Source organism: Erpetoichthys calabaricus, chromosome 12 (genome assembly GCF_900747795.2).
Source record: "Erpetoichthys calabaricus chromosome 12, fErpCal1.3, whole genome shotgun sequence".
NCBI classification, from domain to species: domain Eukaryota; kingdom Metazoa; phylum Chordata; class Cladistia; order Polypteriformes; family Polypteridae; genus Erpetoichthys; species Erpetoichthys calabaricus.
The window spans coordinates 16,416,766-16,535,746 of NC_041405.2; the positions used below are offsets into that span (position 1 = coordinate 16,416,766).

General features: G+C 40.8%; 3 protein-coding genes across 3 annotated transcripts; all 3 read right to left on the bottom strand.

Annotated features, from left to right (window-relative positions):
- Positions 1-3,096: 3,096 nt before the first annotated feature.
- LOC114663020 (uncharacterized) lies at positions 3,097-14,910 on the bottom strand. Its single transcript, XM_028816794.2, has 6 exons — positions 14,235-14,910; positions 10,499-10,624; positions 10,191-10,378; positions 9,986-10,057; positions 7,124-7,186; positions 3,097-3,733 (listed from the first exon to the last, which is right to left on the bottom strand). Exons 1-5 carry the CDS (start codon positions 14,815-14,817, stop codon positions 7,178-7,180), a joined length of 978 nt encoding a protein of 325 aa, XP_028672627.2. The 5' UTR covers positions 14,818-14,910; the 3' UTR covers positions 3,097-3,733; positions 7,124-7,177.
- A 7,968-nt stretch (positions 14,911-22,878) lies between these two features.
- Positions 22,879-30,174, bottom strand: LOC114663018 (zinc finger protein 184-like). Its single transcript, XM_028816792.2, has 2 exons — positions 29,441-30,174; positions 22,879-24,259 (listed from the first exon to the last, which is right to left on the bottom strand). The coding sequence occupies exons 1-2, from the start codon at positions 30,072-30,074 to the stop codon at positions 23,352-23,354; spliced, it is 1,542 nt and encodes a 513-aa protein (XP_028672625.2). The 5' UTR covers positions 30,075-30,174; the 3' UTR covers positions 22,879-23,351.
- An 18,254-nt stretch (positions 30,175-48,428) lies between these two features.
- On the bottom strand, positions 48,429-88,169 carry LOC114662986 (extracellular serine/threonine protein kinase FAM20C-like). Its single transcript, XM_028816740.2, has 11 exons — positions 88,024-88,169; positions 84,691-85,158; positions 80,454-80,626; positions 73,886-73,964; positions 71,524-71,616; positions 68,858-68,973; positions 60,353-60,533; positions 58,583-58,692; positions 55,491-55,572; positions 55,279-55,338; positions 48,429-53,090 (listed from the first exon to the last, which is right to left on the bottom strand). The coding sequence occupies exons 1-11, from the start codon at positions 88,035-88,037 to the stop codon at positions 52,850-52,852; spliced, it is 1,617 nt and encodes a 538-aa protein (XP_028672573.2). The 5' UTR covers positions 88,038-88,169; the 3' UTR covers positions 48,429-52,849.
- Between the last annotated feature and the right edge of the window lie 30,812 nt (positions 88,170-118,981).

Genomic DNA, 118,981 nt, shown 5'->3' on the forward strand with positions numbered 1-118,981 from the left:
CGCTTTCTAAATCGGGCTTATTTTAAAACCTACATATGTGTTTGGTATCATTCTTTTCAGAATATAATCGAACTTTAATGTGATGTTGTTAGATTTTTAGATTCTTACTCCATATTTAAATTATAAACTAAAATATCAAGAACTCACGTCCCACGAGACAAGACTTACAACCAAGAGATTTAACCACAACCGGGTCCAGAAATAAAAGACAGACTAAGACAGCTGCTGTACAGGCTTTTAAATGTTCAAAGCACTGCACGAGACGCAGACTGGGCCGAAGGTTTACCTTCCAACAAGACAATGATGCTAAGCACACAGCTAAAATAACGAAGGAGTGGCTTCACAACAACTCTGTGACTGTTCTTGAATGGCCCAGCCAGAGCCCTGACTTAAACCCAATTGAGCATCTCTGAAGAGACCTAAAAATGGCTGTCCACCAACGTTTACCATCCAACCTGACAGAACTGGAGAGGATCTGCAAGGAGGAATGGCAGAGGATCCCCAAATCCAGGTGTGAAAAACTTGTTGCATCTTTCCCAAGAAGACTCATGGCTGTATTAGCTCAAAAGGGTGCTTCTACTAAATACTGAGCAAAGGGTCTGAATACTTAGGACCATGTGATATTTCAGTTTTTCTTTTTTAATAAATCTGCAACAATTTCAAAAATTCTTTTTTTTTGTCTGTCAATATGGGGTGCTGTGTGTACATTAATGAGGAAAAAAATTAATTTAAATGATTTTAGCAAATGGCTGCAATATGACAAAGAGTGAAAAATTGAAGGGGGTCTGAATACTTTCTGTACCCACTGTATATATATATATATATTTTACACTGGCAAGAATTCAACAGTTAAGAGTGTACAGTGCATCTGGAAAGTATTCACAGCGCATCACTTTTTCCACATTTTGTTACGTTACAGCCTTATTCCAAAATGGATTAAATTCATTTTTTTCCTCGGAATTCTACACACAACACCCAATAATGACAACGTGAAAAAAGTTTACTTAAGGTTTTTGCAGATTTATTAAAAATAAAAAAATTGAGAAAGCACATGTACATAAGAATTCACAGCCTTTGCCATGAAGCTCAAAATCGAGCTCTGGTGCATCCTGTTTCCCCTGATCATCCTTGAGATGTTTCTGCAGCTTCATTGGAGTCCACCTGTGGTAAATTCAGTTGGTTGGACATGATTTGGAAAGGCACACACCTGTCTATATAAGGTCCCACAGTTGACAGTTCATGTCAGAGCACAAACCAAGCATGAAGTCAAAGGAATTGTCTGTAGACCTCTGAGACAGGATTGTCTCGATGCACAAATCTGGGGAAGGTTACAGAAAAATTTCTGCTGCTTTGAAGGTCCCAAAGAGCACAGTGGCCTCCGTCATCCATAAGTGGAAGAAGTTCGAAACCACCAGGACTCTTCCTAGAGCTGGCCGGCCATCTAAACTGAGCGATCGGGGGAGAAGGGCCTTAGTCAGGGAGGTGACCAAGAACCCGATGGTCACTCTGTCAGAGCTCCACAGGTCCTCTGTGGAGAGAGGAGAACCTTCCAGAAGGACAACCATCTCTTCAGCCATCCACCAATCAGGCCTGTATGGTAGAGTGGCCAGACGGAAGCCACTCCTTAGTAAAAGGCACATGGCAGCCTGGAGTTTGCCAAAAGGCACCTGAAGGACTCTCAGACCATGAGAAAGAAAATTCTCTGGTCTGATGAGACAAAGATTGAACTCTTTGGTGTGAATGCCAGGCGTCACGTTTGGAGGAAACCAGGCACCGTTCATCACCAGGCCAATACCATCCTTACAGTGAAGCATGGTGGTGGCAGCATCATGCGGTGGGGATGTTTTTCAGTGGCAGGGACTGGGAGACTAGTCAGGATAAAGGGAAAGATGACTGCAGCAATGTACAGAGACATCCTGGATGAAAACCTGCTCCAGAGTGCTCTTGACCTCAGACTGGGGCGATGGCTCATCTTTCAGCAGGACAATGACCCTAAGCACAAAGCCAAGATATCAAAGGAGTGGCTTCAGGACAACTGTCCTGTGAATGTCCTTGAGTGGCCCAGCCAGAGCCCAGACTTTAATCCGATTGAACATCTCTGGAGAGATCTTAAAATGGCTGTGCACCGACGCTTCCCATCCAACCTCATGGAGCTTGAGAGGTGCTGCAAAGAGGAATGGGCGAAACTGGCCAAGGATAGGTGTGCCATGCTTGTGGCATCATATTCAAAAAGACTTGAGGCTGGAATTGATGCCAAAGGTGCATCGACAAAGTATTGAGCAAAGGCTGTGAATACTTATGTACATGGGATTTCTCAGTTTTTTTATTTTTAATTTGCAAAAACCTCAAGTAAACTTTTTTCACGTTGTCATTATGGGGTGTTGTGTGCAGAATTCTGAGGAAAAAAATTAATTTAATCCATTTTTGAATAAGGCTGTAACATAACAAAATGTGGAAAAAGTGATGCACTGTAAATCACTGATGGGGTGCAATCCAAACAGCCCTATGAGTGTTCTCCGGTCTTCAAACATGTCTAGCAGGGTGTCTGATGATGAACAGGATAGGGGCAGGCCTGGCTTCGGTGGGGTCATTTAAGTAGGTTAAGCCCCAAACCCACCTGGCATTGTCTGGTATTGTGCTACTTGTTGGATTTTTGGGACTTTATCACACCATATAACCCCTACCTCGTTAACATTTTGGCTGTAGTTAGGGCTGGATGGAGGGTATTAGCAAATCTGTATTATTAAAATGAAGACCTTTGAAATCATATGTCTGAATGATGTTATGGCTGTAATTAATACAGAAAGCGCTTCACTCAGGTCAAGTGTGTTTACCACTGACCTTATGGGATAAACCATAACACTTGCATAAGTTTATGTCACGCTTTCTAAATCGGGCTTATTTTAAAACCTACATATGTGTTTGGTATCATTCTTTTCAGAATATAATCGAACTTTAATGTGATGTTGTTTGATTTTTAGATTCTTACTCCATATTTAAATTATAAACTAAAATATCAAGAACTCATGTCCCACGAGACAAGACTTACGACCAAGAGATTTAATCACAACCGGGTCCAGAAATAAAAGACAGAGTAGGACAGCTGCTGTACAGGCTTTTAAATGTTCAAAGCACTACACGAGACGCAGATCACATGGCACGGCGGCAGCAGCAAGCCAGCAGCTGATCGAGCACTTCCTGAAATGACTTAAGTCAGTTACGGTAAAGCTGAGTGTGTCGGCTGCAGTGGGCACAAGGCAGGAGCCGTCCTAACATGAGACACCAGTTTATAGATACAAGGACAGGCTCCACAGCTAGTAATTGCATTGTGCTACAATACGCAACTTTGCAAAACATCCGAGTAAATGGTCATTAAAGTCATGTACATTAAAAAATGCTACATATACATTTTAATATTTACAATATTTTACATTTTTACAAATGTACAAGCAAACAGTGACTGATTTTTCTTATCAAAAATATGAGACAAACACTTACCTACAGACACTGTTTCGCCTATTATAAAAAACACTATTGACAAATTATGACCCTTAACATTACTGCTCTCATTTTCTCATTTCAAAATACATAAGTAAAATATATAAAACCTTTCATAAATAAAAAAGCACCAGTAGAGATTCCTCTTGTTAATCCAAAAATATGAAACATCTCTTGAAAAGAGATTAGGAATGGGACATGCGTAGACCCACTCTTCATGTACATTACGCTGGACCTGTAACAGAAAAAGAAGCCATCGAGAAGTTAATACTCCAGCTGAAACATTTCACTGGATGTCAGTCAATCATATAAACCTGCACACATGCAGTAAACACAAGATCTACAAATTCTTAGTTGGGTTGAGATCTGGACTCTGATTTGTACACTCCAAGATATCAACATTATTGTTCTGAAGCCATTCCTGTGTAACTAACTTTGTGTTGGGGTTATCATCTTTCTGGAAATCTGTACCCTGGAAGAAGATCTGATTTCTTCCAGACTGCATCAGGTTTTCTTGTATTTTACTGCTTTCATTTAAACTAGGGGTCCTCAATTACAGTCCTGGAGGGCCACAGTGGCTGCAGGTTTTTTGTTCTAACTCAGTTGCTTAATTAGAAAGCAATTCTTGCCAATACTTTAATTTCATGGCTTGTTAGGTCTTCAACTCTGCTATGTCAGGTCATTCTCATATCCTGGATGTTCTTCCCCTTTCTAAGGATATCATTCAAAATGGATGAGTAATTCTCAGTCCTTCACTTTTTTGTCTTCACTTTCCTTCCAAGTATTTAATTAAACCCAATAGTGTCTGATAAATACACACGGGTGTAAATGATAACAAGCTAAATGGAGAACTGCTGGCCTCTTTTGTCAATTGCTTGCTATTACTAATAAGGAGCAATTAAAAACCGAGAATACAGCTGTTTAAGACTAAAATAAGCAATAAGGGTTCAAAATCTTAACGAGCGACAAAACAAAAGTGAAGCAGATGTGTTACTTGAGCAATAAGTGCTACTTATTAAGCAACTGGGTTGGAGCAAAAACCTGCAGCCACTGCGGCCCGTGATTGAGGTCTCCTGATTTAAACCCTCTACCCTCGCAAGCCTCCCAAAGATATCTATGGAGAAGCATCCACACAGCCCGATGCGTCTATTACCATAATTCATGGTTGTAATGGCATGTTTTAGATAATGTGAGGTGCTCTAACGTATCATTTAGTCTGATGGCCGAAAAGCTCAATTTTGGTCAATGTAGAGTTATAGAACCTTCTGACTTCAGAGTCTCCCATATACCTTCTGTCAATCTATAGGTGAAATGTCATGCGTATTTTATTTGTTTTCGCCTCTCCCATAAAGCTTCAACTGGTGAAATCCCAGGCAGAGTTGTTGCCTGCACAGTCCCCCCAATTTCAGCCACTATAGCTTGTAGCTCCTCCAGAAGACTCAGAAGTCACTTGATGGCCTCCCTCATAAGTCTTCTTGCATGACTACTCAGTTTTTGTGGATGGCCTGTTCTAGGCAGATTTATAGTGATGGCATAGTCTTTCCATTTCTTCATTATTAATTTAACTGGTCCCCAATTAATAACTTGTATATGTTCTTATCTCCATGATCTGACTTGTGTTAATCAATTCGTTACTTGCAGTATTCTTGTCTTTACTGTATGGTTAGGCCACCATAATGACTATCCACAAGCTGGAACATCCAGGTACCTACAAACAAGTGCATTTATGATACAATCAACTGGAACCCCCGAAAAGTGATCTCCACTAAATAACAATGTGACTTCTAAAAGCCAACTTTATGCACCAGTAATGATTTAGGGGTGTCATATTAAAAGGGGTAAATACATATATGATCAGTTACTACTTTATATTTTATCTTATTTTAGACCACTTTCCAGAGGTCTGTTTTCACTTTTGACATTTAAAGAGTCTTTTTTCTGTTGATCAATGTCAAAAAGCCAAATCTGGCCCACTGTGGTTCAATGTTGTATAACTAAAAGTGAAAATTGTCACGTGGGTGAATACTTTGTACAGGCAACCATGTATCATTTTAAAAATCACAGCAATTAGTGACAGCGCAGGTTACATCATCATGGAAAGTTTACTTTTACTTTGTTCCTACAAGTTATCAACAAGTACTGTAAACATACTGCTGTAGAAAAATTAAATGAATCCATACTGAGTGTCTACTTTATTAGGACCACCCACTTATTAACACAAACAGCCAATCACGTAGTTGGAACTCGGTATACACAGCAGGATCTGACAGGAAGTATCGCTGCCTGGTTTGGGAACAGCACACAGCAGGACAGAAAGTATCTGTCAAGCCGTCAAGTCCCAATTGCATTAAATTAAGGTTTGTGCATCTGTTGGGGGGGGTTGGGTTTGGGTTCTTGCATTCCCACTAAAGTCTTCAGTTTCGTGACATTTGTTTTTCCACACTGAAAGAAGCAATTGTTGGGCATCGTGTATTAACAGGAAGCCTGACGTTTACTCCTGGTACCAAAAAATCCCAAAATGCTGGTACCGTACCCTTTATAAAAATTGGGGATTTTCCTAAACTTTTTCTAGTAAACCACACAACCCTGGTTTTCATTGTTGGCTCGAAGAAGGTGTCAACTCTGCTGTGCTGCATTCAGGAACAGAGGAGACTTTGAGCTCTGGCGACTCACAGCAGGTTCAGATGGAAGAGGCAGTGACAGTTCACGAATGGTGGGTTCCGCGCCAAATGGGTGCAGCAATGATGTAAGGATCGCCTGAGAAGGGAACTACGGGATTACAACAGTGATCCAGTGAAAGGATAAGAGTAAATGCTGCGCTTTTTAAGACATTTCTTATTTTTGCTAAAGTGCAGTAATAGAGAGACAACATGGCCGCCATTTATGTAATGGCTAATGTGGTTCCTGTTGCTCCCTGGTGGGAGGACTCAGGATTCTGGACATTTTTGGTTTAAACAGGGTTTTAATTATTTATTATGACACCCCCTCCCCCCCCCCCCCCCCCCACCCAATCACCACCACACAACACTATTGGTTTTGTTTTTAAATTATGACTACACTTTGTCACTTTCTTGTATGAAATAAATCATGAATTTTCTGGCACCAAGAAACTGTTGCTGTGTCCTCACTCGCCCAAGTCCATTCTGGGTTCATGAACTTCTGAATGCCCCAGCTGGGTGTTGTTTCAGGTCCACATGCACCTTGGGCATTACACAGTGTACCTAAGCATTTGTTTTCTGACCATGCGCATCCCTTTATGGCCACTTGTCTACCTGTTTAATAAATGGATAATGTGCCATGACATACAGCACACATCACTCCACGATAATCCCACCAACGGGATGAGGACACCAAATTATACCAATGGACTGCACGGTGCCCAGGCCTCAGTCTATTGTGTACCTCTGAGATGAGGTGAAACAGCACAATAACAGCATGCATTTGTGACTTAAAAAAATCTGCAGAATTCTATCAAGTCAACCTGGGCAAAATTAGAATTAAAAACCTAAAGAAAGAATTTCTAAAACATAGAAATTAAACTTTAAAATAAAAAACAAAAACTGTCAGCCTGAGATTGAGTATTATTGGCATTCACTGCAATGTTAGAAACAAAGCATGTGCTTACCAGAGTGCTGCACAAATCTGCCTCAGCGAAGTTCACAACTGTGGTGGGAAGTGATTAAAAAGCCTATGGAGTAAGTAAGAGAATATCTTTAAAATGAATCATATATTATAAGAGGCGACTTTTTACATTGACACATTTAAGTATTTTGTTTTTTATTTTTGCAGTTGAACCATACCAGCATCACATTCATTTGTTCACATTCTGCAATAAGATTTTTTTACAGGCATTCAGTGAAATAAACAAATGCTTTAAGGAAGAGTTAAGCATACAGTTTCATGTAAGTCTCGACACCCATGGCTAAATTAAAGTTTGGAAATACAGTAAATACACCTTTAATAGCAAATAAACTAAAACAATTGCATTTTCATGGCAATGCTAATGTAAAGTTACAACTTATTTTACAAACTAGGTGAACAAAATAAATGGCACCTACAAAAGTCAGTCACCCTACTATGTCAGTACTTAGTAACATCAGTCAGTCAGTTCCCAACCCGCTATATCCTAACACAGGGTCACGGGGGTCTGCTGGAGCCAATCCCAGCCAGCACAGGGCGCAAGGCACAAACAAATCCCGGACAAGGCGCCAGCCCACCGCAGGACACACACACCAAGCACACACTAGGGACAATTTAGGATCGGCAATGCACCCAACCTGCATGTGTTTGGACTGTGAGAGGAAACCCACGCAGACATGGGGAGAACATGCAAACTCTATGTAGGGAGGACCCGGGAAGCAAACCCAGGTCTCCTAACTGCGAGACAGCAGTGCTACCACTGCGCCACCATGCCGCCCTTAGTAACATCCCTTTTAGCAAATAATTCCAGCTTCTAACTATTTTTTGTCGTCGGCCACAGGTCTTTTAAGTCCTGTTTTGGAAATTTTCCCCCTTCTTCCCAGCTAATCATTTCCAGCTGTGAGTTATTCTCGGGCCGTCTCGTGTGTGCAGCACATTTAAGATTTGGACTCGGACTTTCAATGATGTTCAAGTTTGGCTACGACGAGGGTAATTCCAAAAATCTTTGCCTGAGGTACTTCATAGTAGACTTTGAAGTGTGTTTAGGATTCTTGTCTGTTTTACAGGCAATCATTTCTTTCAATTTCATTCATGACTGTCAAACATTCTTCTTGAAGATTGGTTGAGTTTTAGTAGAATTAATTTAATTGAGATTAAGCACTTTGAGCTACATTATTTGTTGTTGTAGTGGAATCCATTCTTCTCTGTTTCCACGTTTTCTGTGCCACATAACCCAAAATCATAACTGAACCCCCTCTACACTTCTTGTCTTCAAATGCTGCTCTTTTTTTCCACCAAACAAACCTTTTGTGGCTGTGGCCAAACAGTTCAATTTTAACTTCATCTCTCCACAGCACCCAGGTCCAAAATGTCTTCGTATGATTTCTGTTATGTAATCACAGGTAAGGTTTCCTCCTGGTGGCTCATCCATGCCAGTAATGCTGTGCACCACCACTCCTTTCTCAGCAGACTTTGTTTTTGCCTTCCTGCACAGAATACAAGCTGTTCTGTCTTTCACCCATCCATTATCCAACCCGCTATATCCTAACACAGGGTCACGGGGGTCTGCTGGAGCCAATCCCAGCCAACACAGGGCGCAAGGCAGGAACAACTCCCTGGGCAGGGTGCCAGCTCACTGCAGGGCTCGGATTTTCATGGTTCCCCTTAACTGCCATTTCTTTATGGCATTTCGGACAGTGGAAATTGCTAGCTGGATGTGCTTTGACATATTTTTGTAAATTCATCCTTCTTTGTAGGCATCAATTAGTTTCATTTTCAGATCCGCGGTCAGTTGCTTAGAAAAGCCCATGGCTGTTAAGTGTTGCAGAATATTTGAAGAGTCAAAGAATTTATTAGGCGCTGGAATTGTCAGCTGATGACAATTCCTGACCAGAAGAGCAATTCTTGACCTAATGCGTTCTGGGACCTTATAACTAAAACAGGTGCCCGGACTTTAATTTTTTTTTTTTTAGTACATCACAAATTATAACTGTATTGTTGTCCACATACTGAGTTGGCAAAATTTTACACCGGATGCCCTTCCTGACGTAACCCTCCCCATTTATCAGGGCTTGGGACCGGCGCAAAGAAACACACTGGTTTGTGCATCTCCTGTGGCTGGGCTGGACAGGATAGGACTAGAAATGAGGACATTAGAGGGTCAGCACAAGTTGCACGGTTGGGAGACAAAGTCAGAGAGGCGAGATTGTGTTGGTTTGGACTTGTACAGAGGAGAGATGCTGAGTATAATGAGAGAAGGGTACTAAGGATAGAGCTGCCAGGCAAGAGGAGAAGAGGAAGGCCTAAGAGAAGGTTTATGGTTGTGGTGAGAGAGGACATGCAGGTGATGGGTGTAACAGAACAAGATACAGAGGACAGAAAGATATGGAAGATAATCCACAGTGGTAAACCCCAACAGGAGCGGCCAAAAGAAGAAGACGACAAATTATAATTGTACATTAAAATAGCATTGTTTTAGTTGGTTGTCAAAGTTGTTTTTTTTTTTATTATTATTTCTAACGTCAACAAAATACCAAGGGTGCTCAAACGTTTGCATGGAACTTTACGTCTTACTGTGTGAAACTAATTAAAAAAATAAAAGTTCACGTCATTGTGATCTGGCCAGCTGGTCTACAGGTAATAACAGCTTTTCCAGGATATGCTTTCGTTTTCTAGGAGGTTGTCCTGTGATGCATCAATGAATAAGAATTTAAGATTTTAAAATGTTTAAACTGAGATAAAGAGTAACTGAAATGCGTATATTAAACATCGATTTACTATTATGTAATAGTTCATATTTATTTTTATTTTTAAGTAACAACATATCATGCACAATGTGTATAATTACTTTAATGCTTTGAAGCTCTTGGCCACAACTGTTTAATTTCCCAGGTTTCTGACAATGTGCGCACCTTTCCACCTGTTTCGGGAAAAAAAATATATATATAAAAAGGGACACAATAAAAACAGCTTTTATAAAAATAATAAAATGTGTGAATTATCCAACAACAGAAAAAGAAAAATATGTTTGTCCAGGAACCACTAAAACTCACCCACTCCTCAATATCAATGGTCATACGGGGCCAATAAAAACTTGCTGCAATTGCGTCTCTCGTTTTAACAATTCCTTTGTGACGGTCCGTGGAAGAATGATGATACTTTTTAAATACTTCCAAAGCCTCCTCTTCATTGAGTACTTGTTGTTTTCGATTTCGGACTGTCCGGTACAGCTGCCCATCTTCTAAGTGATGTTAAATGAAGAGAGAATTCAAAGAACAGATTGATTGTAACCATTTTAAAACAGGCACAAATAAAGGCACACATTAATAAGAAGAAGAAACATAACAGAAAGAGAACTAACCTTCAATAGAAAATGCAGATGCTAGGCGTCTCAGATTTTGCCTCTGGGCTTTGCTGTATCCTTCGGGATAGATTCTGTTTCTTAAAAATTCCCGTATTGCTGTAATCTTTCCAGACATGAACACTCCTGTAGTGGTCCAAACAAAACAATTTTGGATCAGAGTCTCGTAAATTGCTGTTGTCTTTAGAGCCATCAACATACAATGCAATGGTCACATCAAAATAAGTTTCGCTGAATTTACTGGAACTGCACTACTGATTAGTAGTTGATATAAAGAAATGAAAGTGGGCTGGATGTTCAAACAAGTTCATCATTGCTTGAAGTACAGTCGCGACCAAATGTTGTGAGAATGACACAAGTGTTGGTTTTCACAAAGTTTGCTGCTTCAGTGTCTTTAGATCTTTTTGTCAATGTTTCTATGGGATACTGAAGTAGAATTACAAGCATTTCAAAGGCTTTTATTGACAATGACATGAAGTTTATGCAGAGTCCATATTTGCAGTGTTGGCCCTTCTTTCTTTTTCAAGGCCTCTGCAATTCATCCTGACAGGCTGTCTGTTAATCAACTTCTGGGCCAAATCCTGACTGATGGTAGCCCATTCTTGCAGAATCAATGCATGGAGTTTGTCAGAATTGGTGGGTTTTTGTTTGCCCTCCTACCTCTTGAGGATTGACCACAAGTTCTCAATGGGGAGTTTCCTGGCCATGGACCCCAAATGTTGATGGTTTGTTCCCTTATCCAATTAGCTCTCACTTTTGCCTTCTGGCCCGGTGCTCCATCATGCTGGATTAGACATTGTGGGTCACCAAACTGTTCTTGGATGGTTGGGAGAAGTTGCTCTCGGAGGATGTTTTGGTTCCAATCTTTATTCATGGCTGTGTTCTTAGGCCAAATTGTGAGTGAGTGAGCCCACTGCCTTGGCTGACATGAATGGTCTCGGGATGCTTTACTGTTGGCCTGACACAGGACTGGTGGTAGCGCCACTCACCTTTTCTTTTTTTCCAGATGCCCCAAACAATCAGAAAAGGGGATTCATCAGAGAAAATGCAGACTCTATAATCGCACTCCCTGATTGGATCCTGCTCGTTACAACATCTCACTCATTGATCGGTCACCATTCACGTAAGAGAATTGTATTCCTACATAGCGGACAGAGAGGAGTCGCTTTTCATAGAGCTTGTCCTGTTGCACCTAAATTGCGGTTAGTAAAGTTTGACAGTTGTATACAAGTGCAAACGACAAGTCAGGCTTACAGTTTTCGGATGAATCCTGTGGCCTGCGGTGTTACTGTCCCTTCAAGGATTTTTCTGTCAAATCTTGGGTTGATGTCCCAGGTCCTCCTCCCTGCATGGAGCACTTTGAGTAGTGAGAAAAGCGCTATATAAATGTAAATAATTATTATTATTACTAGACATTAAGCCCGTTACAGTAACAGGCGCTAGAACAGTAGTGCATAAACATTAGTAGGAACAGTCTACTGTATATTAAATGGCAAGGGACCTTGACCTCATTCCATTTCTTGTAAGACAGTAATATTGGCTTTGATGTCCGTAATATGCCTTTAATTTTCTGTCACAACAGTGGGCAATCAGCAGAGTCTCCCCAGCAACTGATGTAATGTGTGGCGTGCAGCTGATAATCGTGGCTGTGGCGTCTCCCCAGCAAGTACTGTGCAGTTCCCCAGCAAGTATTTTAATCTGGCGTGCAGCTGATTATTGTATGTGTGGCGTCTCCCCAGCAATGGATTTTATGTGCAAGGCCACAAGTACCCAATCAGCACTCTCCCCAGCAATGATGTCCTTTATTTGCTTATCATGCACGGCCGCGGCTAGGCCATTCACTGTGTGCCCAGCTTCCAGTGTGTGTGCGTCCACGGCCGCACGCATGCACACTTCACCAGAAGACATACACACACGGACACCCCTGACCCCTGGATGCACACAGGGGTTTTATTAAAGAGGCTTATTAAAATGACTTGACCAATCCCTGTACCTTTTGCAGAATATCCATCTGTCCCTCATGTTTTTCTTGGCCGCCCTTCCTGACCACAGGCCATCCTCTAAAAGTCTTCACCTCACTCACATCTGCCTGCTGCCATTGCTGAGCAAGCTCTGCCCTGGTGATGCCTAAGAACACAGCCATGAATAAAGAATGGGACCAAAACATCCTCTGAGGGCAACTTCTCCCAACCATCCCAGAACAGTTTGGTGACCCACAATGCCTTTTCCAGCAGGAAGGATCACCAGGCCATAAGGCAAACGTGATAACTAAGTGGATCAGGGAACAAATCATCCGACATTTAGGAGTCCATGGCAAGGAAACTCCCCATTGAGAACTTGTCAATCCCCAAGAGGTGGCTGGGCAAACAAAAACCCACCAATTCTCCAACTGCAAGCATTGATGATGCAAGAATGGGCTGCCATCACTCAGGATTTGGCCCACAAGTTGATGGCCAGACAGCATGAGAGGGCGAATTGCAGAGGTCTTGAAAAAGAAAGAAAGGCCAGCACTGCAAATATTGACTCTTTGCATAAACTTCATGTAATTGTCAATAAAAGCCTTTGAAACTTATTAAATGCTTGTAATTCTACTCCAGTATACCAGAGAAACATCTGACACAAAGATCTAAAAATATTGAAGCAGCAAACTTTGTGAAAACCAATCCTTGTGTCATTCTCAAACCTTTAGGCCACGACTGTACATATAGAGTTACTGCAGGGTTGCATCAGTGTGCAGCTGGAAAGGAAAAAAAAGGTTAACATTTGTGTTCACATTCAAAAGGAAAAAAAGGTTAAAGACACAAAGTTTTGGCTGTCTGTCCCTTATCAGGCGTGCAAGTGAAGAGGAAAGAGCAGGTAACACAGATAAGAGGGGAAGGAAAGAACACAATCAGGGCAGATAAACGTAGAAAAGGTGTGAGGAGGTGAGAAAAATCCACCTTTAGAAAAGATGGAAAAAGAGTTGGTCATTAAGACCTGGAGAAGTTCCGGGCAGGGAATGAGCTCAGCTTCCTCGGTCGTTTTAAAATACCTATTTTATTTAGTGTAGGGTAACAAGATGTTTGGGAATCCAAATTGGTATGGCTGCCTGTCCATCAGAAGGCACAAAAGAATGGGAGGAAAATGTCAGCGTGCAGAATGATGTGCAAAGCTGATAGGGATCTGTTCACACAGACTCATGTTTGTCAAGGGTACACCTGCTGACTACTGACTGGAAGGGAGTGAGTACTTATATGATAAGTTTTTGTGTTTTATAGTTATAATTAACTTTAATAATTTTGCAGTGATCAGTTGATCGCTTTTAAAGGGGAGAAATTACATCCACTGTGATTGAATGATGGACAAATATGAAAGCTTACAAGAAGATGAATACTCTTCTCAGGGACTAGTCTGAACATTTATTTACGGCTTTCAACAATAAATCATGATAAATAATTTACAGAGCACTTGTGTAAAAGTAAATAGTTTCTGAATCAGCTCTTTACATGGCCCAGTTGGCACTGAACAGGAAACTATGCCGAGACGACGGAGACCAAGACACCAAGATAAGTAAGGCACACGGACGTGCACACCTACAGCAGTCAATCTGCCATTCGTCTGTCTGTGGGACCTGGGAGCAAAACCATCACCAACAACCCCAGGAGATGCCAACTCCCGACATGCAGTTAACGGTTTGCCGGTCGATCCCAGTCTCCTCAAACTGTTAGAAATAATACGTGCTAAAAATGGATCTTACCCTGTTTGGGGCTTCGTGCAACGCGCACTTTCCTAGTCTTCCCCGGCTTGCAAACCGGCTGGTCGCACTCTTCCACTCTAGGCGACAATGCATCGCCGACGGTCACGATCGTTAAGCCCGATTCTGCAGTTTCTTCCCACTTCCCACTAAGCCCGGAGGACACGGGGGCAACGGGGGTGTCAGGCACGTCCTCATGTGACGGCTCCGGTTCGCTAACGCGGGTCTCGAGCTGCGTCTTCAAGTTTCCGATCTCAGCCATGGCCATCTGCAACTCAGCATTCCGCCGCTCCACAAAGTCACTGCAGTACGACACGACCACCTCCATCGCCGCCTTCACCATATCTTCGACAATCGAGACAAAATAGGGCTCGAAGCGACCAACCTCTTTCAACGCCCCCCGAGAGTCCCTGCGTTTCTTTTTCTCATAGATAGATAACTCGTACACCATAAAGTCTGAAAAGGTGTTCAATAACGCATCGGAAGTGACTTTCACCGTCTTCTCGATGACTTCGGCGAACTGCTCTTTCAAGCTACTGGCCTCTTCGTCCATGCGGCTCATTTTCTCCGTACATAATATTTTCATACGATTCAATTCCACTAATAAACCTCCACCTGAAATACCTACCAGAGCTGAAAATGAAAAACACGACTCTTCCGCTGGTTGCTGACAGGCAGGAATAAACCACAATGAAATGTTGCTGCCATCTGGTGGGCGGAGGCTTAAACTTCCTTGATATTTTAATCATTAGAAATGAGTTTGAACACCTGTATCTGTCAAATGCTGAATAAATGTTCTGAAACTACTTCTAGTATAGTATTTTCATAGTTATTTCTCTAAAATGATTAAACGGAAATTATGTTTGGTGAAATATGATACAGCTTTGCTTTATATATTTCAAACAATACATGAAAACATGTTCTAATCTTTCCTTTGCTCCGCCTTAAAAGCAATTGCCTGCGTTATGTTTACCTGTATAATGAAAATAACAATAATAATAATAATAATAATAATAATAATAATAATAATAATAATTTTTATTATTATTATTATTATTATTATTATAAAGCAGACTGTAACGATTTTGTGGTCTTTTATGTATGTTATCATCCAGTTGACGCTTATTAACCACAAGGGGGTGCCAGAGAACGCAGCAATACAGTCCGCAATATATAAGAATATAAATCCAATAAAGAGTTTTTATTCCACAAAGCACCTTCCAATGAACACCTCTCCAACAATTAGTCAGTCAGTCAATATCCAACCCGCTATATCCTAACACAGGGTAACTGGGGTCTGCTGAAGCCAATCCCAGCCAACACTGGGAGCAAGGCAGGAACAAATCCTGGGCAGGGCACCAGCCCACCGCAGGGCACACACACACACCAAGAACAATTTAGGATCGCCAATGCACCTAACTGGCATGCCTTTGGACTGTGGGACCCATGGGAAACCCACGCAGACACGGGGAGAACATGCAAACACCACGAAGGGAGGACCCGGGAAGCAAACTGAGGGCTCCTTACTGCAAGGCAGCCCTCTCCAACAATTAGCCACGATCTTCTATATAAAGCAGACTGTAACAATCTTGCGGTCTTGTATGTATGTATATGGATCACACGGCCATTTTAGAAATAAAAACTCAGAAGTGGTCTCCCCTCGACTTTCTCAATTCCTCAGATATAGGGATGGATATTTGAGGAGTAAAACACAAGACAAGGATTATATGTTTATAGTATTTACATTAAAGAACCATCAATAACAAATCAAATCATATTAATAATATATTGAACAATTATAATTAAAGTACCAGTAAAGCTGAATAAATCGAACTCTGCAGCTGCATGAATAAAAGGTAAAGTGTCACTTCTGGTTAGCGGGAATAGCTCAAAGTTGATAGAAATCTACGTTTTGTACCTAACACTTGTATGCAAAATTTGGTTGGCCTAAATGAACGTGTACTCAAGTTATCGTGTTTACATACACACACACAGACATCCATCTATCCATTATCCAACCCATTATATCCTAACTACAGGGTCATTGGGGTCTTCTGGAGCCAATCCCAGGGCAGGGCGCCAGCCCACCACAGGGGCGCACACACTAGTGACAATTTAGAATCGCCAATGCACCTAACCTGCATGTCTTTGGACTGTGGGAGGGAACCAGAGTATTGGAGGAAACCCACGCAGACACAGGGAGAACATGCAAACTCCACACAGGGAGGACCCGGGAAACGAACCCAGGTCTCCTTACTGCAAGGCAGCAGTACTACCACTGCGCCACTGTGCTGCCCACAGACAGACATAATTATAAAAATGCTATTTTCAGACTCGGGAGGTCTAAAACATCGAGATTTATCAAAATCTCGAAAATACATTTTTGGAGGATTCCAGAACTTTCCCTGGACTTCGTATACCAGAAAGTTAGGGAGATCTAAAATGTCAAGATTCATCAAAATCTTGACATTGAATATTTGGACAATTACAATACTTTCCCTATACTTCGTATTCGAGAATGTACAAATGAGAGGAAGCCAGCAGTTTCTCTTTAGTTGACCAGATGAAAGCACGCTGTCAGAGAGCTGAGGGAATGAGGCCGAGCTGCCTGTTTCAATATGGTAGCCCAGAGTCTTCCTAAGAATGCTGCGTCCACATCCCGTCAGACTATTCGGAGGTCCATCTTCTGACATTTCAACTTACCACTTCAGTGTGTTCACCTGAATTTCCTAATTGATTTTTTTAGAGAAAAGAAAGTCAAAGTCAAAGTGAACTTTATTTTCATCTCAGCCATAGAAGTATACAGATAGATGAAATTGCAAAGCTCAGGGTCCACAGTGTAACAACATGATGTGCAAATAATAAATTTAAATTTAAATTTAAAATTAAAATACAAACAAGACAAGACATTGTGCAAAGATAAGACAAAGAGGTAGCAGCAATATTGATGTGTAAGATATGTAATATAATAAATAATAGATATAGATAATACAGAAATGATCAGTGTATGGTAATAGTTGTTTAAGACGTGTTAACAATGACAGGTCAGAATGTTTCACAGCAGAAGGATATCAAGAGTGTCAAAATACTTAAAGGTCAGTATGAGATTTTCAGTTCTTCTCTACATGCACACTCGTCTTTGCAGGACAGTGGCTCACATGTATAAAAGTTCTGTTTTTTGAGGTGGTTGAGACCGTGTGGAAGATCCCAGGGGGCAGCCTGGTGTTAAGGAGTCTAACAGCTTGGGGGTAAAAACTCTCCTGCAGCCTGGCAGATCTGGCTTTGATGCTGCAGTATCTTCTCTTGGATGGCAGAAGTGTGAAAAGTCCATGTGAGGGGTGTAAGGTGTCCTGCACAATGCTGCAGGCCTTGTGGACACTGCGTTTGTAAAATATGTCCTGTAGTGAAGGGAGAGGCACCCCAATAATGTTCTCTGCTGTCTTTGCAGGCGCTTGCGGTCAGATATGTTGCAGTTGCCATACCAGACAGTGATGCAGCTGGTCAGAACGCTCTCAATGGTGCCTCTGTAGAACATGGTGAGGATGGAAGGGGGAAGACTTGCTCGCTTCAGCCGCCTCAGGAAGTGTAGTCTCTGCTGGGCTTTCTTGATTAGTGATGAGGTGTTATGTGTCCACGTAAGTTTCTCAGTTATCCACTTAAGTTCCTCAGAGAAACCTAACTGTATTAAAGGTATATTTCATCACTGGAATTGCAATTTCACCACATACATTGCATTTCTGGCTGACCAGGTCATATTTTTATTTGATACAATTGACTAAGGTGAAAGGTCAGCATTACCTCACATACTTGAGAATTCAGATAGCTTTGCTTTCTCCAAAATGTCTGACCAATAGCTTTGAGTTTGTAGGACAGTCGTGTGGAATTTCTGACTCAGTAACTCGTATTCAACATCTGTCTAATAACACATAAATGCAGCAGAAGCCTGATCTTCTAGTGTTGCTGAAGGCCCTGTAGTGCGGTTGCTACAGGGCTACGACATGGCACTGTGGCTGATTGGTCTGAAACTGCACAGATCTTCCCATTCATTCTCCCATCTTCCAAACCCACTTATCCAGAGTAGGTTTTTGGGGGAAGCTGGAGAACTGGTCCAAGGCCAGAACAATCCCGGCACGGGGCGCCCAGCCCATCGAAGGGTGAACACACTCATACACAAACACACACCAGGGCCAGTATGGCATTGTTAGTCCACCCAATCTCAGAACTCAATCCTTGTCCTAGGTGGAAGTGATCTCAAAAAATGGTTAAGAGCCACCTCAAGCCAGAGGACCACTGAGTTTACAACCGGGAAGGGAATCTGAGATAAAGGGCTATTGGTGAGTAGAAGAGAGATGAAGTCATTCTACCTAGAAAACAGGGATCAAGACACAGCCCCACAGAAGGTAAATTGTTTATGATTTTATATTTATTTGGTAGTGATGAATTTATTTTTGTTACTAGTATTGCATAACACAGGAGTAGGACTATCCTCAAGGAAAAAAATAGAAATGAAGTGCCTTAGAAATACACTTTTGAAATTAAGACAGACATGAAAAAATTAGCTGTTATAATGGACCACAAGTCACATATTAACAATATTACTAAGACTATGTTTCCTTTTATTTTTCATTTTGGAAAGATTGCAAATGTTATGCTGTATAAGTTGAAACTGGGAAAGATATCACCCCTGATTTGATCACATTCCAGTAAAACATTTGGAAAACCAATACAGATGCCTCCAGGAAAACCTGTTGAGCTCGCTATTTCGGAATACAGAAAACTACTAAACAAGTTAATAAAAACACATTACGCGGTATTTTGTAAAGTCAAACACTGTAGCGACACATCCATAGATAGAAGATGGACAGCACTGTGTGTACAACTGATCTAATGAGACACATACAGACAGAATTACTAATAAACAGTACGATACTGCAGCTTTCACTTCTCTTAATGCGCGGTGCAGCCATCTTGGATTTTGAAGTCAGGATTAATGAAGTTCTCTCAACTTTCCAAGTAGGAAATCTACCTTGTGGGGGCATTCCAATTGAAACTTTCTACTGGGAACATGGAAATTCTGACTTACCAGTTCAAAAGGAATGTAGTATTTGACTTTTTATAACTTCTCAAGATGCTGAAAAATGAATTCAAGGTTTTCTTTTCAACTTAGTTTACTGCAGTGCACTCCTCACAGGACTACCTAAGAAAGGCTGAAGTTGTTCAAAATGGAGCAGCGATAATCTAAACCAGAGGTTCTCAAAGTCCCCCTGTGGCTGCAGATTTTTGTTCCAACCATCTTCTGTTTTTAATTGGACTCCTGGGCTAATTAAGTGAACTGTTTATTTCCCAGATTCTGTGTTTTGAGAACAATATAGAAAACTAAGTTTGGTAAAAAAAAAATTTAATTTATTAAGCAATTATATGGGAATAATGTATTTTTTTAAACAATATTTTCATCTTGTTATTCATTCTATTTTTCTAGGTGTTCTAATTGTTTAATTAATCCATCATTTTTTAATTAGTGGGTCTAACAATAAAGTAGTTGTAGCCTTTCATGATTCAGTGTTGTTTGCGTGGGTGTCTGCTCTGCTCATTGTTAATTGTCATTAATAAAATACAATGAAGTACAGAGAAAGAATAAAATATAATGAAAGCAACAAAAGTGAATTAAGCATTTAAATCTACAGTGAAACTGGAAATATTTCTAAATGTTTTAAAATACCAGTAGGCCAGCCATGAATGCTGTGCAGAGTGGAGGCAGAACCTCTGTGTTTTTCCCAGTTGATTCTGGGGTTCAGCAGGGGTGTGTTCGGCTCCTACTCTGTTCAATGCTTGCATGGGCTGGGTGTTGGGCAAGGTCGTGGGGTCCATCGGCTGTGGGGCATCTGTTGGTGAAGAAAGATTCACGGATCTTGACTTTGCTGATGATGCTGTGATCTTCACGGAGTCAATGGAGGCTCTGATCGGGCGCTCGAGAGACTGCACAAGGAGTCGGAGTGTCTGGGCTTGTGAGTGTCCTGATAAAAACCAAAGATCCAGGCCTTTAATGACCTCTTGGGCACGGCCATCAGCAGTGTGTCTGTTTGCGGAGAGAGTGTTGACCTCGTCGAGAGGTTTACTTACCTCAGCAGTGACATTCATGTCTCCTATGAAGTCACTAGATGAATTGGGAGAGCATGCGGGGGTCATGAGGTCGCTGGAAAAGGGTGTGTGGCGCTCCTTATATCTATGTACATTTACATTTACATTATTTAGCAGACGCTCTTATCCAGAGCGACTTACAACAGTGCTTAGTAGTCTACGAATGTTCTTCAGTCTTTAAGGCTAGGATTAAATCTACTGTCATTAAACAAGTTACCGCTGACCAAGTTGTACACAAAACCATGCTAGAAGAAAATAATAGTAAGTTGTTAGTACAAAAATGTTTTTTTTTTTTTTTTTTTGAGAAAAAGGGTAGAAAAAAAGTATGGGGACTTTAGTCCAAGTGCTGTTGAAAGAAGTGTGTCTTCAGACGACGTTTGAAGACAGTGAGGGTCTCCACTGTTCGTACAGCATGAAGGTCCAAGTCTTTAGAGTCCTGGGGCTTCCTGTCTTGCTATATGGTTGTGAAACATGGATGCTATCCAGTGACCTGAGACGAAGACTGGACTCCTTTGGTACTGTGTCTCTTTGGAGAATCCTTGGGTACCATTGGTTTGACTTTGTGTCAAATGAGCGGTTGCTCATGGAGTCCTGAATGAGGTACATTACCTGCATTGTGAGGGAGCGTCAGTTGCAGCACTACGGCCATGTGGCGTGTTTCCCCAAGGGTGATCCAGCTCATAAGATCCTCATTGTTGGGGACCCGAGTGGCTGGACCAGACCAAGGGGTCGCCCAGGGGCTCGAGCCATAAAAGACAGCAAACTGGCTGCCAAGCAACAGATGTTTTATGTTGATTTATGTGTGAAACTATTGTTTTGTGTGCTTTGCAGAAAACTAAATTTATTTGGAAAAATATTCAGCCCTCAAAGAGTTGAAAACACAATGGACAAGCTTCCTCCTGCCTGGTTCCTGTTTCAAAGACGTTTAATTGAGGACAAGATTTCTTTCTTTAATTATATTTCGTATTTACTTTCTACCACAAACCTAAAAAAAAAAATGAGTTCTGCATTTCGCAACTATGAAATCGGCAACAAAACTAATTACACTGTCAGTTTAACGGAATTACAGTGGTGCCTTGGTTTGTGAGTATAATTTGTTCTGGAAACATGCTCGTAATCTAAAGCACTCATATATCAAACTGAATTTTACCATAAGAAATAAAGGAAACTCAGATGATTCATTTTAAAACCCAAAAATATTTATATTTTGTACTAATCATTTTTATATGAAGTAAAAATACATCAAACAAATTAACCTGCACTTTACCTTTGAAAAGAATCGTGGCTGGTGTGAGGGAGACAAGAGAGAGGAGAGGAGGAGGAACGTTATTGTGTAGGACGACTTTCACTCTAACGAACGGAATCAATGCTATCTGTTGGCTCGCTGGAATCTTCTTCTTTTTTGCAACTTTAACAAGGAACCTATCCAATGACAGTTACTTTTTCCTTAAGTGTCACTACACTTGGACACAAAATTAAAAAAATGCATTACGCACTGTAAACTTTCTGAACTTTTTTGGGATTCCTCCCCAACGGGACGACGTGCAGAAGAGCATCCCGAAGCAACCGCAGGCTCCCAGTGCTGTAGCAGTTTGCTGCAAAGGCGAATCTGAAAAGATTGCAGTTGTGCTATAAGCGCCTACCATTGATGAGTGATGCAAGGAACATTATAAATGCAGGGCACAGTGTTACTTGGCCATTAACTTGGCCCTGATCCTGCCTGATTCCTGTGTCTATGTATAGGAGAGCGGTAGATCACGCTACAATAACCGTGCTCTTCCTGTTTCAAGCTGAATAGAAGCTGGTTTTGCTAAAGTACTGAGACTCAGCTTCGTGTTTTGGGGTGCAAGACATGGACTCGCACGTTATAGCACACACACGTGGTCACCATGCTATAGTAAACAGTATACGCTCGTACGGATGTTGACTATATGAGTGAGGCACGATGTCTGAGACCGAGCATGGGAGACAATTACCCACAATCCCGTGGAGAGAGACGAACCATCGGCTCAGTTGTGATCACGTGACTCTCGACAGACAAAGCGTATATACGTACTACTCGTATTTCAAGACCTCGCTCGTTTATCAAGTTAAAATTTATCAAAACATTTTAGCTCGTCTTGCAAGACACTCGCAGACCAAGTTACTCGTAATCCAAGGTTCTACTGTACTTGGCTGTTTCCCTTATCAATAATGTTAATAACCTTATCGAGTGTTAAGAATCTGTGTTAAAAAATGCACCATTTTTCAACTTCACTTTGTTGTCCCAAAACACAGAAGGAATGTTTGTTAAAAACCACAATATCTCCCACTTTGACGTGGAAATGTTCTGTGAGTTTTAAAGTCTTCTGTTTCTCTTTGTATCCCTCCGCCTGCAATTGTAAGCTGCTGGGGTAGACATTGTTATTTTAAAATTTGCAAATAAACTTAGCAATGTAAGATTCTGAGAGAAATAAATGTATAACATGATGGTGTAAAAATAATGTGGTGGTGTTAAATTATTATAGTAATTGGGGAGGGATTCCGTGCATGATGACCACCGTAAACGATTAAACCGATAAGCAAGTGATGACCAACTGAAATACAGAGAGGACGGGGCAGTAGCTCTGCACACATCAAGGTCTGTAGCAAATAAAATGCTACAGGAATTATGTTTTAATTGAAATTTAACTCATGAGAACCACTCACATTCACTTTTTCTGGTTTATTCTTTTTACAGATTAATATTTTTTCCCAAGACATTCTACTACTTAATAAGGCAAGCTTCTTTCCAGATGTATATGGCGGCAGCGATGGGAAACTGGAGAAGTAGGCCCAGTTTTGGTCTCCCGTTTTGATGTTGCCATTGTGGATCCTCAACATCAGTTATGACAGAAAGAAAGACCCCATGGGTAACCCCTTATGATTCACAGAGAAGTTCACACTGGTGACATTTTGTTGCATTGCGTGCAACTGACGTGTATACATTCAACCCCCACTTAATTAAGCCAGAGAGGACTGTCCAACAGTCTTCCCCGACTGGCCAGCAGCGTACAGTTTTTCTCGTCTGTGAATGCGCTTGTGTGCTTTAAGGCTCACCAAGTGACTGTAGGCCTTCCCACATTCTGTGCAACTAAAGGGCTTCTCCCCAGTGTGAATGCTCTGGTGCGTCTTAACACTCATCAAGTGCCCAAAGGTCTTCCCGCACTCGTTGCAACTGTAGGGCTTCTCTCCCGTATGGACTCTCAGGTGTCCTTTAAGGTGCTCTGGTCGGCTGAAGGTCTTTGGGCACTCTGGGCAGCTGTAGGGCTTTTCTCCAGTGTGAACCCTTAGGTGCCTCTTCAGGTGCTCCGAGCGGCTAAAGGTCTTTTTGCAGGCCGTGCACGAATATGGCTTCACGCCTGAGTGAATCCTCTGGTGTTTTCGAAGGTAGGACATTTTTGTGAAGGTCTTCCAGCATTCAGTGCAGCTGTAAAGTTCATAGCGTGAATAATATCCATTGGGTTTCTGATGGCTGTCAGTTTGCTGGATGCTCTTTTCGTAGTTTTCTGTGTTGCTACCAGTCTGATGGGGATTAAACTTCTCATTTGTCACCTCCACATTTGGGGTCTTCTCCTGCTCCACCCGCTCCATCTTAACTGAAGAAGAGGAGACCTTCACTTCTGGTAACTCTCTTTTAACGTGGAGGGGTGCCCATGCCATTTCACCCTGTACAAGATCATGGATGCCCGTTTCACTACCATCCTCCTCCTCCTCACCAAGCTCAGAGCTCTCCTCTGGTGCACTGTCTCCATCTTCAGAAGAGTCCAGAGAGACCGTCACGCTGTACTCCTTGCCAAAGACACACTCTTCTTCGACAGGAGGGAACTCATTGAGATGGGGGACAGCGGGCTCTTCTTTTTCAGTTGTTGCTGCAACAACAAAAAAAATCACATTAGACATTAGTCAAAATTACACGTGGTATATTAAGAAATTTAAAATACATTGGATTTAATTAGTTTACCACCATATTTAACCTTTCATTCAAAGAGAAACAAAAAGAAAAGGAGAGAATTTCATACTCTAGGACAAAGGGAAAAATAAGATATCCACAGAAAATCTGCAACATCAGATATGGCATGGACTTAAATCATTTATTTCATTAACACCAGAAACTGACGTCTAATGTGGCGATTGGTTGAAGAAAAAACCTGCGAGCACTGCGGCCTCAAGTCTGGAGACCTTTACTATCATATAAAGCCCCCATCACACTACACAACTTTCTCAGTCAGACAGATTTTCAGTCAGACTTCAATTATAGTACCTTCTGAAAATATTCAGACCCCATCACCTTTTTTCACATTTCCTTTCTACCTTCCACCATCATTTACATTCGCTTCCTTCATCGAGCAACCCTGAATCCTCTGGATTGACAAAGTGATAACAGGATTTTAGAAATTTTTGCAAATATATTAAAGATAAAAACTGAAATATCCTATTGAAACAAGCATTCAGACCCTTTGGTATGACACCTAAAATACGGCTCTGATCCACATATTCTCTCCTAGAAAGTACTGAAGGAGAAGGTCCAACCATTAGTCTGTGATCTGAATTTTGAAGAAGTTGGAATACTTTCTGAATCCACATTTAGAAGAAATTCAAAAATGTTTATTTTTTTTTTTTACCCTACCTTTAAAACACTTAAAGGTTTGTAGACCATTTTCTGTTTAATGTGACCCATCCAAATCAAAATGTAGTTTGAAAGGATCTGCCAAGGAAGAAGGGGGTAAACTGCCCAAAATCCTGGTGTGCAAAGCTGGTAGAGACTTACCCAAGAAGCCTCAAAGCAGGAATTGCTGCCAAATAGGCACTGAATGAATGGACTGAATACTGATACGAACAAGAGCTTTCACGACGCTGAACTTACCATGTAATTACCTGTATAATTACAGAGTAACTACTTTGTACTTACTGTGTAATACAGTAGAGAAAAGCCAAGCAAAATGACACCTTTTATTAGCTAACTAAAAAGATTACAATATGCAAGCTTTCAAGGCAACTCAGGCCCCTTCTAATTACATTTTGCCTGAAGAAGGGGCCGGAGTTGCCTCGAAAGCTTGCATATAGTAATCTTTTTAGTTAGCCAATTAAAGGTGTCATTTTGCTTGGCTTTTCTCTACATTCATAATGGCTAACACGGTACAACACCCTAGTACTACTGTGTAATACAGTGTAATGGTATAATAAAGTACTCAATAATAATTGTTATTCAAATTTTTATAAGTACGTATGTATATAAATTGTGAAATAATGTTTACAACTGAGTACCTAATTATAGCGTTACACTGTATTACACAGTAAGTACAAGGTAATAACACTTAGTAACTGTGTAATTATACAGGTAATTAAATGTTAAGTTCAGCGTAATTAAGGACACTTAATCTAAAGTGATACCGCTGTATTTACTTTATTGTTAGGCAAAACAGCATATTTAAGCATTTTAAAATTAAAACTACAAAACAATAAAATGTGCAGAAACTGAAGGGGTCTTAATATTTTGAATCCACTGTAAATATTCTACTAGTGCAAGGGCTCTCAAGTTCAGTGCTGGGGGTCCCCAATGGTTGCAATGTATCATCTTAACCAGTTTCCTCCTTAAATTGGATTCCTACATTAGTTAAGCAAGATGCTAATTCCTATTTCACCCCCCCCCCCCCCCCCCCCCCAATATTATGTTTATGATAAATTTTTTTTCAATGATGTAGAAGTGTGGTGTACACCTTATTAGTGCATGATCCTAACTCTGTAAACCTGTCTCTCTCTCTGATGTAAGAAAGTGTATGTGCTATATAGATAAGAGTTCATTTTTGCTTTTTTAATATTTTGTTATTTTTAAGCCATAATACACATACTGAGATACCAACTGCTAAATGGCAGTAACTATGATTTGCTCTGGTACCTACTCTAGTCATCATCGTCAGTATTTAGACAGAGTTAAGACAGCAAACTCCATAGTAAAATGTGAATTAAAAAACTAATCAAAAGTGGGTATGGTTAACCTTTATAATGCACTAATAAGGACTCCCCCTGAGTACTGTTTTCAATTTTGGTCTCCATATTACTATATATATATATATATATATATATATATATATATACAGTCATATGAAAAAGTTTGGGAACCCCTCTCTGCATAATAATCGACTCTCCTTTCAACAAAAAAGATGACAGTGGTATGTCTTTCATTTCCTAGGACCATCTGAGTACTGCGGTGTTTTCTGAACAAAGATTTTTAGTGAAGCAGTATTTAGTTGTATGAAATTAAATCAAATGTGAAAAACTGGTTGTGCACATATGTGGGTCCCCTTGTCATTTTGATGATTTGAGTGCCTGTCACTGCTCAATGCTGATTACTTACAACACCAAATTGGTTGGATGAGCTCATTAAGCCTTGAACTTCGTAGACCGGTGTGTCCAATCATGAGATATAAAGGTATTTAAGGTGGTCAATTGCAAGTTGTGCTTCCTTCCCTGTGACTCTCCTCTGAAGAGTGATAGCATGGGATCCTCAAAGCAACTCTCAAAAGATCTGAAAGCAAAGATTGTTGAGTCTCCTGGTTTAGGGGAAGGCAATAAAAAGCCATCTCAGAGGTTTAAACTGTCAGTTTCAACTGTAAGGAATGGAATCAGGAAATGGAAGGCCACAGGCACAGTTACTGTTAAACCCAGCAGGTCTGGCAGGCCAAGAAAAATACAGGAGTGGCATATGAGCAGGATTGTGAGAATGGTTACAGACAACCCACAGATCACCTCCAAAGACCTGCAAGAACATCTTGCTGCAGATGGTGTGTCTGTGCATCGTTCTACAATTCAGTGCAATTTGCACAAAGAACATCTGTATGGCAGGGTGATGAGAAAGAAGCCCTTTCTGCACTCACACTACAAACAGAGTCTCTTGTTGTATGCCAATGCTCATTTAGACAAGCCAGATTCATTTTGGAACAAAGTGCTTTGGACTGATGGGATACAAATTGAGTTATTTGGTCAAAACAAATGCATGGCAGAAGAAGAACACCGCATTCCAAGAAAAACACCTGCTACCTACTGTCAAATTTGTTGCAGTTCCATCACACTGTGGGGCTGTGTGGCTAGTTCAGGGACTGGGGCCCTTGTTAAAGTTGAGGGTCGGATGAATTCAACCCAGTATCAACTAATTCTTCTGGATAATGTTCAAGCATCAGTCACAAAGTTGAAGTTACACAGGGGTTGGATATTCCAACAACACAATGACCCAAAACACAGTTCGAAATCTACAAAGGCATTCATGCAGAGGGAGAAGTACAATGTTCTGGAATGGCCGTCACAGTCCCCTGACTTGAATATCTTCGAAAATCTATGGGATGATTTGAAGCAGACTGTCCATGCTCGGCAGCCATCAAATTGAACTGAACTGGAGAGATTTTGTATGGAAAAATGGACAGAAATACCTCCATCCAGAATCCAGACACTCATCACAGGCTATAGGAGGACAGCGTCTAGAGGCTGTTAGATTAGCAAAAGGAGGCTCAACTAAGTATTGATGAATATCTCTGTTGGGGTGCCCAAATTTATACACCTGTCTAATTTTGTTATGATGCATATTGCATATTTTCTGTTAATCCAATAAACGCAATGTCACTGCTGAAATACGACTGTGTCCATAAGGCATGTCAAATATTAAAAGGAAGTTGCTACTTTGAAAGCTCAGCCAATGAGAAACAAAAATCCAAACAATCAAGAGGGGTTCCCACACTTTTTCATATGACTGTGTATATATATATATATATGTGTGTGTTACATAGTTTACTGTCAAATAATGCAGAGTACGCGACACATGTTTCACCCTTATTTGGGCTCATCAGGTGTACACACTCCACTGCACCCCTCGTGGGGTTCAAACCTCAGATGTCAGCGTTAGAGGTGATGCCCCTTTACACTGCGTCACAGCATATGGTTCATTTATTACACAGCATGGAGACTGGAGTAATTACATTCATAGTATTCGTAGTCTGAGACCTGATCTGACTGTATGGGTGGTTGCATTATTTGACAGTAAACTATGTAACATTCCATGATCTGCTTGTCACAACTGAGAAGGGCATGGCAGATGTTTGCCGACTGGCAGACCTACCACATGCATTACCTGGTAGGTAACCACCCATACAATCAGATCGGGCCTCAGACTATGAATGCTGTGAATATATATCACCACTAGAAATATACATTTTTAACAGTTAATTTACCACTGGAGCTTTTTTGGCATGTACAGGTTGCATTCCCACATCCCAAACACAGCATTGTGTTCCAAATGAGATCCATGGTTGGATGCCAGTGTGGACTTCAAGACGGCCTGGTGACTCATCCTGGTTTGGCGTCTGTCTCACATCCTAATGCCACCAGAATTGCCGCCCAAACCCTCCCCTACTGACCCATGACTGCACTCAACAGTTTTCAAGTTATATTACAATCAGTCAATTTAAGTTGCACATGAGTTTAACATGAGGAAGATCACCTGTGACAGCTGTCGTGAAAATGCTCAAACCAGGCTTTGAACTCAGAATTCTGGGGCTGTGAGGCAGATTTTCTAACTAGCTAACAGGATCTTCCCAAAATGAGTGTAGCTGTTCTCAATTTAATTTGTACATCCCTCAATATATTGGCAAATTTCCTAAAGGATATGAACAAACAAACAAAAAATAGTAATGCATTTTAAGTATCTTATGCTAATATTCAAATAGCTTTGATCCTACTCATTATTATTATTATTAGCAGTAGTAGTAGTAGTAATAATAGTATTCCTCTGGCTATTTTGAGTCGCTTTCAAGCCCGACTGATGCCATTGTTTTAACCTTGGCTATTCTCTATTTACATTCCGCTGAAAAATGTAATGAGGCAGGTCTGCGCATGCGTACTGTGGGCAGCCCCTCGTCCTGTCGGTTTTTATGGCAAATACCGCAAAGCATGTGGTGCAAAAGTCTTTTCACGACAACAGGCGATGCGGCGCTTTCGAAGCCCTCATATTTATCTTTTTTATTAGCTTTGGTTTATGAATACGAAGAAAAGCCAATGCTTACTATGCGCAGCTGCCCCTTTATCGGGCACAAAAATGCTGCCAATTTGATCCCAGCCGTGGACTAAGATGGACAGATCACCGGTGACCTCCGAGGCTTCTACTATGTCCTGGTGATGGGGGTCGCTCCTGGCGTGGACCATCTCGCTGTTCACCAATGGCAGGACCCGCAGCCTCTCCTCCTCGTTTTCCTTCTCGTAGAAACTTACAGGAGGCTCGCAGTTTCTCTCGGGGCAGTGCGCTTCGGCGGAGTTCAGGTATTCCCGCACCGCTTTCAGCTTGCTCCGCGAGATCTCCAGCCCCAGCTTGAGGCATTCGATTTCGTTCTCTTTGCCCAGAATGTCGAGCTGGAAATCGGCAAACCTCTTGTCCACCACATCCGTGAACTCGGACATGATAAAATCCACGGCCGCCTTCACTGCTTCCTCAATAACGTAAAGAAAGTCGTTCTCGTACTTGCCACCATGTCTCCACACCCCATTTCCATGTGAGTCGCTCGCCCTTTGCACGAGTTTATATTCGCAATCCATAAAGTTGGAGAATGTGTTTAGAATAGACTCCGATGTGGCTTTCACGGTCTGCTGGATGGTGGTGGCAATCTGTTCTTTCAGCATGCAGGCAGAAATCCCGCCTTCCATCTTGTCTGCCTTTTCTGCATTGAGGTGGGGGGCGACTTGTCCGCACCGCGCAGTCAGCAGAGGCGCCCCGCTGTGGGACCAAGAGGCAACGGCGAGCTCATCTGGAGATGCAAAGCAGGGGCTGCCAGTTAAAACGGGGGGAAAAAAAGGTAAAATCGGCCTCGCTTTAATTAAATAAAGGAAATCTTTAAAATTTGAAGAAAGGGTTTTATGCAAGTAAAGCTTCTTTAATTAAAAACAACACAATTCATGAAAAAAACATATTAATAGAATGTCACATTGCTTATTATCCCTTTGTTAATAACGTACAGTACATGTACATCAAAAATATATTATACTTAAATATACAGTATATATAAGATACTTTAAACACGATTGTCAACTTTCTTTTAAATAATTTATTAATATGTTCATATTTCAATTTTTGATCAAAACTGTATCAGTAATGCACCATATTAATCACATTAATAAGTGATACCTCGAAAGCATCCTTGTACTACTGACATTGCTATCCAAGCTCTCCAAGAATGGATTTCAGACATAACGGTCTTGGTCTCGTGAACAGCGCCTTAAAGATGCCATACATAACGGAATACTTAAAAAGCATCCCACATCCAACAGCTTGATCTCCAGATATTTTGTTTCCCATGCCCGCAGGTGTAGTGTTCCCCGATTTCGCATTCACACACATTTACTCGAGCTGAAATTGTTGCAAAAAGAACCTTTGCACATGCGCGAAAATTCGCCGGCCCCGCCCCTTTACCGCCACAATTAAAGCGAGCGAATGCGTCTGTTATGACGAGCCGAGTTAACATTAAAACAAACTTCAAAGTAAATTTTAAGATCCCTAGAAATACGTTACGATACCTTAACAAGAAATATAGATATATTGCCTATGTCTTAAATGTACTTTTAAGTATCTCAAATACATTTCAGGATATATTAAAATGACATCCTGGTCAATCTCAGACACCTCTGAGCGCCTTTTAATTTAATCTTCTAAAAAAAATAACGATATGTTAAAAAACAGAGCACTTGTAAATACATTGTCATTTTGAAAAATTATTTTCACAGCGTGTTTTAATGACTTTTGTTTTGTCCGAGTTTATTATCAAAACGAATGGGAAGAATCAAGCTAATTTTACCTTTACGAAAAAGACCAAACTAAATTCACTGGGATTCAATGTTGTATAACAGTAAAATGTGAAATCTTCCAATAGGGTGAATACTGTATGCAACAAACTCTTTGTGGCGAATGTAGAACATTTCAGTTTTCAAAACACAGAAACAAGTAATCTCTGCTTGGAATCCAGAAGAGGAAAGTGAACAAATCTTCTTCTTTCGGCTGCTCCCGTTAGGGGTTGCCACAGTGGATCATCTTCTTCCATATCATCCTGTCCTCTGTATCTTGTTTTGTTACATCCATCACCTGCATGTCCTCTCTCACCACATCCATAAACCTTCTATTAGGCCTTCCTCTTCTCCTCTTCCCTGGCAGCTCTATCCTTAGAATCCTTCTCCCAATATACCCAGCATCTCTCCTCTGCACATGTCCAAACCAACGCAATCTCGCCTCTCTGACTTTGTCTCCCAACCGTCCAACTTGAGCTGACCCTCTAATGTCCTCATTTATAATCCTATCCATCCTCATCATACCCAATGCAAATCTTAGCATCTTTAACTCTGCCACCTCCAGCTCTGTCCCCTGTGCCACTGTCTCCAACCCATATAACATAGCAGGTCTCACTACCATCCTGTAGACCAGGGGTGTCGAACTCCGTGCCTGGAGGGCCGCAGTGGCTACGGGTTTTCATTCTAACCCTTTTCCTAATCAGTGAGTAGTTTTCACTGCTAATTAACTCCTTTTCCCTTCATTTCAATAGCCCTGTTTTTAAGGACTCGGTCCTCTGAATTGATTCATTTCTTCATTAAATGGCAGCCAAACAGAAATGAGACGTGAAACGAGCCAACAGATGACCAGCTAAACTCCAACCAATTTCACTCCAAACAGTCTCTTAATGAGAAGCTGATTCTTGCTGTTAATTAAGCCCGTTATTTAATTCAATGGCTTGTTGCTGCTCTCATTCTGCCACAGCAGACATTTCCAAATCTGGTGATTTTTCTGTTTTTTCTAAGAAGACCGTCAAAATGTTTTGGTGACCTGAGAGATCAACCTTACCGAGACCTTCACCTTTATTTATTTTCAGATGTTGTGTGATGGGCACAGGTGAGCTGGTCATATGGTGGCTTGTTTGATGTCTCATTATTGTTTGACTGCTAATTAAGGAAAAAGAGATAATTAAGGGGCCTGAGTCAAGTCAATTAAAACTAACAAAAGAAGTTAATTAGCAGTAAAAACGGCTCACTAATGAAGACGATGGTTAGAATGAAAACATGCAGCCACTGTGGCCCTCGAGGACCGGAGTTCGACACCTGTTCTGTAGACCTTCCCTTTCACTCCTGCTGATATCCGTCTGTCACAAATTACTCCTGACGCTCTTCTCCACCCATTCCACCCTGCCTGAACTCTCTTTTTCACTTCTCTTCCACAATCCCCATTACTCTGTACTGTTGATCCCAAGTTTTTAAACTCATCCACTTTCACCAACTCTACTCCTTCATCCTCACCATTCCATTGACCTCCCTCTCACTTATGCACATGTATTCTGTCTTGGTCCTACTGACCTTCATTGCTCTCCTCTCTAGAGCATATCTCCACCTCCCCAGGGTCTCCTCAACCTGCTCCCTGTTATCGCTACAGATAGTAGATGAACAAATGCTTTGAAATGAATGACTGCAGTTCATCCGAAGCCCAACATGAGGTGACGCCCATCCAGTCATCAACAACATCAAAGGTAAAGAGAGGCCGAGGTAGCAAGTGAACGGCGATCTCAGTAAATGTAAATGTAAATTGAATCTACAAACACTCATCCGGTTTGTAACCCGCTTCAATTGCAGCCCACCCTGGCAGCTGTGGGCTAAACTGGACAACTCACCTCAAACCACCAAGCTGAAACACGCACATCATTTGTGAACAACAGACTACTAGCATGACCTAAAAATGCAAAATGGGACAACAAAAACAATCTTTGTGCCACATTTACAGTTACACTTAATTTGCTTGCCAGACGCTTTTATCCAAAGCAACTTACAAAAGAGGTAAACATAATCGAGTCACATTAGGTTAGGGCCTGTTTGTTCAGCAAGAGTCGATTGGTAACAAAAGTCGATTGGTACAAGTAAAAAGATGAAATAACTAATAATTTTACAATCATAAATTACAATGGATTAAACAATTAAGATTAATCTAAAAAATCAACCACCAATAGCACAGAGCAAAGTTTTTTTCCAATCAATTAGAGAGATATTCACAGAAGAGATTGCTTCTTGAATATATTAAGGGAGTCAGCAGTACAGATGGAGGCAGGCAGCTTGTTCCACCAACTAGGAACTACACAGGAAAAGAGTCGGGACTGAGACTTGATACCACACAGAGGCGGCATCACCAGGTGCTGTTCCCTGGCACACCTTAGTGGGCAAGAAGAAGCACAGCACCTCACCAGTGTCTCTGTATACTCAGGTGCTGACTCATTGACTACTCTTTAGGCAAGCATCAGGAACTTGAACTTGATGTGTGCTGCTACTGAGAGCCAATGGAGTGCCCTAAAGAGAGGAGTGACATGTGTCCACCTCAGATGATTAAATACAAGATGGGTTGCTTCATTCTGGATCATCTGCAGTGGTTTGATAGCATATATGGGTAAACCGTCAGAAGTGAGTTGCAGTAGTCCAGGCACAACAAGACCAGAGATTAGATCAGAAGTTGTGCTGCATACTTTGTCAGATAAGGTCTGATCTTGAGGATGTTGTATAGCATGAACCTGCATAAATGAGAAGCAGTCAGAAATAGATAGCTCCTCATCAATTACCACCCCAAGGTTGCATACTGACTTGGCAGGTGTTAGCGACTGTGAGCCAAGCAGTATAGAGATGGAAAGTTGAACAGACTGGCTGGCCGGCATCACAAGAAGCTTAGTTTTTGCCAGATTGAGCTGTAGATGGCCATCCTTCATCCAGGTTGAGATTTCAGTAAGACATACAGAGACTGTGTCTGATACTGTATTGTCCTTAGGTGAGAAAAACAGGTACAGCTGTATGTCATCTGCGTAGCACTGATAAGAGAACCCATAGGATTGGATGATGGAGCCAAGTGAGGTGGTGTACAGAGAAAAAAGTAGAGGACCCAGCACCAATCCTTGGGGTACCCCTGTGCATATCTGGTGTACACTTGACAACACTCCTTGCCATGACACACTGTAGCATGTGCTCGAGATGTAGGACTTAAACCATCTAAAAGCAGTATCAGTGATGCCAAGGTCAGAGATGGTGGCAAGAAGGAAGTCATGGTTGACCATGTCAAAGGCAGAGGAGAGATCTAGAAGGATCAGGACTGATGACATGGTTGTAGTTCTAGCAAGTTGTAGCTGGTCGACCACGGTCAGTAGAGCTGTCTCAGTCCAGTGGTTCCTCTTGAAGCCGGACTGGTTGGTATTGAGCAATCCATTTTGTACAAGGATTAAAGAGACCTGCATGGTTAGAAACAGCGCATTCAAGTGATTTGGAAAGAAAGGAAAGTAGAGAGACACAGGCCTGTCATTGTTAACTTGGGATGGATCAAGTGTTGGCGATTGTGCTTCCTAAATGATTGCGGAAATCATAAGAATGAAGTCACTTTGTTGCAGCCTTTATGAAAATCCAAATCCTTCTGTTCTTTACATTTTTGTACCCGTGTAGACACTGAACTGATGCCTCTGTCCCAGGGCCGTCTTAGCAGCATTATAGCAGCATTGTAGCACTGGGACCCCTACCTACAAAACCACTCACAGGAATAACAATTTAAATGGTCGATAAAATTAAACTAGATAGATAGATAGATAGATAGATAGATAGATAGATAGATAGATAGATAGATAGATAGATAGATAGATAGATAGATAGATAGATAGATAGATAGATAGATAGATAGATAGATAGATAGATAGATAGATAGATAGATAGATAGATAGATAGATAGATAGATAGATAGATAGATAGATACTTTATTAATCCCAAGGGGAAGTTCACATACTCCAGCAGCAGCATACTAATAAAGAAACAATATTAAATTAAAGAGTGATAAAAACGTAGGTAAAAACAGACAATAACTTTGAATAATGTTAACGTTTACCCCCTGCAGGTGGAATTGAAGAATCGCATAGTTTGGGGGTTTTGTAGGTGGTTTGAGTCGCACCATTTAACAAAGTCCTTGATTAGGTTCCTATACTCCTCCTCCTGTCCACTCCTGATGCAGCCCACGATAGCAGTGTCGTCAGTTAACTTTTGCACATGGCAGGACTCTGAGTTGTATTGGAAGTCCGATGTATATAGGCTGAACAGGACCGGAGAAAGTACAGTCCCTTGTGGCGCTCCTGTATTGCTGACCACAATGTCAGACCTGCAGTTCCCAAGACGTACATACTGAGGTCTGTCTGTAATATAGTCCACGATCCATGCCACCAGGTATGAATCTACTCCCATCTCTGTCAGCTTGTCCCTTAGAAGCAGAGGTTGGATGGTGTTGAAGGCGCTAGAGAAGTCCAGAAACATAATTCTTACAGCACCACTGCCTCTGTCCAAGTGGGAGAGGGATCGGTGTAGTATATAGATGATGGCATCCTCCGCTCCCACCTTCTCCTGGTATGCGAACTGCAGAGGGCTGAGGGAGTGGCATACCTGTGGCCTCAGGTGGTGAAGCAGCAGCCGCTCCATGGTCTTCATCACATGTGATGTCAGAGCGACAGGCCGGAAGTCATTCAGCTCACCAGGACGTGATACCTTTGGGACTGGGGTGATGCAAGTGTTATTATTATTACTAGACATTAAGCCCGTTACAATAACGGGCGCTACAACAGTAGTCCATAAACATTAGTAGGAACAGTCTATATTAAATGGCAAGGGACCTTTTACCTCATTAAATTTTTTCCGTAAAATGCCTGTAATTTTCTCTGACAGTAATACTGGCTTTGCTGTTCGTAATATGCGTTTAATTTTCTGTCACAACGGTGGGCAATCATCAGATTCTCCCCAGTATCTGATGTAATGTGCGCGAAAATAAATCTACTTTTACTTTATACTTTACCGGGCCAAGCTTCTTAATCGCAAATCTGACATCCTCAGAGTGAACACTTGCACGACAATGGGGAAGCTGGTCTCCGCGTCTCAGTACCCGATTGGATTTTTCATGTTTTCTGTTTTAGGTCTTACCTCATTTACCGAAATCCGATTGGATCTGCCGCGCGATATTTTATAGGTCCCGCTTTCTCTGCCTTGTGTGATGCGTCAGGCGGCCTTTGAAGCATCGCACCGTGCCCCGTGCATGCGCACTTCACCAGAAGACACACACATACGGACACTCGATGCACACAGGGGTTTTATTAAAGAGGATTATTATTATTATTATTATTATGATTATTATTATTATTATTGGTACTTCCAACAAAATCAGTGTTTAAAGATTTAAAAACATGCCATACAGTAAAGATTAATCAAACAAGTCACAACATACATAGATGAGCATGGGGCGCCTAGGCTGGTGGTGTCACCGGGGCAGCTGCCCAGCATGCCCATGCGTTAAGACGGCCCTGCTATATCCTTCTTCTCTGTATAAGACTACAGCTAAATGGTGTGCTGCGGCTTTTAGAAGGGAGCAGAAGAAATCCCCAGGCGAGTGCCCCATGTTTCTCTCTCTGGTGATCGCTGTTAGGCGTGACTGTGTCTTTCTCTGATGTACTCTCTTTATTTTATGGAGACAGACAGAAGACCAAGGCCTCCATCCTCAGTAATCTTGACTTGCGTGTGTCTCTTAGCTCAGGCTGCCTGTCTTTTAGAATCTTCTGCTTTTCATTTCCTTTTGTCAATCATGTCATCCTGCATTTGGCTTTGACTCTGCAATCTCAACACGTCTGTCTCAGCATTCTTCTCTTCTCATTCTCTTTACCTTCTGGTTCAGACTCTCTGTTTCTAAATAATGCACTTCGTTTTCCAAAATATTGTACTTAAAGCTGGGAACCAGGTAAAGTTGCCTCCACACTTTTCCAGGTAGGATTCTTTCTGAGTTGGAGTTTGCATGTCCTCTGTGAGCTCCATGGATTCCCTCTTGGACCTGTGGTTTGTTTCTTTGGACTTGTTGTATTGCCAAGTGACCTCAATGAGGGTTCAAAGAGGTGGACTGGCATTAAATTAAAGCTGAGTTTCTGCCCTGAGCCTGATGCTGCTGTAATATGAAATCCCACAATCCTTTACTGGAGAATAAGGGTCGGAAAATGGCAAACCATTCATGTTCATCATGATGAAGTTAGTCTCTTTAACCACGTGTGCATAGCAAGAAAAGATATAAACTTTCAGTCTTCAAATTTTTATTCAGTTCCCACTTCTGCCACCACGTGAGATAATAATTAGGTTCCTTACCCAACCTTGAGAAGTGTATTTTGTAAAGTTCTACTATAAAGCAGTTACTGACGGTCTTCACCAATAAAGATGGATTTGATTACTGAGTCTGAATCACTTTTACAGGAAGCTCAGACCCGGCAAGTTCCATCAAAAAGCCAACCTGCATGAACTTAGGAAGCCATGTTTTATGACATTGACAGCTTTTTCTTATGGTTTACGAAACTCATTGTTTAAGGTCAAACACGCTTCATCTGACCCTTTTCTTTTAAACTTCTTTTCCTGTTTACACTTATTTCTAGTTCTAGAAGACCTGGCCTAGTCTACCAGGATTAACTAAACCTTTTTGTACAGCATCTTTCTTCATGGTTATCTCCAGAGGTGTGACATGATTTTCTCATGCAGTGGGCCATTGAAGTCATTCAAACTGGTAACGCAATGTCTAGTTGACAAATTTCTTTAGTTTACTTAAAATTCTGGTATTTCAAGCAGTGCGATGAAATACTCCGTGGTAATCAGGGCACCCTGTTACTGCTCAGTGTTGGCTGAATGCTGACATCTTACTCTGGTACTACAACATATGCAAAAAATCAGCTGTTACTCAAGATATGCATATCTTAAGTAGATGAATTGCATCAAACACGTATATTCTCTCTGCAAAAAAACAAAAAACACTACTCCATGCACTTCTGACCATCAAGCGGAGCATCCACCTTTAGTGACAAATGCACACTTATTTGTTGTGTGTGAAGGATCCTAGCAGTTGTGCTTTCATCCTTTTTATTTCCTGCTAAACACCGACTAACTGCGCAAAGAAGGCTTCTTCCCATCAACCCCAGCGTATTCCTGATGGCTGCTGGAAACTTATGTCCTCTTGGTAAAGACCACCTCAAGTCCATCTAAATAACAGGATTCTCCTCATACAGACAAAACGTCCTCATAAAAAACACTGCCACCTGATTGGACCAGGGAGTTTTTGTCACCGCCCTAACCCAATACTCTTTTGTGCTGCGGATTGGCTAATGAAAAATGCAATAAGTTAAATCAGAGGACACAGAAACGATAACCTTGGTGAGCTGTTAGAACAGCGGTTCTCAATCTGTGGGGTGCGCCCCCCACCCCCAAGGGGGACGCGAAGTAACAAAAAATGGGGCGTGAATGTTGCCATATGTGGCGTAATTTCGCTATTCGTAGGGAAATTTTAAACTTGTAGCGGTGTATCAGCAGCAAAAAATATAGGAATACATTTTATTAGGGTTTCAAAAAAACGTTAGGGGGGCGCGATTAAAACTGTTATGAAAACTCGGGTCGCAAATACTTTAAGGTTGGGAAACGCTGTGTTAGAAGATGCACTAAAGCACTGGCAGATTAAGAGTCTGACTTTCTGTAATTTGTTCCTTTCGATTCTTTAAAAAAATAGACAAATATATCATTAATGAAAACAGACAGAATTTATTTGTTTTATTAAAAAAAAACTAAGGGGCTCCACCCCTGCTTGGTGCACTCACTGGCCCCAGGGGGCAGCACTATGCGCCGTTATGTCTCGGCTGAACCGCTCGAAGGGTGTCGGGGTGTCCCTCCGTTAGAGAAAGCCATTGTATTTAAAGTGGTGGTGTATAGAAGAGTATGCAGGGTGCTGGAGGAAGACGGTTTGGTCCTTAGCTATTATAGATAGAAGATCAGTTACTTGATTATTACACTACAACTGTCTATTTTAAATAGCAATGAATACTAAAATGTCGTAAAAAGTCAAAAACGTTGAAGTAAAAAAGTAAAACGTAATAAAAAGTAAATAAAAAATTACATTAACGCCTCGTCAAAAACAATATTATGAATTACTTTATCTTTTAACGTACATTCTATAAACGTTGCTTTTTTGCATTTCTGTTTGCATAATGTTCGGGATAATTTTCTTTTTCTCATTTATTGGACGATTCTCTTTGTTCTTGATTTTTATTATATGCAGCTCTTTTTTGTTTGTTTTCTTTTTTTTGACGTTCATTTTCAGCTGTTGCTGCTCTTTTTCTATCGCGATTTAATATTCGATGTTCTTGAAACGATAATTTGCTTTTCTGCCTCGCCATTCTAACCAACCGCATTGAAGGGCGAGTTAGCGGGACTGAGAGTGACACGGGGCGGGGCGGAGAGAGGATGTGTGCAGTAGGAGTAACGATTGGACGAGAGGTGTAGAGGGGCGTGGTCAAGGCGGACATGACGGAAAATATTTTTTTTATAAAAGAGAGGGAAAAAAAGTATTCACTTTTAAGTAAGTTTATCATTCTTTTCTTTTGCTGGTAAAATTAGCAGATGAAAGGTCACTGGTTATCCCCATTCGGTATCCTTCAATAAGGGCGCGCACAAAAAGGCGAGCTTCAAAAGGGCGACCTCAATTGAGCGAATGTTTTAATATTCTTGCTTTCGCCATTTTATATGTTCAGTCATTGCCTTTATCTAATAAATTTTCTGTAGTAATTTTTTTGCGTTTGCCTTTATTCGCTGTGCCCAATTGAGGTCGCCCTTTTGAAGCTCGCCTTTTTGTGCGCGCCCTTATTGAATAGAACCATTATTTCTTTACTTCATTTATATTTGAAGGATCCACTTGCACTTCCTTTCTTGCCAGTTGTACTTTTATGGTTCTTTAATGGCAGAATCTCCTAACTTAACCTTCTGTTCTCTGTAGACTCCTCTGATGGTGTACTTTTTTACATAAGACACTTGCTGATTACCAAATTGCGTCCTTTACCACATTTATTACTTCTCATTCTTTCCTGTCTATTACATCTTGTCCATTTACTCCATAAGAGATATTTTCTTCCATTATATAACGGTCTTACAAGTTCCTTTACTTTATTTTAATTAAAACGTGACTTGGACATTCTGTTTCATACGTTTACTCAAGCTCATTTTTCCTCTTTTTCTAAACCTTACTAGGGGGCTTCGCCCCCTGCTCGCTTCGCTCGCCAACCCCTGGCGTTGGGACATGAGAAAGAGTCAGATGTATGAATTAGATATAGAATAGTGTGCAGCTTTGGATGATGACAATAGAAATAACAAATAGAGTGTTTGTCATATATTAATGTTTTATTGGAATATTTCTTTGTATACAACATTAGTAGTAAAGATGGTGTCTTCTCCTTGAATGAGTCTTCCTTGGCATGGATTATTTATAATTTTAACTTTAACGTCAGATGAACGGTGAACACGTGAGAAGGCAACATAAAGTTGTCCATGTCCAAAAACGGGTTCAGAGAGGTAGATGCCAACCTTGTCCATGGTTTGTCCTTGTGATTTGTTGATGGTCATGGCAAATGCAGGTTTAATGGGGAACTGTCGACGTTTCAATGTAAAAGGTAATTCTAGCTCAGAACTTGTAAGGTCAATTCTAGGAATGAGAACAGTATTGTTAGCATGTGATCCTGTAAGAACTGTTGCTTGAATAACATTGCGTGTCATGGTGTTGACGACCAACCGTGTGCCATTGCATAAACCCTGTTTTGTGTTAAGGTTTCTTAATAGCATGATTATTGTTCCGTTTTTAAGGGCAAGGTCGTGTTGTGGTAATCCGGCTGGGTTAATAGTGTTCAAATATTCTAAGGGGAAATTTATATGTTCATTGTCGTCATCAGAGTCAACTTTGTCTGAGCTTAGAAAGATCTGTGTCTCTCCAGGAAGTAATGAAATGACTTGGTTATTAATGTGATTAACATTAATATTTTTTGGACATAATATAGTGCGTTGTGTTAACAGGGGTATTTGGTCTAATGTGATTGCTGTTCCAAATATCTCTTTTACTAAGTCGTCTGAGATAAAGGATTGTGGAATGGAAATAATATCTGGGTGAAGTCCATCTGTATTTGTGAGTGTACCATTTCCCAGTTGTATTAGCCAACTGTTATATTCTGGATCTGGACATCGCATGTTTTGTACCAACTGTATTGTTTTAAAGCAATGCCAATTGTCTGCGTATTTTAAGGTGGACTGAACAATAGCTGAGCGCATGGCATGTGGAACAATAGCTAAGCATTGTCTAAAATCTCCTCCTAATAAAAGAACTTTTCCTCCAAAGGGAATATTATTATTTATCAACGTTTGTAGAAGTTTATCAATGGTGTTGAGTAAGTGACTGGATGCCATTGTACATTCATCAATAATTATCAGTTTTGCAAGACGGATGTCTCGGGCATTGCTACTGTGAATGTTCATAGTGGATACTGATGTCTCTGTGATTGGGACCGTTATTTTGAATATTGAGTGACATGTACGACCATTTATTAACAGATTTGCTGCCACTCCGGTTGTAGCAGATGCGATAATCATCTGTTGTCTTGCAGCAAAGAAATGTATAAGTGTTTCATAAAGGTATGTTTTTCCGCTTCCTCCAGGGCCGTCAAGAAAGAAGCATTTGGGTATAGGGCTGTTGCCCTCCGTGGCATGAATAATTTGGTGAAAAGCATCAGATTGTAATTCATTTAAAGAGGAAAGCATAGTTTGTGCAATTCGTTCTTTATACCTATGAATATACAGTATCTTCTTCTGTGTCACAGACAATTGTCAAAACAATTCTGTGGTCATACCAAATAAGATAAAACACAACTCACCTGCATATCTTCGCTCTCTTTTTTGTATGTCTGACACGCGAGCTCTTTCGGTTTGTAATCGTGCTTCTTTCGATGCAGCATTTTGACACGCGCGCTGAATGCGTCTACGTTCATTGTGTCTGTCCATTTGGGCACGTCTCTGTAACGGTGTCACTTGTGCTTTCCTTTTTTCGATCCGAGACATTTTCTCTCCCGGTGTTTCAGAAGCGCGTTTTATGCGCCGTCGTCTATTTTCTTGTTTCTTTCGTGTACGTGTGTTTGTTCCCGTTATCCTTTCCGAATCGTTTTGTACCCGTGAGCGTGTATTCATGACTTGTTTCTTTCTCAGCATGCGAAATATGGATAAGTAATAAGGCGGATCGCACTCACTGTTAATATGTATCCTTCTCTGCAGTTGAACGGTTAATAGTGCTTTATTGAAAGGACACACACCTATGCTGACACCTATGCCGACACCTATGCTGCCTAGTGTGAAGGTGCTGACGTTCACTTTCGAATATGTGGCTTTGGGTGTCACTTCTTATGGATGTGTGTGGGGGATCGTTGTTGCGCGAGCGTTTTGTTTCTTTTTGTGTTCCTGTGTCTTGTTTGAATCCCCCTCTTTGTGTGTGTCCCGTCCCTTGCTTGTAGGGTTTGTGGGGTGGTTTTGTGTTCTTTTTTTTGGTCTTCCATGGGCTTGTTGAATCCCCCTCTTGGTGTGTGTCCCGTCCCGTCCCGTCCCGTGCCTGTAGGGTGGCGGGGGTATGGTCGTGCCTTGCTATTGTGCGCTCGTCTGTTCTTTTTTTTTGGTGTGTTTAGTTTCGTGTGCAATGTGTTTCGTGCTTTCCCCTCCTTTGAGTACTCTTTTATGTGCCTTTTCCTTATTTTGGTGCTTGTTGAGCCTCATTTTTGTGACTCCTTTCTGTATGTGCTCACTCCTGTTTTCTGTGCTCTTGTCGGACTCTTTTTGCTCCTGCGTCTCTCGCGGACCCTCATCCGCCTTTCTCGGGTCCTCAGCCGACTCTCGCGGACTCTTTGTTGCGCCGGCGCAGTACGTCTTTTTGCAGCTACGGCCCATGGCCGGATGTGCCTGCGTCCATCATCCGGTTTAGCATTCTCGGTTAGTAATATGGATAAACATGGTCAGTAGAGCTTTATACATACTTATCTCCCCTCGTGTTTATCTGTCAGTTCTCTTTCGACATGATGTCTGCAGATTTGTCAGTAGCTTCTCTTCGTAAGAAGATCATTCCTTGATCGTCAGACCTTGACAGGTGCCAGATGTCCTGACTTATTTCAAATTCTTACTTAACAACTCATTTTGAGGCCACAACAGATCTTTGTAAAGAAGGAGTGAGGAAGGGTAAAACTCACTGGGGGTAATTTTACTTTACAGGGAATATAATATTCATAAAGCAACATTAAAACATGACAACAACAATTAGACATTATTTTACATGTCATATATGGGATTGTTGTGTTTCAGTGTAGTGCCAAGCACTGCTAGACACTCATGCATTTTCCTTTAGTAAATACACAAGAAAAGCCAAGAAAGAAAGACAATAGGGGTTCAAAACTGAGCCGTACCCTTTATTCCAGGAAAAATCCATATTACTAACCGAGAATGGTAAACTGGATATGGACGCAGGTACATGGCATGCCCATGGACGCAGGAGACATAGTGCGCAGGCGCCGACAGCGAGCGAAGTCTGATCCACCGAGAACGAAGGAGTCACAGCTCAAAAACGAAGGAGCTCAACTAACGTAAATAAGAAATGAGGCAACGCGCCCATAGGTAACGACACAGCCGCACAAAAAAGAGGATTCCGCGCTGCACCCCAGAGTCAAACGGAAGAGGCTAAGGAGGCCCCACAGGTCCACAAAGATAGTACAGAAGGCGCGTGAAAGTACGAAAGGCGCATGCGCCTACAACGCGCTTCTGAACTAAACGGCCACACTACACAGCATGGTCCACGCGCTTCTAACACACCTACAGAGGCCCCACAGGTCCACAAAGATGAGAGCCCGCATGGATAAAAACAATAGACGTAGGCGCCTACAACGCACGTCTGAAACCACGGAAGCAAAACTGTCTCGGCTCCAAAACCAAACAGCTCGACTAACGGAGCTACAAAAACGAGCCCGCATGGACAAATACAATGTACATAGACGCCTACAACGTGTGTCTGAAACTGCAGAAGCAAAGCAGGCACGGGTTCAAAACGAACGACCACAACTGATGGAGATCCATACAGAAGCGAGCCTGCCTGAATACAATTAATGAACGTAGGCGCCTACAACGCGCCTCTCAAACAGCAGAGTGAATAGATAAACGGCAAAGAAAGGAACGACAGACGGACGATAAACAATTCCGCCAATTAGCTGACAACGCATTCTGTAATGAGTCCACTATTACGAAGCGAGCAGGGGGCAGAGCCCCCTTGTGTAATAATAAAATGATCCGTCTATCTGGTCTACTGAGGGAGGAGGAAAAAAAGGTATTAGGAAACAGTGCCACCCCCTGGAGTGGTGGTAGAACTGCAGTTACTAGAGCCCTTCAGCTGTCTCCTTCGAGGGCGTGTGTGACACTATCTATCTATCTTATCCTACCTACTATACTAAAATATCTATCTATCTATCTATCTATCTATCTATCTATCTATCTATCTATCTATCTATCTATCTATCTATCTATCTATCTATCTATCTATCTATCTATCTATCTATCTATCTATCTATCTATCATGTGAGAATCTTCAAGTGTTGAGAACACCATAAACTAATGTCAGACAACAATAGAAAGGGGTAAAGTAAAAACATAAGGACTTTCAACGTCCACTCAGTTCTGCTAGTGCTGGTACAGGACAAGGTTTCTTCCATTTTTCCCTCCAAGGTTTTTTTTGGGAGTTTTTCTTGTCTTCTTAGAGAGTCAAGGCTGGGGGGCTGTCAAGAGGCAGGGCCTGTTAAAGCCCATTGTGGCACTTCCTGTGTGATTTTGGGCTTTACAAAAATAAACTGTATTGTATTGTATTGTATTGTATCTATCTATCTTATATAGTCACTTTCATACAGTACTGTGCAAAATTTTTAGGCAGGTGTGAAAAAATGCTGTAAACAAAGAATGCTTTCAAAAATGGAAGTGTTAATCATTTATTTTCATCAATCAACAAAATGCAGTGAATGAACAAAAGAGAAATCTAAAATCAAATCAATATTTGGTGTGACCACCCTTTGCCTTCAAAACAGCATCAGTTCTTCTAGGTACACTTGCACACAGTTTTTGAAGGAACTCGGCTGGTAGGTTGTTCCAAACATCTTGGAGGACTAACCACAGATCTTCTGTGGATGTCGGCTTCCTCACATCCTTCTGTCTCTTCATGTAATCCCAGACACACTCGATGATGTTGAGGTCAGGGCTCTGTGGGGGCCATACCATCACTTCCAGGACTTCTTGTTCTTCTTTACGCTGAAGATAGTTCTTAATGACTTTGGCTGTATGTTTGGGATCGTTGTCCTGCTGCAGAATAAATTTGGGGCCAATCATACGCCTCCCTGATGGTATTGCATGATGGATAAGTATCTGCCTGTATTTCCCAGCATTGAGAACACCATTAATCCTGACCAAATCTCCAACTCCATTTGCAGAAATGCAGACCCAAACGTTCAAGGAACCTCCACCATGCTTCACTGTTGCCTGCAGACACTCATTATTGTACCGCTCTCCAGCCCTTCGACGAACTAATTGCCTTCTGCTACAACCAAATATTTCAAATTTTGACTCATCAGTCCAGAGCACCTGCTGCCATTTTTCTGCACCCCAGTTCCTGTTTTCATGCATACTTGAGTTACTTGGCCTTGTTTCCATGTCGGAGGTATGGCTTTTTGGCTGCAACTCTTCCATGAAGATCACTTCTGGCCAGACTTCTCCGGACAGTAGATGGGTGTACCTGGGTCCCACTGGTTTCTGCCAGTTCTGAGCTGATGGCACTGCTGGACATCTTCCGATTTTGAAGGGTAATAAGCTTGATGTGTCTTTCATCTGCTGCACTAAGTTTCCTTGGCTGACCACTGCGTCTACGATCCTCAACGTTGCCCGTTTCTTTGTGCTTCTTCAGAAGAGCTTGAACAGCACATCTTGAAACCCCAGTCTGCTTTGAAATCTTTGTCTGGGAGAGACCTTGCTGATGCAGTAGAACTACCTTGTGTCTTGTTGCTGTGCTCAATCCTGCCATGACATGAAACTGTCTTCACAACCTCACCTTGGTAGCAGAGTTTGACTGTTCCTCACCCAGTTTGAAGCTGTTTCTGTTTCAGTTAATGACTATGTATCAACCTACGTGTGACATTGATGATCATTAGCACCTGTTTGGTAGAATTGGTTGATCAGACACCTGACTAGAATCCTACAAAATCCCTGACTTTGTGCAAGTGTACCTACAAGAATTGATGCTGGTTTGAAGGCAAAAGGTAGGAACACCAAATATTGATTTGATTTAGATTTTTCATTTGTTTGCTCACTTTGCATTTTGTAAATTGATAACAATAAACAATCGTTATTTATATTTCTGAAAGCATTCTTTGTTTACAGCATTTTTTCACACCTGCCTAAAACATTTGCACAGTACTGTATATATCTCAAAGATTATTTTTTTAGAAAAAATAAGAACAAGTGGAATGCTTGAAATTAAATTTAAATTGTCTGACTTAATTTTTCCAAACATGTTTCTCTCAAAGATGGGGAAAAAATGAAGGACCAACTCTGATCGTTTCAGTTTTTCTCAATTCATACTCACGCGCACCTTTAATTGCAGCTCTAGGGAGCTGTCAGTTAACCCAACTAGTATATCTTTGTTATACGTATAGCATGCAGTGATCCACAGACTTTGACTCGGAGTCCTCCCATATGTTGTGATGGGTGCTGACCTCCATGTCACTAGAATGAAATGTGCCCCCGCAAACAAAATACATGCATGTCAGGTGGAATGAAGACTCTGCCTGGCCCAGTAAAATGGAGTGAAAGTGTATTTGTGATTATACTTTGCTCCAGATTGGGGCCCAAACATGGCAGTTGCCTTGAATCCAGTGTTACAGGTATTGGCTCTGGCTCCGACACTGTACTGATTAACAGTAACTTATTATGATATGGGTTTAACCAAAATCTGAAGGATCATTTCCATAGCACTTGTTTTTATCTGAATGATGTCCCAAAGTATCCATCTTTGTATTATAAAACCCCTTACAACACCATTTTTTCCATAATAATTCATATTGAAACATTCTGCAAATGATAGTCAGTTGCCACCAAGGGAAACAGGGGACTTTAATGGTACCTGTAGTCTCAATATGATAAAAAGAAGACTCGAAGGAAATGGAGAATACTGAAAGCGTGTAATGGAAGAGTATAAACAGTCAGATAAGCACCTTTCATCTCAGTCAAAAGTGTAATGACACAAAATGTCCACTAGGTGAAGCCATTTGAACATCTTCTAGCAATGGTCATGGCGCGTAGAACTTTGACCTGTACATTATGTTGGTGTGTTTATGATCCAAAAGAGTTTAAATCAGTGGTCTCAAACTCCGGGTGACTGCAGGTTTTCATTCTAACCCTTTTCTTAATTAGTGACATGTTCTTTGCTGCTAATTAACTTCTTTTGAGTTAATTTTAACTGACTTGCTCTTGAAGACTCAGGCCCCTTAGTTGTTTCTTTTTCCTTAATTAGCAGCCAAACAATAATAAGATACAAAATGAGCCAAAGCAACTGGTGTCCATCTTATAATATCTGAAAATAATGAAAGAAGACGGTCTCATGAATGTTGATCTTCTCAGGTCCCCAAACTGTGCTCTTAGAAATGAGAAAATCAACAATTTCATTAATGTCTGCTATTACACAATGAGAGCAGCAACAAGCCATGGAATTAAAGAACGGGTTTAATTAACAACAAGGCTCAGCACCTCATTAAGCAACTGGTTGAAGTGAAATTGGTTGGAGTTTGAGGCACTGACTTAGCTGATCTTCTGTTGGCTCCCTCACTTCACATTTCATTTCTGTTTGGGTGCGATTTAAGGAAAGACATGAAGCAAATCAGAGGAACAAATCAATTAAATGAAAGAAAAAGGAGTTAATTAGCACAGAAAATTGTGTTACCAATTAAGAAAAGGTTTAGAATGAAAACCTGCAGCCACTGCAGCCCACCAGACCCGGAGATTGAGACCACTTGTTCATAGGGTTATTACTGAAATGCGTATGGAGTTCTGTGGAGTCCAGAGCAGATCAGGGCAGTCAAACAGAAAATGTTTTGATCAGTTTAATAACACTATGAGATGAATTTTTCTTTGACAACCTGAGCCTAACAAGACACATAAATTGAGAACTTTATGGTAATCGGCTGTGGATTATTAAACGAAACCAAAGATCAAGAACTGTATCGAAAAGTAATACACAAATTCTGGATGGAACTAAACTTAGAAAAAGAAAAAATTTCTATATAAAGAATTTCAGTAATTACACACACACAAAAAAAAGAAGAATCAATGAAAAACAATATACAGAAAATGTAGGGAAAAAATCAAACTCACAGATTTGGAGGGAAGGCAAAGAAGAAAAAACAACAAATTGCTTTTTAAATAATTGACTGACATTGTCAAATACACTAACTTCAATTTAGAATCACGGGGTACAAGGGGCAGATCTACTATGAAACTAATGATGCTGACACTTCAAGTTCTCTAATCCCAGAAGTCACTTTAGTCCACATACCTTACAAATTTTAGGTGTCTACTGTAGATGATAGATAGATAGATAGATAGATAGATAGATAGATAGATAGATAGATAGATAGATAGATAGATAGATAGATAGATAGATAGATAGATAGATACTTTATTAATCCCAATGGGAAATTCACAATGTATGAGAAGGTTTTTTAGAAAATACTATTAATAATATACTGCAGTTCAGTACAGCAATATTAATCAAAATCTGACCTGCAATACTTACATTTTTTAAAAAAAATTGTGGTGGTCTGTCATGGAGCAACCCCATCGAAGAAGATAACAGTCGTTACCCAGACCTTGTCACTGATTGTGAAGGGACTCCCATAACAGTTTAAGCTTCAAGGCTCCAAAAAAGTGGGTCTGCCACAAGAGAGGAGGCACTCATTCCACAAGAGACAGAGCTAATTACCGCATCATCAACAGTCCCTGATTTTTAATAAGAATAGAAATAAAGCATAATGTGCACACACAATAAAAACTTCAACACGACAACCTAGAGATTGTGCAACGTCAACAAAGAGGGCACACAAATTACCAGATGAAGCAGGGTGTTACCCGCTGCACCATTAACCAAATATCCATCCTTTGATTTTCTGTCCAGTTTCTCAGGTACACTCTTAAAAATGCTGGTTCTTTAATGGCATTTTATGGTTCTTTACTGGGTTGCGTGGTTCCTCATGGAACTATTTCTTGACAAAGAACCATTTACTGTATATACTCATGTTTTAAGTTCTCCTGCAGGTAAACCGTATAATTTCTGGTATTTTATAATGTCGGTTATATAATTCGAATGCGGAAAACTCACGCTATTGGTCCAAGAGATTAGGATATGCTAACGTCCACCTGAGAGAGAAACCACGGAGCACACGGCCTTATTTTCTTTCTATGTATTGTGCCTACGTGACCATACGGTAATGACCCGAAATACTCCGAAGTGACGTTTGCACTGTTTTGTGTTCTTTGTATCTCACACCCTCATACACCTTTATCATAAGAGCATCCCTTACAGTCACATGATAAAGTTTGGGAACCCCTCTTAATTCTTTGGATTTGTGTTTCTCATTGGCTGAGCTTTGAAAGTAGCAACTTCCTTTTAATATACGACATGCCTTATGGAAACAGTAGTATTTCAGCAGTGACATTAAGTTTATTGGATTAACAGAAAATATGCAATATGCATCATAACAAAATTAGACAGGTGCATAAATGTGGGCAACAGAGATATGACATCAATACTTAGTTGAGCCTCCTTTTGCTAATCTAACAGCCTCTAGACGCTGTCCTCCTATTGCCTTTGATGAGTGTCTGGATTCTGGATGGAGGTATTTTTGACTATTCTTCCATACAAAATCTCTCCAGTTCAGTTAAATTTGACACCTGCTGAGCATGGACAGTCTGCTTCAAATCATCCCATAGATTTTTGATGATATTCAAGTCAGGGGACTGTGACGGCCATTCCAGAACATTGTACTTCTCCCTCTGCATGAATGCCTTTGTAGATTTCCAACTGTGTTTTGGGTCATTGTCTTGTTGGAATATCCAACCCCTGCGTAACTTCAACTTTGTGACTGATACTTGAACATTATCCTGAAGAGTTTGTTGATATTGGGTTGAATTCATCTGACCCTCGACTTTAACAAGGGCCACAGTCCCTGAACTAGCCACACAGCCCCACAGCATGATGGAACCTCCACCAAATTTGACAGTAGGTAGCAGGTCTTTTTCATGGAATGCGGTGTTCTTCTTCTGCCATGCAAAGCGCTTTTTGTTCTGACCAAATAACTCCATTTTTGTCTCATCAGTCCAAAGCACTTTGTTCCAAAATTAATCTGGCTTGTCTAAATGAGCATTGGCATACAACAAGCGACTCTGTTTGTGGGGTGAGTGCAGAAAGGGCTTCTTTCTCATCACCCTGCCATACAGATGTTCTTTGTGCAAATTGCGCTGAATTCTAGAATGATGTACAGATACACCACCTGCAACAAGATGTTCTTGCAGGTCTTTGGAGGTGATCTGTGGGTTGTCTGTAACCATTCTCACAATCCTGCTCATATGCCACTCCTGTATTTTTCTTGGCCTGCCAGACCTGCTGTGTTTAACAGTAACTGTGCCTGTGGCCTTCCATTTCCTGATGACATTTCTTACACTTGAAACTGACAGTTTAAACCTCTGAGATAGCTTTTTGTAGCCTTCCTCTAAACCATGAGACTGAACAATCTTTGTTTTCAGATCTTTGGAGAGTTGCTTTGAGGATCCCATGCTGTCACTCTTCAGAGGAGAGTCAAAGGGAAGCACAACTTGCAATTGACCACCTTAAACACCTTTATAGCTCATGATTGGACACACCTGTCTATGAAGTTCAAGGCTTAAGGAGCTCATCCAACCAAGTAATCAGCATTGAGCAGTGACAGGCATTTAAATCAGCAAAATGACAAGGGGACCCAAATGTTTGCACAACCAGTTTTTCACATTTGATTTAATTTCATACAACTAAATACTGCCTCACTAAAAATCTTTGTTCGGAAAACACCGCAGCACTCAGATGTTCCTAAGAAATGAAAGACATACCACTGTTATCTTTATTGTTAAGAGGGGTTCCCAAACTTTTTCATATGACTGGATCTATGATGGAGCGGTCATTCAGAAGAAAATATGAACCTGGTTTTAAATTAAAAGTTGTTGAAGTGGTGAAAGAAATTGGTAACTCCACTGCTGCAACAAAATGCAATGCATCTGAGAAACAGGTGCGAGATTGGAGGAAATGTAGATGTCGTATTTTTGAACGGGCGTATAAGTCGGGGGTCTGATTTTATGATCGATTTTTTGGGTTTCAAGACCCGACTTATACGTGAGTATATACAGTAATTTTGGGATGGGTTATTATGAAGTTGGTTCTTTATGCTTTGAAAAAAGTCTTATATTTAAAAAACAAAAAACTGAAATCTTTCATGTATGGTAGGCTATCTAGCAGGACAACCAACAGATTAAGGAAGCCTGTGTTATCGTATGGCTCAAGACTCCTTTTAATACCTTGACCCACTGGTATTTCACCAATCTGTTACCATCTGTTCATGGTGATTTACTGTATGGAGCCTGTTACAAATCTAAATAAATACATGGTTCTTTCTGAAACCTTCGTGTGGATGGGTCTTTTGGGAATCAAAAATGGCTCCCCTATGGCATTGCTCTGCAGAACCACTCTGACACTTTTAAGAGTGTAATTGAACGACTCTGTCTACTGCAGCTTTGGACACAAGGTGGGGATTACTTCTGAACTACAAACACTCTTGTGATGATTTTTGGCTTGTCGCAACAGCAAGTCTTTGGACTGTGCCACTCCACCGGATATGAGAGATCCATTAGAAGAAAGAAGGAGTTTGGAACAGCGTGTGTCCCGGTGTGAAGCTCTTCCTAAACAGCTTATTGTGTGTTATAGCACCTTGATCGAGACGTGTTATCGCTGACGATGATGATTGGAATTAGCTGTAAGAGATGGATCGCAGTTAGTCTAAAATGATAGCAGCTGAGTTGGTATTTGGAGTATGGGTATGGCAATAGTGTCCATCCAAAAGGGTCAACTGTCCATCCAATGAAAAATAAAGCTTGACCTTATTTTGGCATGTAGTTGTCCTCCTTACATATCCAAACACCCTCCTAATGGGTAGAGCTGCTGGAAACTGCTGCATCCCAACTGAATTTAAAGAAGTCCTACATTTATCTTTTTGAATTTGGATTGTCAGGAGAACAATGGATGTTAACAGCTGAAATTTCTAGAAAAGGAAAATCTGACCATTTTTATGTATGAGTTCTACAATGGCACCCACCCCTCACTTTGTTTGCAACAATAACCATTTGTTGAGGCATCTCAATTAATTCACACAACAGCTGATGCTTGACCTACAGCCCACATTTCAGCTCTCCGATTTCACGGGGCCGTGTCATTGTCCACTCCTGCGCGGTGGTGTCAGGTCATCGTACACAACACCCCGAGAATGAGCCTTCATACAACCGCTGATCATCTGCAAGATGATCTTCAGTCTTCTGTCTAGGGCTAACAGATGGGGCTCTGACAGCACAGGTGTCAGGGGGTCCCTGGACAGGGACTCACGAAGCACATCACTCAGCCGGTACTCCTCCTGGGACAGCAGACGCAGGCGATGGTAGGTGGATCGCTTGATTCTGAAAGAAAGACGAGCAGCAGTTCACTTTGAGCTTAAAGGCATACAGTAAGTAGAAGACACATATCATTAGGTGCACCTCATAACAAAGGTGAATTCTTGATCTCATAGCCCATCAGGTCATATACAGTATTAATATACTGTGTTTAAAACATTATTACTGAAGGAGCCAATCCATCATCATATAATAAATCAGTATTTGCTTTATATAACACCTTATAATGGTGAGAATCTCCTGGGGGCTCTACAGAATGGCCATTGTCTGGTGCTAACAAGATCTGCACCCTTCCCGTTTTGAGTCTCTAATGATGAGTGAATCCTGCTGAATTCACTTTGCCTCAAGTTTGGCAAAATCACGGAAATGTTTGAGAACTTTGCTGAATTCTGCATAATGAAGTGAAATCATAGGGAAAGGAGAAACAGAACTACGCTGGGATGATCATTGTGGCCAAAAAGTATGACCTGCACGGTGAGGCAACAGTGCTAATCCCTGTGTCACTATGCCTCCTGCACAGACAAACCCCACCCTCAAACAATATTATCTATCTATCTATCCATGCAATCCTGCCTACTATACCAAAAATCAATCTATCTATCTATCTCTCTTCCTGCCTACTATACCAAAAATCAATCAATCTATCTATGCAATCCTGCCTACTATACCAAAAATCAATCAATCTATGCAATCCTGCCTACTATACCAAAAATCAATCAATCTATCTATGCAATCCTGCCTAGTATACCAAAAATCAATCAATCAATCTATCTATGCAATCCTGCCTACTATACCAAAAATCAATCAATCTATCTATGCAATCCTGCCTACTATACCAAAAATCTATCTATCTATCTATCTATCTATCCAATCCTGCTTACTATACCAAAAATCAATCAATCTATCTATCAAGAAAGGGAGAGAGACAATCGCACAATACTCCTATTCCTTTATTGTTCTCTGCATTTCCTGAGCTTCTACCACTATGACTAGCACCCACAGAGCTTGTGACACAAACGATCAGCTTTATAAACTATGGCAGCAATGTTTGATTTGTGACGGTCCACTCCCTTGTTTGAGCTTCAGAGGACCAGCAGTTAAATATGTCAAATAATTACCCTACAAGTCAATTAAATATCGAACAATTCAAATAAACAATAATAGCAGTCACAATACAAAAGTAAATCTATACTAATTAAGTACTCAATAAGACCTCGCACATTCAAAGTCATACCCTCTTCATATGGTAAGGATGTGACATCGTATCCCACCCACCTGCTAATATCACCTTATCCCGCGTCTCAGAGCGAATGGTACTAAATTGTCTTGAACTGTGTTCATGTAGTAGCAGTTGTAAAGACGACCAGTAGAGGGCACTCAAGTGACGCAGGACGCTGGTTTTCTACGAGGAGCCCAGAGTAGTGTGTATTGCAGTTGTAAGCCGAGAATTGCGGCTTTTAGTGAACCTAAATCAGTGGTACAGTAGTGTTGAGCATGTTTCAGCAATTCTGTCTCATTAAACTAGAGTAACATCTGAGTCTTCGCATAAAATAATAATAATAATAAATTACATTATTTAACATTGTTATAACCTACTCAAAGTGCTTTACGTAGACAGTGGGGCGGCACCTGGACCACACAAGTGTACAAAATCCATCCTGGTAATGCAACAGCAACCACTGATGTGTCAGTGTGCTTACCTAACATTAGCTGATGAATGGGTGACAGAGATAATTAGACAGTTCGATACAGAGGATGATTAAGGGGTTAGAATGACTAGGCCATTGGAGGGCAATTTAGCCTGAACATCAGAATACACCGTACTCTTTTTGAAAGACGCCCAAGGATCTTTAATGACCACAGAGAGTGAGAATCTCGTTTTTACGTTTCATCCAAAAACTGGCACCATATTTACAGCAAAGTGTCCCCATCACTGCACTGACGCATTGAGATCCACACACCAACCGCAAGGTGAGCGCCCCCTGCTGGCCTCACCAACCCATCCTCCATCATCAACCCAAGCTTTTCTAGATGGTCTCCAATCCAAGTACTAGTCTGGCCGATGATGGAAATAGAAAGATCAAGAGCTTGAGACCACTTCAGCATTTCTTAGTGGTCTGCAGGTTGGCTGACTGATGATCTTGAACATGGAACAGATGCCATATAAGTTAAAATATATTATTATTATCATTACCTGCAGCATTGCCGTAGCGGAGCCAATATGGAAAGCTCATCATGGGAGTGCCGACCAAACCTGAAGAATCAAGAAATCAGTATTAGATTCTCACCAATGGAAAAGATGGCACAGTTGTTACCATAATATTTCTTGATTTCAAAGTACACAATTTACAATAAAGAGGTGCATATTATTATCTATACACACATGTGAAGATGTTCCTCACTCACCCTCTGCCATTATCCAAATGGATAAGAAATGTTTCATTTCCAAATCGTTCAAACGTCTCATAATGATGTCGGTCTAAGTTACCTGAGCCCAAAGAAAGAGAAGTTGAGTATGAGAGGCCAGCAGTTACCACTTTGTTTTCAATTACATTCCAGGCAAAAGTATTCAGTCCCCTTGAAAGTCATCATAATAAAAAGGTTTGTACACATCAGTTCAGTCTGCCTTGAACCTATGGTTTATTTTGACTTTGGAAATGTATTGTTACTGCATAAGAGTTCACATTAAAAATACTGAATGGAGAAATATGTCTACAAATCTTCGGGCATGCATAAAAATATGAAGACATTCAAGAGAATTGAATGCTTTTGAATACCGATGTATGTGAAAAACTTTTTATGTTAAAATTGACCATCGACCCACCCAGAGGTCGAAAATAACTGCTCACATGAGCGTTCACCCCCTTTAATGTGGCACACCCAAATCCTTATTGGTGCAGCCTAAATCACAGAATTAGTTCAATGGAGATCACCTGTCTGTAGCCGAGAAGTTATTTTGTGTTTTATATTTGTAATAAATTCAGACCACTTTGCAGAGATCTGTTTCCTTGTTGACATTAAAAACAATTTTTGTTCTGATAATCAGTGTCAAAAAAAGTCAAATTAAATCCACTGGCATTCAATGTTATATAATAGTAACATGTGAGAACTTCAAAGGGGTAAACATCTTTAATAGGTGCTGTATCTACTTGAACTGTATGTACAAACACACTGCATCCTCTCAAACTTGACTCAGGATCACAGGGGTCCAGACCTTATGCCAGCAAACAGCAGTGGGCACACAGTGGAAAACAGCCCTGAACAGGTGCCAGTCCATTGCAGGGCATTGCATGCAAACACATTTCAAATATTTTTGAAGTCTTATAGGTTCTTAAGACAGTTCATAAAAGCCAGGTCAGTAAATATTAATGTGATGTAAAGTAAATTAGAATAAAGCATTGGAGAGCTATGGGCGAGCAAATAAAATTAAATGTATGAATTATATTGTTAACTAAGAATAAAACAAATTAAAATGTGTGAACTCTACTACAAAGGAGCACTGGGGTGCTTCAGGAATGGAGGGGGTCCACCAATCTGTTCAATTTCCGTGGCAGCTGGACCCCAGGCAGGAGCATCCGGAAGCTGAGGCCCACCAAACAGCGGGATAAACTGTAACCTTCCAAGTGCTTTCATGCTCATGCTTGGTCTCTTCGTATGGAGAAATGTAACCTGCTATGCTTTCTGAGATATGGATTCTGGTATGTGAATGATATCCTTTATTAATTATGCAACTTATGAAAGGCAGCCCACAGATATCAGTAATTATAAGCTTAATAGTTACTGAATTAATAAATGGATATCTGTCTGCCATGCACAACAGGTTTAGGTTAAGTGTATGAACAGACAGATAACTGAATGCCCAGGAGAAATTCAACAAGCCTTTTGACTTAGGTGGGGGCAAAAGCATTGCTACAGAAGATCAGGAAAACCCGTCCCATGTAATGTCTGTATAACAGAAGGAATGACGTGTTATTCAGTAGGTTAAGGCTTACTTTCTCTCTTTTCTCCTCAATGTACTATAATTAATCGGCTTTATGTTATAATAACAGTTATATATATATATATATATATCCATCCATCCATCCATTTTCCAACCCGCTGAATACGAACACAGGGTCACGGGGGTCTGCTGGAGCCAATCCCAGCCAACACAGGGCACAAGGCAGGAACAATCCTGGGCAGGGTGCCAACCCGCCGCAGGACACACACAAACACACCCACACACCAAGCACACACTAGGGCCAATTTAGAATCGCCAATCCACCTAACCTGCATGTCTTTGGACTGTGGGAGGAAACCAGAGCGCCCGGAGGAAACCCACGCAGACACTATATATATATATATATATATATATATATATATATTCACGGCATTCGAAGTCTGTGTTACAATCTGATAGTGTGGGTGGTTACCTACCAGGTAACGCTTTGTGGTTGGCCAGCAATCTGCTAACATCCGCCACGGTGCCCTCAGTTTGTGAAGAGCAGATCATAGAATGGTTGAAATAGTTTACTGTCAAATAAATGCAAAGAGTACACGACACGTGTTTCGCCCTCATTCTGGGCTCATCAGGTGTACACACTCCACTGCACTCCCTTTCGGGAATCGAACCTCGGACGTCAGCGCCAGAGGCGATGCCCCTAACGTTGCACCACGGCGTGTGGTTCGTTATTTGACAGCATGTAGATCGGGGTAATTACATTCACGGCATTCGAAGTCTGTGTCACAATCCGAGGTTCGATTCCCGAAAGGGAGTGCAGTGGAGTGTGTACACCTGATGAGCCCAGAATGAGGGCGAAACACGTGTCGTGTACTCTTTGCATTTATTTGACAGTAAACTATTTCAACTATATATATATATATATATATATATATATATATATATATATATATATATATATATATATATATATATATATATATATATACTGCTACAAATAAATAGAGTTTGGACATCATGGACATTAGCACCACTTTGAGAATCCTGTACCAAGTGGTATGTTGCAAAAGGTAATCCTCAAGTTTAGATTGATTACTTAGACTCAGACTGACTTAGAAGTTAAGCAGGGCTATATATATTTAAATACTTTACACTATATATGTGTGTGTGTGTATTAAAGAACAATTGTCTTTGTGTCCATCCAATTGGTATGTCTCTGCTATTCAACAGATGGTGCAACACAAGCATTGGCACTACTTTTAGGATAGATAGATAGATAGATAGATAGATAGATAGATAGATAGATAGATAGATAGATAGATAGATAGATAGATAGATAGATAGATAGATAGATAGATAGATATTTTTGTATGGTAGGCAGTATAAGATAGATATTAGTTTGAGTATAGTAGGCAGGAAAGATAGACATGAGGGATGTTCAAAAAATTTCCAGATAGATAGATAGATAGAATTTGAAAAAAACGAATGAAGAAATGAAAATATGAATGATGCTGAGTGCTATCAAAGGCAGTACAATAACTAATGAATAATGAAATACCCATGAGGAAGTCCAAAATGGTTAAGTCAATCAGGTCCACAAGCCTTGTGCCCTTGTTGTAAGGGGGCGTATTTTTGACAGTTGCACAATAATCTGGATTTGTCTCCCACCTAAAATAAAAAAAGCATACCATCAATTTTTTTGGCTTGATTATTTAGATTATTCATTTTTTTATTTTAAAACATAAAAAAACAAATGTAATGGGTAATACTATAAAAAAGACAGCTTAGTAAGGAGATGAATTTTCTTCTACAGTTGTTTCACTGGTCAATGTGATTTCAAGCAGCACTTCTGCTAAACAGGCCAGTGCTAATGTCCCTCTGTAAAGGTTTGCCATTGATACTTTTTCCATCTTTCCATGCCGATTATAATATCCGAGCAGTTAAAGTGATCTTGTAGTTAGACAGTTGCATTTATATAGACAATGGGGAGCCACTTCAGCCACCACCAATGAGCAGCATTCACCTGGATGATGCGATGGCAGCCATTCCCATGCCAGTACGCTCACCACACATTAAGGATGAGAGAGACACTTAGAGAGAGGGAATAATTAGAGAGCCAGAATGGATGAGGCCTGGGTGAGCAATTTAGCCAAAACACTGGGGTACACCCTACTCTTTTTGAGTCTTTTATGCCCACAGAAAGTCAGGACCTCGGCTCTACATCTCATCTGAAGGATGGCACCAGTTTTCACAGCACGATGTCCCCGTCACTGCACTGAGGCATTGGGATTCACATACTAATCGCAGGCTAAGCACCCCCTGCTGGACTCACCAACACTTCTTCCAGCAGAAATCCAACCTTTCCTGGTTGATCTTCCATCTAAATACCGGTAAGGCTCAAACATGCTTAGCTTCAGTTGGTTAACCTTTTTTGATGTGCACATGCATGGCTGCTGTCAAAGCCCATCACTGACTTGTAAAATAATTTTGCAACTATTCAGTTGTGATTTTTTAATGCGTTTAGATAAAATCAAGTAACTAAATAAATGCACATCGTACACTTCCACGAAATGATCTGTCCACCTTAGCAAGGTCACATTTTACGTAATGAGTAACCCTAGTAACGCTGTGCCCAGCCAATGACACGCCGTCTTATCGTCGCAGTGTCACTTGTACCTTTCTCCAGTTACACAGCGCACGTCAACAATGACTAGAAATACAATTTAAGATGAGAATTTGGAAATACTAATGACACGAATGCGCATATACTCAGTGAAGAGGTTTTCCTACTGGTCGCTGACATGTTAATCCACGCACTGATTTCTTTGAATATTTTCTTCCACGAGGATGTCGCGGTCAGCGGGTGTATGATGGCGCTACTTCAACCCGGAGAGACACAAAAATCGCATTCACTCTTCTCAGCCCCATTTTACAGACTCCACTTTACCTAACAGTGCCGTCCTATATGGGAGGAAAACGGAATGCCTGCGCGAACACGGGGAAGGAACGGGCAACGGCGTGTTCAGAATTAAACCTAAATCCCAGGTGACGTGCGGCTTTGGTGCCAATGCGCTGATTTGCTCAGGGTCAGTGCTGACGTAAAGAAAGTTAGAAGCTCGTTAAAAAAAGGCGGACAAAAGACAAGCAGAGAGTGAGTAAGTGAGCGAAGTGGGTGTCATCTTGAGGTGCGGAGGGGTTCAAAGAGGAGTGAATCAGGGAGAGCGAAGACTGTTGACGCCAGAGACAAGAAACAGCAAAGAAAAACGAAGCGCGCTGTGACAACGTCGTTATGTGCCTCCACACGCGACACTCTCAGGATCCCACTTACTCGGCCTTCTTGTGCTTGTTGTACGATCGCCTCCAGGGACTCCTCCAGCTCCTTCGTTTAGCGATGGACAGGTCGGGCAGGAACGCCGCAAGAGACGCCTCCAGCAAGTGGGGACGGCCACAAATGGCGTGCTCGGTGGAGCAGTAGTACGAGCACTCGCCGTAGAAGCACACGTTGTTGGCTGAGGAAGGAGAGAAACAGAAACAAACGAACCATTTCATAGCCTTGAGTAATATACATTCCTCTAATAGAAACACATTGTTTAAGCAACGTAAAGGTTAACATGAAAACTAAGAGGAAGCTACTTAAACTCTATTTAGTAAAAGACACAAGAGAGTAAATTGTGTCTGAGAAAAATCGACAGACAGACAAAATGAATATACGTGGTGTGAAGTCACATGCGGCTTACAGGTGCTGATCATAAAATTAGAATATCATGACAAAGTTGATTTATTTCAGTAATTCCATTCAAAAAGTGAAACTTGTTTATTAGATTCATTCATTACACACAGACTGATGTATTTCAAATGTTTATTTCTTTTAATGTTGATGATTATAACTGACAACTAATGAAAGTCCCAAATTCAGTATCTCGGAAAATTAGAATATCAATTAAGACCAATGCAAAAAAAAAAGATTTTTAGAAATGTTGGCCAACTGAAAGGTATGAACATGAAAAGTATGAGCATGTACAGCACTCAATATTTAGTTGGGGCTCCTTTGGCCTGGATTACTGCAGCAATGCGGCGTGGCATGGAGTCGATCAGTCTGTGGCACTGCTCAGGTGTTATGAGAGCCCATGTTGCTCTGATAGTGGCCTTCAGCTCTTCTGAATTGTTGGGTCTGGCGTATTGCATCTTCCTCTTCACAATACCCCATAGATTTTCTATGGGGTTAAGGTCAGGCGAGTTTGCTGGCCAATCAAGAACAGGGATACCATGGTCCTTAAACCAGGTACTGGTAGCTTTGGCACTGTGTGCAGGTGCCCGGTCCTGTTGGAAAATGAAATCTGCATCTCCATAAAGTTCGTCAGCAGCAGGAAGCACGAAGTGCTCTAAAACTTCCTGGTAGACTGCTGTGTTGACCTTGGACCTCAGAAAACACAATGGACCAACACCAGCAGATGACATGGCACCCCAAACCATCACTGACTGTGGAAACTTTACACTGGATCTCACGCAACGTGGATTCTGTGCCTCTCCTCTCTTCCTCCAGACTCTGGGACCTTGATTTCCAAAGGAAATGCAAAATTTACTTTCATCAGAGAACATAACTTTGGACCACTCAGCAGCAGTCCAAAGGCGAGACGCTTCTGATGCTGTCTCTTGTTCAAGAGTGGCTTGACACAAGGAATGCGACAGCTGAAACCCATGTCTCGCATACGTCTGTGTGTGGTGGTTCTTGAAGCACTGACTCCAGCTGCAGTCCACTCTTTGTGAATCTCTCCCACATTTTTGAATGGGTTTTGTTTCACAATCCTCTCCAGGGTGTGGTTATCCCTATTGCTTGTCCACTTTTTTCTACCACATCTTGTCCTTCCCTTCGCCTCTCTATTAATGTGCTTGGACACAGAGCTCTGTGAACAGCCAGCCTCTTTAGCAATGACCTTTTGTGTCTTGCCCTCCTTGTGCAAGGTGTCAATGGTCGTCTTTTGGACAACTGTCAAGTCAGCAGTCTTCCCCATGATTGTGTAGCCTACAGAACTCGACTGAGAGACCATTTAAAGGCTTTTGCAGGTGTTTTGAGTTAATTAGCTGATTAGAGTGTGGCACCAGGTGTCTTCAATATTGAACCTTTTCACAATATTCTAATTTTCCGAGATACTGAATTTGGGATTTTCATTAGTTGTCAGTTATAATCATCAACATTAAAAGAAATAAACATTTGAAATACATCAGTCTGTGTGTAATGAATGAATCTAATATACAAGTTTCACTTTTTGAATGGAATTACTGAAATAAATCAACTTTGTCATGATATTCTAATTTTATGACCAGCACCTTTATAGCTGGAGCTCGTGAGCAAGCTTTGAAAGGGGAGGGGGGGTGAGGTGCAACGTAGTGGACTCACCACTTGGGGTCATTCAGGTCAGCGATCGATAAATAGAAAAAAAAACAGACAGAGAGAGATCTGTGCACACAGAATCAAGGCCGGCGTGGCTGCCAAAGAGGTATCGTCTAAATCGGGTGTCAAACTCCGGTCCTGGAGGGCCACAGTGGCTGCAGGTTTTCGTTTTAACTGTCAGCTTCATTAGGGACCATTTTTTTGCAGCTAATTTACTTTTTCTTGTTTAGTTTTAATTGACTTGACTCAGACCCTTTGTCTCTTTTTCCTTAATTAGCAGCCAAACAACAATGAGACACAAAACACATGACCAGCACCTGTGCCCATCACACAATATCTGAAAATAAAGAAAGCTGAAGGTCTCAGTAAGGTTGATCTCTTAGGTCTCCAAAACATCTTGACGGTGTTCTTAGAAAAAACAGAAAAATCAATATATTTGGAAATGTCTGCTGTGGCAGAATGAGAACAGCAACAAGCCATGGAATTAAATAACAAGAATCTGCTTCTCTTTAAGAGATAGGTTGGAGTTTGAAATCCCAGTTTAGCTGGTCATCTCCTGGCTCGTTTCAGATCTCATTTCTGTTTGGCTGTCATTTAATGAAGAAAGGAATCAATTCAGAGGACTGAATTCTAAAAAAACAGGGCTATTAAAATGAAGGGAAAAGGAGTTAATTAGCAGTGAAAACTGGTCAAGGAAAAGGGTTAGAATGAAAACCTGCAGCCACTGTGGCCCACCAGGCCCAGAATTCGACACCCCTGGTCTAAATACTGACTTGAAGGGGAGAATACTTAAGCAATCAATAAATATATGAGTAATGTATCAGTTTTTATTTTGGTATTAAATAATCATTTTCTGTTCATCAGTGACTAAAAATCACATTAAATCCACTGCGATTCAATGTTATGAGGATACAATGTGAAAACTTCAAATTGTTGATTTACTATTAATGGGCACTGTAGAGCAACAGATTAAATTTAGTACAGTAGACAGGAAAACACCGATAGATACAGTGCATCCAGAAAGTATTCACAGCGCATCACTTTTTCCACATTTTGTTATGTTACAGCCTTATTCCAAAATGGATTAAATTCATTTTTTTCCTCAGAATTCTACACACAACACCCCATAATGACAACGTAAAAAAAGTTTACTTGAGGTTTTTGCAAATTTATTAAAAATAAAAAAACTGAGAAATCCCATGTCCATAAGTATTCACAGCCTTTGCTCAATACTTTGCCGATGCACCTTTGGCAGCAATTACAGCCTCAAGTCTTTTTGAATATGATGCCACAAGCTTGGCACACCTATCCTTGGCCAGTTTCGCCCATTCCTCTTTGCAGCACCTCTCAAGCTCCATCAGGTTGGATGGGAAGCGTCGGTGCACAGCCATTTTAAGATCTCTCCAGAGATGTTCAATCAGATTCAAGTCTGGGCTCTGGCTGGGCCACTCAAGGAACTCCTTTGATATCTTGGCTGTGTGCTTAGGGTCATTGTCCTGCTGAAAGATGAACCGTCACCCCAGTCTGAGGTCAAGAGCGCTCTGGAGCAGGTTTTTATCCAGGATGTCTCTGTACATTGCTGCAGTCATCTTTCCCTTTATCCTGACTAGTCTCCCAGTCCCTGCCACTGAAAAACATCCCCACAGCATGATGCTGCCACCACCATGCTTCACTGTAGGGATGGTATTGGCCTGGTGATGAGCGGTGCCTGGTTTCCTCCAAACGTGACGCCTGGCATTCACACTAAAGAGTTCAATCTTTGTCTCATCAAACCAGAGAATTTTCTTTCTCATGGTCTGAGAGTCCTTCAGGTGACTTTTGGCAAACTCCAGGCGGGCTGCCATGTGCCTTTTACTAAGGAGTGGCTTCTGTCTGGCCACTCTACCATACAGACCTGATTGGTGGATTGCTGCAGAGATGGTTGTCCTTCTGGAAGGTTCTCCTCTCTTCACAGAGGACCTCTGGAGCTCTGACAGAGTGACCATCAGGTTCTTGGTCACTTCCCTGACTAAGGCCCTTCTCCCCCGATCACTCAATTTAGATGGCCGGCCAGCTCTAGGAAAAGTCCTGGTGGTTTCGAACTTCTTCCACTTATGGATGATGGAGGCCACTGTGCTCATTGGGATCTTCAAAGCAGCAGAAATGTTTCTGTAACCTTCCCCAGACTTGTGCCTCGAGACAATCCTGTCTCGGAGGTCTACAGACAATTCCTTTGACTTCATGCTTGGTTTGTGCTCTGACATGAACTGTCAACTGTGGGACCTTATATAGACAGGCGTGTGCCTTTCCAAATCATGTCCAATCAACTGAATTTACCACAGGTGGACTCCAATGAAGCTGCAGAAACATCTCAAGGATGATCAGGGGAAACAGGATGCACCTGAGCTCAATTTTGAGCTTCATGGCAAAGGCTGTGAATACTTACGTACATGTGCTTTCTCAATTTTTTTATTTTTAATAAATTTGCAAAAATCTCAAGTAAATTTTTTTCACCCTGTGACCCTGTGTTCAGATTCAGCGGGTTGGAAAATGGATGGATGGATGGAAATTTTTTTCACGTTGTCATTATGGGGTGTTGTGTGTAGAATTCTGAGGAAAAAAATGGATTTAATCCATTTTGGAATAAGGCTGTAACATAACTAAATGTGGAAAAAGTGATGCGCTGTGTTTACTTTCCGGATGCACTGTAGATAGATGTTACTTTTAGTATAGATAGATAGATAGATAGATAGATAGATAGATAGATAGATAGATAGATAGATAGATAGATAGATAGATAGATAGATAGATAGATAGATAGATAGATATATGTATGGCCTTCTGCAATGGTGGCTTGTACAACAAAGTACAGACTGGCATGATTAGAGAAGGATTCTTCTTTGCATTTGAATTTGGTTCTTTGGGATTTGGAAACATGACAAATATGTGAACATAACAGGAGTCTTTAATTTCTAGTAAGCTACAGCAAGACAATTAAGAAATCAAGAAAACCTGAAGTTAAGCTGTGTTATTATATTCATCTAAAGTTCCTTTAAAATCCATTAATATTTCACAAATCTGGTATCATCAAGTCAGAGCTTTTTATTTAAGTAAGCTGTTACTGCTCTAAACAAATAAGGGTTCTCTCTGTAACCTTCATGTGGATGGTTCATGTGGTAACCAGAAATGGTTCTTCTATGTTATCACTCTGAAGTACCACTTTGGCACTTTTATTTTTAACACGTGGGAAAGTCCTGTCACTATCCTCTTATTTATACGTTCCTCTGGAGCTACAGTGTTAAAATGTAACAAAGCAAGCAGTCACGCACACAGCTTAGGCCATTTACTGTCACTGTTACATGCCTGATTAGAACACCACCTTCCGATTTAAATTTTCTTTAAAGATGTCGCTGACCATGGAGGTCATTTTCCCGAAGTATCTCAAACGCATATTTAACATTTTTACAGCATGTCATGCACGGTTTGACTAGTTTAGTTGAATTACCATGGAGATTTGAAATTACTAAAATAAAGGAACTCGTGCTTCCGATTACACTATCATAACCGTGAACTTTCAAACAAGGGTCCAAAAATAAAAAGCGTCCCAATCCGCTGGCTCACTCCGCTCGCGGGGATTTGCGGTCTGATCTTTCTATTCGGTTTGCAGCCGCAATGCATCTCAACGAATGTGAAGCAATGCAGCAGCAGTAGCAGTAGCGGCGCCAGCCCGCAGAGCTTTACTGCGATGATTTGCAGAGCAACGAGAACGCGAAATGGAAACAAAGGCAAAGGCAGCTCAAGGTTATCGTGTTCGCATTGCAACTCTCCTTTCATTATTATTTGTTCCACTGCTCCTTTAAAATCAAAAGTTCTCTAAATCTCCAAACTTCATTCCATAGCCTGAAATCAGGGAAACTCGGCTATGAAGACGCGCATCGCACACGCACGAAATTAACGCTGATGCCTCACTACACCAAGCAAGTTGGGTTCAAATCCCGTGTTGCCCGTTGTTTTGTGTGGTCCTCTTTTCTGCATGGGGTGTTGTCCCCCAGTGTATGTGAGCTTTTCTTCTGGGTTTTCTGGTTTACAACCACAGCCTCCCAGCCCCACGCATCCCTATACGGATGGTGCGAATGAATGAACCCTGACATGGACTGGCGTCTTCTCCTATGTTATTACCTGTTTGCTCAATCTGAATCCTGCATTTATTTATTTATTTATTTTTGCACATATGTAAAAATTCTGATTTTAATTTTAGGTTAATTTGATCAGTCCCACATGGGGAAGCTGGAGCCAATTATAGCAAGCACGATGTGGAACATATGATGACTGTCCATCGCAGAGTGAACACACACACACGCACACGCACACACTCACACACATACATACACGCAAACACACACTACGACTAATATCTCTAAACTAATTAATCTAAAATGCATGCGTTTGGACTATGGGGGTACTCGTAGTGATCGGCTCGAACATGGATGGATTGGGTAGACCAGTTCCACCATTAAACAAGAACGGGACTCCTGAAACTGCCGGTTTATCACACACTGCAGCTTACTGGTGTGATTTGTTTTTGTCCTAAACGATCGCCATATTCCAGCAAGTAATTAATCTTTTCCCTTAATGCGTTAATATTACATTTAAAAACTCAACACGAAAAAAAAACTTGATAAGTCAATGGCTGAAGAGCATCTTAATCTGTTGGAGTAAGGTTCATAATAAATAATGCAGAGACAAATATACAATTCACGTATCCATCCATATTTGGGGCAATAATTCTTTGCATTTATATAGCGCTTTTCTCACTACTCAAAGCGCTCAGTAATTGCAGGTTAAGGGCCTTGCTTAAGGGCCCAACAGAGCAGAGTCCTTTTTGGCATTTTACGGGTTTCGAACCGGCAACCTTCCGATGACCACTGCAGATCCCTAGCCTCAGAGCCACCACTCCGCCTTCAATGAAGAGCCAATCCTGGACGGGCCGCCAGTCTGCATCGCAGGACTCCGTCATTCACTCGCACTAAAATTTAAATTAAATATGATGAAAAAAATGGATATTGCATGCAATATTTAATGGCATTTTACCCCACAGCTATATTGATCACCTCTATAGCTAGAAAACGGACACGGTCTATCAGGCTCTGAAAAGCCACTCCACGGTTATATTCTTCTTAGCGACGCAGCTAATGGTTTTGTCTTCCTTTAGAAAGCAGAGCTCGAATTCTATGCTACAATTCTACAACTAAAAATACAGACGGCTGAAATTAAAAGCAATGAAGAGCGTCTTAATCTCATGCATAGCAACCAATCACAACGCTCGTAAAAAACTGCCCACGCGTTTCATTGGCTAATAAGGATCAAATGGGCCATCTGCGCGAGGCTACTCTCTGCTAGCAGCTCCATGTTCATTGACAGCAGACACGAGTCTAAGTGACATTCAGCGTCCGGAGATGAAACGGAGCGGAGTTAACATCAAGTGAGATTATCAGATTTCAAAACTTAATTATAAGAAGTGTCCAGGTGCTCGAGATAACTCTCGTGGGCTTTCTTATGTAACTTGCATTTTCAATCCATCCATTAGCCAACCCGCTAAATCCTAACTACAGGGTCACGGGGAACTTGCATTTTCTATAAGATTATTCTCATTTGATTTACGCTTTTATTTGAGGCGACTTGCACCACTTGAGCTGCAATTGATTATATTTCTTTTTTCTCTAAATGGAGCACAAGCAGTGAAGTGACTTGCTAATGCATTCTTAAAAATCCTAGTTCTTTAATGGCATTTTACGGTTCTTTACTGGGTTATCTGGCGCCTTATACAGCTGTTTCTTTACACATGAAGTTGTTTTTTGAACTTTGTAAAACTTCCTAATGTATAGAAGAAACCTAAAATCTTTAATATATGGTGGGCTAACCATCAGGGCACTAACATATTAAGAAAATCTGGATTTAGCCAGTGTTATTGTACGTAGTGAGAGCAGTGAGAGTCCTTTAGAAATGAGGAGCCATCAGAATTTCACTAATCCGTTACTATCTGTTCCTGGCTGTTCACTGTATGGAGCCTGTTAAAGGTCTAAACAAGTAAAATGTTTTTTCTGGAACTTTCACGTGGAACCAAAAATAGTTCCTCTATGGCATTGCTCTGAAGTACCACTTTGTCGCCTTAATTTTTAAGAGTTTGGTCACAATTCACAATCTGTGAAGTTCCCCTTGGGATTCATAAAGTATCTATCTATCTATCTATCTATCTATCTATCTATCTATCTATCTATCTATCTATCTATCTATCTATCTATCTATCTATCTATCTATCTATCTATCTATCTATCTATCTATCTATCTATCTATCTATCTATCTAATGTCAGTAGTGGAACCTTAAACATGTTGTTACCTTTATAGGAAAAAGATGGGGTGATGGCATTGATATGAGATACAAACCAGCAAGCATTCCTCACCTGGTGAGATGTAAAAGGTGCGGGCCAGTTTGCGGTCACTGGTGATGTCCCAAATTTCGGAAGTTATATTAATCGGGCGTCCAACTGTAGGGGGTATCCTCCGGAAATCTAAAATTCTTAAGAACAATTAAATGACTGTTGAATATATATTCTCTGCAGCTACACTATTGTACATATGCTTCTTGCTAAAAGAAAACGATAATAAACAAAAACAACACTGTAAATAAACCCATAACTATTTTCCAAAACATTTTCAGACCATTCCCTTTCACTATCAGCAAAATACTGAACTCCTGGAGTAGTTTAGTTACTGAATGAAGTTTACACAATCGCCCGGTGTTCTGAAACGTTTCAACAAAGATAAAGGTATGACATGACATGACATGATGACGTGACGTGATGTGACTTGACATGATATGGCATTATATGATGTGACATGACATGACATGATATGATATGATATGATATGTGCGGCATGTTGGCACAGTAGTAGAGCTGCTGCCTCACAATAAGGAGACCTGGGTTCGCATCCCAGGTCATCCCTGCGTGGAGTTTGTATGTTCTCCCCGTGTCTGTGTGGGTTTCCTGCCACAGTCCAAAGACATGCAGGTTAGGTGCATTGGTGATCCTAAATTGTCCCTAGTGTGTGGGCTGGCACCTTGCCCGGGGTTTGTTTTCTGCCTTGCACCCTGTGTTGGCTGGGATTGGGTCCAGCAGACCCCTGTTACCCTGTAGTTAGGATATAGCAGGTTGGATAATGGATGGATGGATGATATAATATGGAGTTCACATCCTTGGTTCTCCCTGCATGTTAGAACATTAGAACAGTCAGGACGAGGAAAGGCCATTCAGCCCTACAAAGCTCGCCAGTCCTATCCACCTAATTCTTCCAAAATAGCATCAAGTCGTGTTTTGAAAGTCCCTGAAGTCCCACTGTCTCCCACACTACTTAGTAAAGTATTACAGCTTTTCAGTGTATGCATTTTATAAAGGCAAGAAAATAGATTTAAAGGGGTTAGCTTAAATGATTAAAAAAGTAGTAGGTAGAAAGCTTAAACTATACAAAAAAAAAGTGTGACAATGCACATCCACGAATGGAAACACATAGTGTTTATAATTGGTGCCGTCATTTCACATAAACTCTTTTAGGTGATAAGAATATTTAGGAACATTAAAAATAAATTGTATAGTCATACATGGGAGGTACAACTATAAAAGAATTTGGGAGAGAAGTGCTTAATGGATGATGCAAATGCATGAATCAGATTGTTGTTTCTGTCAGTAACAGCACACTCCAAACTCTCCAGTGAGGAGGAGCTGTGAGATGACAACAGCAAATGACGAGTCACTGAAGGTGAAGCTGGCCCACATAATAATTCTGCACATCCTTGCTTTATGACTGTTATCTTTGTTAGACTGTGGTACTGATGACATCACTTTATAATAATCTGGCCACAGTATATTACTCTTACATGAATCATTTTCTATAATCATGTGTCTCAAGGGGATGAAAGTTCCTGAAGCATATGGTTATGGTAGCTTTTATTTCTCCATTTAATGCACATTCTGTGTAAATGTAAGTTGCTTTTGATAAATCCGTCGTGATGAATGCTCACTCAGTTACTTTATTCATCCACCCATTTGGCTTCTAAACCAGCCATGAAAAGATTAGGTTGTTCATTACCAAGAGGTTTGGGATCTCAGATCAAGCGCTGATTATTGCAAATAACTTTAAGTGTACATATCCTCAGAATGCCAAGTTATTTTTGAGTATACACAGTGTGGCAAATTAATTTTTAACTGTCTTTTTGTTAGTGGCTGGGATCAGATGCTTGTCCTGGTAGCTTAAGGTGCAAGCACAGAAACCAAACCTGATGAGGACAGCAGTGTAATTACAATGGATGTACACCCAGATAGATAGATAGATAGATAGATAGATAGATAGATAGATAGATAGATAGATAGATAGATAGATAGATAGATAGATAGATAGATAGATAGATAGATAGATAGATAGATAGATAGATAGATAGATAGATAGATAGATAGATAGATAGATAGATAGATAAGGCACAATATAATAGATATTAAATTTAGTATAGTAGGCGGGATTGGATAGAAAGATTGTGTCACGTATGTGCGTAGAGTGGACAGCTGAAGGGCTCTAGTGACTGCAATTCCACCACCACATCAGTGGTTGGCACTGGTGCCCCTCTACAGACTGGCTGATTGACAGCTGTAATAAATCTGAAACTTCCCAATTCTGTCCACCTGGACCATGAAAGTTTGAAAACCGGAAGGTCTGCCATCTTTATCACTTCTATCCTAAACTTTGCAAGTTATTACATAGGGTTACCAGACTGGTATTACAAATTCTTAATTGTTGTCATCTCATTTGTCTTACATTACAGATAGATAGATAGATAGATAGATAGATAGATAGATAGATAGATAGATAGATAGATAGATAGATAGATAGATAGATAGATAGATAGATAGATAGATAGATAGATAGATATTCATTTTAGTATAGTAGGCAGGATTAGATAGATATAGTTTTTTGCAATAAGTTATAGTTCTATAGCAAAATGCTGAGTAACAGTATGTATGTATGTATGTATGTATGTATGTATGTATGTATGTATGTATGTATGTATGTATTTTACCTGTCTAAATGGAAGGCTGCAATTTCAGAATTGTGCCTCTCAAAGTCAGAGAAGTAAAAGAAGTCTGCTGGAGTTTCTTGGTCCCGGGTCTGCCTGAAAAATCGAAACAGTTGCTTATTATTATTATTATTATTATTATTATTATTATTATTATTATTATTATTATTATTATTATCCATCCATCCATTATCCAACCCGCTTTATCCTAACTACAGGGTCATGGGGGTCTGCTGGAGCCAATCCCAGCCAACACAGGGCACAAGGCAGGAAACAAACCCCGGGCAGGGTGCCAGCCCACCGCATTATTATTATTATTATTATTATTATTATTGTTGTTGTTGTTGTTGTTGTTGTTGTTGTTATTATTATTATTATTATTATTATTATTATTATCAGGATAGAATCGACACATCAACAAAGAATGCAGACTTCAAACACTGTCATCAAACATAAACTTAGCAGAAATCAATATAATATAGGAGTGAGCATAATACTTATGGTGAAACATGAAATCAACCATATTAGACTTAAAAATTAAATCAAAATTTACACTTTATTGATGACTGATGCAAAAGCTAACTGTTCATTCTAGGATTTATGCCTGTTAATTTTTATTAAAATTGAACTTATTAAGAAGATTAATAGCAGTTGGAATGAATATGCAAAGGCAAACACACCATTGTAGATTCCAGGGTTTAGAGTCAATTTAAAATGGCATGAAACCAAATTTACTTCTAATAATTAATTTTTTTACCTAGTCCTTACAGAAGTAATTGATTGTGAAGAGCTGAAGGCTACTAGTTATTTTATAATTAAGCTGTAGTTACAGAAAATCTGGGGAAGACCCATACAGACTTAGAGAAAGGAAAATGCAAGCAATGCAGCAACATCAGCAGGACAATGTTTAGAGCAGACAGTGACATATTTGATCAAGGACAACTTGGAGCCAGAAAGTGAAGTGGTCAGCGATTAAGGTCCAGAATATCAAGAAGGAAGAAGTGGGCCAGAGCTAAATGTAATAGGAGAGGAGATAAAATGTAAAATGTAAATAGAAATGGGAAATGGGGAAGAAGAAACCTAAAATAATACAATAACCGTCACTTGGTTTTGTCCTCTGTATTTTATATGGCAATACATAACACAAATTAACACATCCCAACAGTTTCAAAATCATTAATAGCAATTAAGAGTTATGAGCACCAGTGACTATCATCATGGCTGCAGAGTGAAAGTCCAGTGTAAAGCTCACTGACACACACTTCTCACACACACACACACACACACACAGACACACACACACACGCACACACACACGCACACAGACACACACACACATACACACACACACACACACGCACACACACACAGCAGACCAATTTGGAATCACCCCATCCTTAAAATGTATGATTTAATAAAGATCCCATTGCTTAGTGCTGTAGGCCTTTCATTCACACACCTTAAAATGTGTAATTGAGGCCAATAAATAAATAAATGCATATTTAGAGTTTAAGACAGAAAATATAATATTGAAAAAGGAAAAATGAGGGTGGGAGATTTAGTGTGGTTTATGATTGTGTATTTTAGTCATTTGTAGTTCTGATTACTTTATTACTTTATCTCACTGTAAATTATGCTTGAATGTCATATTATTTAACTTCTTGTCTTGTGTGTTTATCTGGAACAAATAAAGAGTCATGGAAAAAAATGGAAAAATAAGAAAAATGCAGAGCCTAAAAAATGAGTAGAGATATAATTGTTTTTTTTAACATTTTGGAAAATTGGGGAAGGCTGTAGAATTCATCCATCCATCCATTATCCAACCCGCTGAATCCGAACACAGGGTCACGGGGGTCTGCTGGAGCCAATCCCAGCCAACACAGGGCACAAGGAAGGAACCAATACCGGGCAGAGTGCCAACCCACCACAGGACGACTGTAGAATTGAAATGGTAAAATAGCATGAAAAGCAAAGAGCAGGGAGAAAAATTGAAACATGCAGTAGGCTAAGAAAGAATGAAAGACGTGACAACGAAACAAAAAAATAAATAAAAAAAGGGATAAACAAGAAAGGATGTTTAATAATAAATGCCTCAAAAGATAAGACTTAAAAGGAAAAAATGAAACAACTGAGTCAATGATAAACATGAGAGTAGGGGAATGGTCCGTATCTTACTGCAGCGTTGATTGATTGTAATGTGATTTATAAAGTGCATTTCATATAAAAGAAAGATCAGCAGATTGAGTGGTAAGAAATGAAAGGGATTGACCAAAACTGGCGATGTCAGCAATGCTGCATCATGGTGAAATTGTTATAAGCTTAGCACAGGTTAGGGACAGGGTGCAGACATGTGCAGAAAGCTTACTTCATTGGTTTGAAGAGGGCCTGGCCGTAGTTTGGAAAAGACATGACCAGCTTGAGTTGAGTGCCGCCGGGCTTCTGAACTAAGAGAGACACAGAAAGAAATCATTAATTATTCAATGCCAAAATCATACTTTAGCACATACAGTATACAGAAAATATTATGACACGGTGCATTAACACCGGGTGAGTTTAGAGCTGCGAGTCAAAGTGCTTATTTAGTATGCAACTTAGAAACATTAAAACTTCAAGGCACTGGTTTAAGACAAAACCAAAATCACCAAAGAACTTAAAGGGTCAAAGTCTTTCTTTCTTTCTTTCTTTCTTTCTTTCTTTCTTTCTTTCTTTCTTTCTTTCTTTCTTTCTTTCTTTCTTTCTTTCTTTCTTTCTTTCTTTCTTTCTTTCCTGAGTTCAGGCAATAACTATGAATGAGACAAGATTATTATATTATACATTCATCTTTTAGCAAAATTTGTGACTTTCTCACACAGTTATAAGAGTGCACTGTCAAGCAGTTCTCCAGCCAAGGCAATTTCAAGGAGTTGACACAGTATAAATAAGCCACAGGGCCTCCATCCTTGATTAAGAGTCATATCATCCCCTACTGATAATGAGCGATACTGAGTGCTGTATTAATAAATGCTAATGAAGTATTGTGCGATCATCTACTGTGATTTTTAACTTTAGAGGACAATACACTCCATGTGATTGATTGCCGCTTAGTCAAAGTGTACAAGAACCAGTCCCCTTGTACCATCACTACTTAACATGGACTACAATTCCCAGCAGCCTCAGTAGTATTACACCATTGGGCAGCTTTGCCTGTTGGCATGGATTGAGTGTGGGTCGAGTCAAGGGATGCTGTTATGGTGTGAGATTGTGCATACAAGTTGATAAATATATTGTATGTCTTTATTTGTAGCTTAGGCAAAGCAATGTTATATCAGTGTTACATAAGTGAGAAGCATTCATGTTCACCCACCACCCAGACTAAGTCAGGATAGTGGGAAGCGTCTCAAACCAGTTTGGCAAGTGATTCTCTGCAGGGCTCTCTCAATCAACTCCCCCACGAAAGCCATACTGCCTAGCTGGCAATCTTCACCTTAACAAATGGATTCGGGGGGTGGCAGGTAGGTATTCTGTGCCCCATTGGTCTGAAGTATGGCTGTTTGGAATTGGCTTGTATCAGAAGCCATTAAGTACCATGATGCCCTATTCGCTGAAGGGGTTGGACAGGAGAATCTATACATTTACTTGCTTTACTCCTCCCTCTCTCTCTCACCAGATGATGAAAGACCATCTCACACCATGAACTGAAGAGGACAACACAATGAAGAGCACAGCTGGGCAGCCATATTGAGACAGGAATGCGGCCTGCTCTGAAGAAAGCTGACCTAAAATGAAGACTTAACTTAGTAAAAGACATTTTAAGTAACTAACAAGTTTGTGTGCTGCCTGAAACTACACATTAGCATTTATCAGGTTGTATGGTTGCCAACATTCACTTGTTCTTTGCTTATTGTTATCATTGATGAATATTGTCAATAATACATTATTTAAATTGTAACTTAACTGCTGCTTGTTGTTTACTACACCTAATTGCCTGAGGTTATAAATGTAGAAGGGAAGGCGGGGAGAAGTTATAAAGTACAATACCATATAAACAGTGGTGAGTCTGTGAGATTTGAGGCATTCTGACAAAGGCTACACATTCATAATACAAAAGGGGAAAGTCGAATAATATAATACTCTACCAAGACTAAACAGATTCATTACTCAAAAATAAAATACATTCTAAACAGTGTGAATTGACCACTACACTCTTTATATGTCTCAGTCAATGATAGTGTAGATTTGGGGGTCCATATTGACTTCATTCTGAATAAATAAATGTTAGAAACTTGTGCTTGTATATTTTACTAGCTGTGTAAACCTGTGCTGTAAAAAGCCCAGGCTCCTAGAAACTATTGAAATCGTCAGAAAAAAAAACTGAAATGCAGAGACGCCAGTGTCGTTATGCGAAAGTGCTCGCCCCCCTTGTCTATCAGCAGCTAAGCGAGTTTCTCTCTCATTTGTCTTTTGTCGGTGGTTTGACTTTGGCAACAGAGTCTCTTTCTTTCAGCTTCACGCCTCACACTTGTTTCTTATTCTGACACATTAACTTAGGGCCGCCTTGCCAGCTCTTTGAGCTTCACGCAGTAGCCTCGCACTTCCGGGCCGGACAGACAGACACACACACTTTCACGCGAAGATGTTTATATATTAAGACTGTACAGGAGGTAATTTCTGGCTATTAACAAAAATTCAGTGTTCGCCAAAAAAATGCTCTTTTCAAGTATGTGCTCTACATTTTCAAGTCCAGCACCTTAGCCCATATACCACATACCTGCTATTTTTAATGCACTTTTAGCATCTTATTCTCATATTGAAATACCTCAACCTCTTCTTTATCCATCCATCCATCCATCCATTTTCCAACCCGCTGAATCCGAACACAGGGTCACGGGGGTCTGCTGGAGCCAATCCCAGCCAACACAGGGCAGGAATCAATCCTGGGCAGGGTGCCAACCCACCGCAGGACACACACAAACACACCCACACACCAAACACACACTAGGGCCAATTTAGAATCGCCAATCCACCTAACCAGCATGTCTTTGGACTGTGGGAGGAAACCGGAGCGCCCGGAGGAAACGCACACAGACACGGGGAGAACATGCAAACTCCACACAGGGAGGACCTGGGAAGCGAACCCAGGTCCCCAGGTCTCCCAACTGCGAGGCAGCAGCGCTACCCACTGCGCCACCGTGCCGCCCCTCCTCTTCTTCATGTATATGAGAAATTTCAAAAGAGTCAAATGCAGGCTCTGAGGCTAAGGATCTGTGCTGGCACCCCGAAGGTTGCCAGGTCGAATCCCTGTCACTGCCAAAAAGAGACGCTACTCTGAGCAAGGCCCTTAACCTTCAATTGCTCCAGGGTTGCTGTACAATAGCTGACCCCAAGGGGTATGCGAAAACAAAGTAATTTCCTTCGGGATTAATAAAGTATAATAAAAAAAAATTGTCTGTTACTTTCCTGCTGCTAAAATGAAGAAAATTCAAATCCATGCTCGTTGAATTTCATCTCAGTTATTTCTTTCTTGGACTTGGAAACCTGAAACCTAAAAAAGGGGGGCTTACTGACCTGCAAACCTCTTGGGCGCAATTGTCATTAAAAAAAAAAAAAAAACAAAAAAACAGCTGCGTAAATCAATACTGTAATCATAACGTCCCGGTGGAGAACAGTGTTTGGCACCGTGAAATGACATCCTCGTTAGACAGAAAGAGCCCAGAGTTCAGTTCTGAGAGTCGTGTTTTGAAGCCACCCTCCGCCATTCAACTACCTTAATCATTTATAGTACAGCAGGGCCCTAGGCAGCGTGCAGACGCCATTGTTCATCTCATTTAAAACATAATGAAAGGCTGCAAATGGTGCATGAAGGTACTTTTTCACAGGGTGCATTCATTTTCTGAAACTCTGTCTCCTTTCTGAACAAGCAGTAAGAGCCTCTAGGCAGAAAAAAACTTTCCTCCAAAAAGCCAGCCCACCAGCCAGCGTAGCTCAATATTCTAGAAGATTACAAGACATAATAAAAATGCGGGGCGATGAGGACATACTGTTAGTCAATGTACTGCATTTTGCTTCAGAACAATATCTGCACTGCAAATATTACCTATGCCATCCACAAAACTGTCACACAAGGAATACTGAAAGAAAGAGACAAAGAAAATGAAAGAATGCTAGGGAGGAAGTAAATGAAAACATTAGGAAACCTGCATTCGCAACGTGACTTCCAAATCATATGGCATTACAAGTATTCATATAATGTAATAACTGCTGCTGCCTTCTTTGTGGTTCCCTCCTGCCTTGTGTCTAGTGTTGCCAGGACAGGCGTCAAGTCTCTTCAACGGTCTATTGGAATAAATCACAAATGAATGAGTAAATAAAGAACTACTAGCAGTGTGGTCTAGTCAATAAGGAACTGGACTGTAAAGCTCTAAGGATGCCAGCTGACTTCTCGCCTATGAAGGGGTGCCAGTTCAGATCTTGTCACTTTGTGACTCGATGCAAGTCTCTTAAGCCCCTGTGCTCTGGACTTGTAAAATACATCTGGATGGAGTTCAATATTGAAAAAGAGATAGATAGATAGATAGATAGATAGATAGATAGATAGATAGATAGATAGATAGATAGATAGATAGATAGATAGATAGATAGATAGATAGATAGATAGATAGATAGATAGATACTTTATTAATCCCAAGGGGAAATTCACAATATAATTGTAAAAGTGTCCAGGGAACAAGTCCACATAAAAGAAAGTGATAGGAGTGATCAGTAAAATAGAGAAAAAAGGTAGAAAAATAAAGTCGTACACGGAGCTGCTGGAAAGGTTGCCACTCGCGGCAGCACCTGAGTCAATTATGACTTATATATACAATGGATTCGGAAAGTATTCAGATCCCATCACTTTCTGCACACTTTATTGCGTTGTGAACTTCATTTGAATTTGCCATCGTTGCCCATCAACCTACACTCATTAACCGATAAGGACAAAATGAAAATGTACTTTCAGTAAGGTTTGCAAATTTATAAAGAATATATAAAAAGGAGGGTGGCATGGTGGCGCAGTGGTAGCGCTGCTGCCTTGCAGTTAGGAGACCTCGGTTCACTTCCCGGGTCCTCCCTGTGTGGAGTTTGCATGTTCTCCCCGTGTCTGCATGGGTTTCCTCCCACAGTCCAAAGACATGCAGGTTAGGTGGATTGGTGATTCTAAATTGGCCCTAGTGTGTGCTTGGTGTGTGGGTGTGTTTCTGTGTGTCCTGCGGTGGGTTGGCACCCTGCCCGGGATTGGTTCCTGCCTTATGCCCTGTGTTGGCTGGGATTGGCTCCAGCAGACCCCCGTGACCCTGTGTTCGGATTCAGCGGGTTGGAAAATGGATGGATGGATGGATATATAAAAAGGATCTGCCAGGAAGAATGGGATTAAACAGACCAAATCCAGATGGGCAAAATGTGTAAAGACTTACCCTAAGAGGATTTGAAGATGGAATTGCTTTCAAAGGGGTGTCTACAAAGTACTGAATTGGATTTCAGTTTTTGTGTTTTAATTGATCTACATACCTTTCAAAAAACATGTTTTCACTTTGGCATTATAGGTTATTGAGTGTACACTGATGGAGAAAAATGGTAAATGTACCCATTTAAAATTAAATCTACAACACAATAAAGTGTGCCAAAAGTGAAGGGTCTGAAAACATTCTGAATCCGCTGTGTATGTATATCATGTCACACACTCAAACATCGGTGGAGTCTCACACGGGTTTGTTTCAAAAGAAACAAATGTGGAAAATTTGATAAGGTAACGCCAGCATGAGCTTCTTTTCTGTTTCCTCTCCAAAAATCGAGGCACATCCACAGAAAGAACTATGACATCACTTCTGAGACACTCAGCATAGCCCTGCCCCTTCGGTCTGCCTCCTTATTTAAAGGCCTCACTGACCAAAAATCAGCATTAAATGGGGAATCCTTTGGGACCCCAACCCTTCTTTATCTGTTTATTTTACTATGCTATGCTCTACTATATACACTCTATTTGTAGCTAGTAATCCACAAAGGGTGAAAATTAATCTCATATCTATAAAATACTTTTTTCATTTCTAAGCTTTCGACAACCTACCAGGTGTCACCATCAGAGGGAAATGATTAGACATACAGGACTCAAAGGCAATACATACAGTAGCAGTGCCAGAGAGCTGGTTGAATCATGGCTCTCAAGTGAAATAGACATTAATAGACATTTGGACATGAACCCAGGATATGCAGGCTTAAAAAGAAGAACATCCAAATAATAAGAAAGACTTTATGACCTACAACCTCCGAACCCACCTTATTGATCCCCCCTTGGCAACCCCACCCCCTCATTTGCTATATATTGCATTTGATTCCTGTATGTCTAAACATTTCTCTCTGATGATGACACCTGGTAGGTTCTGAAAACCTTAAGAATAAAAAACTATTTTAAAATAGGTGATTCATTTTCTCCCTTTATGGATCTCTAGCTACTAATATTCAAACTGTATCACAGACATTTGCTTCCATATAAATATAAATAAAGAACAGTAAAATATAGAATAGTATAATATATACTGTACATACAGTATAAACATAGTAACATATACTGTATATTTAGTATCAGACCAATTTGGGGTCCTCAGTTATTCTAAGCAACACACATTGGGAATGTGGGATCAAAAGTAGGAAAATATGGTAACTCCACAAAGGTAAAAACTGGGTTTACTTAGGATGCTGGATCTGTGAGATGACAGTACAAATTGTGCCACTGTGCTGCATTTCATTACAATCAGATTGGTCTCAATTTGGCAACTTGGCTAGAATGATGCGGGTTTCGTGTGAAGGATGTAAACAAGTTATCTGATCTCCCCTCACTGAGTCAGTCAATGACCTCAGGTACTTCTACATATCTACTAATGACCTGCATACACCAAACACATTGTCAAAATGTGCCTGACCTGCACTCACGATTTTCTGAGTCACCAGCTGCTTTAACAAGATGTCCACATTGGAGTCGTGGCGGGAGTACAGCTCGTAGCGGTTGATGCCCAGGTGGAATCGTAGCCAGGGAGGGTGAGATTCGACGCTCCTATTCCATTTGATAAGGTCGAAACCGTGCTCATCGCTCACCCTGAAATGGGACAAAAAAATAATCTTATTTTTGACAGCTATATGGGGCTACCATTGTAAGTTCACAATATAACAATTCCACCATACTCTTTAATAAGAACACAGAAAATGTTGCCAATCCAATGATAATGATAATGGGACTCTGGCGACTGCTGCCCTAAAGATTCAGTGTCCTCTAATTTCATTTCTATGCCCAGTTAAGGCCTGTTTGGAATCTGTATGTTCACATTATGCCTGCATGGGCTTTCCTTCCTCATCCTATAAAACATGAGTGTTAAGACAACTGGCCATTTCAGAAGGTGAGCATAAACATGGGTGTGTGTACAGGAGTGAGGGCAGCAATGCACTGGCATCCCATTCATGGTTGGCTTCTGCCTCGTGCCCTCGCACCTAAAGCTTGTGGGACCAACCCCTCCATTTAAACTTAATTAAGCAGGTTTGAGAATGTTGTGTATAAAGTGTTAACTCTAAACCAATGCAGGGTTGCAGGAAGATGAAGCCTATCCTCACGGCACTGGGAGCAAGACAAGCAGCAACACTGGGCAGGCTGTTAGTCCAGTGGAGGACATTCACTTGAAATATAAAGCATAGTACTCTCATAAATGTTTAACTCAATGAGGACTGCAAGAATGTAATATAATATAATATAATATAATATAATATAATATAATATAATATAATATAATATAATATACTGTGGTGGGCTGGCGCCCTGCCAGGGATTGGTTCCTGCCTTGCTCCCTGTGTTGGCTGGGATTGGCTCCAGCAGACCATCGTGACCCTGTGTTTGGATTCAGCAGGTTGGAAAATCAATGGATGTATAATATAATATAATATAATATAATATAATATAATATAATATAATATAATATAATATAATATAATATAATATAATATAGGACAGCACAGTGTTGCAGTGGTAGCGTTGCTGCCTTGCAGTAAGGAGACCTGAGTTTGCTTCCCGGGTCCTCCCTGCGTGGAGTTTGCATGTTCTCCCCGTGTCTGCGTGGGTTTCCTCCGGGTGTTCCGGTTTCTTCCCACAGTCCAAAGACATGCAGGTTAGGTGCATTGGCGATCCTATATTGTCCCTAGTGTGTGCTGGGTGTGTGTGCGTGTGTGTGTGTGTGTGTGTGTGTGTGTGTGTGTGTGTGCCCTGTGGTGGGCTGGCGCCCTGCTCGGGGTTTGTTCCTGCCTTGTGCCCTGTGCTGGCTGGTATTGGCTCCAGCAAACTCCCATGACCCTGTGTTAGGATATAGTGGGTTGGACAATGACTGACTGACTATATAATATAATATAATATAATATAATATAATATAATATAATATAATATAATATAATATAATATAATATAATGCTAGTGTAAAGAGATTGAATCAATACTATAGTTTTCAAGTTTAAAATTTTAAAAAATACAATTTGAAGTAATCGTGTGGGACAGTATGGTGAGGCAATGGTTAAGGCTGCTGCATTCCAGACAAGTCTTGCGGCTTTTCTCTGGGGACGATGGCTTTCCTCCCACATCCCAGAGATGGGCATGTTGGGTAAATCGGTAACTGTATACAGTGGATTGAGAAAGTACTCAGACTGCTTCACTTTTTTGATGTTTTGCAATGTTGCAGCCTTGTGCTGAATATCATTTAAATTAATTTCACTTTCCTACATCAAGTGACACTCAGCGCTTCAGAATGACAATATGAAGACAAGATTTTATCCATTTTGTCAAATCTGTTCAAAACAGAAAACTGAACTATCATACTGACGCATGTATTCAGGCCCTTTACTCAGTACTTAGTGGAAGGCCCCATTGGCCTCGAGTCTTCTTGGGTCTGATGTGTCAAACTTTGCACACCTGGATTTAGGGATTTTCTGTCATTCTTCTCTAGATGATTATTTGAACATGGCTTTCTCATAGCTTCATTTTAGTGTGACCCTAATATTTTGTATATGCATTTAATTATCTTTTTTATCATATCTTCACAATCTGTACTAACCCCGACTTCCTCTGCTGTTCTTTTTCCAGTTTCCTTTGGTGGTGATATGCACCACCACCACCTGATCAAAGCACCACAATGTCCCTACATTGATGGATTGAAGACCAGATGTCCACATGACCAGCATCATCCAATTCTTCCACGTGAAGCCTGAAAACCTGAGGACTAATTGAGATCATTTATGTTGGGTAGATCTCCCAGTAGGGGTTGGGTGGTCTCGTGGCCTCAGAACCCCTGCAGATTTTTTTTTTCTCCAGCCACCGGATTTTGTTTTGTTTGTTTTTTCTGTCCTCCTGGCCATCAGACCTTACTTTATTCTTTGTTACTTAGTATTGCCTAATCTTATTTTTATATCTTTCTTTTTACTTTCTTCATCTTGTAAAGCCCTTTGAGCTACATCATTTGTATGAAAATGTGCGATAGAAATAAATGTTGTTGTTGGAGATCCTCTCAGCTTTGTCAGGTTAAACACAGACTGTTGGTGTGTAGGTACGTATTTTCAGGTGTCTCAGTCAGGTTAAGTACAGCCTCTGGTTTGGCCACTCAAGAACATTCATAGATTTGTCCCTAAAGCAGTTCCGTGTTGTATTTGTTTTGTGCTCAGGGTCATTGTCCAGTTGGAAGGTGGAGCTTGGGCCCAGTCTGAGGTAAAGAGCATTCTGGAGCAGGTTTTCATTATGGATATCTTTGCTCCATTTAAATTTCCCTCAACCCTGCCTAGCCTCCCAGTCCCTGCCACTAATAAACAATCCCAAAGCATGATACTGCCACCACCATGCTTCAGCACTGGAATTGTATCGCACGGGTGATGAGTGGCGATATGACGTTAATCTTGGTTTCATCAGACCAGAGAATCTTGTTTCACACAATCTGAGAATCCTTTAGGTGCCCTTTTGGAAACTCCAAGTGACCTTCCATATGTCAATTACTGAAGAAAGGCTTTGTGTGCAAATGATGGTTGTACTTCTAGAAGCTTCTGTCTTCTCCACACAACTTCTCTAGAGCTCAGCCAGTTGAGGCCATTGGGTTCTTGGTCACTTTTCCTACCATGGCTTTCTCCCATGATTGCTTACTATTGCTGGGAGGGTGACACAGTTCTAGAAAGAGTTGCAGCTGTTGCAAACTCCTTCCGTTTAAGAATTATGTAGAACTTTCAAAGGTTCAATACATTTTTTTGTAGCCTTCCTTCCCTCAGTTTATGTCTCAACACAATCCTGTCTCTTCCATCTGCAGGCAGCTCACCCTTGGGATCTTCAGTCGACAGGTGTGTGACAATCCCAATCATAATCCAATCAAGTGAATTGACCACTGGTGGACTCCAAACAAGGTGTAGAAACATCTCAATGGTGATCAATAGCATGATAGCCTCCTGAGCCAACGTTCTAAAATAATAGCAAAGGCTCAGAGTATTTGTGTCAATTAGATATTTCAGTTTCTTATTTTTAATACATTTGCAAACATTTCTCAAATATTCTTTTCATTATGATGTTCTTGTGTATTGAGTGTTGCTTGATGTGAGGAAAAAATGAAAGTAAATGATTTTAGGACAAGGCAGATGTGCACAAAATGAAGGGGCTTGAATAATTTCTGAATTCACTCTATGGCAGAGGGTAAGTGCACCCCACCATGGACTGACACCCACCCAGGGTTTGCTCTTGCTTTGTTCTGGATGATGCCAGCTCCACACAATAAGCAGGCTGGGATATGGAGTCAGTTTCCTGGAGCTGTGAGGTACCAGCACCACCAAGATATCCTAAATGTAAATAATTTGATTGAAACAATACAATTTACACCCAATTTTAAACCTAGATGTGGCCTACTCAGCCATATTTGTGCTCTTCTTGTCCAGCTTGGTTTCCACATTTCACAGTAATTTTCCACTAAAGATGTTCCTTTGTTGCTTCTCTGTAATGAGACCTGCTCACTATTTAAATCTATTGAAGGCACTTCATGCAAATATCAGCAGTCTTATGAGATGCTTGGCCTAATTAGTTGCCTCTGAAGGCTGATTTGTGTTCATTTATGAGTCAGTCATTAAATCTGAGCCCACCAAGGTTAAGAAGCCCGCACTTACCATTCCTGGCTGTTGCTGTCTTTTTCGTTGAACATGGCACCAGATTTTAAACGCAGAAGCCAGTCGTCGTCTGTCAGTTCTGGTAGGGCTGTGTTGTAGAGTGGATGCCTGAACAGGGCTGCCATTTTTGATACAGTGGGCTGACCTTGTCTACTGCCAGCTTTGAGAATATCCTGCTTGGTGTTGGATGCATCCATAGAAGACTTGTTTGATGAGCCACTGAAGTCCTGCAGCACTCTGAGGTGTGGAGAGACCTGACCCCTCCGGCCTGTTGGATCCGAAGGCACCTGTGCTGGTCGGAGTGTGTTTCTTTCAGGGCAATCTGACCTCTCCAGAGGTTTCATAAGAGGGGAGAGCATTACAAAGGTGTGAAGAAAAAAAGACAAGGACAGCAGAGCCAGGAGGAGGGTCTTAATTTTGCGGTGGAGAACATTCTGGAGAAGGAGAAGTCGAAGTCTGAAGAAGGCTCTGTCAAGAAGACAAATATGTGAGAATCCTCAACTGTGGAGAACACCATAAACTAATGTCAGACAACAATAGAAAGGGGTAAAGTAAAAACACAAGGACTTTCAACGTTCACTCAGCTCTACTAGTGCTGGTACAGGACAAGAGTCTCTGTGACTCTTTATATATATATATTGTGGTGGGCAACCAGGACGCCCCTGCTGCATATGTTCCAGGGGAGCAACCATGGGCAGCTCAATATCTCCCCCAGGATGCTTGGTGGTAGCCTCCCTGGCCGGCGGTGATGCCTTAACCTCCCACAGGGCTCCATGGGAGATGGAGTCCTCAACAGCCCGGTTGGGAGCTGGGGTGGCTGCCAGGAGGTGCTGCATGGATTCCACAGCCCAGCTGGACAACTCCTCAGCCCCACCCGGAAGTGCAATTGGAATCAGGTGGTCAAGCACCTAGAACACTTCCAGGTGGGCTATGAAAATGACCGGCAACCACCACTCAGGTGCTATACTGCATCCATTTCACTATATATATATATATATAAATATGCATTCTTAAACACACTTACTGAAATTCAGGCTCATGTGAGACTGGAGGATATCCTGGCAGCAGCACCAGGTACAGACACACTTAAGGTACATTCACATAGAGTCAACTTGGAATTATTAATAAACCTAACCAGGACATGGATGTAGGAGAAAAAAGGAAGTATCATGAGGAAAACATGGAAAGGATGTGCAAACTGCATAAAAGCAAAAGACGGAAATGGGACTGGAAAGCAGAAAACTGCATTTCTAGGGCAGCACTGTTGCCCACTGTGCCACTATATACTTATGTATCAAGCACACTTTGCCCATTCTGCTTATATAAGGAATAATATATTCTATTAAATATAAATAATAATATACACTGCAGATACTCTAAATTTAACAATCAGTTTGCAATAGTGTTACACATCACACATTACATGTGTATATGAGTATATGTTAATAAAACAGGACACTGGTCTTTTGGTCTCTGCCATCCAAGGACTTTCAGAAGCCAGTTGTCAAGTTCTTTGTACTGTATAGAGGCTGATTATCTATCTATCTATCTATCTATCTATCTATCTATCTATCTATCTATCTATCTATCTATCTATCTATCTATCTATCTATCTATCTATCTATCTATCTATCTATCTATCTATCTATCTATCTATCTATCTATCTATCTATCTATCTATCTATCTATCTATCTTATAGTACCTTATATTTAATTTAGATTTGCAACATTAAACCTAAATTTTAGTAAGAAAAACAAAGTGGCAGTGGGAAAGGATGGTATTGTCATGGTGACAGGCCCGGTGTCAGAGATTGTGGGTGTACATCCATTGTAATTACACTGCTGTCCTCATCAGGTTTGGTTTCTGTGGTTGCACCTTAAGCTACCAGGATAAACATCTGATAGCATTTTGCTTGGCTTCTCTGATAGATAGATAGATAGATAGATAGATAGATAGATAGATAGATAGATAGATAGATAGATAGATAGATAGATACTTTATTAATCCCAAGGGGAAATTCACAAAATCCCAGCCACTAACAAAAAAAAGCGTTTAAAATATTCTGCCACACTATATATATTCGACAATATCTTGGCATTCTGAGGATATTTGCAATAATCAGCGCTTGATCTGAGATTCCACACCTCGTGGTAATAAACAGCTTGATTTTTTCATGGCTGGTTTATAAGCCAAATGGGTGGATGAATGAAGTAACTGAGTGAGCATTCATCGTGACGGAGTTAGCAAAAGCATCCTACATTTACACAGAATGTGCATTAACTGAAGAAATAAATGCTACCATAACCATATGCTTCAGGACCTTTCATCCCCTTGAGACACATGATTATAGAAAATTATTCATGTAAGAGCAATAAACAGTGACTAACTTCAGGTTCAGTGACTATGTTATCTTGCCTGCCTACTATACTAAAATTAATATCTATCTATCTATCTATCTATCTATCTATCTATCTATCTATCTATCTATCTATCTATCTATCTATCTATCTATCTATCTATCTGTTTCAATTCTTTCTGACTACATATGGAAATACTGTTTACATAAGCATGACTTTTAACACTACAACAGTAAATTAATGACTATTGATTATCTATCTAAATATATGTATTTGTATAATGCCTTTCATATTATCTGGCCACTTATCTATGTATTCTGGTGCAATAATCTGTCAGTGCTGGTTAGGAAGAGCTGTTTGCTTGTTTATTCAACCTGCTGCTGGTCACCATGACACATTTCTCCTGTTTTACAAGTTTACATATCCATTTTCTAAGTATATTTATTGAATTAAGTACATTTTATATAGTACATATAGTAGATGAAAATTATCCTACATTAATTTAGCCATTACATAAATAAAACGACATTATTATAAATGGTGGACATATTATATTATATTATATTATATTATATTATATTATATTATATTATATTATATTATATTATATTATATTATATTATAAATTACACATTTGTACATTATAAATTAATTATACCAAATTTATCCATGGAGCATATGTTTTTAAATGATAGGCATTATTGTTTTAACGTTTTTATTTAGGCATTTATGCACATCATACACTGCATGTGTGTGAGCAATAAAGATAAACAGAAACAGTGCCTAAGATAAAAAGTAATTGAACCAAAAACACATTTTTGTATAGCATTTATTTTCATCGACTTCTTCCCCTTCCCATGGCACACCAGTGCTGCTGTTTCCTAACTTCATCATCCACCCAATATAAATTTCCTAAAATCAGTGACTACATACCAGCCATCTATACACATATAATAGATTTCTCCTCAGCCTTACCTGGAAGCTGTCATCTCTCAGCCAGCACCTTTCTAGAAAGTTCCCTGAAAATGATTTTGCTTGGGCTCCCTGATGCCCACTGCACGTCAGATTTCTTCCCCACTCTCTCCCCCCTCTTGTCTTTCACTCTTATCATGGTGCAAACAAAGCACACGGTGACTTTGCCAGGTTACAGTGATCATTAATGGGTACAACTGGCCAGATACGGTTAGAACATTCTCAAAAAGGTGATGTCATTAAAATGTAGGGAACATGTGCACCATGGCACTGGCCAGGTTTAATGAGGCGTCTTTAAAGCTGAGGTGTTATAGCACCTGTCAAAGTGAACACTGTCTTGCACATGGCGTCAGGTAGATCCAGTTAAAGTGTCACCACCTTGGTGACATAAGGCCAGAATTCAAAGTCTCCATACCGCCATTATGGTGTAACGACAGTTAGACCATGTGCAGAGAAGAGTCATCGGTCTCATCACAGAATGAATGTTTAATGATTTGGACTGCAGGTCATCTTGCATAATCTATCAGATTTTTTATTTTTTGACTTCAATTCAACTTCTGTTTGTATAGTGCTCATTACCAAGTACAAGTACAGTGCACTTATGCATCTTTAATAAAAAGACAATAGAAGGGATTTACAAACAACCCTTGTTAATATCACTCCTGGTTAGGTGGGGTAGGGGCTCCACAGTTGACTGTCAAAGAGAAAATCACAGGTGATGTCAGATAATGTCACGGCCTTGGTGACGCAGGCATACTAGCCTCCCACCCCCTTCTGAGTATTGTATGAAACTACAAGAACATGTCAGGCATCCAAATAAGAAGATAAAAAGATTTCATCTTTTGGAATTCCAAGCTCTCAATATCTTTGGTGCCACTCTCCTTGAGCAGGAGTAACATCTTGGCTCTCTAACAGTGGCACTAAGTGCCACAGCAAGATAACAAGAAGAGACACAGAATGCAGGAGGGTCATTAACAGTTCATCACCATTGGCAAGTTTTAACTTTTAACAGATGACTAATAGAGCTGCAATAATAACATCTACTCGGCAGATCAAATTGGGTTATGATAGAGTAAACTACTGAGTCTTCAGTCTGGATTTAACTGTTGACATCAATGGAGCTTCTCCTACACAAGCAGGTAGATATTTCTACAAGTCACTTAAATTAGGAAAAGCCTTCATTTCTAGTGCAAGTCTACCCCAATCACGATTGCAGAGAGCTAAGGTCCTTTATATGCTGGGACACCAACCAATTACATTGCAAGCTGTAATGGAGAAGAATATCTAGCATACAGGTTAATGATTTTTTTAATTATTAATATCAAACAATATCATATTTTAGAAATTTTAAACTGGCAGAAAAGTTAATGTCTAATTTTAAAATGCAGGAAAGGTATATCAGCCAGTCCTTGCTTGGGGACATTTATGATTTATTAGATCAGATAAGACCCTTTGTTTGGGTGACAGCAGATCAGGTCTACAGGGACACTTCACATTCTATGAACCACCCCTCTCCAGGTAGAAACCTTAGAAAAAGAGAGTCGGGTTTAAGATTTATGATCCTGGCACAGGCCACTAAGGAATGAGGATGTAAAAAGTCAGGTTACTGAGGTGGCAAGGAAGAGAATTGACCAGATGATGACTAGAAGAAAGCAGACTAGAGACGAGCTGATCAGAGAGAACAGAGTATAAGTACAAGTACCTAAAGTACAAAGTCTGAAACTACACATCTAGCACCATTACGTTGTATGGTTTGAAAAGCCACATTCTGTTTGCTTTTGTTTATGGCACTAGTCATAATATTTAAAGATTTAAATTATTAAATATAATACACAAATAAAAATGCAACTTTAGCTCCTGACTATTTTAGTGTTATTGATTGCAGCAGACATTCTTATGTGTGATTAGGGGGTTGTTGTTTGCTTCATTATTTATATATTATTTATATTTCTCTTTCTCTCAACCTTCTATAAAGTTCTAATTTCCCCTTGGGGGAAAGTAAAGTAAATCTATCTATCTATCTATCTATCTATCTATCTATCTATCTATCTATCTATCTATCTATCTATCTATCTATCTATCTATCTATCTATCTATCTATCTATCTATCTATCTATCTATCTATCTAGTTTGGGAACCCCTCTTAATTCTTTGAATTTTTGTTTATCATTGGCTGAGCTTTACTGCCAAATAATGCAACCACCCATACAATCACTTCGGGTCTCAGACTATGAATGCTATGAATGTAATTACTCCAGTCTCCAGGCTGTGAAATAAACGAACCACATGCTGTGGCGCAGTGTAAAGGGGCTTCGCCTCTAATGCTGACGTCTGAGGTTCGATCCCCGCGAGGGAGCTCAAATAAGGGCAAAACACATGTCACGTACTCTGCATTATTTAACAGTAAACTATGTAACATATCTTAATATATAATTCGCCTGCCTCCTCACTCACTCACTCACTCACGTCCGTCTGAAGCCGAATGCGCAGTCGCTTTCTGCGCAGCTGCCCGAAAAACCTTACAAGACCGACATCCAACCCCAACATCACGGCAGGCAGCGGATCTACAGCCACAAATATTCAAAGAGAAAGGCGACTTCGATTAAAGCTCTAGAGGCCTGAAAGGCGATTTCGACTACAGCTCAAAGCCTAATTACGCATTCTGATTCAATTACGCATTCATTCAATACACCTGTATCAGGTTTGTGGCGCTTATACTTATTACTATTCCATATTGTACTGGAACATTCATCATTCAATATTATACTACAGGCCTGGAAAATTCATCAACTAACAGTACAATCCTGTACAGTAATGAGTAAAGCGGACTACAAGCATTACAAAACAACTTCTTCGTTACTTATCATTTGTTCTGCATACACTGCTGACACAAACTCGTGCCCGTTTCATCTTACGCTGCCGAAACGGGCTCTTTGTCTAGTATATATATATATATATATATATATATATATATATATATATATATATATATATATATATATATACACAATCATATGAGAAAGTTTTGGAACCCCTCTTAATTCTTTGGATTTTTGTTTATCATTGGCTGAGCTTTAAAAATAACAAAATCCTTTTAATATACGACATACCTTATGGAAACAGTAGTATTTCAGCAGTGACATTAAGTTTATTGGATTAACAGAAAATATGCAATATGCATCATAACAAAATTAGACAGGCGTATAAATGTGGGCACCCCAACAGAGATATGACATCAATACTTAGTTGAGCCTCCTTTTGCAAATCTAACAGCCTCTAGACGCTGTCCTCCTATAGCCTTTGATGAGTGTCCGGATTCTGGATGGAGGTATTGTTGACCATTCTTCCATACAAAATCTCTCCAGTTCAGTTCCATTTGATGTCTGTCGAGCATGGACAGCCTGCTTCAAATCATCCCATAGATTTTCAATGATATTCAACTCAGAGGACTGTGATGGCCATTCCAGAACATTGTACTTAATTGTACTCATGGGACAGTATGGTGACACATCAATATTCAAGGAGAGTGGGTTTGAGTCCTGTAACTTCTCCCAGGGTCTTCAAGGGTTGTTCCCTGTGTACTTCCCTTAATCTCCTAAATCAGACATTCCCCACAGTCTAAACTAATTAGCATCTCTAAAACACTCCCAATCCGATTGGTTGTGACACAGTGGTGCCCTATACAGGATATACCCCCTAAACTGGGTAATGGATAGATTGAGTTTGCTTAACTTATGCCACTCATACTGTAAGGTGGATGTGCCACCTGATCTCCTTGGTGACTTTAACGGTCACTATTTGTGATGAAGTGTGTTGTGCCTTGGTGTTCAGCGTAAAACTGCAGACTGATTAAAAGCATTAGACAAATTCTGAATTAAAGTGTATAGTGCTTTAGGCTACTATTAATAATGACAATGTCTTATATGCTCTAACATAAAGATTTTCTCTTAAGAGTCTTTTGTAGTGCTTGCGGCTACTGCTGAAAAAGCCTGGCTCTCAAAACGCGTCTGTTTGCTAGGCACACAGCTCATTTCCAAGCTTGCCGTCTCCGTCTCCTCTGGCTCTGTGGCCATACTTTACACTAAGCTCTCAACCCCCCGCCAGCCCCCCTCCATTCCCACGTCTATATTTGGTTTATCGTAGCCGATGATGTAACCAGCTAAGTGTGTTTGATTTGTGTGCCTGCATGTAAGTGCGGCTTCTCCATTTGGAATAAGAGAGCTTAAATGGGCTCAAGTATTTATTCTCCAGGCTTCTTCGGCTTTAGGTCAAAATCCAGATATTTCTGAGCACCATTTCAATAATGTAGGCATATACCCTGAGGCGGGAATCGAGAGCCTAGCGAGAGAAAAAGAATGTAACAATGAGCACAGAGTTCATCGAAGCAACCCGGCGCGTGTCATCCATCTTCCCAGGCGGCATCAGATCACTCTGACAGGATTCAAATTATGCAAAACAAAATGTGGGGCAATTTGCATGGGATGAGTATGCAAATTAGAGGCTAAATAATCCCCAGGCATCACAAAGAAGGCCGCAAATCTAGTGAATAAGACACTAAATTACCTGAACTCCCAGTTGATGAAAAGTTAAAAAATGAAACATGACAGGAAGGCAGGCTCGGGGTGATTCGGTTCATTTGTGTAACGCCGGCAGGGTGTGGTGTAGCACGGGGAACCTCAACATAAAAAGCGATGGCATGAGAAGTCATTCATCAGAGCAGAGTGCGACAAGTGACACCACCATCCGCTAACTGTGGCTGTTGGCAAAGATCATGCCAATGTTTGGCGCAAATTGTAAGTGCAAAAATGAGATGGACGGATGTTGGGCAAATTGTGTTCTTGCTCTGCTAGATTATTTTAAATGGACGCAAAAATGCAATCTTGAATCAAAGTAATTGTGTACAAGTCATGTAATTGAGATGCTAATCTGTTCTATTTGGATGCAAACACACAATGTACTAAGTCACATTAATATTACTGAAACGACTTAAGTGTACCACTTAATTGTGCTAATTAGATTCATAGATGCAAATGATTTACTAAATCACCCTGTGCGTAAATGACATAGTAACTACAGCAGTAAATTATTTAAACTGTAATGATGAATCACATAAATTATGCACAATTTGTGTTGCTGCATTACGAGATAATTCTAAATTAATGTAAGACATGCAAATGTGGTACCAAATCACACTCACTTTATTCAAATCATCATGATACTATCTTATTTAAAATGGAGGCAAAAATCCAAATGAGATGCTAAATCAATTAAATTATTACATTTAAATGTAACATTAAGCAATTTTCATTTCATAGCAACGACTACATGTTAAATCACATAGATTATTCTCAAATCATGTAAGTGTAATCCCATAACAGTACAATGTAAGTAAGTCAGAGAAGCACCCTAACTGAAGACACCACATGCAGTTATTCCCATAGGATTTCTAAATGTAAATGAGACACTAAACCAAACTGTGCAGAAATCACATAACAGGACTACTAAATTATTCAAATTGTATGCAAATTAAATACTAAATCAAATAAATTATCTACAAATCGTACTACAAACCCATTCCACATGGATGGAAAAAATGTTCCTGAGCTACTAAATGACAATAAATCAGATTTATATGAGGAGAGTGGGATGTAATGAAGTCTGGCTGCCTTCATTCTGCCGATTCGAATTATCTCTTTAATTGGGCTGATTTGACAAAGGGTCATGTAGCCTCGTACTCCCTGGGCTGTTACACTGGTGGAGTGGTTGGGAGAAGAACCAACTAATGACACCCAAAATGGAAGAGAGGTTTAGATCTGATGCCAGTGGACCCCTCGATCCCGTCTCACAATGGCTCGCTTTAGCTAAGGCAAACCAGATCACCTTTGAAAGTCCTGGCAGATGGAGTTTGTGTTACCCTCGAGGATGAAGCTTATGAGAAGAGGGCAGTGTAGTGCAGTTCTCTTCTCATGACCCTCATGCGGCACTTGGTGCCACTGCTGTACTTCCAAATTGTTTGCCTGCCTATGGTAAAGTCATCTCAGTTAAAGGAGCAGTAAAATCATCAGGTGGAAAGGTCCTTAAATCTGATTTGCCACTCCAGCACCGAATGACCAATGAGGGGGAGGTGAATTGTTGACCGAGGTCTCCAAGACTCTGGCTTGTCTGACTCCTTTTCCACAATCTTGCTGTGGTTCTGCAATTAGCTGATGGACAGATGCTGTTGTTTTAAGTATTGCCTTGCATGTTCGTGTGCCTGTAAATTACAGATTGGCTCATAGGCATACTTTTGGGCATGAAGTCACTAAGTTCTTATTCCAGGATGTCCAAAAGGCATCTCCAAAAACTGACAGTCCTACTGTATGTCTACATCTGCAGATTATCCTGGAAGGTGTGAAAGTTCTGACTGTCAAGGTCTCTCCGGATGGTTGTGCCTTTATGCCTGTTGGAATGCTATTTTAAAATCATATTTTCCCAACAGATTTCTGCTGAGGTGACTAGAACTCAACACTAATTTGTTGACAGTCTTTGGATTACAAATTCAAGTTCAAGATCAAATTTATTTTCATGGAATTCTTGCTTTCATGTTTCCTACAGACTATTCACAAGAGTACAATAATGACCAGAAACAATCCATACCACACCAGATGATGGCTAAAAGAAGAAAAACACATCATGTCTACTTATTCAGTTGTTATCAGGGTTGGCTGTTGAATAAGCGTTATGACCTGAGGATCAAACTGTCTGTGAATCTTGAGGTGCAAGTGCTGATGGTCCTGAACTGTTGGGTGGGATGGAGGACGGAAAAAAAACAGGGATTGTGCAAGATTGAAAAATTAAAAATACTCTTTTTCTTCTTAAATAAAGATAATGCTTTATATATCCTGGACATGAGGAAATTGTGTGTCATTGATATTCTGTGCCAACTTTACCACCCTCTGTAGTTTCCTGTGATCCTGAGATGAGCAAATGCCATACTAGGATTTAATGGAGCCAGTGAGTTTGACATAAATGTGGTGCAGTGAAAGCCAAAAGGATGGAACACTGCAGAAACATCTAAGATAACACAAACAAAGAAGTAACATGACAAATTAGATAGATAGATAGATAGATAGATAGATAGATAGATAGATAGATAGATAGATAGATAGATAGATAGATAGATAGATAGATAGATAGATAGATAGATAGATAGATAGATAGATAGATAGATAGATAGATAGATAGATAGATAGATAGATAGATAGATAGATAGATAGATAGATAGATAGATAGATAGATTGGTGGTGGGTGGCTTGGGGCATCCCAAGCATTACACCCAAAAACAGACCTCTGTAGGAGCTGCAGTTAGGTCACATAGATAGATTATATAACCAAAAGCATGTGGACACCTGACCATCACACCTATCCAAGCTTGCTGGACATCCCATTCCAAAACCATGGGTGTTAATATGGAGTTGACCCCCCCTATCCCAGTCTCCCTTCTTCTGAGAAGGTTTTTCCACAATATTGTAAATTGTGTATGTAGTTAGTAGGGTGTTGTACCGTGTTAGCCATTATGGATGCAATGAGAAGTCAAGCAAAATTACATCTTTTATTAGCTAACTAAATAGATTACTATATGCAACCTTGGAAGCTTCCATATTGTAATCTTTTTAGTTAGCCAATAAAACTGCCTATGTAAACGTTTTGGCTCATTCATCCACAAAGCATTTGTGAGGTCAGGTGCTTATACTGGGTAAAAAGACCTGGCTTACAATTCATCTGAAGGGTGTACAGTAGGGCTGAGGTCAGGGCTCTGTGCAGGCCACTCGAGTTCCTCCATGCCTTTATGGACCTGGCTTTGTGCATGGGGCAGCGTCCTGCTACAACAGTATAAGGCCCTCTCCAAACTGTTACCACAAATTTGGAAGTGCACAATTGTCTAAAATATCTTTGTCTGCTGCAGCATTAACAGTACCCCTCAATGGAACCAAGGAGCTAATTCTAAAACCTGAAAAACAGCTCCAGACCATTATCTCTCCTTTATGAAACTTTATAGTAGGCACAATGCAGTCCAGAAGGTAGAGTAGTCCTGGCATCCTCCAAATCCAGATTCAACCATCAGACTGCCAGATAGTGAGGCACAGTTCATCACTCTAGAGGACATGTTTCCACTCTTCCTGAGTCTCATAGTGACATGCTTTATATCACTCTAGCCAACACATGGTACTGTGCACAAGGATCTTAGGCTTGTGTGCAGCTGCTTGGCCATGTAAACCCATTTCGTGAAAGCTCCTGATGCACAGTTCTTGTGACAACGTAGCTTCCAGTGGAAGTTTGGAACTCTGCTGTAAGGGATGCCAAATGAGGATATATGAATTTCACGGTCCATGAGCTTCACCACTTGGTAGCCCCACTCTGAGAGTTTGCATGGTTTGTCATTTCATAATTGAGTTGTTCTTGCTCCCAACACTTCCCCTTCACAAAAGTAGCACTTACATGCACTAGGGCAGATCTAGTAAAGAAGAAATTTCATGTCATGATTTGTGGCAAAGATGGTATCCTACAGCAATCTCGGGTTAACGTCACTGAGCTCTTCTGTAAGACCCATCAGTTTGTTAATGGAGATTGCTTGATTTCAGGCACTTGTTAACAACAAAACACCTGAACTCAAAAATTTGTAGGGTAATACATAAGAACCTCATGGCAAACTCGATAAACTAATAGAAACTGTGCAACTTATCTGTTAAGTTAGAAAGTGCTTAGAAAACTTTGAAGATCATTGGCTGAGTCATTCAGTGGTTGTTCACAGGTAAAACTGTCGGCTAAGTTCTCCAGGAGTATGAAACGTGGATCATCTCAGCTTCTCTTCCCTTCCTGCCTATGCTGCGTGGTCCTTTCACCCACTCATTTCATCTCTGTATGCACACTTCTCTTGGCGGAGGAATGAATTTGGACTTTTTGCCGCTCAGCCTCACTCACTCCTTTCTGCTGCCTTCTTCCTCTCTACCGCCTCAAGCACTTCAGCTTGATATAATGGCCTCCTCTCTCTTTCTCTCTCTCTCTTCTTCATATTAAATTTTTTTGGCCAAACACAAATAAGAAAGCGCACATCTGAAAAGAAAGACATCCCAGCATTCCTGAAGCGAGGCACTATATTTATAATTGCTGAGAATATGTGCCGCGAAGAGTCTGCTGCTATCCTGAGCCAAGACTTCTTTAGCATGCGAGGGAGCGTGTGGCAGCTCTCAGACTTGTACTTATTTTTTTTTTAATATTGTCCTCAATAGCAGGGGGAAGGTGTTGGTGTTGGTGGGGGGAGGGGGTGTTTATATAAGAGTTCTTTTTTCAAAGCCAGATATGCTCCTCCACTGAGCAGATTGCAAAGCAACACCACCACCCCCAAAAGACTTTGATTTGTGTTTGCACCTCGGCAGCGCCACGGCCCTGCGGCGCAATGATATTAGTCAATGCAATCTGTGCTTGCTCAAGTCGCTTCTCAGAAAGAAAGAAAGAAAGAAAGAAAGAAAGAAAGAAAGAAAGAAAGAAAGAAAGAAAGAAAGAAAGAAAGAAAGAAAGAAAGAAAGAAAGAAAGAAAGAAAGAAAGAAAGAAAGAAAGAAAGAAAGAAAAGGAAAAATATTACTTATTGCATAGTCAGGACTATCTTGCCCCCAAAACCCCACTTCCATTATTTTCCACCAACCTGATTCATAAATCTTACTTTCTAAAATGGAACTTTTCTGTCTCTTTATTAGCCACAGAAAATCAGAATGCCAGTAGTGGCCATCATTTCCATTCTGTGCCAGGCGTAGTGCGTCTCATATGTTTCATCATTACAAGACGGGAGTGAAAAATGCAGCTTCACACATTCTACTCTTAAAAGGACCTGACTGCATACATCCCACACAGCAGAAGTATACTAAAATTACAGTCTATCTATCTATCTATCTATCTATCTATCTATCTATCTATCTATCTATCTATCTATCTATCTATCTATCTATCTATCTATCTATCTATCTATCTATCTATCTATCTATCTATCTATCTATCTATCTATCTATCTATCTATCTATCTATCTATCTATCTATCTATGGTGCCTTTCTATCCTGTCAGCTACTGAATATTTACTTCAAATTGTGTATTTAACTTAATGTGTGGCGTGGACTGGGGAGTAGTGGAGGCATAATGTACTTATTACTTTTCATGAGAAATTGTTTTTTTATTGATGTGTTCATGTTTTCTATTATTGTGCAATATAAAGTTTATATTAAAAATTTAAAAAATATATCCTGACAACTATTCTAAAATTAGTATCTATCTATCTATCTATCTATCTATCTATCTATCTATCTATCTATCTATCTATCTATCTATCTATCTATCTATCTATCTATCTATCTATCTATCTATCTATACCAGTAGTTGTGGCTGTACAGCTTAAGGAAGGAAGGGATAGCAAGCTTCAGAAGGGGATAGGAGATTGTAGATTTTTCTTATTTCACATCAGTGCTGGGGTTCTGAGTCAGTTGTTGGTCGGTTTTGACTATCAATGGGCTACTTACAAAGAAATGAGGTACCTTCTTTCAAAAGCTTACTGCTTACAACTAGCAAAATACTTTTTTAATCTATTTAACTTTTCTGTTCTTTTCAGCTTCATTTTGGTATTTTTGCAAACATCACCCCAACTGCCCCAATCCCTATTTATGAATTAGAATTCATTAGGCACCTGTAAAAGTAAGAGCCTACTCAGAAAGAGGGATGGGTTTGGGGTGTCCTCCCATGTCTGACTGTCAATTATCTGAGCATGCTGTGGTCAGAATAGAGAAGGCTGAATTCTAGGGGCCATGGCCACGGCTCCACTTCTCCTGAATCTGACATGGACATTGTACTGCAAGCAGTCTGCTCTGCGGTGTCCATATTCCACACTTCAGACTGAGAGCAAAATATGCACGCACGCGCACACACACACGGCCACAAGTCCTTGGCTCACACTTTCCTCATCCACCCATCCTCCCTCCTGCTCTGCTGCCCTACTCCTGTTGCTTCTACAGAGCTCTTTACAGATAGATGTTGCCTAGCAACCTCCTCCTGCCCTTTACTGATTGGTCAGATGTGAATTCTCACTTGTGCCAGTGCTGCAGGCGTTTTCTTTAAAGATGAAAGAATGCATAGACTCCAGCACACATGTGGGGATGCGTTACGAGCTGGAAATGGAGTGCAAGGAAGTGTGACAGCTGACATAAAACCCCAAAATTGTTATTATACATAAATACATACACATAGATATATATATATATATATACTGTATATATAAATATAGAATTATTATATATAATCATTTTTTATGTGGACTCATAGTAACAAAATATGCTGATTTATGTATCCCGGTATACATACATACTGCATATACACATATATAGCAAATATTGCTATTTCAAGGTACAAATCTTTTAATACTAATATACCAGTCATTCAAAGTATACGCTTTGCTGAAATCCATAATTAACATTCCCTGCATCTTTGAATTAAATTAAGGGCAGGTTAGACACTATTTTGGTAAATTATTTATTGATATGATATATTGATACACACAAACACACATGTGAAGTTTGGTGTTTTCACATCTTTTTCTTCAAGATTGAATCACAGCAGGATTCATTTGGCTTTTTTTGACATCAGTAGAAAAAGACACTTTAATGTCAAAATGAAAAGAAATCTCTACAAACTGGTCTAAATTAATGATTTGCAAAAGTAAAGCTACAAAATAATTGTTTCCATAAGTAACCCCCACCCCTTATTATGACACCCCAAAATCATTACAGGGGCAGCCAGTTGGCTTTAGAAGTCCCAGAATTAGGTCAATGGAGGTTACCTGCCTGAGGATTCAGTTGATTGTAATCAAAATGCACTTCGGTTTCTAGCCGGTCCAACCTATGGTGGGTCAGTTTGGCGGCCTAATCTGCACAATGATGACGGAAGACAACAAACTACTCTGTGAACAGTAATTGAAAAGCATGGGTCTGTATAGTTGTTCTTATATGATGTATCTGTCTGACCTGACTGCAGATCCTTCAGAGGTCTGCTTTTGTGTGTAATGCTTGGGATGCCCAAAGCCATTCACTATCTATCTATCTATCTATCTATCTATCTATCTATCTATCTATCTATCTATCTATCTATCTATCTATCTATCTATCTATCTATCTATCTATCTATCTATCTATCTATCTATCTATCTATCTATCTATCTATCTGTCTGTCTGTCTGTCTGTCTGTCTGTCTGTCTGTCTGTCTGTCTGTCTGTCTGTCTGTCTGTCAACACAGGGTAGCATAGTAGCACAGTGATTATTACCAGTGATTCCCCACAAGGAAGCAAGTGTATGCTGGGAAATTATCTTCTTGGTCCAGCAAAACTCTCAATCCTCAAAATCAGGAGGAACAATGAGAAAAACTCAAAGACCACCAATGTGCTGCTGAGTTTTAAAGTGCTAGTGAAGTGCCAACTGAAACCTGAGTTCACTTACCACCACCTTATTGGAGACATGCACACCTTCTGCGATTTATGGGGGCTTTTGGGGGGGGTTGTGTTCTGTTCACAGGAGCAAGTTGGTGACTGGGTGGTGACTTCTTTAAATGTTCTTCACAATATTTAAACACTGGATGGTTGAAAGCACAGAACAGGAGACATACTGGAGAATACAGTTCTGTATGTATAATAGTGAATTATGTGCAGAGTAGGAGGCGTGTACAGGGGGAGTAGTGGAGGTCTAAAATGTCAAGATTCATCAAAATCTTGAAACTGAATTTTTGGAGGATTACAATACTTTCCCTCTGAGAAAGTAAATCAGACTCAGGGAGCTATAAAACGTCAAGATTCATCAAAATCTTGTGGTCGAATTTTTGGACAATTACAATACTTTCCCTACAAGAAAGTAAATCAGACTCAGGGAGGTCTAAAACATTGAGTTTCATCAAAATCTAGAGGTCAAGTTTTTGGACGACTGTCCCTACGAGACAGTAAATCGGACTCAGGAAGGTCTTAAACATTGAGATTTCTCAAAATCTCAAGGTCAAATTTTTGGATGACTACAATACTTTCCCTACGAGAAAGTAAATCGGACTCAGGGAGGTCTAAAACATTGAGATTCATCAAAATCTCAAGGCCGAAGTTTTGGACGATTACAATACTTTCCCTATGAGAAAGTAAATCAGACTCAGGGAGATCTAAAATGTTGAAATTCATCAAAATCTCAAGGCCAAATTTTTGGATGATTAAAATACTTTCTCTGTACTTCATATACGAGAAAGTAAAAAGTGAAGGAGTTTGAATGCTTTTTGAAGGCAATGTAGTGTTATGAGCATTATAATTCTGGGTGGTCACTCATTGGTTGTCAGATCTGAAGCACACTGAGCCTGTCCCTACAAACGATGACACAGACTGGTGGAGTACATGACTGGTGGTCTTGGTAATACACCGGGACTGTCTCTGACTTGTTAAGATTTGGTAAATAAAGTCTATGACTGAACACAGCTGGAAGTTTTGTGTAATGTGACATGGCCAGAAGAGAGATGGATGATTTCTGGGCACCATGGCTCAGTGTTTAGTTGTAGGGACCTGGTCAGGCTCCCAACCCAGTCTATCTGTGGAGTTTGTCCTTTTTTCTATTGTCTATTTGTTTATTTCATTTTTTTCCCCCAGTTATTCTTTTATGCTGCAAGTGAAAGTGTACATGTGGGTGAAAGTATTCCAGGACACAGGCTGATGCCCCCTCTAGGGCTGTTTCCTACTTTACACCTCTTTCTGCCAGCTTCAGTTCTGGCTTCCCACCACCCTTTCACAGGAAAAGGCTAATTCAGAAAATGGATAGACAGATAAAATGAACATCGACAGTGTACAGCAAAGCCACTCACACACAAATAACAAATAAAGCAAAGCACACAATGACAGAGAACTCACCCAAGACAGCGAGGACAGAACAAGTGACACTGGCTGTGTGTTAGTACGTCACTTTGACAGCTGCTCTTTGTGCTGCCTCTGCTTCACGTCGCATTATACTGTATGTCTCGTCTCTCTTGTGATTTCATTTACAGAGCGCACCCCCTGCTGAGCCACAAGCTTCTCTTGCACTCCTCTCTGTCTCTCCCTTATTCTCCCCAGACATCCGGTTTAACGCAGGATATAAAATATTAACACAGCATCGGAGGTGCTGAAAGGAAGTCATCTTCAGAGGCATCTCCAGGGTGCAGAGGCTTTCAAATGATGGCAGCCTTCATTTTCTTTACCATGAGGGGGAAACCTGGTGTCATGTGATTCCTTGCCGCATCCCTCCCTCTCTTGGAGGTCCCTAATTAAAATAAAGGCTTCTGAAGGCTTGACGATCAGACATCCGGAGATCCTGTTCATTAACATGCTGGCATGCTGGGATGCAAAGTGGTAGGGCACTCTAGAATGCCAGGCAAGAATTCAGAGACGGGTGAACAGGGAGTGAGCTGCCACCTCACACAGTTGGATTCCCTGCTGGGCACCATTCTCCCCTCACGTGTGCTCCTATATTTCAATGATGAGCTGTTAGGATTAGCCAAATTATAATTCCAAGGGGACCACTTCAGCCTCCTGTGGATTGGCTGGTCTTTCCGTCTGTCATGGTTGTCCCCATCCTCTGCCTTCATTTGACCTTCTAATGTTGGCACATTTCAAGCACCACTGATTCCCCACAACTTGAAGCTCAGTTACGCAGACAGAAAAATCTATCATGCTATGTTATAAATTACTTTTTAACAGTGACAACCATTAGGCAATGTATGGGGAAAGAATAATAATAAGAAATTACATTTATATAGAGCTTTTCTAACCTACTCAAAGTGTTTTACATACTGAGTAGATATTAGGGGAGCCACTTCAACCACCACCAATGTGTGGCATCCACCTGGATGATGTGATGGCTGCCACCGTTCTTCCAGTATGCTCAACACACGTTAGCCATTAGATAATGAAGTGGTGAGAGAGATAGCCAATAATGGACTAAAGGGGATGATCAGGGGGTCAGAATGATCATGGTGGGCAATTTAGTCAGGACACTGGTGTACACCTTACTCTTTTCGAAAATTTTTAATGAGAAAAGGGAGTTAGGAACTCAATTTTAAAACTTATCTGAAGGATTGTGGCAATTTTAACAGCAACATTGGGATCCACACAAAGACCACAAGAGCAAGAGCCACCTGATGGCCTCAGTAACACCCCGCAATATCTAAATACAAAACCACTACTGGGTTTTCTTATACTTCTCATTCCAATAAAGAAGAATCCAGAAAAAAAGTAAGAAAACGCTCAATAGCAAAGGGACATTCTCCACTGTGGTCTATACCCTGATGTTAACACATCCTTATTGTGAGAATTGTACTGTACAGTCCCCTCAACACAGCCATGCCAAGGCTCTGTGGGTTGGAGGTGAGAGATCGGCAGACGCTTCAGACCACATGAAATGACTGAATGCCAGCACTCTCTGTCCTGTGCTCCAGCTCACAGAGCAGCTGGCAGAACTGAAGCCCTCAGACACGTGGACAAGCACTTTGAGCCGTGGGTGCATTGCGCCCTACCTCATTGCATACTGTGGGTTGGGGGGTTGGTTGTGTGTCTGCATGTGGATAAATATGCACAGTGCCAAAGTAAAGTAAACGGTAACTGTGAGAGATGCCAGATGTCAGCCTGCCCCAGCAGAGACTTTACACCAGAATGCCGCTGGTAAACACATTGTGGACACTTCTCTTTAGCTTAGGGCATCGTCGATGCCACTCAGGTGGACTTACGTCTAGGCTTACTGTCACTGAGTCTGTGTAAATGACAGCAGTCCTTGAGGTTTACAAGTGCTGACATTAGAAACCTCTTAGTATTAACAGCATAGATGGATAAATAATAATAATACATTTTATTTATATAGTGCCTTTCCGAGTGGCATGGTGGAGCGGTGGGTAGCGCTGCTGCCTCGCAGTTGTGAGACCTGGAGACCTGGGTTCGCTTCCCAGGTCCTCCCTGCGTGGAGTTTGCATGTTCTCCTCATGTCTGCATGGGTTTCCTCCAGGCATAGTCCAAAGACATGCAGGTTAGGTGGATTGGAGATTCTAAATTGGCCCTAGTGTGTGCTTGGTGTGTGAGTGTGTTTGTGTGTGTCCTGCGGTGGGTTGGCACCCTGCCCGGGATTGGTTCCTGCCTTGTGCCCTGTGTTGGCTGGGATTGGATCCAGCAGACCCCCGTGACCCTCTGTTCGGATTCAGCGGGTTGGAAAATGGATGGATGGATAGTGCCTTTCCCATACTCAAGGCACATAGATAGATAGATAGATAGATAGATAGATAGATAGATAGATAGATAGATAGATAGATAGATAGATAGATAGATAGATAGATAGATAGATAGATAGATAGATAGATAGATAGATTTAATTTTTAGTATAGTAGGCAGGATTAACTAGATAGATAGATAGATAGATAGATAGATAGATAGATAGATAGATAGATAGATAGATAGATAGATAGATAGATAGATACAGTGGTGTGAAAAACTATTTGCCCCCTTCCTGATTTCTTATTCTTTTGCATGTTTGTCACACAAAATGTTTCTGATCATCAAACACATTTAACCATTAGTCAAATATAACACAAGTAAACACAAAATGCAGTTTTTAAATGATGGTTTTTATTATTTAGGGAGAAAAAAAATCCAAACCTACATGGCCCTGTGTGAAAAAGTAATTGCCCCCTTGTTAAAAAATAACCTAACTGTGGTGTATCACACCTGAGTTCAATTTCCGTAGCCACCCCCAGGCCTGATTACTGCCACACCTGTTTCAATCAAGAAATCACTTAAATAGGAGCTGCCTGACACAGAGAAGTAGACCAAAAGCACCTCAAAAGCTAGACATCATGCCAAGATCCAAAGAAATTCAGGAACAAATGAGAACAGAAGTAATTGAGATCTATCAGTCTGGTAAACGTTATAAAGCCATTTCTAAAGCTTTGGGACTCCAGCGAACCACAGTGAGAGCCATTATCCACAAATGGCAAAAACATGGAACAGTGGTGAACCTTCCCAGGAGTGGCCGGCCGACCAAAATTACCCCAAGAGCGCAGAGACGACTCATCCGAGAGGTCACAAGAGACCCCAGGACAACGTCTAAAGAACTGCAGGCCTCACTTGCCTCAATTAAGGTCAGTGTTCACAACTCCACCATAAGAAAGAGACTGGGCAAAAACGGCCTGCATGGCAGATTTCCAAGACGCAAACCACTGTTAAGCAAAAAGAACATTAGGGCTCGTCTCAATTTTGCTAAGAAACATCTCAATGATTGCCAAGAATTTTGGGAAAATACCTTGTGGACTGATGAGACAAAAGTTGAACTTTTTGGAAGGCAAATGTCCCATTACATCTGACGTAAAAGGAACACAGCATTTCAGAAAAAGAACATCATACCAACAGTAAAATATGGTGGTGGTAGTGTGATGGTCTGGGGTTGTTTTGCTGCTTCAGGACCTGGAAGGCTTGCTGTGATAGATGGAACCATGAATTCTACTGTCTACCAAAAAATCCTGAAGGAGAATGTCCGGCCATCTGTTCGTCAACTCAAGCTGAAGCGATCTTGGGTGCTGCAACAGGACAATGACCCAAAACACACCAGCAAATCCACCTCTGAATGGCTGAAGAAAAACAAAATGAAGATTTTGGAGTGGCCTAGTCAAAGTCTTGACCTGAATCCAATTGAGATGCTATGGCATGACCTTAAAAAGGCGGTTCATGCTAGAAAACCCTCAAATAAAGCTGAATTACAACAATTTTGCAAAGATGAGTGGGCCAAAATTCCTCCAGAGCGCTGTAATAGACTCATTGCAAGTTATCGCAAACGCTTGATTGCAGTTATTGCTGCTAAGGGTGGCCCAACCAGTTATTAGGTTCAGGGGGCAATTACTTTTTCACACAGGGCCATGTAGGTTTGGATTTTTTTTTTCTCCCTAAATAATAAAAACCACCATTTACAAACTGCATTTTGTGTTTACTTGTGTTATATTTGACTAATGTTTAAATGTGTTTGATGATCAGAAACATTTTGTGTGACAAACATGCAAAAGAATAAGAAATCAGGAAAGGGGCAAATAGTTTTTCACACCACTGTAGATAGATAGATAGATAGATAGATAGATAGATAGATAGATAGATAGATAGATAGATAGATAGATAGATAGATAGATAGATAGATAGATAGATAGATAATGTAAACTGCAGGAGGTGCTTTTGACCGGACCCCAAACATAAAAGAACATACAGATCAAATGATATGTCAAAAACCTTTAGCACAGCAAGTATCAAATAAAGCGTTAGATGAAATGTTGGAGTCCCTCAGGTATCCAGGAACTGAGGTCATTAAAGCCGGAGGTCGGCTTTTCCATAATGGATGTGCACTCAGGATGGGGTTTCACACAGCGCTGACTGTCATCAAAAAGTGGATCCTACATTTCGCCACATAAATCACTAGATTCAGCCCATCAGACAAGTGACCAAGCGCGGTCAACTTCCTGCTCTAGCATGATCCTATTTCTCCATTTTGAATGTTTAGACAATTCAGGAGAGTCTTGTGGTGAATCAGTGAGTTCAAGGAGCAGCAGTATTGAGGGAGTGACCCTTTCTCTCCTGGAAAAAGAAGGTGGCAATTCATCTGGGAATGTCCAGTAAATCTGGGAGGGGTGGGAGGTATAGGAGTTCTAGATTTGCCTGTGGGTGCCCACTTTGGGCAGCCATATTCTGTAGCTCAGCTGTATTTCTTCTTCCTTGGGCGGTTAGTTCCCTCGCTGTCTCGTGCCCCTCAGAGCACTGGCACAGGTTATATCACGGAGCAAACATCACTTCTGCTCACTTACAGGTGGCTTATTTTTACATTTTTAATGTTTTTTTTAGCAGCTCGTGGCTCACTGCTAAACTTGTGATTCTCACACACGCTCACCCACATGGCACTGCTTGTGACACGAGGCGTGAAGAAAACGACGGTGCCGTTGAATCAGAGGCCCCACTCAAAAGAAAGGTGCTAAAGCTTTTTTAGGGTAGCAGCGGGTAGCTGGCATTGGTTGTGGGTGAAGGCCTGCATCATTTGAGAAGAGTGTGCTGCTTCCCTCCCCACCCCCCCCACCCCCTCAAGTTTGTTAGAAAACTGTTATTGTAAAGCATTTTTTAAACAAAAATAAATAAATAAATAAATAAAAGTAGAGACTTGTCATGGAGAAGATGAATGCCTAACTAGGAATTTATATATAATGATATTTAAAGCCACTGTTCACTCGCCCATTTATCTTGGCGCATTTAAAGGTTAAAGCAGCCCCTTGAATGAAATTTTCTGAAGAAAAGTAAAGCTTTGATTTCTGCCATTTGGATGAAGGCCCAAATAGTGATAGGTCATGTCCTGCACATTGGGCTAAGGCCAAGATGAGCCGAAGGTTTATCTTGCAGCTCAAAGTGCAAGTTGATGGCAGGCTAATTGTCACAGCAGTGTGAATCTCATGGGCAACACACCATCCATCCATTATCGGGCCCGGTTAATCTGAGCAGGGTAACAGGGGTAGCGGGAGCCTATCTTAGCAAGCATCGGGCGCAAGGGCAGGAACAACCCATGGACGTGACATCAGTCCATTGCAGGGGGAACACACACACTAATTTACCAGTGCCAATCCACCTAATCTACAATGGCGCTGGACTTCAGAGGAAACCAAGAAGGACATTGGAGAACATACAAACTCCAAGCAGGGAGCACCTGAGACACAAACCAGTGCAAATCAACAGCACTATCGTACCACTGTGCCACCTGAACAATCCACCTTCACTTATAAATGCCTAGGCGCAGTTTCTTCCCTTTCCTGCTGGGGGAGCCATTGAGTTTCATTCTTTCACGTTTGCTTATTTATCAGACTCTTTGTTAAAGCAACCCACAAATCACAACACTTATATACATTAATGGTAGTAGTTCAGGAGTGACCGCCCCCCTTAAAATTCACCCAAATCAATGGTGGGAATTGTACCAGGAAGTGTCTGCTTCACAGTCCGCCACGTTGCCTATAACAGAAACCAAGTAGATGCCCTTTAAGTGTGAGGGAGTCAGACACAACGACCACCATTAAAGAGTCAGACTGATCAGGCTGGATGATATGTAGCACCTTACAAATTCCATGTATTCTTCTACTGTAGAACCAGTACGTAAAATGAGCAGGTTACATAGTGGATTAGTGAATGTCGGGCCTGAACTTGGAGTCTTGTGCTTTACACTTCAGTGCCTTAACCACTTGGCCACCATGTTTATGTTAAAATGGAAGGTCATAGTTTTATTTCTGGCCGATGGCTAATGCAGATTTGAATGCATGGAGTACAACAGCAATTACATTTAAGAAAGGCATGGACCAATCAGACTGCATTCTATACAGTGCCTTGCAAGTCACAAGCACCATTATGTCCATATAGTTACAATTACTAAACAGGATAAGTGACCATCTCAACTGTCATTTAGTGAATCAGTGATTGGAGAGCCTTAGATTTGAAGCTTGGAGGTGCCATAGCCACTTGGTCATACTATTTATATTCAAAAGAAAACAAAGGCAGTTTTTTGTGTTTGTCCTGGCCTTATCCAGGTTTGGACACAGTGACCACCACCACCACACTGAACTAAACACCACAGCACCAAACAGCACCACGGGCTTAACCAAGGATTGTGACCGAACAGAAAAGTTTACACATACAGAGACAGTAAAGCCAGCAGAGCAGTGCTGCTCTTCTAGATGGTGACAGTCAACATCAGTCCTGGCTTAAACTGAGGGTCACCAGCTCAAAAAGTAAACTCAAAAAGAAAGATGATTCGATTGTCTTTGTTCTGCTGTGGAACTCCGAGTTTCTGCCATGGACTCCATTGTCAATCCCGTGTGCAGAGATGCACCATGCAGTGGATTGGTGACTCTAAATCAGTTATTGATGTGTCTCTCAAAGTAGACAGGTGGCCCGCCTGCTCTGAATCCACTCTTGCTTCCATTCTTGCCAGAACAGAACAAAGCGGCTATAAACCTTGTCGTGGTCTAAGAGAACACATTGGTCACAGAGGGTATGGTGGGGCACCAACCAGGTTGTTCCTTTTAAAATTTACAGTTTCCAAAAAATAAACAAGCACTCGATGGTGTGTTGAATACTAGTACAAAGTAAAGCAGTGCAAAAACAGAGGTAAACAAGAGGATTCAAGGTTTTCTAGAGTGGTGAGTACTCACACGGGAGGTCCATTTTTCCAGAATGAGACAACCCCTGCTGGGAGTGCCTCAGCTTTATAGTGGAGGGACCCGAGTGGGCGGAAGCAGTTGCCTTCAATGGGAAGTTTCTCGGGGTTGTGGGAGAAAAAAGAGATGGTACCATCAGAAACAGCGCCCCCTTGTGTCCCAGAGTGAGAGTGCTTACATTTAATCTGCCTAAAAAAGGCGAACCGAAGATGTGCATGTGTGACAACCTGGAGAGACAGATGGGTGGATGGAATGCAGAACAGGCCTCAAAATTATTGTTAAGACCTATACTCAGAACCAGCTCCACTTGGGACACCAGTCTATCACAAGGCACATGCACTGATGCTGGGATGATTTTCAGTGCTTATAAAAAGTATCTATCTATCTATCTATCTATCTATCTATCTATCTATCTATCTATCTATCTATCTATCTATCTATCTATCTATCTATCTATCTATCTATCTATCTATCTATCTATCTATCTATCTATCTATCTATCTATCTATCTATCTATCTATCTATCTAGCTTTGCGCTCTCCCCCACCATAACCTGTCATCTATAGGGGAGGAACGAAAGCTTTAGATTCGTCAAAAATTTCAATATCCAGTTTTTGATGGATCTTGACATTTTAGAGTCTCCTGATACCAAAAACATCGATATCTCGATGATGGGTGTGTATTTGTTTGTGTGTGGGTGTGTGTCGGTGTGTCACAGTTTCTTGAGGACAGTCTTGAGCTAAAATGGCTGGAAGGAGAAAATACCAAACTCGAAACCTAACCCTGTTTTGAGATGGTGATGTGCTGATCAGTTTTTGAGCCAAATCGTGCAAGAGAAAGAGGCACACTAGACGAACCCTCTAAGACCGTAATTCTGCAAGTAATTATTGATTTTTCTCATCAATTGCTATCATAATGACTTATTTTATGATCAGAAAGATCAGCATCAGAGTGGTGAACAATTACTGAAATGTTATAGAATAGTTCTGGTAACTTGGTTCCTAGGGCACAAAGCCTACTGACGCTCATGTCCAAATGTTTTCTCTTTGTCACCTCTCCCATAAAGCAATGATTGGTGAAGCACCCGAGCAAACGTAGTTATCTGCAGTCTTCCAATCCTAGTCAGTGTAGCTTGTAAGTCCTTCAGGGTACTCTTACAGTCTGTTGGTTGCCTCCCTCAATAGTCTTTTTCTGGCACAATTATTCAGTTTTTTTTGGACGGCCTGCTCTCAACAGATTTTCAGCCATGGCCAAACTCTTTCCATTTCTTAATGATTGATTTAACTGGATATTCAATGACTCGGGTGTTTTCTTGTCTCCATATCCTGACTTATGCTTTTCAATTCTCATTTTAAGGAGCTATTTGGAGTGTTCTTGCAAGTTCGTTGTGTAGGGTAGTCCACCCTAGTGGCTTACTATAAGTCGGCCCCTCCAGATACAGAAGTGCATTGAAACCCCAGACAGCTAATCTCCATTGAATGCATTCTGTGACTTCCAGCTGAGTCTCAACACAAAGCTTCTGGTTTCCTAGTTGATCCCACACTGGACTCATTCTGTGATTTCTAAAACCAATCAGGAGCACTAGTGATGGTTTAGGTGTGTCATTTATAAGGGAATGAATACTTACAGGAGCACTGATTTTGTGCTTTATATTTTATATTCCAGTTCTAGCTAATCCAAAATGCTGCTGTAAGAATTATTACAATAACAAAAAATACGAACAAATAACTCCAGTTTTTAAATCCTTACACTGGCTCCCGGTTAAGTTTAGGACAGATTTCAAAATCCTCCTTTTAACATATAAAACCTAAAATGGCCAAGGTCCAGCTTACTTGTCTGAACTTATCATGACTTACAAACCAGAACGTACATTTAGTTCTCAAGATGCTGGTCTGTTTATGATGACAAGGATTATTAAAATAAAAGTGGGAGGTCTTGCTTTTAGTTACAGGGCCCCTAAACAGTGGAATGGTCTGCCTGCTACTATAAGAGATGCCCATTCGGTCTCACCTTTCAAATCCCAGCTGAAGACTCACTACTTCAGTTTAGCACACCCTGACTAGAGCTGCTGATTAACTGTGCATAATGCATCTCTGTTGCTAGTCATTAGCACTAAAGCATAAGTAATATGATACTTAAAATTTGTTACTAACTCTCACCTATTCTGTTTCTCTTCTCGGTACTCAAAAGTGGCACTTGGTGCCACAGCCCACCTGCCAAGTTGTTTTGCCTGCCTAAAGTAAAGTCATCTCTGATGGAGGATCGCAGGAATTGTCGGGTAGAGGGGTCCTTTCATCAGATTGCCCGGCCCAGTGCTGACTCAGCTTGGAATGGCCAATAGGGGGAGGCAGCTTGATGGCCGAGGTCTCCAGGTCTCTGAACAAATCCAAATCATATTATGTGATATCATCTACTGTTGAATTCTGCTCTGTACTTGTAATATTTCTATTATATTGAGGATTACTTGTGTTCTGTGTATTGTATTGTATTTACCACCTTTGTTTTGACACCCACTGCATGCAGGGCCTGTTAAAGCCCATTGTGGCACTCCTCCTATACAAAAAAATAAATTGTATTGTATTGTATATTCAGACCATTTTGCAGAGATCTGTTGTCACTTTGACATTAAAGTCTTTTACTGTTGGTCAGTGTCAACAAAAATCCAAAATCCATTGTGATTCAATGTTCTATAACAATTAAATATGAAAACTTCCAAGGGGGTGAACACTTTTAATGGTCACTGAAGTACAGTCAATCAAATTAACCAGCAAATCTTTGAGAAGTGGGAGGAAAAAGCAGTGCCCAAAGACAAACCCACTTGAACAAAGGAAGACCATGCAAATTTGGACCCTGGTCCTTCGAGCTGTTCATCTAATCCATATAAAATTCCTTTTGAAAGTCGCAGAACTTCATGGTACAACAAGAAGCCCAGACAGATGGCAGCTCAACCCTGACTCACCCTGCCTGATGGCGCACAGCGGATTCACAGAACTAGCAGAGCCCAAGCCGGAGGAGGGGAGTCAACACTTCTTACAAAGTACTGCTGACGCAGAGACGCCAGACATGACTAAGATGAAGCCTTCAAGTTCAGCGAGGCGGTTAACAACAAACCACATGTTAAATCACCCTGATGACGGTGAAGAGGAAGACTGACCAGGTAGCAAAGTTCTCTAGCAAAATTATAAGCCAGATGGTTGACAGTTTCAAGCAGGGCAGAGGAAGAAGAGGAGGCCACAAAATGGAAAGAAGGCACAAACAAAAATGGAAAGACATTAGCTGAAACTGATAGGGGGCATTCCGGTTCATAAAGCCTCCAGAGCAGCCTGACCTGTCTGTGTGGATGTGTCTGGTCCCGTGGCTCTGCTGGCGACAGAGTACAAGCAGCTTGAATTCCTAGGCAGGTGTCCAAAGCTCCCATTTCTCAGAGCTCTTGGCAAGCGCCTGCTGAGAGTCTGAAAACGTGATTCATCTTAGCTTTTTTATGCACATGATGTCTTGTTGATAAGGTAAAAAAAAATCAGAGCTTGGTTTAAGTTCAAGCAAGGTGGCCTACCAATTATAGTTTTCAACAAAAAATACAGTTAAAAAAAGAGTCCACAAAATCCATCCGCCCTTGTTAAGTTTGTTTATCTAGTTCAGGGTCACTGGAAGGTGGGACTTGTTATGGCAACACTGGGCACAAGGTGCAACCCAAAACCTCAGTAAGGCACCTGTTCAAGCACACACCCACATTCTGCCAGACGCAGTCAGTTCATTGAGATGGGTGTAAAACGATAATCTTAAGGTCCTGTCACATTACACATCTTTTCCAGTGATTTTCAGCTGTAGACTTTATTTGCATAATCTTAGGAGTCGGAGGTGGTGAACTCTCATGAATGCCAGTCGTGTAGCCTCAGTCCAACCAGTCTGCAACCCACCCCGACAAAATCAAAGAGGTTATAAGTGACAGGGATGGGCTGTGTGCGTGCCAGAGTGGAGAATCTGGAATTAGGAATATGGGTGTTTTGGACATTGTAAACAAAAGAGAAACTTGGCTGCCTTATATCTTGTGTTTCACCAAGCATGACAGAATGAAAAGAAAAGAAAAGAAAAGGGGGCAAGGACTGAGGCTGAACCTGCTGTACCTGTAAAGCCTTCACAGAGGCACCAGTTCTGTCAGGCAGCACGTCATTGGCTGTAAAATAAAGGGAGCAGCTCACAATACCTTGGAAATGTGAGTCTATGCCAGACGGTCATTACACAGTTGTCCAGACTGATATACCCTGCGGTTTGGTCGTGTTAATATGACATGCTCAGTCAACAAGATCAGCAACTGTAATCGACAGGTTTACTGCATGGACTTGGCACATTCTACAGTTATCTGTATTCTATAGTGCTGGGACTGGAGGATATACTGGCAGCACTGGACACAGGCAAATGTACAGTACATTCACATAGGGTCAAATTGGAATTATTAATAAACCTAACATGCACATGTTTGGGGATGTAGGAGAAAAGCATCATGAGGAAAATCCGCAGAGAGAATGTGCAAACTGCATGTGAGCAAAAGCTGGGGATGGGAGTGGAAAACAGGAAACTGCATTTGTGAGACAGCACTGTTGCCCACTGTGCCACTGTATATTTATATCAAGCACACTTTACCCATTCTGCTGCTTCAATGCTTTCATTGAATATATATTCTATTAAATATAAATAATAATATTACCATTCAACATGCAATGGTGTCACACATCACACATTACATGTTGATATGAGTATATGTTAATATAATGCGACTCTGGTCTTCTGGTCCCTGCCATCCAAGGACCCTCTGATGCTGATCTTTCTGATCATAAAATATCTATCTATCTATCTATCTATCTATCTATCTATCTATCTATCTATCTATCTATCTATCTATCTATCTATCTATCTATCTATCTATCTATCTATCTATCTATCATATAGTGTCTTTCATTTCTATCTTGCCCATCTTTCTATATACCTGTAAGTGCCTTGAATGTGGAAAAGACACTATATAAATAAAATGTATTGTCATTGTTATTTTTATTAACAGGTAGAAATAATTTACAGAAAACTGAATTCACAGTGAAACTCAAGAGTTTAGCTTCGTAGAGCATTTCACAAAACTGTGTTTCACCGCAAGCCACATTCACACCATTAGCACATACAGTAACACACTATATAGACAGAGGTATGTGGACATCCCTTCACAATATTGAGTTCAGGTGCTTCATTGGTGAACAGAATCAACCATATAGCCATGCAAACATTGGCAGTAGAATGGGTCATACCAAACATGGCACTGTCATAGGATGCCAGAAGTCAGCATGTGACATCACTGCTCTGATAGATCTGCCCTGGCACACTTTAAATGAAGCCATGAAGCGGTAGACCACGAAAACTCATAGAGTGGGACCCCCCCACCCCTCCCCGAGTGCTGAAATGCATAGCGCATAAAAAGTTGCCAACCCTCTATGGCATCACTCATAAGAAGACTACCCAGCTGCCTCTGGAAACAACTTCAATATAAGAACTGTGTGTCGGGAGCTTCATGAAATGGATTTGCGTGGCCGAGCAGCAGCACACAAGTCTAAGAACACTATGCAAAATGCCAGCTTTGGCTGGAGTGTTGTATGGACTCTGGAGCAGTGGAAATGTGTTCTCTTGAGTGATAAACCACTATTGGGAAGTCTGTTGGATAAATCTGGGTTTGGCAGATGCCAGGTGAACACAACCTTTAGGACTACAATAGTCTTACTGCAAAGTTTGGAGGAGAAGGGACAATGGCAGGGTTTGAGCAAAGCCCCTTGCTTCCAGTGGAGGGTTGTTTATGCTATAGTACACAAAGAGATGTTGGACAGTTGTACCATTCTGAATTTGAGCAACAGTTTGGGGAAGGCCCTTTACAAGATGTCAGGTGTTATCTCTGACCCCAAATGACACGATTAATATTAGGGGACTCTAAACTGGCCCCAGTGCAGATATGACAGTGTATGTGTGTCCTGCCCAGGTTTGCCTCCTGCCTTGTGTCCAGTGCATGCTTTTTTTTGCCTGGTGTGGTGCAATAGTTAGTGCTTCTAATCTTTGTGGACTTGACATGTTCTCCCCATGTCTGCTGTGATTTTTCTCCAGTTTCCCCAAAGATAAAAATGCAGTTATAAATTTACCCCATGTGGGTGTGTATGTGCAAAGGACTGGCACTCCACCCAGTGCTATGACCCACGAATGGGAACTTATAAAGATGCGAGGAGCATTTGGCTAAAGCAAGCAGAATGGGGTGAGGAGGTCTCTCATCTTTTACCATTCATGATGAATTACAGGGTTAAAGCAAAAGCATTTAAAATGCTGCATATATTTTATAACCTGGTTGGCTAAGGGCGTGGGCAAAGTGGCGCCAGCCTGCCTATCAAACTAAAGAGATAAGCCCAAGCTGGCAGTTGGCTATAAGCAGAACATAAAGCACTCAAGCTTGAAGAGCATACACAATGGTTATTAATATTAATTATGATTTACTATTTAAAAAAAATGCCTAAAGGATTGTTGATTGTGGTCCCAAAGCAATGGTAAGCATCTTGTTACATCCAAGTAGGGGCAGCACCTTATGTTCATGCGATTCCCGAGTGACCGTTTAGTTTTTCTGCTTGCACAAGTGAAAGTAAAAAAATAAATAAATCACCACGGCAATTGTTTATGGTGAAGGAAAGGTGTGGTGGGCTTCAACTCGACTGTTCATTCTGAAGATGGATGCCTGTGAGGAAATGGCTTTGTGTTTAAGTGGCTCAGGGTAGGAAGCTCAGGTCACCTATAAAGCAATAGAAGTTTAGCAGCTCATATCAAGTAAATACATCAGCAATGGACTGGCAGACCACCCAGGGATAATTCCTGCCTTCTGACCCAGTGCTGCTGTAATTGGCTGTGGTCTCCCACAATTCTCAGTTGGATTAAACACATGTACGAGTAAAATATGTACTGCACATCAGAAAAGAACTGTCAGCACATTCAGGGCAGATGCAGTTCTTGCTTTCTGATCTGGTGTTGTTACGATCAGCTCTGCTCCTCCTTAAGCTTGAATAGGAATGAACTGGTGGACCTACTAGGAATGGTTTTACCCTTCTGATCTCGTCCCACTGCGATGGGTCTCTCAGTTGGACAAAATCGGTTTGATAACACTGGCCAACACACATTTTGGTGCCTCAAATGTTAGACCTGTTTCTGGGTTTATTTGACCTGCTGATTTCAAAAACGGCCCCAGTTTTCCCGTATCAGCTCTAGTTTTTGAGATCCATAACATATGTCATATACCACTCTTCACTCTGCTCGCCCATAAAAAAATAAGGATATTTTAACATTTCTAAATTGGCACTAGTGTGTGCTTGGTGTGTGGGTGTGTTTGTGTGTGTCCTGCGGTGGGTTGGCACCCTGCCCAGGATTGTTTCCTGCCTTGTGCCCTGTGTTGGCTGGGATTGGCTCCAGCAGACCCCCGTGACCCTGTGTTTGGATTCAGCGGGTTGGAAAATGGACGGATGGATATTTTAACATAGTGTTTAAATGACTATCTTTTAAGCATGAAGGAAACATATGAAATATTAAAAGAAAAGGGTACTACATGAAAACCTACTTATTTCATACCAAAAGTACAGAATTATGATACAAATGTTCCAGTCTTTTCAACACACAAGAAGCTCCTTTTGTAAGACTTCTGAGAGTGGGATATGCCAAATGAAATTCCAAAGATAGTCTGCCGTCATGTGTGCATCCTATCTTTCTTTGTGTCTGGCTTCCATTGCTTTTATGCCATGGTAAAATCTTTCACCTTGCTCTTTGTTTAAGTCACTAAGGTTCTCTGGAAAGCAATCTAAGTGACTGTGCAGATAATGGACTTTGACACTCTTGTTATAGCCAAGCCTGTTGAAATTAATGAGCATATCCTCTACTAGTCATCTGCCTTCTTGTTGCCAAGAAAGTTTTTCACAAGAACAAATGAAGACCAGGCATACGATTAGATTTCTTTCATCAATGCTATGAAATGTGGGTCATTTATAAGTTGTCTGATCTGTGGACCATTGAAAATTCTTGCCTTCCTTCTAGAAAGTTGATTCAGTTCATCTGGACATAGTTTTTTTCCAGGGAGATACGTTACATCACTCATCCTAGTGACTTTCTCAGTCTCAGTTGACTGCAGGTTTCTCCAACCTTTAAAAAGTACCTTTCCATAATGACCGCAACTAGCACCACTGACTAACAATGGGCTGTGTGATCAATAATATGCAAATTGTCCATTGATCAATGGCCACGAGTACCATTCACAGAGATTGGGGAATAGCTGCAATCACAGCATTGTAAGATGATGAAAGATGTACCCTTACGCTCCCTCCTCGGTTCAAAGATGGTCGTTCCTTTTTCACGAACAGTAAATGGCCTTCATGTCTCCTCGCTCAAACCAGCGTTCCTCCCTGTCCAGGATGTGCACATCTTCATCAGTGAAAGAATGACCACTGTCCTGTAGGTGTAAATAGACTGCGGAGTCCTGGCCTGATGAGGTAGCTCGTCTGTGTTGTGCCATCTGCTTCGCAAGTGGTTGTTTGGTTTCCCCGATGTATAATTCATGGCAATCCTCTTGGTACTTATCTGCGCAAACTATATTACTCTGTCTGTGCCGGGGCATCCGATCCTTGGGGTGGACCAATTTTTGCCGTAGCGTGTTTTAGGGTTTGAAAGCCACCGAGACCTGGTGTTTTGAAAAAATGCGTCTCAGTTGTTCCGATACTCCTGGCACATAAGGGATCACCAAAGGTTTTCACTTAGGCAGCAGTTGTCCTTCCCCTCTCCTGGATTGCTTAGAGTATTCTTTAGGTGTCTTTCCAGCTGGGATAACCACATTTTCTCAGGGCCTTTTTCATATGATGTTCTTCTGCTTCCCTGGCTGCTGTGTCTGTGGGTATGGTGTTTGCTCTGTGTTGTAGAGACCTGATGACACCTATTTTGTGCTCTAGTGGATGGTGAGAGTCGAACCTTAAATACTGATCAGTATGCGTTGGTTTACAGTACACATCAACTTTCAAATGTCCCCCACTGCTGATGGAAATTTCACAATTTTACAATGCTGTGATTGCAGCCATTCCCCAACTCTCTGTGAATGGTACTCATGGCCATTGATCAATGGAAAATTTGCACATCATTGATCATTCTGCCCATTGTTAGTCAATGGTGCTAGTTGCAGTCATTATGCGAAGGTACTGTTTATAGGGTTGGAGAAACCTGCAGTCAACTGAGACTGAGGAAGTCACTTAGATGAGTGATGTAACATATCTCCCTGGAAAAGAACTATGTCCAGATGAACTGAATCAACTTTCTAGAATTTCCTTACCCGGATTATTGAGCATGCATGGAGACATTCCTGCCTTCCGTTTTTCCATGGTACGTCCAGGTAACTTACGTGCTATGTATTAAATGTACAAACCATCTTTATTCAAAGCCTTTACAAATTGCTTTATCAGGCCTAGCTTTATATGTAGCGGTGATTCTATCTCGTGCTACCAAAAGTTAATTGATTACATTTTGTCCACCAACCACCATCTATTCCCTCAGAGGCCAATCTTTTCTTGCCCAGTGTTCATGTTTGGCTCTACTATCCCAAAGGCAGGATACTTTGTGTAGCCACTTTGTTGACCAAGAACAAAATTAAC

Excerpts from the sequence above, each read along its gene's own strand:
- LOC114663020 (XM_028816794.2), bottom strand. The coding sequence starts at position 14,817 with ATGAAAATATTATGTACGGAGAAAATGAGCCGCATGGACGAAGAGGCC. Across the intron at positions 10,625-14,234 it reads TGCACGAAGCCCCAAACAGG|GAGTGTTCATGTCTGGAAAG; the intron begins GTAAGATCCATT and ends GGACCACTACAG. Across the intron at positions 10,379-10,498 it reads ATCTGCATTTTCTATTGAAG|AAGATGGGCAGCTGTACCGG; the intron begins GTTAGTTCTCTT and ends AACATCACTTAG.
- LOC114663018 (XM_028816792.2), bottom strand. The coding sequence starts at position 30,074 with ATGGAAGGCGGGATTTCTGCCTGCATGCTGAAAGAACAGATTGCCACC. Across the intron at positions 24,260-29,440 it reads TAAAGGGGCAGCTGCGCATA|CAACAACTGAAAAAGAAGAG; the intron begins GTAAGCATTGGC and ends TTGTTGTTGCAG.
- LOC114662986 (XM_028816740.2), bottom strand. Across the intron at positions 71,617-73,885 it reads GCCCTCTTCAAACCAATGAA|GCAGACCCGGGACCAAGAAA; the intron begins GTAAGCTTTCTG and ends TCGATTTTTCAG. Across the intron at positions 60,534-68,857 it reads CACCTTTTACATCTCACCAG|CCAACAACGTGTGCTTCTAC; the intron begins GTGAGGAATGCT and ends CTCCTTCCTCAG.